The sequence below is a fragment of the Lemur catta genome, chromosome 1 (assembly GCF_020740605.2).
Source record: "Lemur catta isolate mLemCat1 chromosome 1, mLemCat1.pri, whole genome shotgun sequence".
Lineage (NCBI taxonomy): Eukaryota > Metazoa > Chordata > Mammalia > Primates > Lemuridae > Lemur > Lemur catta.
Genome location: NC_059128.1, coordinates 7940281 through 8084459, shown reverse-complemented (window position 1 = coordinate 8084459; position 144179 = coordinate 7940281). Strand labels below are relative to the sequence as shown.

The window sequence follows — 144179 nt, the reverse complement described above, 5'->3', positions numbered from 1 at the left end:
ATTCTCCCACTGTGTTGAACGAAACAGGACCAGTGTAGCCACCAACGCATGAGGGAGAGTGTGTGCACGTGCAGCCAGCAGGCGCTGACCTTGAAGGAAAGGTGACTCCCTTACCTTCCTCTGCAGGAGGGTTAAGCCTGGCTGCGCCCAAAGTGCGTTCTGCTTCCGGGCTTGCACGAGGACGGAGGCGCTGGTGGCACAGGCCGAACTCTTGGATGGGAAATTGTTTTCTTCTGACATTTAAGAAAGAAGTTCTCTCTTTAAAACTCATAAATATTTGTCAGTTATTTTTCTCTCTGAGAAATGTTTTCCTCAACTCTGCGACGCCAAGGACCGTTGTGGGCATGTCAGCTTCTGTGGCCTGTGAAAGTTGCCTGTGTACCAGAGCTGCTCCAAAGGGGTTAATTGCATCTAAGCCTTGGAAAGTGATTATCTAATTAAACTTTGAAATGGAATGGTAAAAACACTGGGTGACAGACTGTCTGTAGGAGGGTCCCCTGAGGTGCTCTCCATTTACTGCTAATCATCTTCCCTGCCCAGGCTGTGCCTGCTTCCAGGGGAGGCCACGGCAGACCTCGCTCCCCGGAACTCTGCGTTCACTCCGAGATTTGTCAAGCGGACCTCCCCCTCGGTGTTCTGTGCCCTGCCTGAACTCCGCAGTTGTGCCTGGATGTCTTGAAGACTTTCGTCACTTGTCTTCGGTTCCTCAGTTTCTATTTAAAATCAAACATTTATTTCTATTCGTAGAACCATGAAATCAAAGAAATTTGAAGTGTTGGGAGTTGATTCTAGATATTTATGAGTATCGCCCAGAATATTTGGGTTTAAGCCCCAGGGCGCCAGCCATAAAGCACACGTGTCGTAGCCCTCATCTTTAAATCTGCTGGCGTTGACTCAATCCTTCTGAGCAAAGCACCCCTAGACGCTTTGGTGGGTGCAGAGGTGAGGCTGACGAGCATCCTGCTATGAGGGAAGCTGCAGGGTGGAGGGAGCTGGCTGGGTGGAGTCGCATGCACACAGCCCTTCGTAACCCAGAGAGCTGTCTGTCTGCTCTTCACTCCTACCTGGGCGTTTTACAGACGGGAAAACTAAGGCTCAGACTGCTTAAGTGGTTTTTCTGAGCCACTCAAAACTGGGCTTCCTAACCTAGGAACCCACATCTTTTTGCCTGATGCCCCCAGGAAGCAGCAGTCTGTGCTGAGTGCCCTGGAGAACTTAAAAAAGCTGGGTTCATTCCTGCTGGGGGCGAGGAGGAAAATTTCACGGAGGAGGTGGCGTCTGGGTATGATTGCAATAGATGGGGCTCGGCTAGCGAGGGCACAGGGGAAAGCACGTGGACATTGAGTTTGGGGACCAGCAAGTTGTCAGGAGTGACTTGAGACCTTTTTTTCCCCTGATTTTCAATTTTTGAATGAGTCCTTTATGCAGCAATGCACATTTATTGAGCACCTATCTTGTGCTGGTGCATGGAGATAAATGAAACAGATAAGGTTGCTGCTAGCAGAACAGGAGCAGTCTTGAGAGCAAGACAAGATGTGCTCAGACCTAGGTTTTAGGTGATGATGAGGATGAGGGGCTGAGGGCATGAAGATGAGTGAACAGACTTAAAAGCAGCTTAAACTGCAATTCCAGAACTACTTCTCTGTGCTTTTGTGTCTAGAATTTAAGGTGCTACAGTTACTTCAGTTCCTCTCTAGAACTGTCTTTGTGGAATAACACTGTAATATTTTGCCCTCAGCAAAGGTTCCGCAGTAATATAAGAAGAGCCACCCAAGTAACGTCACCGCATTTTTAAAAAATGACTATTGGGGATATAATTCATTACACTGCTCAATGCCACTTATGCAAATGTCCCTATGACAAATGCATTCTAGGGCACTGGGCCAAGAAAAATTGGTTCTTCTGACATACGGGCTGGATCCTACCTCTAGACAGTAAGAACTCCATGCCTGCCATCCTTCCCTCCAGACTCCAGCTTTTGGGAAGCTCAGAATGAATTTTTGGGCTTAATTTCTGTAGCATAACCTGGAATATTGTGCTCCTCTGCCTGATCTAATTGTACTCTATATCGTAAGCTGTTCTTTTCGAAAGGGGGGTGGGGACAAAAGGTAGTGATTAAGTTAATCAATAAATGGTTTAAAATAGCTTTAGGCAGCATAAAATAGTTTGCATATGTTGCTCAGACACCATTTCCCAAGCTCTGTTCCATGGCATACAGAGGTTCCACGAGATGTTCGTGGGTGTTCCAAGGAAGGAGAGCCAGCACAGCCGGTGGCATCATTCATCTTAGACTCATTTTAAAGTATGCGTTCGAAAAATGCTAAACTTATTTATAGAGCTGTTCTAATTATTAAACAAGAGAGGTTGTATGGAATCACAACCAGAATCCCCAGGTACAACCTGACCTGGAAATTACTTAATTTCTTTGTGACTCAATTTCTTCATCTGTAAAATGGCGCTGATGATAGTATCAGCCTCGGAGTTAGAACAGTGCCTGCCCCCGACACGTGGTACGTATTTGACTAGTGGTAGTTTTTATTTACAAGTGCTGATCTACCTTTGGGAAAAGAGCTCCTGCACCTGGCAATAGGAAGTCACATGACAAACCACCTTCTGCAGGATGCATGAGGCTCCGCAGCAGGTTGTATATTTTGCCTCCCCACTGCCAAGCTGTGTGCTTTCTATGTGACAATTGCCGGTCTTTGTTACGCCTTTTATCTCATGATTTTAACATTTATTGGTGCAATTATTCAATGTTTACTTTATATTAAGCATATGGATCAAATTTTGATCATTTCTTACAGCAATTAATTCAACTGTGAGGCCAGTTTTTTGCTGTCTACTTTAATTTAAATGCTATCACATGAGCCTGTCTTGGCATCCTGACAAAACAGTGCAATTTAGACAACATTCCACGGTCAAACAAGTTTGGGAAATGCTGCCTGGAGTGATGTGTTAGCCAGGTAGGACCCCCTAGGGCCAGACTATGATGGGGACGAAGACACAGCCCCAGCCACTGTGGCCCTTCGAAACGTCACCCTCCTTTATGATGGAAATTTGATCTGTGTAAGCCATAATTTTTTACCATGGGTAACAGGTCTGCCTACCAACCTTGGCTTTAAAACAATGCCTATGCGTTTATGATTCGTTCATTCAATGATTGTCTACTGAGTCCCTCCTGTGTGCTAGGCACCATGCTATGCACTGGTGACACTGAGTCCTACCTTCCTTTATTTAGAGCTGTGCTGTCCAGTGTGGTAGCTGTAACCCACGAGTGGCTATAGAGCACTTGCAATGTAGCGGGTCTGAAGCGAGATGTGCTGTACGTGTTAAATACACCAGACTTCAAAGACTTAGTATGAAAAGGAATGTAAAACATCTGTTAAATAATGTATTTATTATATATTAGAAACATATAATAATATGATTTAAATAATGTTGGTTACATGTTGAAATAATATTGATATCAATTTAATTTATTATTAAGATAGATTATTATTAAAATTAATTTCACTTGCTTCTTTTTTGGCCACTAAAAATATTTTAGGTTACCTATGTGGCTTACATGTTACTTCTATTGGGTGGTGCTGGTTTAGAAGGTTCACAGATGTGTAATTAGTTTATTATAGTACAACAAAGGAAATGCTCTAATTTTACAGAATCCCCCATGAGCTGAAGCCTGACAGGTGGCTGGGTGGAGAGGTTAGCCAAGGCTCCTGCTGGGTGGAGAGGTTCTGGATCCTTCCTGCAGTTGGGGCCCTGAGTCTGGAGTTAGAACCCAGGAAACTGAAAGTGAGCACAAACATACTGGGTCAAATGGTAGCATGTGGGCGTATGAGTCAGCTGTTGCTGTGTAACAAACAATCCCCAAACCTCAGAGATACACAACAGTATGTGTTGGTTCTTACTCACACCTCTGCAGGTTGGCTGGGGTTCAGCTGATACAGGCAGGGCTTGGCTGAGCTTGGCTCCTCCCTGAGGATTGGGCTCTGGTCTCCTCTAAGGGTGTTCATCCCAGCGTCCAGGCTGAAGGGGCAGCAGCTGCCTGGGAGAAGCTCTTCGCGTGGTGGTAGAGGTGCAGGAGGCAATTGTGCAAGTGCTTTTCAACCTCAGTTTGGTCACACCTGCTAACATCCCATGAGCCAAAGCAAGTCACATGGCTGGGACCAAAATCCAGCAGCTGGGAAGTATATTCTGCCCACCACAAGGGCAAATCAAGCCATAATGGCCAAGTCCTAGCTCTGTTGGATAGAGAAAAGTGCTCTGGAGGTGGGCATGAGGAAGAAGTTAATATTGCTGAATAGTAATCTAAACAATATATAAACATGGGGTGGGGGCATGATTAGAGGTGGCTTGAGGCAGGTCTTTTCTGAATGGTTGTTATGAAGGGAGTAGAAAACTTGATGGTCCATGGTAGGGTGACAATATCATTTATCACTCCAAATGGATACTTTTGAGAGTCAAAGCAGTCTGTGAAAAATTGTACCAAGGCCAGGCATGTAGGCTCATGGCTGTAATCCCAGCTACTCAGGAGGCTGAGGAGGGAGGATTGCTCAGAGCCAGGAATTTGAGACCAGCTTGGGCTGGTGAGATACCCATCTCAAAAAAAACAATTACACCAGGACAATGTGGGTAAACTAGGACTGTCCCAGGAGAACCAGGGTATAAGGTCATGCTGGCTACAGGCTGAATCCCCAACACCGAAGTGTTAGTTTTCTTTTCTTTTTAAAAATAAATTTGAATATTCTCCAGAGAAGCATGTGTTTCCATGCTCAGCACAGGCCAGGCATCCTCTTTGGTCTTACACGTGGTCAGATCACCTGCCTGGCCTTTCAGAGCATTGGGGTTGTGGCTCCCAGTGAAACAGCTACAGCTTGCTCTGAGCAGTCAGATTCTGCAGGGTGGGGTATTCAAATTGTAGGACCACTGTGACAAATCACCACACAGAAGTTTATTCTCTCACAGTTATGGAGCCCGACAGTATGAAGTCGAAGTGTCAACCGGGTAGGTTCTTGCTGGGGCTCTGTGGGAGAACCTGCTCCCTGTCTCTCTCCTAGCTCCTGGGGGCCACCAGCCATCCTTGGCGATCCTTGCCTCGTGGCTGCATCACTCCAGTCTCTACCTCCACCTTCGCATGGCCTTCTCCTTGGGTTCCCCGGTGCCTCTGTGTCAAATGGCCCTCTCCTTTCTCTTATAAGGACATTAGTGCTAAATCCAGGATCTGCAAAGACCCTATTTCCAAACATGGTCACATTCACAGGTACTGGGGATTCGGACTTGGATATATGCTTTGTGAGGACACAATTCAACCCACTGCACGTGGACCACCAGGTGGGCCATGGAGAGCAAGGTATGCGTGGGCAGGTGCAAGGCATGACGATGGCGGAGGGAGAGAGCAGGTGTCAGCCCTGCTGGGAGCGAGGCTGGGAGAGTCCTGCAGGGAGCAGGCCTTCAGGTGGGTCTGGAAAGCTAAGTAGATGTGGGGGAGAGGGAGAAGGCATCCAAGGCAGAGGAAATGGAATAAGCAAACCACAGACATGTGCAACAGCCTGGGGACAGCTTTGGGAGTCTAACTACTTAGTTTGACGTGGCGGCGCACAGGGCAGGAGCAAGGGGGGAGAGGCCAAGTAATGAGGCAGGGCTTTGAGTGCCAGGTTACGGTGTTTCACCTTTACCAAGAGTATGCGGAGGAAATGCCTCATTGCTCATTTTCTTTGCTTTGTATTCGAGATCCTAGGGGAGTGGCAGAGACCGGCTAGTTGTTCACCAAACCCGTCTCTTTTCTTCCTGGGCACATAAGTGAACTACAAATCCCAGGCCCCCTTGCAGTCGGGTGCCGCCATGAGACTGCGTTCTGGCCAGTGGAACGTGGGAGCAAGGATATAATGCCCCTTCCAGACAACTCCCCTTTCCTCTGCCTGCCAAATGCGGACGGGACTGGGGCCGAGGGGAGGGGTGTTTCTGAGCCCCAAATGGAAGAGGCCTGGGTGGTGAAATGACCACGGAGCAGAGCCCCTCACCCACCCATCTTGGGCTGCGTTGTGTGGTACTGTGGGAAGCGACTGGGATTTGGGCGTTTATCCTAACAGGTGCCTACTCTGACCTTAACAACAATTTCCCTGCTCCTGGAGCAAAGAGTTCCCAGCAAATAACTGAACCACGTTAGGCCAAGCTCTCTGTGGGAGAGGAGAAGGGGACCAGGTAGGGGCCTGGCCAGGGATAGGCTCATGTGCCTCAGAGGAGGTGGTCTTCACCTGCCCCACAGGGCATCAGGTGAGCTGGCCTGCTAAGGTGAGGTAGATGCAAAGGAGAAAGACATGGGGCCAGAAGATTGGGAATTCCAGCTGGAGTTTCTAGATGGGGTCCCAGTCCTCTACAGCCAGAGGGAGCAACTGCAGGAGGGGGAGCAAAAGCAAGGGATGGAGGCAAAGGTCGGGAGCTCAGCCAGCACCAGGTCAAAGCAGGTGCAGGCTGGAGCTGGAGATGCCGGGGCCACTGTGAAGACCCCGGAAGGTCTCTGCTTGCTGCTTGGTGAGGGTGGGCGTGGGTTGAGAGGATAAGCCGGGGTGCCCTGACGATACAGGGTTGAAACCATGAGACACCCCCATGGAGGCAGCAGTTGTCACTCATTCATTCAACCTCATACATTTTCTCAACACCTACTGTGTGCCCAGCCCTGAGCCAGAGGGGAAGGCACACAGGATGATGTAGCTGTATCAGCACAGGGCACACTCAGGGCTCTGACGGGGGGTGGGGAAGGCTGCAGAGGAGGGTCCGGCATGGCATCTTTCCGGAACCCCGAGGCAGGTGGTTTTGATCACAGCAGCCACTGTGAGTGAACTCCTTCCCTCCAGAATGAGTCAGAGGAGCCTCAGCAGCTAGGACCGTGCTCTGCTAATTCACCAGTGCAAGCCCCCTTTGTCCTTCCTCCTTGGGGAAGGACAATGTCGTGGCCTTGTTCTTTTGTGTTCAGGGGCCGGCAGGCTCTTGGCGGATGTTAAATGCAATAATACCCACTCATTGTGGCAGCCTCTGCTTTGGTGACCACTGGTAGCTTGTGGAGGCAGGCGCACACACACACACACACACACACACACACACACACACATGCACGCACGCACACACATGCACATAGCCCATGGGGTCTGGCAGATGCAATTAGCTTCTGGGTCCTTCAGAATTAGATGCAGGTGGCTAATTGTCCATGCCAGGAGGCAACTGTGGGCACAATTAGTCATGTCTCTTTCCCCACTCGGGGCTAATAATGGGTGGAAAATCTGAGGGGGGAGATAGAAAATCACATGGGGCTCAGTCGTGCCTTAGCACTGGGCTGTGATGGGCAGCTTTTGGGGGGACTGCTCATCCTTTGGGCCTGGGAAGAGCTGTGGGGGTGGACAAAAGAGGGAAGGGGGAGGGAGGAGCCCTTCCAAGAATGGGCCCTGTGTGGGGCTCGCGTCCCCTCCCCCCCATCAGCGTACTGGGTCTGTGCTTCTGAATCTACGAACGATGCCCACCCCTTGCTTGTTTGCAACTTATTAGGGTCTTCAAAGCCCTTTGCGCACACTATTGCATCAAACGGCACACGACCGGGAGGGAGGCGTAATTATCACATCCCATTTCACAGGTGAGGAAATGGAGGTTCACCTGGCAATTATCAGAACCCAGGCTGCCTAACGCCAAGCCTGCCTGCTCCCTTTTACTTCTTCATGTTGTCTTTTATCTTTCCTGTCCTTACTTTCTTGGGGGCATGCAGAGAGGTGGCACCCCCAGAAACCGGACGGTGGCTCAGGGCAGAGCAGACTCGGGAAGTTCCCAGTGTACTACAGAATTGCTTCAGCAAACAAGCTCTGAAGGTCTGCCCTGCCCAAGCCCTGGCCAAGGTGCCATGCGGGGTACAGAGAGGAAGCAGGCGCAGTCCTGCTTGGAGGGAGTTTACAGTGCAGTGGAGACAATAAAACATGTACATGATATCTATTATAGAAGACGAAATTGAAAATGGCTTTAAATGCTTCCCTGATGAGTCCGGTAACTGGCTGAGTGACTTTGGCGTTGCCTCTCTGGGCCTCAACTTCCCCAGCTGTGTATGGTGTTGGGCCTCATTGACGACTTGGGATCTGTCCAGTTCTTCTTGTTCATTTCCAGCAGAGCCCTGGCAACCAAGAAAGAAGAGATTAGTTCTGACTGGGGGGGGGAAGTTGGGACAGGGGTGCACCAAGAAACAGTTTTTGAACTGGGCTTCACGGGTAGGATTTCAAGGCAGAGAGGGTAGAGCAGACCTGCGTCCTAATCCAGGCTGTGCTCAAACTTGCTTGTGGCTATAAGTGACAGAAACCTAACTTTATAGGCGTCAGAGGGAATATATTGGCTGGCACCTCATGGTAGTCCCCAAAGATGGCTTCCCAGTGACTCCTGCCCTCTGATGTTCACACCCTTATGTGGGTCTCTCCCTTTGAATCTGGGTTGACTCTGAGACGTGCTGGTAACCCATGGAAATGGTGGACATGATGCTGCCTGACTTCAGAGGAAGAAGAAATATTGCAGCTTTCACCTTGTTCTCTTGGAACACTCACTGTGGGTAAAGCCAGACACCGAGAAGCCCTGCTATCCTGAGACCTCCATGCTACCAGGAAGTTCAAGCTAGCCTTGTGGAGAGGCTACATGGAGAGGGACGCCTGGCTAGCCCCCAGCTATTTCCACTCATCCAGTGTGGTTGACATCTGAACACAACAGCATCAAAGACCCAAAGCAAGATCTTCCTAGCTGGGCTCATCAACCCATAGAACCATGAAGATAATAATAAATTACTGTTTTATGCCACTATATTTTGGGATGGTTTGTTACACAGCAATAGATAATCAGAATACATATTTTCTGCAAATGTCTAGGGAGGTCTAGTTTCAGGCATGGCTGGATCCAGGAGCTCAAATAATTTTTGCCTTTCTCACGTCTTGCTCTCTTCTGTGCTGGCTTCTTTCCTAAACCACTTCCCTGCACTGGCTGTCACCCAGAAGTCCCAGACTTGTGTCATCCCTGCTTCTAGCAACACCAGTGGACAGACTGGCTGTTGCTCAATGGTTACAACAAAATTTCTGGAAATACAACTCGTTGGCCTGGTAGTGTGCTCTTTCTTGAAACTTCCCTGATGTGGCCAGAAAGGAGGGGTGTGGAAGGAACAGTCTGCACCCCTACAAGAAGGAATGGGCATCAGCTCTGCCCAAGTCAAGTCTTGAATGTGGGGGCAACACCTCCTAGAAGGATCCCTGAAGGAGCTGTTTATTACCGAGGGGGAAATGGAACCTGGACAGACACTAACAGATGCCCATCCCTGTGGCCTGTGTCAGCCACATACCTTTCCCAAATCTTTGTTTCCTCTTATTTTCGAAAAGCTCAGGACCTAATTCTTGTCCTGCCCAACTCATTGTGAGGCTCAGGTTTGAGAACAGCGTATGTCTATGGCCATACCACCCTGAACGCTCCTGATCTCGTCTGATCTCAGAAGCTAAGCAGGTTCGGGCCTGGTTAGTACTTGGATGGGAGGATGGCATAGCAAGACACCTGGGAAAACAATCCTGGAAGCAGGGTCTGCCTGGAAGAGGTGACCATTCACACCAGTAGCCACCTGGAGACTGGTTAGGAGGAGTAGAGCAGGACAAGGGGTGACTCCCCCAAACCTAAATGCTCTCCATAGTCAGGAAAGGAACCCAAACCCAAGGTTTCCACATCAGAAGGCAAAATGGAGTGTCAGGACACCTTTATCCTGTGTTTCCTGGAGTCGGGCATGTCTGTACGTCGGAGGAATGCAGAGGTCTCGAGTTGAAAAGAAAGTGGGAAGAGACTTAAAGACAGAAGCACACCCTGCCAGGGCGAGGCAGAGATGTCTTTTCTGGAAGGAAGAGGTTTCCCCTGCACCTGCGGAGGAACAGAGACCCTGCCCAGGAGGCCTGATCTAGGATGATCGGCTTTACTGGGGCGCATAGTGTTTCTTCCTCCATCGATTATACTCCAAAGCCCCTGCACATATCTACAGAGAAGGGACTTTTACGTTGGTCGAGGACACAGGGCAAAACCACAAAGCAATATCACAAATAGGAGACACTCAATGCTGGGAGTCAGAAAACTTGCACTCTTTCCATTATAAAGGCAACTCAGTTCTTGAGCTTCTAATTCTTCAAATGCGGGGTGCAATGTAAATGGTATGCATTCGCTCATCCACATGACGATGCCTTCCTCGATGCATCATTCATTCATCTAGGCATCCACCCCATGATCTGTTCACTTACTCCCCTATCCCGACAGTCGTACCCACACCAGCGTCAGTCAGAGCAAAGTTCCTGTGCCTGGTAGAGGCCTAGAGAGAAATTCTCAGAGCAGGGAAATGGTTAAAATAAATCAAAATAAAATCAGAGTTGGCTGTGGTGCTTATTCTTAATGACACACAGGAAACTATAAACCAGCCATGCTACATAATTGACCACTGAGGATTTTTCACTCTCAGTCAGTTTGAGATGTACCGAATCCAATATCATATCAGTGATTTGATTTGTTAATAATCAAATTGCAAATACCTTTTCATTTGGCTTCAAAAAGCAAACAGCCATTCGGAATAATTTTTATGGGTCTTGGAATGCAATATGAACTTAAAATATTGTGTTTGCAAGTCCTATTGGCATGACCGTATTATAATTTATATTGGCCTATTTTGATGTACAGTGGCATAATGAAACTTTAAAAAATATATTTCTGCAAAGCTGCATCTAAGCCCAAGCCGGCAGCACAGATTAATGTAAAAACATCATGGGGATTCTTTGCATATTTTTTTACGGAGATTTCTAGAGAATGACTTTTCTATTCTCCAAAACTTTAACTTAAGCAGGGTTTGCAAAGCCTTTCAGAGTCGCCTCTTGTCACTGTTCCAGGCCCACTGCCTGATTCCTCTCTTCCTGCCCCACTTTCCTCCCGCTCCTGCACCCCGACTCCAGCCCTCCTGTGTGCAATTTTCTGAACCTATCATGCGCGTCCATGTCTGCATTCAGTTTTCTATTCCCCTCGTCTATAATGCCCTTCCTCTCTTCTCTGCTCCGAGAATATCTCTTAGACATTCTTCAGCTCCTGGCTAAAATGCCATCCCTGCTGGGAACTTTCTCTGACACCCCCAGAAGTTATTACTTCCATTCTTCCACAACAATTGAAAAGGGACTCTATTATAGCTCTTGTCACAGTGTGTTACTGTTATTTGTTTACACGCACAAGACTCTGAATTCCTTGACAGCCTGAACATGATATGTTCAATTCAAAAACCCAGTGTCTACCACAATGCCTGGTGCATAATACATGCTCTGTAAATGTTTGTGTAATGGTGAATGGATGGATGAATGGATGGAAGAATGGGTGGTAGTGAATGGATAAATGGATGGAGGGAAGTATGGATGGGTAGTTGGTGGATGGATGGATGGATGGAAGAAAGGATGGATAGGTGGGTGGAGGAGTGGATGGGTTAGTGGATGGATTGAAGGAATAGATCCCCCTGGATGCTTTCCCTGACATTGGATGCATTGAAGCACAGGTTGTGGAGAAGCTTCAGGACCTAGATGGGTTACTAGACAAACTAATCTGTTAGATGTTTTCCAACCAAAAAGGCCCCGATTCCACTATATTCCTGTATGGCTCTGTCTCAGCATGGAAATGCAATGGAGGCTTACTTTCCTTTTAGAGCCTATTTTTCAAAAAGGGTCAGAAAAAGCCTCATTAATAAGACAGCATTGAAACAGAGGCTTGGGGGAAGAACATCCCAGTCATAGGGAACAGCAAGCGCTAAGCCCCTGAGGTGGAAGCCTGCCTGGAATGCTCAGGAACAGATAGGAGACCAGTGTGGCTTGAGCAGAGGAAAAGATCTGAGAACTACTGCTTTGTGGCTTCTGTGTTTTGTACCTTGCTTAGAGAGGTTTTGCCTACTTGGCATTCTAAAAATGTTCTCCTATGTTTTCTCCATATGCTTGTATAGTTGATAATTTTACTCTTAGCTCTTTGACTTAACTAGAATTTATCATTGTATATGGTGTGAGGTAAGGTTATAAAATCCTTTCTGAGTGGAGAGCCAGTTATCTCAAGGCCGTTTGCTAAGGAGTCCATGCTCTCCATTGATTTAAGACACCACCTTTACCACACACGAAACTGTCACCTATGCAGTGTTTCTTTTTCATACTCTCTTATTTCATTGATCTATTTGTCAGTTTCTATGCTGGTGCTGTATTACTTTAGCTATTAGGACATTTAAGATGTTTGGTGTATTTTTTTCTTGGATTCTTTTGTATTTTCTCGTACAGAGGGACTTGAAAATCAGTTTATCAAGTTCTATAAAAATTTTTATTTGGAGTACATAACATTTAAAAGTGAATTTGGGGAGTACTGACATCTTTAAAGTGGAGTACGCCATCTAAACAATGTGCTCTTCATTTTTTTTCAGGCCTTCTTATATCATTGAGAAAAGTTTAGTTTCTTTCAAATAGAATACATGCATTTGTTGTAAAGTTTATTTATACGTATTTCTCAGTTTGTTATTGTTTTTGGCTTTCGGTGAATAGAGTTTTTTTTTTTTCCCATTATAGTTTCCAATTGGTCATTGTGTATAGAAAACCTATTATACATATTCCAGAAACTTATGGAAATCTGTTATTATTTCTAGTACTTCTTCAAAAGAAAAGGCTGCACAAAATGAAAATTTTAGTTTTTTACTTTCTTCTATATATTATGTTATTCTTCTTCTCATCTAATTGCTTTGGCTATACATCCAGAAAAATGTTGAACAATAGAGATGATAGCAGGTATCTTTGTCATGTTTCTGACTTTAATGGGAATGCTTCTAATGATCTATCATTGGAAATTGTGTTTGTGGTGATTTGGGGTATAGGCTTAATGCTACAACAAAGAGACTATAAAATATATGGCTTAAATAAGATGGAAGCTAATTCTCTCTTACACAAGAGCTCACAGCTAGGGTAAGCAGCCCAGGACTGGTTCTGCTGCTCTCCTCAGGTAGCTTCCAAGCTTGCTCCAGTCATCGGAAAGGGAAATCTAGGGAACACAGCTTCTTTTTTAAAGCAATAACATGGCAATTGTTGGTATCACTTCTAGTCACATCCCATTGACTTGAACTTAATCACGTGACCACAGCCAACTGCAAGGGAGGCTGGGAGACGTAGTCTCTACCTCAGCGACCATCTACCCAGCTAAAACTAGGGGTTAGGTACAGTTACAAAAAGGGGGGAAGTGAGAATGAATGATGGGAAACTAGAGCAATCTCTGCCACGATATTCTTATCAACTTAGAGAAATTTCCTCCTATTTCTAGTTAACAAGCAGTTTTTAAATTTTATTTTTAAATTTAGGATTAAGTGCTTTGTTTCACCAGATTATTTTTCAACATCTTTTGAGGTGACCATATGATTTTCTCCTGTAATCTGTTAATGAAGTAGATTTCCTAATGTGGAACTGTATTTGTATTTCTGGGATTGAACGCTATTTAATCAAGTTGCGTGATTTCCTTAACAGATCATTGGTCATATTTTAATTAGGATTTGCTTCTAGGTTTATAAGTGACGTTGACCTATAGCCTTCTTTATGCGTACATTATTCTTGTTTTTAGTATCAGGGTTATGCAAACATGAAAGGATGAACTGGGAAACTTTCTGTCCCTTCTCATGCTCTGTAACAGTTGATATATCTGAAACTATTTTTTGAAGGTTTGGGAAAATTTGTTCTTAAGACCATCTGGCATGGTGATTTTTTTTTTAGTAATAGAGCTTTGACTGCCGTGGCGGAGACTGCTGATTGTCCACAACATCAGTTTTCTGCTTTTTCTAAGATAAGAGAATCCTTGACTTGTAGCTGAGTACGAATGCCCGGAATGAGACATTTTTCCTAGCTTCTCTTGTGGCTAGATGTGGCCAAGTTCCAAAGTGCAGGCTGTGAAAGATTTCAGAATTTCAGTTGTGAAGGTAGTAAGTGGGTTTGTGTGCAACTTCTGGCACATGTGGGAGTGTTCTTCTTCCTCAGTTTGCTGCCTGGATGAGGGACCTAGAGGTGAGTCAGCTGGCACGCTAGGATGCAGACCCACAAGGCAGAAGGAGCCTGGGTCCTTAGTGCCATGACACGGTCATGCCAGCTCCAGGACAGGCGGGTGAATGGAAATTAGCTTCTTTTTTGTTCGAGCCACTTATTTTGGGTTTTTGCAATGACCACTGAGTGTAATTTAATAAGCCACATTTTCAATAACTTCCATTACTATTGGTCTATGATTTTTTTGTTTCTTTTTTAGGTTTTATATATATATATATATATATATATATACTTTTTTTTTTTTTTTTGAGACAGAGTCTTGCTCTTTTTGCCCTGGCTAGAGTGCCGTGGCATCAGCCTAGCTCACAGCAACCTCACACTCCTGGGCTTAAGCAATCCTTCTGCCTCAGCTTCCCGAGTTGCTGGGACTACAGGCATGCGCCACCATGCCCGGCTATTTTTTTCTATATATATTTTTAGTTGTCCAGATAATTTCTTTCTATGTTTTAGTAGAAACGGGGTCTTGCTCTTGCTCAGACTGGTCTCGAACTCCTGACCTCGAACGATCCTCCCACCTCGACCTCCCAGAGTGCTAGGATTACAGGCATGAGCCACCGCACTCAGCCTAGATAATATATTTTTGTAAAATTAACCACTTCGCCTAGATTTTCAAATTTATTGGAATATAGTTATAGAAGTTCCATAATTTAAAAAATTTCCTCTGTCTGTAATTATGGCTTTTTTCCCATTTCTATTATATGTGTGTTCTGTCTCCTCCCTTTGCCTCCCTCATCTGTGTCTTCCTCACCTCTTGTAAACACACCAGGCACGCCCCTCCCTCAGGGTATTTGCACTTGCTGTTCCCCCTGTCTGCAATGCTTTTCCCAGATATCTGCCCAACTTTGTCCCCTGCCTCCTTGTGGTCTTTTCCCAAATGTTCCTTCTCAGTGAGGTCTTCCCTGACCATCTTATCTATACTGTAATTGCGAACCAACCCCAATCTCTCTTCCATGCTTTGTTCCTCTCTATAGCTTGCATCATCCTCAGACATATTTAGATTTTATTTATTTATTGATTTATTTATTATCTCCCCACCTTTACCAGAGTGTAAGCTCCATGAGGGAAGAACAATGCCTGGCATCCAGTGGGTGCTCCAGAAATTTTCACTGAATCAGTGAAAATTTTATTATTATTTTATGTCGAAAGTATGTCTGTTTTATTGGTATCTTAAAGTTCAAGCTTTTGTTTCTATGGGTTGTCTGCTTTTTTGTTTTCTATTTCATTACTTTTTGCTTTTATGTTTATCGATTTCTTCCTTCTACCGTCTTTAGGTTTATTGTCTTATTCCTTCAACCTCTTCAGTTTCCTGATTTCAATGCATGGCTCGTTTGGTTTCAATCTTCCTTATTTTCAAATAGAAGCTTTAAGGCTATAGGTTTTCCTCGGAGTATTATCTTGGCTGCAAACCACAGGCTTTTATTTGTAGTGGTGTCATTGTTGTTTATATCCAGACAGTTTTTAATTTCAGTGTGCTTTTCTCTTTAACCCTGAGTCACGTGAAAGACATTTTAATAGTGTAGGCAGACAGACTTTACTCAGCTACCTTCATTGTGGCTGCTGGTAATTCCTAATTTTATTGAATTGTGGTCAGAAATGTGGTTTGTATCATCTTTCCTTTTTTGTTTCTTGTTTTTTAAAAAAGACTTCTCTACGGCCTACTATCTGATCAGATTTTATGAGTATTCCATAAAAAATATATATATATGATTTCATTCATTTGATTGCTAAGTTCAAAATTTTGTCCATGACACCATGCTTGTTAAATGTGCTACATAAGCCTTCTATATATTTCTTTCTTTCCCTGTTTGATTCATTCATTTTTGGGAAAAACGTGTTGAAGACTTCTGCCATGATGTTGTATGAGTAAATTTCCTGCTTTATTACTGTCTTTTTACTAAATGTTTCAATCTTTTCTCATGCCTTTATTTTTTTTGTCAGTCTTTTTAATTAGAATCTTCTATGAATGACATACATCTGGATTTAAAAGCTCACTCAATTTCTGACTTTTAATATGATATTAGAATTTAATGCATTCACATTTATTTTTCCACTGGTATTATTATTTTATTTTTTCTAGTTCCCATACATTGTGATATCTTTCCCCCCTCTTTCCAGCCTTTTATTGGAAAGATTGCATTTTCTTTCTTCCAATGATTTTTCCTTCTTTTTGCATTTAGAAGTTATACATCTCCTTTATATTCATTAGCTTTCACCTTTTCATTGTTAACACAAATATTTAAACACAGCATCAACTAGAATGAATATTCATTCTCCTCCCACACAAGATAAGCACTTTGTTGTTTGGGGTGTATCCCCCCAGGGCCATTCTGTGAATTTATACACATATATGTGTTCCCAGACTTGGTAGACAGAATTCAAAGAATGACCAGTAAGTATAATCTCTCTTGAGCATGGATGGACCCTTCAAATATGATAAGTTATTAATATCATACCATAATGATGTCGCCTTCTGTGGCAAAAGGGAGATTGTGAGGGTGACTGTAACCTAATCTGATGAACCACATAAAAGCAGAATTTCCTCGGGCTGATGGCAAAAGAAGATGGAGAGATCCCAGCACAAGCTGGACTCGATGCCCTGTGGCTGAAGACCGAGGGAACCACAGGCAAGGACCAGGGGGCAGCCGCAAGGAGCTGACAGTGACCCCTAGCTGATAGGCGAGAAGAAAATGGGGCCTCAGGCTTAACAACAACAAGGAACTGAATCCTGCCCATAGCAGGAATAGCGTGGAAGAGCCCCCAAGCTCCAGATGAGAATGCAGCCAGCCCGTGCCCTCTTGCCATCACGGAGATCCTGAGCAGACCCCAGTCACACCACCTGACCTCCGAAACTGAGATGGCAGATGGGTGTTGTTTGAGGCACTAAGGTAGTGATTGTTTGTTATGCAGCAACAGAAAACTAATATGCCATAGCAAACATACCATATAGCGTATGAGGGTTCGTATGTGTGTTTGCACAGGTGGTGTAGGTACGCTTGGGCTGCAATAACAAACTGCAATAGACAGGGTGGCTTATAAACAACAGAGATTTATTTCTCACAGTTCTGGTGGCTAGAAAGTCCAAGATCATGGCTCTGGCAGATTCAATGTCTAGTGAGGGCTCACTTTCTCGTTCATAGATAGAGCTTTCTTGCTGTGTCCTCACCTGGTGAAAAGGACAAGGCAGCTCTCTGGGGTCCATTTTAAAAGGGCAGTGATCCTATTCATGAGTGCTCCACCTCTATGACCTAATCCCCTCCCAAAGGCCACACCTCCCAACACCATCACATTGGGATTACAGTTTCAATATAATAATTTTGGGGGGATACAAAAATTCAGACCATAGCAAATGACGTTATTTTCTTTCTTATAATCAGAGTTTTACGTAGTCTCTTCTTTTTCATTATTAAAATGTTTTTCCTATAATTTCTGAGGATTTTGGTGGCAAGAGAAATGGGCATATGGGCTTATTACTCTACCCTGCTCTAACTATATGCAGTTTATTGAAAGTTGAATTTGCACTTAGAATGGAAGCTCCTCTTATGCTGAACAGCAAAGCACTGAAAGCAAAGCCCAAGGAAAAGATGGATAGATTTAACTCGATTAAAATTTACATTTTCATGTTAAAAATTGTAAGAAGACTAAATGTCCAACAACAGGAAACAAGTAAATTGTAGTGCGGGGTTTGACAAACTGCAGCCTGTGATCTGGTGACCTGTTTTTATCAATAGGTTTTTACTGGGGCCCAGCCATTCCCGTTCCTTCACTTATTGGCTGTGGCTCCTTCAATACAACAGCACAGTCGGGGACTAGGGACAGAGACTGTCCGGCCCACATAGCCTAAAATATTTACTATGTGACCCTTCATATAAAAAAAGTTGCTGACTCCATAGCACACACCTATGAAGAAATACTATGCTAATGTTGAAGAACACATTCTCAAGGAATTTCTAATGGTGTATAAGAACCACAGATGAAGTGGGAAAACAGGTACAAAACTGTATATATAACATTCCTCTGTAGAATGGGATTAACAATAGTACCTACCTCCTAGGGCTGTCCTGATGATTAACTTAGATCGTATTTGCGAAGTGGGTAGAACAGTGTCTGCACGTAGTTATCAAAGTCCATGCTCGCTACTAGTAGTGGTCGTACCGTCCCAGTTATGCTTTAAAATATGCATTAAAGATAGGCAACAGCACTCTAATAATATGTATCAAAGAGAACAATAAGAAAATAATTTGAAGGCAAAACACCAAATTATTTGCTTTGAGCATCTCTGAAATGGGTGATTTTTATTTTCACCTTTGTATATTCTGTATTTCCCAAATTTTCTCTGCTGTATGTGTTGTTTCTATTTTTATTTTTTGCCATTAGGTTGACCCATATGAATGCTGGCATTTGACCGATTTTGACATAAATGGCAATTTCATATGGGTCAACCTAAAATTGTATAATCAGAAAAAAAAGCTAATAAAGCATGTAATTAAGAAAGAAATCGGCCCTAATATAGTGGAGGATTTGGGGCAAAAAGGAGGACAAGCAGCAGCAGTTTTGTTTAGATCAAAAATTAAAGGGGATGTTGGGAAGGTCTCACGCTAGTGAAAGAAGCTGAAACAAATGGAAAGCAAGGAGATGACGCAGGGAACGGACCTTGGGGACCCACGTTTATGCACAGCACCAAGGAGGCACTCCTAGAAAAATTCCAACAGAGGGCACGACAGGGAGGGCACGTTACAGAGAGTGTCAAGAATGCATGAGAGAACAGATGAATTGAAGTCAGCTGAAAGGAGGAAAAGGGAAAAGCCAGCATAAGTCAGCCTAGCATGTAGGTAACTCACTCACTCTCTCCCTTCTTTCCTCCTTCCCTCCCTCCTTCCCTCCTTCCTCCCTCCCTTCTATCCTACCTTCTTTCCTTCCCTTCTTCCCTCTCTTCCTCCTTTCTTTTTCCTGGGTTATGTTACATGAGACACCACACTAGACTCCAGGTTGTGATTAAATGGTCACAGCTGGGGGAGGCCGTAGACGGCACACTCGGGTGCCTGCACGGAATGGTACAAGCATCCCCCAGCCTAAAAGAGATTGGCCTTAACTAACCAGGAACAGAGAGGCAGCAGGACATGGTGGGTTAGTTCAGTGGTCTGCTTTACCAGATGTACTAGCTTGCTAGGGCTGCTGGGTCCCTACCCACACCTTGATCTCAGACTTCGAGCCACCCAAACTGTAAGAGAATAAACTTCTGTTGCCTAAGCCGCCGTTTCATGCCCACTTCTGTTGAGACACGCAACGTGTTGTCATCCTTAATAAGTGATGCTTCTAGAGCCAAGGTTTGGGTAAGGATGTGCTCTCTTCAGCTTTGAGCTGCCTCCTCTCTTGGCCAACTTCAGCACTTCCATTGAGTGGATAGGAAGAGTTCTCCTAAAAGAACAGAAATGCATGTCCAAAAAAAAAAAAAAAAGGCATTTTTTTTAAACATCCTGTTTGAAGATTCATCCAAGGATTTGTCTGAGGTTTGTAATCCTTGCTGTTGGGAATAGAGGCCGAGCTCTACCTTGAAATGAAAAGACAAAAGGTGTGTGCAGGGCGGGGGCCACGGCCGGGCAACCTGGATAAGTTGAGAGTCTGGATTTTACAATTTCTCGTGGGCGCGTTTCACATTTGAGAGTAGTACACACGAATAAACTGATCTACAGCGAGAAACTAATAAGTAAAATGAGGTAAATTAACATAAAAGAGCAATTCACAATAGGCCTCCGTTTCACAATAACGTGTAAGCACAAAGGCCCCAGGTTATAGCATTCATTTTGAATTTGTTACTCTATAAGAATAACCTGCATGAGGCTTGAATAATTGAAAATTCCCAATTGTGGTTCCGATGTGTAGGGTTTTCCAGCCTCTCGTGAGTGACGTTCTAGACAGTCTGGCTTAACCCAGTCGTGAAGGGAGAGAGATGCTACCCCTCCTGCCTTTCTTCCCCGAACAAAAGCCACGATGGCTTTGTCAGGTCCCATTTGGAAACACAATATCAATCTTGCCTTATCCATATTATTGATGGGTTGTGGGTATTCTACTGTAATTATGTCAAAAATGAAATATTTCAAAATGTGATTGGCAGGCTGATTACAATAATGCATATGATTAAGCCCAGGGCTTGCTTGTGCAACTAAAGGGAGAATGTCAGTGGCAATTAACTGTATTTTCTTTAAAGTTTGCCAAGATTTCTCTTATTTTCCATTGTGTTGTAAAATAACCCACCAAGGCACCTGGTGGTAGGCATCATGAATAGTCTTCCTGGCGAGAGCCAATGGGATTGGAGGCAGGGACAAAAGGAATCTTCAGCTCCCATCTCTGCCAGGTGAACTTTACCAGCCTCAGGAAAGGACTAGAACCAGGCACAAAGGCTGTTTGGATTCTGTATGTGTGTGTGTGTGTGTGTGTGTGTGTGTGTGTGTGTGTGTGTGTCTCACTCTGTCTCAGGCTCTCTCTCGGGGTCTGTCTGTCTCTCGTTCCCCATCCCTTCAATTCAAAATCCTCGAAGAAGGGATTTATTGGCTCAGCTTGGTCAGGTGCCCGACGGCTTGTGGTTTTGCAGGTATGACCCCTGCCTTCTGGCCCACTGCCGTGGTCACAGGTGGGCAGACTTGACGAGTAGGTCCGTGCTGCAATGTGAAGGAGCAGGTGGTCCCAGCTGTCTGCAGGAGCTGTGCAAACACTCCAAGGCCACGGTGGACACAGATGGCCCCAGGCTGGGCTCCAGTTCTGCTCTCATTTCAGTTTCATGGACAATTTCAGAGAACCTACTAGGTGCCAGGCTGCGATCTGGCTGCTGCGGGGTTTAGAGTCAATGAAATGCAGTCCGTCCCTGCCCCACGGAGCTCACGTGGAATTGTGAGGTCACTGACCTTTCCAGGCAATCTGGCTGCTCCTCTGCCAATGAGAACCCCTATGTGGAAAAAGGATTCTTACCTTGGCCACATCTGCCTTTTGGATTTTATCTCAAGATAGGAGAGCGTGACTCAAGTGTTAGAGCTATTGAACTGATTTTACAGGTGAGGTGACCTAACCAAGGAAACCCACTGGGAGTAATGAGGGGAGTTAGAATCAAGCTCCATGGGCTTTCTGGATTGCTCAAATGTCTTTGCTCAGAAGGATGTGCTTAAAGAAGTTTGCTGCAGTCCACCCGGAATGTTTTGCTGCAGTCCACCTGGAATGTTTCGTTATCTGCGAATGGGCACACAGAAAGTGCAGCCCTCTGAAATGTGCCTTACTCCCCCTCTAGAGACCAACGCCGCCATGGGATTTGCTAGAGCATGGGCTGCTTCCAGAGAGGCCTTCTGGGGAAAAGGATCAATGGCAAAATTGGTAGATCCAGCAAGGCTTTTGCAATAAAAGCTTTTTATGCCTCTTCTTCAAAGCATTTAAGTGCCTTTTAGATCACAGATTGAACCATCGACATTATAAAGTGGAACCTTTTAATACCAAAATACACTTCCAGAGTAAAATTCCATTATGGGAAAAAGCATTTCACAGCATCAGGCTAGATAATAATTCTCTCACATGTAATAGGATGTATGAAATGTTTGATGATAAACAGAGTTTCTCAGTATTGTAATAAGACAACTCACACTGCTGTGTGTGTGTGTGTGTGTGTGTGTGTTGTATACACATAACAAGTCACTTCTCATCTCTGGATACCAGTTTCTTTATCTATAAATAGTGGGAATTGGACTTGATGGGCTTTGAGGTGCTTCCTGCTGTCAGATTATATGGAAAAGCTATTTTTTTCACTCTTGAGTTTCCATTTTTTCATCCTTAAAATGGGGCTTTTGTATCAATCAGGAAACTTTTAGTTGCAAGTGACAACTTAAAGTGGCTTAAGAAAAAAAAAGAAAGAAAGAAAGAAGAAGAAAGGACTATAATGGTTCGTGGCTCATGTAAGGAAGTATCTCAGGAGCATGAGTGTTCAGAGTTCAGGCAAGGCTGCATCTGGATGCTCCTGCAGTGTCAGTGTTATCAGGACTTGGTTTCCCTCTGCCCCTTGACATCACAGTCAGGCTCCCCTTCATGCTGCCGTCCTTTGCTCACCATTCTCACTGCTTGGCAATGCCACCAGAAAGAGAATGAATTTCTTTCTCCCAACATTTTCAACAAAAATCCTCTGGGTTGAATCTCATTGGCTCAGATTGGATCACATGTCTATGCCCGAACCAATCACCATCTCCAGGGAGCAAATGGCTCTGATTGGCTAGGCCTCTGTCACATGCTCGCTCACTCCAGAGCATCAGCCCCTTCCACCTGTAAGGTAAAAGTTAGAGATGAGGGTTCCCTATTGGAATAGTGGAAAGCTGCTAATAGAGGAAGGGGGAAAGGATATCAGGTAATCGAAACAACGGATGTCTGCTTGGGGTTTGAACTAACTCTTGTTGGCCTTGAATAATAAATGCGTAGTGCTAGAGGCACTTTTGAGATTATTAAATCCAACCTTTTTGCTTAAAGTGGACACTAAGGCTCAGAGGGGAGAAGTAACTGGCTCTGGGTCACTTGAGGCTTTCGTAGGAGGCTGCTATTAAAACTCAGGTCTCTGCACTCACGTCCATGCTGTCTAACTCTCCTCTCTGAACTGTGCAGCTCTGGAGGCCTCTGGGGAGGGTTGACCAGAGGGAGTCTCTGCAGAGGCGGCCCGGGCCCTTGCTATTTAAACTTGCCTCCATGGATAGCAACCCTTTAACACAGCCAATTTAGGATATTTCACGTTGCCTGATGCCTTTCAGGTTTCCTGATGCAGAGTCAGGACTCTCAGGTGTATTTCTGGTTGTGCCACTGATTTGCTGTGTGCTCCTGCTCCAGTCACTTTACCTCTCTAGGCATCAGTTTCTCAATTTGTAAGTTCACCCTTGTATCCAAGCTCCATCTTGCTGCCTTTCCCCGCATGTATACCCTGGGGTTTCTCATGTTCTAGAAGAAGGTGATCTAATACACTCTTCCACAGTCAGGGTTTCTAGGAAGGCTTGGGTGACCTCTTTCAGGAAGTGTTTGTGTTTTAACAAATGAGTTTAGAGAATACGGTGGCTAGCAATGGGAGTGGTTCAAGCAGTGCAGGATGGCCGTAGACCTGGCTTTGGAGACACACCTGCGTCCAAACCTTGACTCCTCTGTGTGTGTGACCTTGAGCCACTGATATGGCCTCTGTTTCCTTCTTGAAGAGTGGGGACCTTGCAGAATGGTTAATGACACCCAGCACTGGGCTTGGGCCAGAGTGGGCTCCAACTTAGAGAGGACACATAGCAACAGGAGCCATGCCCAGCAACACCCGAGGGCAGGGGAAGTTGACTGTCAGGGTAGTCTCTACACTTTAACTCCATTAAGGGGGTTATGCAGCAATATCCACCATGGCTGCTGTCATGCGTTGCACTGTGTCCCCCAGAAAGGTATGCCTGAGTTCTAACTCTGGGTACTTGTGAACATGATCTTATTTGGAAATAAGGTCTTTGCTGATGTAATTAATTTAAGGATCTTGAGATGAGATCATCCCGGATTTCAAGTGGGCCCTAAATGCAGTGACTAGTTTCCTTAAAAGGCAAAGGAAAGGGACATTTAAGACATTCAGGGAAGAAGGCCATGTGCGATGGAGGCAGAAAGTGGAGTGAAGCTTCCACAAGCCAAGGAATGCCAGGAGCCGCCAGAAGCTGGAGGAGGCAAGGAAAGATTCTCTCCTGGAGCCTTCGGAGGGAGCACAGCTCTGCTGGCACCTTGCTTTAGGACTTCCGACCTCCAGAACTGTGCATTTCTGTTATTGTAGGTCACCAAGTGTGTGGCATTTTGTTGTGGCAGCCCCAGGAAACAAATACAGCTGCCAACCTCACTTAACAGGAACTGTACATGTTCAGTGGCTCTGACTCAAACTGCCTTTCTGGCTACAAAAGAATTCTTACCTCTGTCTCTCTCCCTCTTTCCCCTCCCTCCGTTCATTCTCAGCATGTGCCCTGTCTTTATGTTCAGTCTGATTACCCACAGAAATTTTCCCTACTGAGCTGATTAATCAAAATACTGAGTCATACGTATTACACTTAGAAATTCCTGATCATGCTTAAAAGTAGGCAGTAACAGATACGTACAAATAAACCCAGCTACAAACCAGAGTGATTATTGGTGATTTAATTCCCTCCAGGATCATGAGGGGGGTGAAGTCATGTGGAAGGAATGTATTTTAATGACATTAGTAGAAAAGACATTAATACATCACACAAGCTCAGGCTTCGGTAAGTCGGTAAGTCAGCCATACCAAACGATGCATTTATTCATTCAACAACTATTCAGTGGGTGTGGACTGTGTGCCAGGCACCGTGCGAGCTCTCTGCCCTGTGAATCTTCGGTCTGGTGCAGAAGACCAATAATGGAATATGCAGTTACATTTGGATGTTGACTGTGGTGACGAGTGCTCTAAAGAAAAGACATAGGGTGTTGAGAGAGAGGCCTTGGGGTGCAGTGGTGAGGGCACAGGCTAGAGGGCCTGCCAACCTAAATAACAAACAGATAGGCCGGGCGCGGTGGCTCACGCCTATAATCCTAGCACTCTGGGAGGTCGAGGCAGGTGGATCGCTCGAAGTCAGGAGTTCGAGACCAACCTGAGCAAGAGTGAGACCCCGTCTCTACTAAAAATAGAAAGAAATTATCTGGCCAACTAAAACATATATATAGAAAAAATTAGCTGGGCATGGTGGCACATGCCTGTAGTCCCAGCTACCCAGAAGGCTGAGGCAGGAGGATCACTTGAGCCCAGGAGTTTGAGGTTGCTGTGAGCTAGGCTGACGCCACGGCACTCACTCTAGCCCGGGCAACAGAGCGAGACTCTGTCTCAAAAACAACAACAACAACAACAACAAAAAAAAAAAACCAAACAGATAGAGGCTTTCTAAGAGAAAAGATGTTTATCTGGGCATAGGGCATTGCGATGGGAATACGAGTGCCATAGTAAACCATATGTGTACTCAGAGAGATGAGGACGTGTAGACAGAGATCTCTCTAAAGAGGGAGCCACAGCTAAGCAGGTGCAGTCCATGGAGAGTCAGGAGACAAGGGGAGCTTTTGACAATTTCTCCAGTGTACCAAGCCTCTTTCCTACTTCCATGCCTTTGCATGGGCCCTTCCTCCTGCCAGGAATGCCCTTCCCATGCCTGTCTGTTTGGTTCACACCTATTCCTCCTGCAGAACTCCCCTCCAGGGCCCAGCCTTACCCAGCAGCCACACCAGCTCCGCTGGGCCAGCCGTCTCTCCTCTTCACTCTTTCACCTGCTCCTGCTCACCATCGTCCTAGCTACGGGGGTTTAGGAGCCCAATTAAATAACATTCATTTCCTTCCCTCTGAGTGTGGAAATACATGGAAATATAGACACAGAATCAAACAGATGGAGCAAAATGCCAGCATTACTGTAGGTAAAGCTTGATTGAAGAATATGGCTTGACCTGTGGCCAGTGGGGTTCCTTAGACTTTGGCCCCAGACCTAAACCTTGGGGTGACTCCCTTGAGCTTAGCCATTCACAACTAGACACAAGGAGTCTCCGCCCACACCTGTGATCCAGAGAGCAAATGGGCTTCGAGACCTGAGTTAGGAAGGCAGGTCCCAGGCCTGACCCAAACTTTCTTACACCTTGGAGGCATGGGCAGGAAGCCAGATGAGAGAGAGAGGGAGAGAGAGACAAGTGCTCAGCCTCCCCTGCACCCATGCTGGGTTCTTTCTCTTAGTCTTACCAATCTGACACGTAACTTCTCCTTACCTGGGAGGAGTGAGTGGGAGAGGGGCTGAAATTCCTTTCCAATAGTGCAGCCCCTAGGAGGTAGGTTGGGAATTTCCTTGCGAAAACAGGAGGGTGTTTCACAACAATCCCCCTCATTGTACAACAACTCTCTTGTCCTATAACTATCTGTTTGTGTCCATCTGCCTCAGTACAGTGGCCTCTTATGGACAACAATCTTGTCTTGTTCATCCTTAACCTAAGAGCCTAGCACAGTGCCTAGTAGGTGCTCAGTAAATATCTGCTCACTAGTAAGTGAATAAACTTCAGGTTAAACCAGCGGAGGCACCGAAAGGCTCTGCAATATGTCCTGAATGCTCTTAAAGCTGCTTAACAGATTTTCAGAACACCTGAGGCTTATCTCCATGTTAAGCTAAGACCCACGACAGTCGTGGGAAAGAATGATCAAGTTCCCAAATTATCCTTTGGTTTGTTTTAATTCCCAAAGACAAATGTTACCTCAGTTAAATCATGCTTTATGCCTCTAGTGCAGGTGTTAGTTTATGAAAATGTTGGCTGAGCTCAGCTCCCTGGTGTGAAATGCAAGTCCTCGGAAATTCAAACATACTTGTGAATTGCAGCCTGGGTTTCTTTCATTAGTGGTCACTGATGGTCTGCAATCAAGTCATACCTGTGAGAGACGAAACAGCAATTGGCTTGTTTGCTTGAAGTGAGTATAATTTATCAATTAATTACATGTTCTGGTTATTCATTCTTGCTCAAGGTATTAGCCAGAGACTTTTGTGCAGAAACAGAGAGAGAGAGAGAGAGAGAGATGCCCACTTATCTAGTTTTAGTGGGCAGTGTGGAGTTATCATGGCTTGAGAGTCAGTTAATCTTCAGCATAGAGCCCGACTCTGTCACTAACTAGTCACAAGCACAGTTAAGGATCCCATTTCTCATCTGTCAGCTAGTGATAATCACGCCTGCCTTTTGGGCTTGATACCGAGGATCAAATAAGTTAGCATCCTCCGAAGGCCTCCCATAACATACGTGCAACACAGTTCTTTCCCAGGCCCCTTCGCTATTTTCCTAGGAATTCTGTCGGTCTTTTTAACATTTTAAAGTACATTTGCACCAACATCTCTTTCTCAGCTCGTGTTCTGGCCTTACAGTAGTTTCCCTCAAACCCGAGTGACAGAAGAAGAAAGGACTCCTGGCCTGGTTCACAGACAGCCTGCTGCCAGCTGTTGGTGCGAGACAGAGGTGGGGCGCTGAGCCTGCAGCCAGGCCCCAGGCCTTGAGAGGGGCTGGAGGGCGGCCTGGGGGAGGGGTTGGGTGGGGATTGGTTTGGAGGCAGAGCCCTGCAGCTCTGCAGCTCTAGGTTTTGGTCACCATGTGTATTAGTCGGCTAGGGCTGCCAGAGCAAAATACCAGAGACTGGGAGGCTTAAACCAGCGGTTGACGAGAGGGGTGTGATTCAGCGCATAACACATGGAATTGGTGCCTGAGGGAGCACCCAGGAGACAGGTGAGACCTGGTGCTCTGAAACCCATCAAATGTGTCCCATGTGAGGCTCTGTCTCCACCACTACCTGGGATTTGGTATTGGGGTGGGGAAGGGGCAGGATGCACACAGGGCCCTTCTCAGGGACACCTTCCTCTTCCCTGTTCCCCACTCTCCTGTTAGCAGATCCAGTGCTAGATGGAGAGAGGTCTTCTGAAACTTCTGGCATGCTCTGGCCTTCTTCCAAGGCCTTGACCTTTGATACTCAAACGGATAAGTTTTTGAAACTCAAAAAAACCTTCTCTGAATTACATTGTTTCTGCCATGAGTTTCAAAATTGTATTTTAAAATTCGAAAGCTGAGAATGATCATCTTTGTTCCTTCTTTTGTGGCATTCCTCCTCTGAGGCGTGGAACTGGAAGGTCCTTGTTGCCTGAACTGGGAGGAAACCACAGGGTCAAAGAAATCGGTGGTGGAGGTTAGAGGTGGACATAGCAATTCTTAAAATAAAGGACAGCTCATGAACTCTGGCTTCTCAAAGAGCCTGACTCACTGAGATTTCTGCTGCAGTTGAACCAGCAGGACAGTTACTATCGTGCCAGTCACTAGACAATTTATGTTGATGATCAGATGACAGATATCTGAAGATCAGGGCCACGGGCCATTCTTTGTTTTGCAATCCCATGTTCCCTTTGACACGGAGGAAGAACATAATCACAGACATTGTACAGTTGAGTTCAAACCCTGGCTTCACCCCAAGTTTCCTAAGTTCTCCAAGACTCAATTTCCTCACCTGTGAAATGGGCTAATAATTGTATCTACCTCACAGAGTTGCCAGAAAGACCGAATGACATACTAGTTATAAAGTACTTAGGACCATGTGTGGCACATGGTAACCGCCAAAATATGTTAGTCATTATCATTTAAAATATTTGCTGATAAATTAATTGATAGGGTATGGGTTTAGCTACAGCACAGCAGTGGCAATGGTGAGGATGTGTGGAAAAAAGGAAAAATGCATTTTCCACACAGTAACTATATTTGGTAACAAGTCTTTCCAATTCTTTTGTGATGAAAGGATTTTGTTTTGCATAGAGCCCCTTTGAGTCTCATAATAATGCTTATATATAGTGCCTTTTGTCCCAGAATCTTGGAGCAGCCCTGAAATCAAAACATGACAAGAGTTGGATGGTTGCAAAAATAAAAGCAACAATTTGCTTTTGTTTTTGAAAAAGCTCCCCTTCCTTTCCCGGTTTGCAGCTTGGCAGCTGGATATGGACATGTATGTATATTTGACCTGAGTCTGTGTCTAGCCAGTGACAATTCACAGTGACAGCTGCTTGCAGCTTGGCTCCAGGAGATGGAGTGATGTGAGAGGCAGACCTCATGATGTTCAGAAGGAGAACAATAACAAAGGGATGAGCAGAAGGAGGAGGAAACAACCCGTACTGAGTTCTTACGAGGGCCAAGAATTTTGCAGATACTATCTCATTTAATCCCAACAGCTCCTATCTTTTACAGATGAAGAGGGAGGCTCAGCAAGGTTAATAATTTATACAAGGTCACACAGCAATTAAAGGGCAGAAGGAAGCTTCAGACTCAGGCCTATCTCATTTACAAAACCCACGCCCGATTGCATTACCACATGGCTTCTCTCTTTCTCTAAGGATGTGTGTCTTCAATTTCAAAAAGTGTGGAGTGGGAGAAAGGAGGGAAGTCCATGCCCTTGGAAGTTTGGGAGTGTCAGACCTAGTGTGCAATGTGGAGGGTGAAATGAAAAGGAGAAATGATCTTGAGAGAAGTTCCAATGAGGCAAGCACCAGATATCATAGAAGGTCATCAAATCTAAGATTCTGTCAAGTGTAAGATGCCCCATTATTTTATATGCTACTAATAAAAAATAAAACCACTTCCAATTATTAACCTAATTGGCATTGATTGCAAGATATATCCTGATTTCAGAGGTATTAAAATGGGAAAAGCTTGCATGTTAGAATGGATGAGAGATTGCATTTATCAGAGCAGCTTCCCTCGTGTATTAGTCAAAGTTTTATGCAGGACCCAGTTAACCACTCTAGGTATTTTAAGCACAAAGAGATACAATATAGGGGGTAAAGCACCGAAGGGCTGGCCTACCAGGCACTAGCTAGGGCGCTGCAGAACTGCTTTGCTAAGGGAGTCACTAGCTCTGCTACAATCCAGAGGGGAACAGTGAAGAGGCTGCCATTGGGACTAGAGAGTGTAAGAACTCTGAAAGTTTTAGCCAACGGTATGGATAGAGAGAATATAGTCCACGAGACCACCCTCACTTCTGAAACCAAATGCAAGTTTGGTGGGGAGGAGGTCTCCAAACCACCTTCAGTCTTGATAATTTGCTAGGAGGAGTCCCAGAACTCATTAAAGCTGCTATACTTATGGATATGGTTTATTATGAGAAAAGCCTACAGATTAAAATCAGCCAAGGGAAGAAGCAGAAGCTAGGAGAGTTCCAAATGCAAAGTTTGTATTGTCCTCTCCTCATGGGCTTAGGACAGTATTTCTTTCCCACCATCAATGTGTGGAAATACACATGGACTATTGCCCACCAGGGAAGCTTACCCAAGCCTCCGTGTCCAGAGTTTTTATTGAGGCCCCATCACAAAGGTTCAGCTCGTTGCCCATGTGGCTGCTGTCACTCTCCAGTCCCTCTGGAGATCGACTGATACCGCCTGACCCAAAACACTCATCCTGAATTGCATCGTTGGTGTTTCTGGCATGACCAGCCACTACCCTAAGGTTATCTGGTATGGCCAGATAACCTTCTAAATTATATTTTCAGACTATCTGGTGACCTAAGGTCTTCAGGCAAAGATATTCCTTTTAGGCATGACATTCCAAGGGCTTCAAGATTACCTTCCAACTGCTGAGGACAAAGGCCAGACCTCTCTTTGGGCAAGGTCCAATTCTTTACTACACAAACTTACACCCACATTAGGAAGCTGCTACTGCCACCAACACAACTGCCTTCTGACACTCATAAAATTAGAGACAAGGCACTGGATTATTGCTGCAGAAGAATCCCAAGGTCCCATGACCATGTTGCCACCTTTCTCCTGCCCTCCAAATCTTCTTTGAGGAATCTAACTGGTGGGACTTTTTGTATCCACAGCCCTAAGTACTAGGGTGTCTGGGAAATGCAATTTTCAGTTTTGCCACCTCCGTAGTAGGAAGGGTCAGTAGAAGGCAGTAGAAATAGATGCCCAGTGTTGATAGACCCTATTGGCCACTCCTCCCATGAAGTGGGCAGAAAGCAACCTGCACATGGCTCACATCATGCTCAGCCCAGAGAGTTTCACCAGTGCGCTGTGAAACAACTCAGTCATTCTTGGAGGCCCACACATTAAATTTTCCTATGTTATTAATCTCTCAAGATTTGGGGAAGATAAAATAATAATGGAATTTCGAAAATCAGCTCAGGAGATATAAACACACGAAGTGATGAGTGTTTGGTACACTGCATGGTAGAGTGGATAAATGTCTGGTCTTCTGAGTCAGTCAAAACCTTGGCTTGAAGTCCAACTGCATCATTTACTAGCTGTGTGCCCTTTAGCCAGTGACTTACCTTCTCTGAACTCCAGTATCCTCATCTCTACAATGGGGGCAAAGTTCCCAGCCCTCAAAGGTTATTGTGAAGATTTTTTGAAATGCTGGTTGTAAAGTATTAGCGCAATTCCTGGCAAATACTTAAAACTCAATAAATGGAAGCTGTCATCATCAACATCACCACCACCATCACCACCACTAAGTTCATTATTATAAGGAGGAAGGAAAGGAGGAGGAAACATTTCCTAGTCCTTTTCATGCACTTCCAACCTGAGAATAACCTAGAATCATCCATTATTGTGTCATAACATCTAAAAGAACCTGTCTCTACTATTGTGGGAGTCACTAGATTAGTTCAGCAGAGTAACTGGGCTAACGCTGCCTTGTCTCTGAAGCCTGGCAGGACAACTTGCTCTTCTTCCTGCACTCTCACTGCGTGAGTGTCTGCGCCTCCAGTTAGCTCTTACCTCATTACGTTTCCCAGCCTCAGCAGCTGCGATGGATATCAGGACAGGTTTGGAGTCAGACAGCTCTGTTGGTAATTAGCAAGTCGGTTCATTTCTCTGGGGCTTTGTCTCCTCCTCTGGACACTGGGGTCATATCCCCCACCTCGCGGGGCGATGTGCAATGGTTTTCCCAGCACATATCAGGATCTCATAAAAATCGTGGCTACTAGAATTTGTGGATATGCCTGGCTGTCCCACTGGATTATAAATGTGTTAAGGACACTGTAGCTGGCACACAGTAGGTGAACAAAAGATGCTAAAAGGGAAATATTAGTAAGAGGTCTAGGCACTTGCGATGAAACGGAGCATCAGAAGGGCATGGGGGGTGCAAACCCGGGGCAGGGCACTCAGAAGATCCCTGATCACACCTGTTCCTTTCCCTCCTCCTGTTTCCTTCTTCCCAGGAGGTGATATTTCCTGAGGCTGTTGTTAGGCGGCTTACACTGAGTAATAATACCCTGGCGGCTTTGTTCCAGAGAGATCAAAGCCCTTCCCAGACGCAACTTCGTGTGATTCCCACCAGCCTGGGAGGCAGAGAGCTGGTTGGGCCAGGAAGGTTGTTCCCATTCTGCAGATGAAAATAAGAACAAGGACTCATGGACTGACTCACGGGCAGAACCAGTGCCTACTGGGCAGCCTGCCAGGGTGGTGTTGCTGCCTAATAACTATCATGTCTGTTTGAACTTCACAGATTGAGTCCAGCCACAGCGGACCCAATGCCACCCTCCTCACGCTCCCTCAAAGTGCCCTGGACTGTTTTCACTTCTCCTTGCCTTTGTGCTAGGCCTCCCAGAGATACAAAAGGGACCTCTGGGGCCCAGCTATGTGTAAATCAATACAGATCTTGTATATAAATTTTTAGTTGGTCTGCCCTTGCTGGGCAGCTGGAACATTTTTATTCACTGAGCTAAACCCTCTCATGGGTCACTCAGCTTTGTCCTTATGGCCCCTTAACCAGGGATACCAGTACTTCGCTGTGACAACAACGTTTTGTACAAGTCTCTGCGACTGTGCTGAAATTATTTCTCTATAAGAGCTGTCCTTATGTACTGAGGCTGTGCATAAAGGGGCAGTAAAAAGAACATTTAGAAGTAGATTGAGGAGGCTGGGCATGGTGGCTCACACCTGTAATCCTAGCACTTTGGGAGGCTGAGACAGGATTGCTTGAGGCCAGGAGTTGGAGACTAGCCTGAGCAACATAGTAAGACTCTGTCTCTACCAAATATAGAAAAATTAGCCAGGTGTCGTGGCGTGTGCCTGTAGTCCCAGCTACTCGGGAGGCTGAGGCAGGAGGATCGCTTGAGCCCAGGAGTTTGAGGTTGCTGTGAGCTATAATGACGCCACTGTACTCCAGCCTGGGCAACAGAATGAGACTTTGTCTCAGTAAAAAAAAAGTGGATTTAAGGACCTAGAGTCATTTGAATGAGATATTTTTTTGTCTCTAACAATTGGGGAGATAATGTATACGAAACAGCACAGTGCCTAGCAAATAGTAGGGCCTCTTTAAACACTAGTTAAGCCAGAATCTCTGCAGTTTAGCCCAATCACTGGCTCACAGTGTTTGGTAAATGTTTGAACTGTATAGGTATTTTTGAATAAATGGCAGAATTATTTTCATGAACCTTTTCTCCCTAGTTCAATTCTTAATTTCTAAAGCCCAGCAATAGCAAGTCTAGTTAACATTCTTCATAACCCTGATCCTGATACCAACCTATTAACTCATGCAAATTCGTCAAGGGTCTCCTATGTTCCAGAGCTGTAGCCCCACCTACAGCATTTCAGACATGTGGTCTCTGTAACGGCAGCTCAGACTGGGGTCCTGCTGTGCTCAGCACTGGTAGGACATCTCAGCATGTGTGGGTGGTGCTGGAGGTGTTGGCAACTGCCTTGGAACATAGCTGCATTTAAGTAGCGTTTTACAGTAAGTCACCCTACTGAGGGTGCCAGGGCCATGAGCTCTAGAATAAATACATCCCATTCTCACCCTGGAATATGCCGTGCACTGTTGCTGATTCAATTGTGCTTTAAGGTCAGCCAATTGTCAACCCAGTGTGGAGGCAGGGACATTTCTTCCACATGTCTGTGGTGAGGTTAGGGAACCTGGTCACACTGTGACAGATAGTCCTGTTCCAAGTCTCCTTAGCGCATGCTCATGTGTGAGTGTGTAGAATGTCTTCCTCTCAGTGAATTCTGGCCACAGTCTTGCTGGGGGATTCCACACCCATGAGATGTGTGAATCTTGAGACCTCTTTGCCAACAAATATTCATCGAGTGCTCACCTTATGCATGTGTTTCCATCAGGGTCTCAACAGGAAGCAGATGACACATTTGAAACAGGATCATTTGAGGAGGGTTTACTTGCAACAGCACTATTTATAAAAGTGTGGGGGTGGGACCACGCAGGTTGGAGCAGTAACTTGGGGCTGAGCAGCAGCCACGGTGTTATCACTTCCAGATGGAGGAACAAAGGGAATGACTGTTATTGCAAACTGGTGGGTGGACCAGGGAGCAGTGACCTTCAGCTGAGGGCCCAGCCAACTGGAGGTGACCTTGCCAGCAAGGATCCAGGGGAAATCCTACCCTAACCAACCTTTCTCTTTCCTTCCAATCCTCTACGGGGTTCCCTACAGAATCCAGGGAGCACAGGGACCTTGAAGTGGTTTGTAGTGGTCAGCTTCCTGGGGCAGAGGGCAGGCTGGGGAAGTATCTGGGGCAGTGAGGCTATCTGGAGGGGCACATGCAACACATCAGGCACTGCACTGCACTGTTCCATGGACACAACTTCCCCCGCCCCCCGGTTTTGTAGGGATCTAAGCTTATACAATTTTGCAAGATCTACTTTAAGAAAATCGTACAAAAATATCTTATCTTGGAAGATGAAACAAAAAAGCAATATAAACATGCTGTTAAGGCCCTTTTCAGGGCTTTGGAAGGGACGTGTGCAAGTGAGGTCCTGATGCTTATACTTCATTGGCTTCATTGTTCATCTCCCTCTGTCTACAGCTTTGGTGCTTTTGACCTAGGACACTGTCCCAGTCTGCCATAAGCTTACAGTTTCATGGGTGGTGAAGACTTAGACAACAGGTTATAAATACAAAGCAAACTGTGGTATAAGAGAATTACAAATGAAATACTACAGAGGGTTAGGTAGATATTAAAAGAGGCTTTGAAACTGTGAACTAAAAGAAAATCCTCAGCCCTCCCAGCTGACTGAATGGATCCCCTATTGGCCAAGGGGACCCAGCCCCAAACAAAGCCAAACCAAACCTTAAAGCCATGAGGAGAAGAGAGATCAGACATGCCTAGTTATACCCTGTCCCTTTTGGAGTTATTCTTTGTAACTGTAAGATACAAAATTATTAACAAACCTAAGGCCATGTAAGGCAAAAGTTAAACCACACCTGCAGGTCATCAATTTACTTAACAGACCACCTGAGTCTTGGTAAATGTCTGGTGGCTTGTTTCTGATTAACAGACTTCCTTATCTTAAAAATTTCCAAGCCTTTAGCCAAAACTTCATTTCTTTAACCAATTACAAATCAAGAATGCTTAGACCCACCCATTACCTGTGATTTGAAATGTCCTGCCTTTTGGGGCCAAACCAGCGTATGCCTTCCATGTATTGATTTATGACTTTATGTGTAATTCCTGTCACCCTAAGATATATAAAACCAACCTGTAACCACTTGTTCAAGCCTTCTTAGGCGTGGCTCTCTGGGCCATGGTCACACATACTTGGCTCAGAATGAAACTCTTTAAATTATTTTACAGAGTTTGGATTCTTTTCCATTGACAAAAGACAGGTGGGATTTAGACACATGTCAATACTAAATAAGACTAATATTATCTACTATTTATTGAACACTAAGTGCAAAGTACTATCTATATGAGATAGGGAACTGGCAGGTACTGCTTTGGGTATTACTGTAGTCATTGCCTTAGGCATTGCTTTGGGCATTGCTACCGCACTGCCTGAGTGAGGAAGTCTCAAAACTAGGTTTCAAATTACCCTGACCAAAACAAGATACAGGCAGGGCAAGTTCCAATGGGTTAAAACCAAGATGGTGAAACATTGCCCCTTCCAAGAATATTTGGAAGAATATCTTGTTTAGCCTATAATTAAGCCATTGCTTAAATAGAAAGGCAACAGGAACCAGGGGGCCTGTTCTCTTCTGCAAGGAGAACTAGCTTCTGCTAGTTCTGTGGAGTAGACTTTCTATACTTTTCTGAATAAATCTTGCTTTCACTTTATACTGTTGGCTTGCTCCTGAATTCTTTCTTATGCAAAGCCAAGGACCCAATTGGACCTCAAGAGGCTCCCAGCATTGGGAGTCACTTTCTTGTGTAATATAGAATATCTCATTTTATACTGACAAAAACAGGAAACTGAGACTCTTAAAGGTTAAGTGACTTCCCTTAGGTTGCAAAGCTATAAAGTGGAAGAGCTAAGATTTGAACTGCGGTCAAATCGGAGGCAGGCCATAGTCTACTGAAGCAGATTGCAGGGGGAAAGCACTCCAGAGTGGCGGGCAAGAGTGTGAGAAAACGCAAGTTCAGGTGTGAAGGAGAGACAGCCAGTGGTAACGTAGGACTTCTTTTACACCCAACCCTTTGTCAACACGTTTATTAAATCAAGCTACTGCGAACCCTGGCAATATTTCTTTCGGTTCCTATGGCATCGATGGGTACAGTACTGTATTTGATCAGAAAGGCGGAAGCAGAGGCTGTAAACCACATTTCCCAGAAGCCCTGGGGGCAGGACTGCGTCCTCACTTGGCCTAAAAGACTCCACTTCCCAGGAAGCCGCGGGCGCGCCGGACCACAGCTCCCGGCATTCCCGGAAGGCGGCAGGGCAGGCGCGGGCCCCGCCTCCCCCCTACGCGCTCCCGCGCGCCCCGCCCCCCCGCGTCGCCCCGAGCCAATGGGGAGGCTCCGTACTGCCGGGTGTGAAGGGGCCGGCGCGGCTGCCGAGTTGCGAGTCGGCTAAAGCGGCGGGAAGTTCGTACTGGGCAGAAGGCATTTGGCCTGCGGCTCGGGGTAGGGAGGCCGCCGGCGGCGCGGCCGGAGAGCTCGCGCGCAGAGCCGGGGGCGCGGAGGCGGGCGGCCGGGGGCCGGGGCCAGCGCTGGGCCTCCGGACGGCGGTGACCGGGGGTGGCCTGCGGGCGCGGGGCTGCGGGAGGCGCCGCCGGGCTCGACCGCTCTCGGGGGCCGGTATCCGCCGCATCGCCTCAGCCTGTGCCGGCGCCCGCTTCTTCCCGGTCTCCCTCGGGCCCTGCCGGGGCCCCGGGCCGGCCCCCCAGTTGGTGCCATGTTCTGGCGGGCGCCGTAGCGCGCTCAGACTCGCATCGCCTCCCCAGCGCTCGGGGCCTCGTCTGAGAAACCCGGTCTGTGTGTCAGCCTGGTGCTGAGGGCGCGCAGGACCGACGAGGCCCTCCTGTCGCCACGGAGCTCATATTCTAGAAGGGAAACACAATATGCGCAAATACCGTACTTTGCGGATACCGAAAACCTTTCTTAAAATGGGGACAGGGGACGGTGGCCGCAGTAGTGGGGCTTAGGTTCGGTGGTCGGGGAGGGCGTCTCAGAGGAGGCTTAAGACCTGAGCGGGGAGGAGGCGCCTGTCCCCGCTGAGGGGAGCAGTCCTGGCCCGGGGACCCCGAGGCCTCCCCTTTGTTTTATTTACTTGTCATGTCGCGGTCAGGCCCCAGAGCTTGTACTTTCGGGCATGGTTCAAGGCGATAGAGTCGCGGTCGGTTTTTACAAGGGATCTTCGTATCCCTCTGGACAGTTCCTCTGCTCTCTCCCCAGCTGACGGGGCGGCACCCTTGACTGATGCAACTGCATTTAAGGGCAACACGTAGGTTTTCCTACCGCCGAAATAGTTTTTGGTTCTGGTCTCCAAACTCTTAGGAGAGTTAGTTAAATTTGACAGACAGCACCAGAATCGCTGAGAGAGAGGAGAGAGAGACCGAGACTGGGTTCCTGTGGAGGCCACCCCGTTTTCTTTCCAGTCACTCGTTCTTGTTTTTCTTTGTATGGTCTCTTCCACTCCCCCTGCCCCCCGTCTCTCTTTCTTGGATCAACTGGGAAATATCAATTTTGGTATTAGGAGGGGGGTGGGTTTAGGGAACTGTTGAAGAACCTCATTAATAATAATAATAATAATTATTTTTTACTTGAATTGCCCATCTGTTGAGTCTGAAATTCAAAAGAGTGAAAAAAATGTAGGGTAGCATTTATTTTCAAGAGTTCAGAGCTTCAAGTTTCAGTTTTGTTTTTTTTTTAGGACATGCTGAGCATGATACTTTGGGGGAGAATTTAATCCACAATTTTAAAGTAATTTCGGAAGGAAGCAGGGGTTTTTTATATAGTCATTTTGTGCAGGTTACATTTCTGTTGTTCGACATGGCATATATGTAATTGGAATTAAATTTCTGGGTAGGTAAGATGATGTTCATCTGCTACCTATAGAAGAGAATGTAACTCAAGTAGTCAATAATAGCTTTCTCTGTTGCTGCTACCACAGATGGTATTCTCTGTGCATCTCAACGTTGCTGATCAGATTCTGTGTTAATACAGTAACACAACTTGAATTTAATAACAATAAACTTGTGTTAGGCATTACTGTCAATTTAGTGCGGGTATCCAGTACAAATATCAGTCTTATAGTGCAGTGGCTTCTTGTTATGCTCAGTGCTGCAAAAATTATGAGAAGATATTTGTTAAACAAATGAGATAATGGAGTAATGTGTTAAGCATGGAGCCTGGCATATAGTAAGTTAGTAAGTGCCCAGGAAATGGTTATATGGAAAGCTTATGCTAAGTTTTATTCCAGTATGCAAGTGTATATTTTAAAAATAACAGTAATGCATTCAAAATGTTGACAGACCCTAAAATTAAATTTCTTAAGGAAATAGGCCAGGTTTTTTAAAAATTTGAGAACTAATGTGAAGTAATAATAAATATATAAGTGAATGTCCCAGATGTCTAGAAGAGAAAAAACAAGATTTTAATTTTGACAACTATGTTTTTTTTTCCTTAAAAGCATCCTTAATAAAATATATACTATGAATAGGATTTTGATTTGAAAAATAAAACTTTAAAAAAATATTTTTGATTTGAAAAATAAAACTTATCTGGAAATGAAACAAAGCTTTCAAATTTACCCTATATCAAATGAAGGATGACTCCTGAATTTATGCAAATGTGCAAATGCTCATATCTCCATATATCAGGCAGTGAGCCTAATGGGAATTAAATGCTGCCTCTTTGTGTGTGTGAGTGAGGCTTTCATGAAAATTGGTCTTCATGGGTTCTGAGAATGGATTGGTAACTGAATAGGACTGGAGACTATTTTTCAGACTGGTAGGATATTTTACATGCTTGCCAGGGTTATTTTTTGGATTGAGAAGAAATGGACTTATTTATTCAACAGAGATCATGTGCCTCCTATTTGCCAGGAGTTGTGCTAGGTGCAAAATCTGTGCTTGCTATTGTAGTGTTTTGTTGAAGCAAGTTTTCTTTGTTTTAAATTAATGTAGGTCATTTTTTTTTTTTTTTTGCCTTTTTGACCATCCAGCACACAAAAAGTCAGTAAATGCCTAGGGCACATTTGAAAAACTGCACTGTTAATGATAAAGTGTAGAAGATTTTTAATAAAGATGCAAGATTAATTTAAAGAGGTGATAGAATCCTGACAAAATATTAAGCTAGATGCTATACCCAAGATGTGTTTGTACTCTGGGATATATTTGGCACTTTTGACCAAAATTCCTGTGAATATGTTCCTACTTGCCATTATAAAGAAGCAAAGAGTGCCTTGCCCTTTAATTCCCCGCCCCATGATATTTAGGCACCCAGCATTCTGAAGTTGTTTTGATGTAATGTCATGTACTTTCCCAATTACTCCTACTCCTGCTCCATCTCTCCCAATGTTGTTTTAAATCATTGCTTTCAAATTCAAGCACATCCTACTACTCTTGTTCTGGATGACATATGGGCATTACTTTAAAATAGAAAAGTGCTCTAGAGAGTCTAGAGAGGTATGAAGTGTGCCCCTCTCCCCATATTAGGAGTTAGATTTTTAATATTCATCAGTAAATACTAATGACAGGAAACTACTTTTACTGACATTCTTCAACAAATTTATTAAGAATTTTATTAGCTACAGTATCTTTGTCAACTTGGCAAAATATGTTTGTGAGTCATAGTATTTATTTAGTCATTTAGGTAAATACATGGGTTTTGATTCTTTGCAGTAACTCCTATCTCTCTATGATAGGTTCCCATAGGATGGGAACCAGCACTCTAGGATTTGAAAATTAAGGCATATACTGTTCAGACTGGCAAATATTTAGGATGAATATTAAATGTATGTGCGTGCTAAAATGTTTATCAATAAGTTGTATTCACTAAGTGGGAAGATATACTAGATGGAAGTCATATTGAATTGCAAGATAATTTGAGATTTGGGAACGTTCTGTCGTACTTTTTAAGCAAATATGCTGATGATGGATATGTGTTTCTTAATAGAGCTCATTTTCAGGTACAATATAGTTGGTCTGCAAATGACTAAAAATGAGACCTGCAAGTCATTAGCAACAAGGCAGTACTATTCCACTCTTTCTGAGGTCTTATATATTTTTTCTGTGCATTTATTTTATGTTCTCTTTGTGAACTGGCTGTCTAGCTGTTGCTTGCATGTTGGCAGATATGTCTGCTCTAGACTTAAGCTACTTCTTTTAAGAACCCAGTAGAGACTGCATTATCTAATTGTCAATTATATCTAAAATTAAAAAAAAATAAGCCATGAAGTTAGACATATAGCTAGTTACAGCTTTATTTCAGGTTATTTGATTTTCTTGAATTGTTTTACTAAGTAACAGCTAAACAGATGTCATCATTTGATGGTACTACGTATTAATGCATTGTGATTGTAATGCGCAATACTCAATGTTAGAAAGTGCTGTTATACCTTAAGCCTGTATAGACTGGAAGATGCAGGAACAGATTTTACTCTTTCTACTGTAGGCTTCAAAGTTGCCTTTTTTGCTTCTTATGGCAGTTTACTATATAATATGGCAGCAGCTATCAACATACAAATTATATGTAATTATAGTTGAGCTTTGAACAAGTTGGGGGTTAGGACCGCTGACTCCGCACACAGTGAATAATCCGAGTGTAATTTTTGACTTCCCAAAAGCTTAACTATTAATGGCCTACCATTGACTGGAAGCCTTACCGATAACATAAAAAGTTAACACATACTTTTTATGTTATATGTATTATATACTGTGTTCTTAAACTAGAGAAAAGAAAAATGTTATTAAGAAAATCATAACGAAAATATATTTACTATTCATTAAGTGGAAGTGGATCATCATAAAGGTTTTCATCCTCATCATCTTCACGTTGAGTAGGCTGAAGAAGAGGAGGAAGAGGAAGGGTTGGTCTCACTGCCTTAGGGGTGGCAGAGACAGAAGAAAATTTGAATATAGGTACACCCTTGCTGTTCAGACCCAGGTATTCAAGGATCAACTGTGTAAATTCTTTGTTTGAGGTGATGAGAAAAAAGAAGGTGATGAGAAAAAAGTTTAGGTTATAACATTTAAGAGGTTTAACCTTGTTGGTTTTTAAGATTTGTAGAAAATAGTTTAGAAATTGTGACTTTAAAATTTATATTACTTCTTCTTTTTTTTTTTTTTTTGAGACAGAGTCTCACTTTGTTGCCTGGGCTAGAGTGAGTGTTGTGGCATCAGACTAGCTCACAGCAACCTCAAACTCCTGGGCTTAAGCGATCCTGTTGCCTCAGCCTCCTGAGTAGCTGGGACTACAGGCATGCGCCACCATGCCTGGCTAATTTTTTTTTTTTCTATATATATTTTAGTTGGCCAGATAATTTCTTTCTATTTTTAGTAGAGACGGGGTCTCGCTCTTACTGGTCTCGAACTCCTGACCTCGAGTGATCCACCTGCCTTGGCCTCCCAGAGTGCTAGGATTACAGGCGTGAGACACTGCGCCCGGCCTAAAATTTATATTACTTCTTATATGTTGCTGGTGGGAACATAAAATGGTGAAACCACTCTGGAAATTAGTTTGGCAGTTTCTCAAGAAGTTAACATGCACTTGACATACAACCCAGCAGTTGCCCTCGTGGGCATTTATCCTAGAGAAATAAAAACTTATGTTCACACAAAAACCTGTACATGAATGCTCATAGCAGCTTAATTAATAAATAGCCAAAACCCAGAAACAACCTACATCTCTTTTAGTGGGTGAATGGTTAAATAAAACGTGGGACAGTCAAGGGAACACCACCATTAACAAAAAGAAACAAACTATTAGTGCATGCAGCAACGTGGACGGAGTTTAAGGGCATTGTACTGAGTGAAAAAAGCCAATCTCAAAAGCTTATGTGATTTATGATTCCATTTATATAGCATTCTCTAACTGACAAAATTATAGAAATGGAGAACAGACCAGTTTTTCTGGGGTTAGCACTGAGTTTCTTTGGGATGATAGAGCAGTTCTGTGTCCTGATTCTGGTGATGGTTACATGAATCTGTATACATATAATGTCATAGAATTATATAAACACACAAAAGGATGTAAAAAATGAAATTTTAATAAGTTTAATTACTAGTACTATATCAGTGTCAATTTCCTGCTTTTGGTAATTGTACTCTGCTTGTCCATCCATGGAAAGAAATGTGGGTTATTTCTGATATTTGGTGATTGCAAATAAAGCTGCTATGAACAGTCATGTACAAGTTTTTGTGTGAATGTAAGTTTTCATTTTTCTAGTATAAATGCCCAAGAGTTCAACTGTTGGGTTGTATGATAAGTGTTTGTTTAACTTAAGAAACTGCCAAACTTTTCCAGCGTACTTGCTCCATTTTACAATCTTATCATCACTACAGTAGTCCCCCCATACCCTCAGTTTTGCTTTCTGCAGTTTCAGTTACCCTGGTCAACCATGGTCTGAAAATAGTAAATGGAAAATTCCAGAAATAGTTCATAAGTTTAAAATTGCACACCATTCTGAGTAGCATGATGAAATCTTATGCCGACTCACTGTCCCAGGCAGGACTGAATCATTCCTTTGTCCAGTGTATTCACACTCTCTATACTACCTGCCTGTTAGTCACTTAGTAGCCCTAGATTATCAGTGTGACTACCCAGTATTGCAATGCTTGTGTTGAAGTCACCCTTAGTTTACTTAATGGCCCCAAAGCACAAGAGTAGTGATGCTGGCATATTGTTATAATTATTCTATTTTATTTTTAGTTATTGTTAATCTCTTACTTTGCTTAATTTATAAATCAAACTTTATCACAGGAATGTATGTATAGGAAAAAACAAAGTATATATAGGCTTCAGTGCTATCCTCAGTTTCAGGCATCCACTGGGGATTTTGGAACCTATCTTCCACAGATAAGGGGGGGACTATGCTATATGAGAGATTGAGTTTCTCCACATCGTCATCGCCATTTGATATTGGTGGTTTTTCTGTGTGTAGTGGTATCTCATCATGGCTTTAATTTGCGTTTCTCTAATGGCTAATCTTTTCCTGTGCTTATTTGCCATTCATATCTGTGGTGACTTGTCTTTTCAAGGTTTTTGCCCGTTTTATGATTGTTTGTTTTCTTATTGTTGAATTTAGAGTGTTCTTTGTAAGTTCTGGATACAAGTTCTTTGCCAAATATATGATTTGTAAATGTCTTCTCTCTGTCTCTGACTGGTCTTTTCATTCTCTTACAGTTTCTTTTGCAGCACAAAAGTTTTTAATTTTGATGAAGTCCAACTTCTTGATGTATGGATTGTGTTTTTGGTGTCATGCACATCTCAGAACTCTCTGCCTAACTCAAAGTCAGGAAGATGTTCTCTTACTTAAATCTTACATTTAGATCTGTGATCCATTTGTGTTCATTTTTTTGCACACTGTGTGAGATTTATATCTTGGCTCTTTTTTCTTTTCCTTTTGTCTGTGGATGTCCAGTTGCTCCAAAACCATTTGTTGAAGAGACTGCCCTTTTGCCACTGAATAGTTTTTTTTTAACCTTTATCAAAAATCAGGTGGCCATACATTGTAAACTGAGTACCAGAACAAAGACAGAGGGAAATGAGCAATTAAGTACAGATTCATGAAGGTATGACATGGCTTGAGTCTTAAGAAAACGTGAAACCATTTTAGAGAATAGTACGAGCAATGCTATGTCCTAGAGAAAATAAGAACTGGCTGGTTTGGGGAGTCACACAAGTGAAGGGGTAGAAGGAAGTAAGGAAGGACAATTGGTTCATAAGTTATAAACTGCTGGCGAGATTCAAGAGTTTATAAGCAATTTCATTGGTTACTAGGAAGGTACTATATGTTCTTGAGCAGGAAAATGATATGATGGTAATGGTATTTAAGAGAAGTTGTTTTAGGGCCGTGTATGGCAGTGATGTGTTGGTAGGAAGAACAGGATATAATCATGACCCTTAACTTGACTAACTTGTTTTGTGTTACAAATGTCTATCAGAAAGCTTTTTAAAAAAGTGGTGGTACTTCAGAATGTTATAAATTCCTAGTATCTTCTAGAAGTGTAAAAGTCAAACTTTTACCACTGTCCTCAGTGATGAATACTGAAAATTCTGTTGGACTTTCAAAGTAATTTAGATTCATGCTGCTTTTATTGGGTTGTACATGTGGGAAAAGAGTAGTTTCTATTGGCGCATTGTTGATGTGAGTGACGTTTCTTATCAGGCCCGAGAAAGGTCCAAGAGTTGAGCAACTGAAATAATAAAGGCAGGGAGTTGATATATTGATCCAATGGAAAAAAGTTAATGGAATCAGATTTATTTATCATGGCAAAGAGGAGACTCAGGGGTTATTTAATCAGCATGTCCTGATACTTGTATATGAAGAACTATACAGAGAATGATGATGACCAGCTGTTCCTCCAAATCCCTGAGTACTGAATAAGAACAAATGACTCAAACTGTAGCATTAGGGTTTTGCTTTTAGGGAAAAATTTCCAGACAGTAAAGACATTAGATACTTCATGCCAATAATCTAGAAGATATTTAAGGCTAGAATAGGAACCTAGATGTAGTGTAGGAACAGTTTGCTTATAGTTAGGGGATGTGACAAGTAACAGATCTATGGTTCTGCCCTTGAGTCCTAATTTTTAAGTTCATGACTAAAAATACTCAGGTTCTGTTTTCTTAGCACCTGCTTCAGTTCTTGGTTTCTTTCTCCATACAAGTTATAGTTTTTTTTCCCTATTCATCTGTAGGAATCTCATTGGGTTTCTGCTTTCCTTTGTGCATTTAAAAGATTAGTCTCAGATATAGATTAGACTTCTGTCAGTTTTGAAATAACCAGCCAACAAATAGAACCTATATAGTGTAAGACAAACTACTAGAAATCAGTACATTCCTGCTCTTTTATTTAGAACACTAAAAAGCATATCATCCCATTTTTTTTAAATCAATGATTACTTGTTGAGCCAAGGATTTCATTGCATAAGAGGTTACCACGATACGTATTAATGAAAGATGGGCAGTGTGAAAAGCTTTCGTGTAACAATTTACTTGTCTTCCAAGTACTTTTTATGTTTAACTTGCTTAGTCTGATTATTTTCTGCTAGTCTAGATCTTTTTCTACTTAAATGTTGAGATTGACCAAGAATATTTCACTTGTGATTGCAGCCCTTCAGTATTATCACAGAATTTTTTTTTTTTTTTCTGCAGAAGAGCAAGCTCTTATAGTGCTATGCAAGCTGCCCATTTAAAACTATCATTGCTTGGCACCTATGCCCTAGTGACAGTTTGACCAACATGTGAGCAGGCACACTGCCATCCTGACAGATGGGCCTGAGTGTAGGCAGCCAAGAAACCATGTATCTGCATCTAGTGTATTTGTTAAGGGCAGGATTCCCAGTCGGGGATGTTCAAACGTCTGTCCATCCTGAGCTTTCACGCCTATGGATAAAGGGATGTCATCATTAATCCCAGCTTCTGACTGAGATTCCATGGGTATATAAGAGCTTCTTGGCTCTTACAGAAGTAGGCAATTGGGGACAATCAGGATAATTGTTCTCTCCTTCATCACAGGACTACTTCAAATAATCCTTTCCTCTTTCTCCTAGACAGCTAGGTTTGCAGTGAAGACAAACCTGTTCAGACATTGTTCTGATACTTCTGGAATATGTGTTTCTTCATTTGTTTTCCAGAGTACAAAAGCTTTGAAAAATCATTTAACATTAATTCATTGGACAGTGATGTATATAACTAGAGTCTGGTACATCTGAGTTCAAATATTGACTATACGACATTAGAGCAATCCAACTGAGCATCAAATCAAGGTAAAAATAATACCTATTTCACAGGGTTGTTGTGAGAATTAACTAAAATGTGTACATGAATCACTTGGTGTGATGTCTGGCCCACAGTAAGTCTTCAATAAATGTTTGTCATCATCACCACCATCATCACTTAGACGTACTTGAAGATATTTTTCTCTGGAGAGTTATCTGAAACAAAATCTTTTTCAACTTATTTCTCACCATTCTTGAAAAGCATTTATTGGACATCGTCACATGGTCTGGCCTATAAGGGAATGCCTGCAATATAACAGGGAACTTATTACCTCTAGGGCAGAATTTCTCAACTATGGGACTATTGACATTTTAGATGGGTCATTCTTTGTTGCTCTCTGCATTATTGGGTATTTAGCAGCATCACTGCCCAGGGGGAGAAAATCATCTCTGGTTGAGACCCACTGCTCTAGAGACATCCTATCCTGTTTTATTACAATTTTGACTGCTACTAAGTTGTTTCTTATATTGACTGGAAGTCTTCTTTCTTATTCCTTCTACTCAGTTCTTTTGGAGATATGTAGAATAAGCTGAATCCTCTTCTACATAACATCCTTTCAACTATGTGAAGACTGTCATCAAGTCATCTCAGTCTTTTTGACTTGAAACATCTCCAGTTCATTAGTTGTTCCTTATATGGCCTGGTTTCATGTCAGTTCACCACATTGGTGGCTTTCCCCTTTTTTTTTAAAAAAAAAAAAAATCCCATTTTTAAACTGTAGTGCTTAGCATTGAATGCAATACTCCAGGTGCAGTTTGATAAATAAGCAATAGAGTTGCATCTCCTGTTCTAGATATAGCACTTGTCTTCTGTTAGTATAGGGAAGACTATTACCTTCTTTCTTCTACATACTGTATTTTTATTAATATGAGTTATATCTTTTTGATGACCATATCATACATTGAGCCCAGAGTTGAATTAAACCCCTAGATCTGTCTAAGCCATATCTTTTCATCCTGTTCTTATGCATTAGTCTTGGGGTTTGACCATGGGAGCTTATGTTTATCCCATTAAATTTCTCTTTATTGAATTTAGCTAACTGCAGCTTTTAAATATATTTTGGAATCCTAATTCTTGGTCTAGTTGGAAGTTTCTAGCTTAAAAGAACAAGTATATGTTGATGCTATCAACTGAGGTTGGAAATACAGGAGAAAGATGCATGTACGCGATTGAAAAGATGATTGAGGATGGAAGCCTGGCTAATCCCAATATTAAGAGGCAGCTGGGCAGAAAGGAAGCAACAAAAGAGACCAAGAAAATGTGGTGAAAGAGGCAGGCTGGTAATGAGAGGAGTGTCTTGTAAGCTAGAGTGACTGTTAAGTACTGTGGTAGATACCTAAATACAAAGTGTGAATAGGACATAGTTGCTGCTTTCTGCTCCTGTTTTTATTTGCCCCATAGTTTAACTGTTCAGTTAATGGTACTACCTAGTCAATCGTGCCTGAAGACTTGGAAGTCATCCTTCATTTCTCCTTCAGAGTCTTGCATCTATTGGGTTACCAAGTTGTACTGATTAAAATTTTTTTTTAATTGTAACAAAAAAGTACACAAATCTTAAGCATCAAGCTCAATGATTTTTTTTTTTTTACGAAGTAAACACACTGTAATCACCACCACCCAGATCAAGACATTCACTATTCTAGCACTCCAGAAGCCTCTACTGTGCCCATTTCCAGTGATTACTCCCATCCAAGGTAACCACTATTCTGACTTATATAACTATAGATTAGTTTTGCCTTATTTTGAACTCAAATGTAAAGGGAATAGTACCTTACATACTCTTTTTTGCCAGACTTTTCTTTACTCAGTGTTGTGTCTGTGATTCATTCATTTTGCATGTAGTTTGTTATTTTTTTAAATAGCTCTGTAGTTCTGGTTGTCTATTTCTACATCATATACTAGTTTTGGTTATTGATTACTGCATAACGAATTAGTGTTATTGATTACACCACTCTAAACTTAGGTGTAAAACAACCATCATTTTATTATGCTCAACGGATTCTGTGGGTTAGGAATTTGGTGGGGATGGCTTGTCACTGCTCTACAAAGGTTGGGGTCTAGAGTCATTTAGAGGGTCCTTTGCTCACATGTGTATGGTACCTTGGCTGGGATGTCTTAAAGACCAGGATGATCTGGTACTGTTGAACGGAGCACCTACACGTAGGGGCGGGTCATGAAGCCTTGGCTTTTCACAGCATGCTGGCTGAGTTTCCAGAAGAAGCTTCCTGAGGGTGACCTATCCTCAGAAGTCATATAATATCACTTCCGCCATACTGTATTGGTTAACATAGACAAAAGCCTTCCTGGATTCAAGGGAAAGGAATATAGAACTCATGTCTTTATGTGTGTCAAAGAATTTTTGGCCATTTTTTAAAGCTACCACAAATTATATACCAAAATTTATCCATTCTATTGTAGATGCATATTTGAATACTTTCTACTTTGTGGTAATTATGAATAATGTTGCTAATCTTTCTTATTCATATCTTTTGCTATATATATATATATTCATTTTAGTTGTGTATAAATCTAGGAGTAGAATTCCTGGTCAAAGTGTATGCATATGTTTAGCTTTAATAGATACAAAAAGATACTGCCAAACTGTTTTCCAAAGTAGTTGTACCAATTTGTACTTTTACTAAAGTATGAGAGTTTCAGTTGCTCTGCAGCATTATGTCTACTTGATACTGTCAGATAAATATTAGAAAATAAAATTAACCATTCTAGTGGTTATTTAGCAGATCTCAGTGTGGTTTTCATTGGCATTTCCCTAATGACTAATGCTTTCAGCACCTCCTCATATACTTGTTAGCCATTTGGATAACTGTTGTAAAGTACCTGTTCAAGTCTTATGCCCATTTTTAACAAATTGAATTCTCTTTTTTCTTATTGAAATGTTGGAGTTTTTATATGTTCTGGATATGGATCCTTTGTTGAATATATGAATTGTAAAACTTTTTTACTATTTTATGGCTTGCCATTTTACTTTGGTAATGGGTTTTTGATGAACTGAAATTCTAAATTTTAGTTCCAGTTTATCAATCTTTTTCTTTATGGTTAGTGCTCTTTGTGTCTTATTTGAGTTTTTGCCACCTGTGGTCATGAAGATATTCTCTTATATTATCTTCTATAAGTCTTACTATTTTGCCTTTCATGTTAAGGTCAAAGTCCCCAGGAAGTGATTTTTGTGTGTTGTGAGGTAGGGGTCAGTGTTCCTTTTTATTCATATGCTTATCCATACAAGTAGTGGCAGGTAGCATTGGATCAGGTGGACACAGTCTGGGAGTTGGGATTGTGGTATTCTCAGCCTTAAGTTACCTTTAATGAGTCTTCTGCACTTGGGCCTATTCTTAAAGTCCTCTGGCCTGAGCTTCATCTGTAAAATGAAGGATTTGAATGCAATGTTTTCTGATTTTCATTTTGGCTCTGATTTGCTAGATCATCTTACCTAGTTTTATGGTTGTATTGATGCTTGTTAGAATCTTCTTATATTTGAATTGTTTTATCTACTGTATTCATGACATCTCCCAGCTTTATGTTGTCCCCAGTGTAAGTTTGCCATGTAGCTCTTCATCTAAGCTGCTGTTGAAAGCTTTCTTGATCATGTTGGCAAGTCCAGGATTTCATGTTCTTCTGATCCTTTTGGTATATCTGTCCCTTGCTAGGAGCTCATCATTCTGCTTTAGTAAGTCATCATACAGGAAGGACACCAATTCCATTTTGGAAAATCTGCACATACTATTCATTTTACATGTTGCTTTAGTTTCTTATTGAACTTTTAAGAATCACAGATACAGAGTTTCAGGAATCAGCAAAGTCATTCGTGATCAGTGAGTTTTAATCTTGGCAAATTCTCTCTCCCATCTTGCATATCTGTTCCTGGAAAGTGGCATGCCTTACAAATTGCTCTATGAGGTTTGCATACTATGCTTGTGCCCCTAAGAAGAGTAAGCCAGGAACCACCCTGAATGACGTAAGAGGAAATCTACCATTTGCTGGTTTGTTTGCTTTGTCAGTGGCCTGCTTTGGGGTGATTTCTGCCCTTCTATCAAAAGGTCTAGTCTACCTTCCACAGAACAGTATAATCCAGTGTAGCTACTGTTCCTTCTGTTGTTATCTTTGCTACTTGCTATCACATTTTTCCTCATTTACTTTTTTTAACTAAAAAAGCTTTATTGAGATATAATTTACATACCATATAATTCACTCATTAAAGGGTATAGTTCAGTAGTTTTTAATGTGGCTGTAGAACTGCAACCATCACCACAATCTAATTTTAGAATATTTTCTTCAATGCTGAAAGAAAGCCCTTACCCGTTAGCAGTCACTCTCCACTTCCTATCCCATCCCTAAGAAACGACTAGTCTGCTTTATCTCTAAATTTATTAATTCTGGAAATTTTACATAATTGGAGTCATACAATATATGGCCTGTTGTGACTGAACTTCTTTCACTTAGCATGTTTTCCAGTTTCATCCATGTTTGTAGCATGCATTAGTACATATTTTAAATTGCTGGATAATATTCCATTGTGTGGATATACCAAATTTTATTTATCCATTCATCAATTGAAGGACATTTGGGTTGCTTTCACTTTTTGGTTAAATGAAATAATGCTGTGAACATTCATGTACAAGTTTTTGTGTGGATGTATGTTTTCATTTCTCTTGAGTGTATGCCTAGGCAACTCTGTTTAACTCATTTAGAAGCTACCAAACTTTTCCAAAGTGGCTGCACTATTTTACATTCTTACTAGCAATGTATAAGGGTTCATATCTCTCTAGATCCTACCAATACTTTTTATTGTCTTTTTATTTATACCCATCCTAGTGGGTGTGAAGTGGTATCTCATTGTGGTTTTGATTTTCATTTCCCTAATGAGGTTGAGTATCTTTTTATGTACTTATTGGCTGTTTGTTTATCTATTTTGGAGAAATGTCCATCCAGATCCTTTACTCATTTTTAAATTGAGTTCATTGTCTTTTTATTACTGAGTTCATTAACCTTTTAATGTTCACTTTGATTTATTTTCAACTCAAAACACTTTTTTTCTTTGTTTTTCTTCCATTTTGTTCAGGGACTGCTCAGTCTTTCTGTATTTAGCAGGAGGGTTAAGAGAGTTTCATTCTCTTGGCAGCAACTTCCATTGGCAACATACATTGTGGATTACCTTAGCCTGGAAAATATACATCTGTTGGTTATTGGAGTAGATCCTTTGTGGTTTATACTGGTTTTAAAATGAACTGTGCTTCTTTCTCTACACACTGGTAGGTAAAATGCGTGGCTTCCACTTTAATCCAAGCTTTTCATTTTATAGGTGAGGAAAAAAAGAAGTTGGGTGGTGCCGAAGTTTGTAGGAGGTAGAACTAGACTAACTTTATTTCAGCTCATTCTTAAGAAATATCAATTGGTTTCTCATCAAGTAACAGATATGTTACTCTGAAGGGATAGCAAGGTGAGTAAGACAGGGTCCCTGACTTCCAGATTCTCACAAAATATGTCAAGAGAGGCTGACATATACACAACTAATGATAATACAATAGTATCACAAGTGCTGTAAAATGTGTGCAAGGATGTATAGTCCAGTGCTCTAGACACTGCTCAGTGCTGACTGGGATTTTCACCTTATTTTCTTTGGCATGTGGGCAGAATTAGATTCTTGAGTAGTTGATTTTGTCTGGACCATTTAGTAAGAAATAACAAAAATGCCATTCAGATGCTGAGATTACAGAAGAAATGGACTTTAGAATCTTCAGGGTTTTGCACTAGAATCTAGAAGATGCTCTTATTGAGTGTACTATTTTTATACATGTATTTTTTTAACTTCTTTTCCCATATATTCTATAGTGGTTTATTACATCAAGTTTTTCAACTGAATTTATGTCAATATGTTAAAAAAAAAAAACTGAAAACTCCTTTCTGAAGACCTTACTTACATCAGTGATTTATTTCATTGCTTTTGTCCTTTTGTTCTTTGGAAATCATCCAGCTTCTTTTTATTTATCTGAGTTAGGCTGTGGGATATATATTTATAGTAACATGTGAGTGTGTTTCTGTTTGGTCTTTTATACTATTTTTATGGCATTTATATTTATGGCTATATCATTAGTCATTAAAACAAATATTTTCCTATGTTAATACTTCTTGATTTTCAAATAATTTATTCTGTAGTATGTAGTCTCTTTTAATTAACAAAAAGGCATTTTTGCAAAAATTATACTTTATTTCTACAGAATTAGGGATATAAGTGGTTTTTCATTACATGGATGAATTATATAGTAGTGAAGTCTGTGCTTTTAGCGTACCTGTCACCCTAATAGTGTGTGCATTCTACCCAATAGGTGATTTTTCATCCCCCACCCTCCTTATCCCCTTCTCAGGCTCCAGTGTCCATTGTAGCACTCTGTGTGCCCCTGAGTACCCATAGCTTAGCTCCCGCTTATAAGTGAGAACATGTGGTATTTGGTTTTTGTTCCTGTGTTACTTCACCTAGGATAATGGCTTCCAGTTCCATCCACGTTGCTGCAGAGGACAGTATTTCATTCTTTTTTATGGCCTAGTAGTATTCTGTGGTATATATACACCACATTTTCTTTATCCACTCATCTGTACGTGGTTTTTGAACGTTGGCTTTTCTTCTTACTGGTTATAAGGGTATGGACAAATTGTTTAATTTCCCTTATCCTCAGTTTCCTTATATGTACAGTCAGTATAATTATACCTATGTTTTATGGTTATTGTAAGAATTAGAGATAATGTGTTTAAATTACCCAGCACACAGCCTACTACATAGATGCTTAATAGTGATGGTATTAGTTGTAATATATTAGTTCATTTATATGTAAGGGCTGTGGGTTATAATTAATGGTTACTTGATTCTTCCTGGTATAGATTCATTCATTCATATTTTTTACTCAGGATTAATTGAGCAAAAATAAATGATCATATGAATGTAAGTACTTGATGTCAGTATTCATTTTAATTTTCTAGTCTTTTAGAGACTATTACTCATTAAAGGCTGACCTGGTATTTACCATCAAAACGTGAAGGTATGATTCTGTCTGCAAGTGAAAATACTGAGTATTGAGTATTAACATAGTTGATTGCAGTGTTTTTAACCAATTGCAATTGGAAGGGCTGACGTATGTTGATCCTGTTGTTATAGAAACACTGGCAAATTCCAGATTAGCAACAAAGGAAAGAGTTACTTGGCATTTTATTTAGTAAAGTTTTTTTATTATTATTTGTGAAGAATTAAAAAAATCCTCAATTGAAAAATTACCTCCTCATAATAATTAATGTAAACATTATAAAAGGGTAAAGAATGAAAAGTAAGCCTACCACCCTTAAGGCATCCTCTGCTACTATTTGGTTATATAGCCTCCTAGTAATATGCTATGTATACACACGGGGGTACATTGTTGCACAAGTCCTGGGCTGTGGTCATATATATATTCAATGCGGGTACATTGTTACACAACTCCCTGGGTGTGGACATATATATTTGGGGGGAGGGTACATTGTTGCACAACTCTGGGTGTGGTCATACATATTCAAGCCTATGCAGCCTATGTATAAATAGGTTCCTTTATTTTATATAAATAGGAATGTTCTTACACATGGTTCTTTCTTTGCATTTTTCATTTAATGATATATCTTAGAGACTATTCCATATTAGTATATATAGATCTACCTCATTTGTAAAATTGCATAATATTCCATTCTTTGGATATGCCATTGTTCATTTAATAAGTCTCCTCTTGTTGTAAATTAAGGATCTTTCTAGACTTTTGTTATATACAGTAATGCAGTAAATATCCATGTATATTTGACAGTATGTGAGTATACCTATAGGATAAATTGCTGAAAGTGGACTTAGTGAGCTGAAGGGGTGTGCATTTAAAATTTTGATGGATAATACTGAACTAATGTGCATTTTTTCCTCATACTCTTACCAACCTTGTGCATTTTCTACCTCTTTGAATTTGACTAATCTGATAGCTGAAAAATGCCATTTTAATTGTAAATTAAGCCTCATTGTGATTTTAATTTGCATTTTATTAGTGAATGAAGCTGAGCCTATTTGCTATTGCTTTCCAGGATGTATTGTTAATGAAAAAAATCACAATGAAGAACAAGGTATATAATATTCTACCTATTATCTAAGATGTGGGGAGATGCAGATAAATGTATTTTATTTGTTATTTAAAAAGGGAAAACAGGAAGGATAAACCAAAAACTAATGAAAACAATTATGTATAAGAAGAGAAGGGGCATAGAATCTAGGATTCTCTGAACACACTTTGTATTGTTTGGGCTTTGGAAACATGTAAATGTTTTATAAAATTTTAAAAATTAAAAGAGAAAAAATATTTATCTGTTAAATATTTGGGTTAACATTGTTAGGAGCCAAGATTTATTATTTTTGAGATGGGGTCTCGATCTCTCACCCAGGTTGGAGTGCAGTGGTGCATGATCATAACTCACTGCAACCACAAACTTCTGGGTTCAAGTGACCCTCCTGCCTTAGTCTCCTGAGTAGCTGGGACTATAGGCATGTGCCATCATGCCTGACTAATTTTTTAAAAAAAATTTTTGTAGAGACAAGGTCTCACTGTGTTGCTCAGACTGGTCTCGAACTCCTGGCCTCAAGCAATCCTCCCAACTCAGCCTCCCAAAGTGCTAGGATTATAGGCATGAGCCACCACAGCAGGCCAGGAACCAAGATTTTTAACAAAAGAGATAAGAAATATAAAGTCAACGAAGTTAAGCAAAACCTTATAATTTTAAATTTGAATGAGAAATACCAGTATAAATTTGTGATTCTCTTTAAAAAGAATTCTTGCTCTGTCTACTTGAAAGACCTAGAAATAATAACCTAGAAGCAAAATCTTAGGGTCCAGATTTTGGTCTCCAAATACCATTTTTGACTAAAATGAAACAGGGTCCCTTGTAGAAGTGGCTGATTTTAGGTTTGGGGCAGGAAAATTTACAGGAGGAAACTGGAACATCTTGTACTAGAAAGCAAGGAAAATCTACAAGACAGTTAGGGTCATATCAGAAGGACACAGTGGCCAACTTGAAGGGACTTTCATTATGTAGTGCAAAAGAAAAAAAGAAAAGAGCAGTCTCTGACATTCAGAAGCTGGCCCAGCACTCAACAGCTAGGCCATGCTATTCTCCCGCTGAACATGAACAATCTCACAGAAAACCTCAGACAAAATTTCTCAGATCATGCTAAAATGAGCAAAGCACAGACAAAACCCAAGGTCACCTACAAAATACTCAGCCAAAATGGGTGACTGCTGCTTCTTTACCTGTTGCAGCTTTATCTTCCTTGTAGTCTCCCCTCACTTAGGTAAGATTTATCGAGATACCCAATCACAGAATTGGCCCACTTCCTGACAGCATCCAGTGTAGAGAAACCCCTCCTTCTCTAGACTTGCCCTCAAATTACCATACCAAGCCCAAGTCTTGTAATAGATTTTAACATCCTGTTATTGAGAAGCCCCATGGATCCCTATGGTGTGAGTTCTCCCTCACTGTGATGACTAAGAAACCTACCTTGTTTAACTACAGGTATATTTCTGGTGGTCTTGGCTGAAGGGCGTTGATACTAGAGGTAGGATGATTTGAGCAACAGCATCAATAACAAAAAATACAGGGGAATGGATTAAGTGAAAATATGGGGCCACAATCAGCAAAAATAAAAATGGGAAATTTTACAGGACAAATGACAAGAGGAAGGAAAGATATCAGAGAGTTGACACTCATAAATTAAAGAGACTCAAAGACACATCAGCCAGATGCAGTGACTAGTTTTTAGGTCCTGAGTATAAAACACAAGTATAAGACATCTTTGGAGACAATTGTAGAGATCTGAACACTTCTTATTAGAATTAAATGATATTAAGGAATCAGTGTTAATTTTATTAGATGTGGCAATGATAAATGGTGGCTATATTAAAAAAATATCTGTTAGAAGTATTTGCATACGAAATGATACAATGTCTGGGGTTTGTTTAAAATCTTGGGATGGGCTAGTACATTGGGATATACAGAAGAAACAAATTGGCCATGTGTTGATAGTTGTTGAAACTGGGTGATGTGTACCTGGGCACTTATTATATTACTTCTGTACTTTGGATTTGAAAATTCCTCTTATAAATTTTTTTCTTTAAAGTCATTTATATTTCTGTCAGTGTGCCTGTTCATATCATTTTCCCATTTTTCTGTTGGGCTTTTGTCTTTTTTTTTTTTAATAATTTAAAGGTTTCTTTAAATACTAAGATTAGCCTTTGTCATATGTTTTGCAGTTATGTTTTGTCTTTTGAGTTCCTATATGGTCCTTTTTTTTTTAACCTGTGGAGAATTTTTATTTTTATTTTGTGAAATTTTCTTTGTGGCTTGAGTTTTTGTGTTGCTTAGAAAAATGTTGTCTCTTAGATTCTGAAAAGTTCTATGTTTTCATGAATTTTTAAATGACTACAGTATACTTCTGATACAGTTTGACTGTTTGGTCATCCTAATTTCTTCTTAGAGTATTTGGAAATTTTCTCCCCTAGACCTCTGCCCCAAGAATATATAAGGAAAAATGTTTAATAGCTGTTTTGTGTAGTGTATTGATAGATTTAATAGTGAACAACCAGAGAATTAATTGTAAAAGTTTGCTAGTTAATTTTGCCCCCCCATAGGCAAATTAATGAGAAATCTATCATTTACCAAATTGTTAAACTATGCTAAATGTTATATAAAAATATTAGCAATATAGTTCAACATTTCTAATTTTATAAAAGTTTCAGTGTTTACATAAAGAAGCATTCCTTTTAGCTCTTTTTGTAGGACTCAGGGTCAAGGAGCCAGCTGTCAACTTCCCTTTGAAGTTGACATCTTTACTCTTGCTCCTCTCTTAGCTCTGACTTTCTTACATAGGCAGAACAGTAAGTTTCTAATTTCTAATCTCTGTAGGAGTAGATGAATGTTACTGTAGTGTCTTCTTCACTGTCTCCCAATAAGGAGACCTGATGGGACCCAGGGATAGTTCTTCTACTAACTATATCCTGGAATTCTTCTTTTGTGGGGGGAAGTGGTAGCAGTGAGGTGTCTTGGGCTTGTGTTTGGAAATGTACCATGCTCTGAGGTCTTAGTTAAAAATTAGTTCTGCAGTTAGTGCTCCTTTTTTAGAACTTTTAGAAGTCATTTAAGGAAATACAAGTTGAGGAAGTACATTTTATACTGGATTTTAAACATTTTATTCACTATACCAAAAAAATTTGTAATCTGACGTTAATCACTTTTCTAATACAAGTAAAAATATTTTTGAATAGGAAGAAATTTTCTTCTTCTGAAGATATCCACTTCCTTTTTCAGAGTTAGAATCACAAGTCTTCACCTAGTTCTTTCCAACTTAGGTGTGAAAACATGACTAGTGTGACAATTGCTGCTAAAGATTGTATCACAGTTTGAGTTTAGCTTAATGTTTTTCAGGAATAAATCTATGAATTTATGGGATCATTATTTCTGGAGGTTCACTTCCATATTCTCATGGTTTGTTGTGTTATATTTTGACACTTATTTTGTTAATGTTACTGAAGGTACCATGTAGCCGTGAATGTTTTTCATACTTTTATTGATATGCATGGTTCTCTGAGTGAAACCAGAGGACTGACTGGGTGTTCCTAACAGAAACCCAGAGGCAGATCAGTTAGCCCTCCTCTGCCTCAGGTTTTAATGTTATTGGTTTTGGTAACAAGTATATTTTTATTCCTAGTGAATATCTTTACAGTTCTGTCTTTAGGATCAAAATAAAGAAAATATATGAAGACCCTCTGTTATTGGGAAGTAGCTATATAAACTCTAGTATTTTATTTTTCAGATGATTTCTTAGCGCTAATCAAATACATTAATCAACTTCTGATTAGCCAGCTCATTTGTAAGAGGATTGTCTTTAGATGTATTGCTTTCAAATTGTTCCTGATGTAATTTAGCAAAAGAGGTGATGAAGTTCTTTGTTGACCAATTATCTCTTGTTTGATTTTATTCTTTGACTTACTGTAGTTTGGCAGGAAGCCATTTACACCAAAACATGTAATTACTTCTTAATCCCAAATAAGTTTGAAATACAAATGAGTCTTTGGCCTAGGGATATGATGGGATGGCAAAAAGCAGTGTTTTTGACTCCTCCTGAATCATTCACCAATTTATATTTTTTATCTAACTTCTAAAATGAACTGGAGGGGGCTCTTATTAAAATCTTCAAATACAATAGACTTGTATATAACAGAGCAATGAAAATGAATGACTTAATGAAGAAAGGAAGATGTACCAGAGTATCGAGGCCAGTGGTTCAGTCTGTGTATCACAGTCCCCTGTGCAGCATGAAAATATACAGATGTTAAGGCTGTTGTGGAGTTTCGCCTTTATTCTTCCAGAGTTGTATAGTAACTGTGATGTATAGCCAAGATGGACAGTTACTGCCTTAGATGATGAGTAGTTTCATAAATGACTTTGTAATTTTGCTCTGAACTTCCTGGCATTCCTTCCAAAAGAGGAAACAGGAGTGTCATAGCTTTTGCTATCTTAAAAACTTGCATCATTAGAAGAGGCACTTTTTTCCTATCGTGAATCTGACAGGGTTTGTTTTGTAGATGTCTATAACTGTTCACTGTCTTAGTTTTATCAAAGGATTCAGAAGCATTCTTTACCTGGGAGGCTTTTTATTGATCCTTGTTTGAAGCTGATGTTATAATATTAAATCATAACTATGTGATGATGTTTCTACATGAAGCTAAGTGAAGCTTTTTGAGGCCAAAGGTTGCATTTTATTCATCTTTGTATTTCCAGCCTCTAGTAGTATCTGGCGCATATTTTGGAGGTATTTTTATAAATGCCTTTGGAATAAAGGAGTTCAAGTGATTAATTTCCTGGTGAACTAAATTGCTATAAAGAGAGAGCTTAGAAAATCTAGAGTAAGAGATGATTAGCATGCTTCCTAGACCATCTGTCACTAATATCAATTGTTTCTTCTTGGCACTGCAGACTTGTTTTTTCTGAGGGGGAGGGCAGCTTGTGTAAAGTTAAAAAAAAAACAAAACTCTTAGGTTATTCTGTATCCCTCTGTTTAGTGGCTAAAAGTCAGTACAATTTTTTAAAAAATCGACATTCTTATTATTCAATAAAGATGAATGCAATCATTGCTTATTCCAGCAGCAGTACCATTGTAATAACTGACAGCTGTTTCTGCCTTGCCCCTTCACAGTCTCTTATTGATGCATCAACCAGGGCGATCCATTCAAAATGCAAGTCAGAGCATGTCACTTCTCTGCTCAAGACCTTCCAGGGATTTCCTTCTGGTGGCCTGTGCGTTGGGCACGTTCTCCACCTCTGTGCCCTTTTACAGCTGACCTCAGCCAGTGCTCTCTCTCTCCTGGCTGAGAGAGAGAGCTGCACCAACTCCCTGCTGTTTCTAGAACAGGCTGGTCATATTCTTCCCTTACCACCTTTGTACTTGCTCCTCCCTCAGTGTGGGATGCTCTACTTCCAGAGTGGCTTCTCTCACTTTATTTTCAGGTCTTTGCTTAAATGTCACTTTCTTGTGAAGCTTTACCAAACCATCTTTTAAAATTTGTACTTCCTTTACCAACTCCCCTTTTTTCCCCTTAGCCCTTATTACAATTGGACATATGACATGTTTTAATGTTTTAAATTATTTGTCTCTCCTGAATAAAATGTAAGCTCCATGAGGGTAGGGCTTTTTGTCTACTTTGTTTGCTGCTTTATCCCTGTCTTCTAGAACAGTTCCTGCACAAAGTATGTTGTCAATAAGTATTTGCTGAGTAAATGAATTAATGAAGTGCAGGGTATATGTTGTAGTAATGTAGAATTCCATGGGACTTGATATTATTTTTATTTTAGATTTAAAAAAGGATATAACATGGTAAAAATTTTCATGTTTTTTGTAAAAATATTATAAGCCATTCACTCTAATAGCATTACCAAGTTACTAATATTTAAGTTAAAGGGAGAATAATAGGGCTTAGTCCGATCCTGCTTTTTAGGAATGGAATTTGATCCATTACAAACCCATTCATTCCTAACCTCGAGGTGAACTTTGTGACCAAGGCACTATAGAAGCACTTAAAATTTTGGATTTATTTTAAGCTTACATAGTTTAGTCTATTGATGGAATGTATTTTGAGACTGGATTAATACATGTTAGTGAAAAACATCAAAAATGTAAAAACTTGGGTGAGAATTTAGTCAGTGGGAGAGTTTTTTTTGACTCATGTGTTCAGAGTATGACTTTTAATTTGATTGAAGCATTGTGAATTAAAATGCAAGTATATAGCACGTTCTAAAACCTTATAGAAGTATGTTTACCCTGTTGCTAAAGTCAGAGTCCTGACGTGGCCTTCAAGGCTTTACTTGATCTGTTCCTCTGACTTCATCTCCTACTTTCTCCCTTGCTAACTCCACACCAGTCACACTGGTGCCAAGCATGCTCCCACCGTAAGACCTTGGCACAGCTCTTCCTTCTGCCTGCCCCAGATACTCACATGGCCAACTCCCTCACCTCCTTCAAGGCTTTGCTTAGATGAGCAAAGTCCTCATGAAGGAGGCTGACCATGACCACTCTGTTTACTACTACAGGCTACCTCTGCCACGTTCTACTCCCTATCTTCTATTTCCTGTCACCTCCTGTTATACTTAAGTATAACAGCTACATTTTCTACATATGAGGTAAATAACTTATTTGTTCTTATTGTCTGTCTCTTCCTGCTAGAATATAAGTGTCCAAAGAGCAGGATCTTTGTTTTGTTCCTTGAGGTATAACAAGTGTCTAGAACAATGCTTGGTACTTGGTAGGTTATGTGAGTATTTGTAGAGTGAGTGAGTGAATGAACAAACCATATGATTACTCTTATTCATAAATTTACATAATTCACAGTTAACATTTATTTATTGCTATAACTAGATTTATGTAATTAGCATCTATAAGAACAACCTTTGAAAAAAGTACCACTTGTAATGTTTTTTCTAGTTGTGTGTGTGGGGGCAGTGACCCCACAGGCACCAAGAACATATTGGTATTATCTTGGATCAACTTTATTTCTGCATCTGTTTTATCTATTGCATCTGGAGAGTGTTTTCTTTTTTAAAAAATTGTAATTAAAAAACACATAAAAATCACTATCTTAACCATTTTTAAGTGTATAGTTCTGTAGTATTAAGGGTAGTCATACTGTTGTGAAGCAGATCTCCAGAACTTTTTCATCTTGCAAATTTGAAACTCTGTGCTATCAACTTGCTTTTCTCCCTCCCTTCAGTCTCTGGCAACCACCATTCTATTATACTTTCTGGTTTTGAGAATTTGACTGCTTCAGTTACCTCATATAAATGGAATCATGTAGTATTTGTCCGTGACTGGCTTATTTCACTTAGCATACTGTCCTCAAGATTATCTGTGGTATAGTATGTGTCAGGATTTCTTTTTTTAAGGCTGAAGAATATTCCATTTTATGTATATACCGCATTTTGTTTATCCTTTCATCAGTTAATGGACACTTGGGTTGCTTTGACCTCTTGCTGTTTGTGGATAGTGCTGCTAAGCACATGGCTGTACATACACCTCTTTAAGACTATAAACTCTTTCCTTGATATCTGTTAGCTTAAAGGAACAAACATTATCAATCATTTATATTTTCAAGTGTATGCTTCTGTCCTAAATTTCCAGAGATCTTAATGTAATAGCATATTCTTATTTTACATAATTTATTCTCATATAATAAAATTTGTATTTTGGTATAAGCTGTGGAAGTGTAGGTGGTCTGCTTTTTTAACATACAGCCCTGGAAAACTGTATATCATAAAGTGGAACGAGCTCCTTGAAAGAACAAGCTCATTTCATCTTGAAAGAAGAACTTATTTTCTCCCCCCAAATTATCTAGAACTGTGTGTTACCTAAATGGTATAGTGAATTCCAGGACAGTATTGTATTGTGAAAGCAAAAGGAAGAGACTGTTTCAAGAAAGAAGGAATGAACAACAGTGTTGTGCCACTGAACAGGCCAATGAGTGATTCTGAATGTCAGCTGGATTCTGTGGTGTGGAGCTCCCTGGTAACCTTAGCAGGAGTTGTTAGAGAGCAGTCATGAAGGTGGAGCCCAGATGGGGTGAGTTGAGGGAGTGAAGAGAAAGGAAATGTCAGTAAGTACATATGATTATTGAGAGGTTTGGCATGGAAAGGGAAAAGAAAGGATGGTAGAGCAGGGGGATTAAAAATTTATTTTTTAAATGGAGGAGCCGTGAGCATATTTAAAAGCTGATGGAAGGGATCCAGTTGAGGGATACATTGAATATATGAGAAGGATTCATAATATAAGTCCTGAGAAGGTTGGAGGGGATGGGATAGGAGGAGGATGGCTTCTTCACATTGTGACAGGAGAGAAGGAAGCTAGGATTGGCTTGAAGTGGGCACAGGTGGTTTGTAGGGTTGGCTTTTGGAAAGACAAGAGAATTCCCATCTGAAGCTTCTATTTCTCTCTAGAGTAGATCATCTGAGAATTATGAGTTAGGAAGGAGAATTATAGTTTGAGGAAGAATAAACAGGGTTTGACATAGTCATTGTAGAGAGCAGTTGCTAGGCTTTTAAAAGGAGTGGCAATATCCATTGCAATGGGATTATGTGTATGCATAGACATCAGGTACTTGGGCACAAAAACTAACTTAACCTTTTTACTGTTTAAGTTCATAAATTTATTGAATTCCTACCAGGTACTATTTATTGTGACTAAGGCAGTTCTCATATTCAGGGAGCTTATAAACTTACAAGGAATATTTATTTATCCCATGCAATAAGAGGTACAGATAGTACTGAAACTTCAGAGGTCATATCTGATTGAGGAAGAGGTAGATCTTTGGATATGGGAAAAATTTCCATAAATGTATACAGAATGGGGTTTGTGTGAGAGAAGACTTTACACTGCGAAGACAGGAGATAAGAATATGTTGGTACCATGTTGATGGAATGGTGAATAGTCCAGCTTGTCCAAAATTATCCTTGAATCATCATGTCTCTATATGGTATAAAACACATCAGAGAAGTTTATGACTTTAAAGAAAATTTCATAAAAATATATGACCCCCTAAAGGAGCTTACATGCGTAACTATTTTAGGGAAAATTTATGAGTAGTCATCCAGTGTATAATGAGCTTTATTCAGCATTACAATTTTCCAGTTTGGATATGATGAATTCATAGAGCTCATTAAGTGTAAGTGTCATTGTTGTGATTCATTCAAGCTTTTTTTCTCTCCTCAGCAGAAGATTAAAAAAAAAATTTCAAATTTGAATCCAGAACTTGAGAAATGCCAGTTGTCTAAATACAGTACCATATTGTTATAAATATAGCTATTGAAAATTTTAAAATCTATTCACAAAACTTTATTTTAATATTCATTGCAGAACTTTTTTTGGAATGTTATCTGAAAAACAGAGGACCATTTTATCATCAGAGCTGACTATTAATTAGGGTATTGTTTCAAATATAAAAGTTGATCTGCCACTGAAATTCTATTTGAATATGTATAGTTCCAAGCTTGCTTTGTGTATTTAATAACTTTAGTACCATAATTACTCTGTTTACAATTAAATTTTGGTGAATATGCTAATATGGAATATACCAGTGAGTGATTTCAGCAAAGGGCAGTATTGATTTGCATCTTGATGTGCTTTTCACTTGCATCTGCATTTCATTTAATATCAAGGGAAAAGAAATGGTCAGATTATGTAATGGATTATGTGATGATAAACTTTTTTTTTCTGCGAAAACTCTCTGTTGCATTGGCTGCTATAACAGTAGATTTGCATTGAGCCAAGTAGGCTGAAATTACATGGATAGATGTGATTTGGTTAAAGTTTGTGTCTTCCAGTGTATTGTTCTTTAATAGAAACCTTAATGCAGATATTGGTTTCATTATTAGAAAAAACTCAATAGCGTACTAAAGTGATTTTTTAATTCAAATTAGTGTTTTTAAATTCTTCAGAAAACTCACTAACTTAGGAAAATACTTGTGGTTATATTATTTTTTGAGCCGGGACTACTGGTTTTAAATAATTTCCCTTTCCTGTTTTCAGAAATTGCCTGAAAACCAACAAGGAGATTGAGAAACACAGATTTCATTCATATTCTCAGAAACTAGGAGACTTCTGTAGCCCTGAACCAGAAAATAAGGGGCTGCCAAGTACAGTGAAGGTCAAATAGGGGGTCTGGGAGGATGCTGAACGGGGCCACTGTCAGGTCTGAGGTACAGGTGAGACGTCAGACAAAGCTGGCAGAATTGTGTCCTCCAAAGTAAGTGGCACACGCTGAGAGGTACATTAAGGAGCCTGTGTTTGGAAGGACAAGAATGGGTGTTGGTGGAAAGGGGCACTAGGGAACTTTATGGTGTGATGAAAATGTTCTAATCTTGGTTGTTGCACAGGTGTGTATATATATGTAAACATTTATCAATCTCCACTTGTGAAAGTTATCAATTTATTGCCTCTCAACCCCAAATTCACCATTCTTTGTTCTATTTGTGATACTTGAGCTAGATCCTGTAAACATGTTTTCCTTTCCATAATAATGTTAGATTTTGTCACTAGAAGGTGAAGAAGGTGTACTGCAAGACTTAGCAGAGGAAAGGGCTTGTCTTGTTGCAGTGTGCTTGTTTTTCTTGTTTGTTTTTCTTTCTTTCTGATGTGTGGCTGTCAGCCATGCTTACTCTCCTGTAAGTTTTGTTAGCACCCCAGTAGGCAACTTCTTTCTCTCCCTAGTGCTCCAGTGGGCAGATGCCTGTGGAGCAGCTCCAGCCCCACTGGCACTTCAGAGAGCTACTCTGCCACCCAGTGGGCTGTCACCACAGCCTGTCCAGTAAGTGTTCCTTCCTTGGATGCTTTCCCATAGCCTCAGAGATAGTAACTACTCCCTGTATTTGCTTGTCCCATATTCCTTAGAGTTGTCTTTTACTCCTTTTAGTAGTTGACTATCTTTTACTTAATAATTTTTTATATTAAATTTTCCTGTTTTAATTACTTGTATGTTTTTTTGTCTCCTGAATGGACCCTCACTGTTGCACTTGTAATTTGTATAATTTACTGTTAATTTTACATAAACAGGATGAAATAAACCATAAGTGTACAACTTGATTAATTTTTGCAAAGTGAATATACAGTTTAAACACCAAAATTGGGATATAGAATGTTACCAGATCCTTAGGTACCTTCCAACTGCAGCCTCCTTCTTCCAACTCATAGTCATTTCCTTCCTCAAATAGTGTACGCTGTTTGACTTCTATTACCATTGATTAGTTTTGTTTATTGAAATTCATATAAACAAAATACAGTATGTGCTCTTCTGTGTGGTACATCTTTTTTTCAATACAGTGTTTGTAGATTCATTTGTTTTATTATATTCATTTCCCAACTGATGGACATGTGTGTTTCCAGTTTGTGGCTATTGAATAAAGCTGCTATCATCATTCTTTTTCTTGTGTATGTCCTTGGGTGAACAAGTTTTCATTTTTCTTAGAGGTATCTATCTATCTATCTATCTAATCTATCTATGCTGAATTGCTGGGTTAGTTAGCAGGTACTGCTAGACAGACTTTCAAAATGTTTGGGACAGTATACAGTGTATGAGAATTCTAATTGTTTTACCTTCTTACCAACACCTGGGATTGTCAGACTTTCACAGTTGAGGTCTTCAGAACCTTTAAGGAATAGATCATTCAAATGCTGTTTAAACTCTTAGATTGTGGTAAAAGTAGAAAAGCTTCCAAAATCTTTTTATGAAATGAGCATAATATTGATATTCAAACAGATAAATATACCAGGAAAAAAAACTACAGACTATTCTCATGAATATCAGTTTTGTTCCTAAATAAAATATTAATAAATAGAATTCAGCAGCACACTAAAAAAATCATAACAACCACCAAGTATAATATATTTTTTCCTGGGAATAGTTATTTTAAGTATGTGGGATACTGGCTGTATTTATTTTAAGTCTGTTATCTTTCTCAACATTTTAAAAGATTATTTATTGAGTAAATATTTATCATTGGCCCCCCTTGCACCCAGCAGAATTATCCCCTGAGCACTGAAGTGGCCATCAGTTTCCCAAGGCCACCTAAGATTGTAGCCCCCACATATTGTTCCATTAGGAGCCGCAGGAGGGAGTTTTAGATATATTTTAAAGAAATATTTGTGTCATAGTGGACTCTTTCTATCAGAACAACAGAGTATATTTCAATGATTTCTTAACACTTCTGTGGAGCAGACGTAGGTGTGAGGGAGGTTTTAACCCAAGCACAAAGTTAGTTTCAAATGCTAGTTAATTGAATCTATTTTTCTATTTTTTCTCCTCTTCCTCTTTCTCTTCCTTCCTTCCTCCCACCTCCTCTCTACCACCTCCCCCCTCCCTCCTTCTTCCTTCCTTCTTCTTCCTCCTTCTCCTCCTTTTTCTTCAGAAATTGGTAATCTAGGATCTACATGTGAAAACGCCTTTATAGGAATATTTTTTTGTAGTTGGTTTACTTGGGTTGGTGTGACGTGTTATATTTAAGTTCTTTGAACACCAGATGCCTTTAATGAATATGAATGACTGAAAAAGAAAAAAAAACAAACAAAACTAGATAACCATTTGGAAAAAGCTAGATTCCTACCTTGTATCTTATGCCAAAATAAGTGTAGGCAGGTGAGAATTTTCCAGTAAGAAATGAACCATGAAATAACTAAAGAAAACATGGAATATTAAAAAAAAATTGGGGGGAGGTCTTTTTAAGGGTGAGATGAAATTCAAAAGCTAAAAATAAAGTGTCCAAAGACGAATTGAGGAGGCTCTTTGTAATACAATGAGCTAATTTCTTTAATACACAATATATAAGAAGTGCCTATAAATGAAAAGCAAGACTAGTAATCCAAAAGAAAAATGAGCAAAAGTTACCAGTAGCTGACAGGAAATGAAGTACAGATTTTGCTTAGGTGTCTCTTGTTTTTCTTTCTTTTTTTTATCAGCAGGGGGATTGGGCAAGCTCATTGAGTATGAGAACATTTCTAGTTTTGATTCCTTGGTGATTATTAATTATAGGAGCAGTAATTTTTGAATGTCTAAAATTATAAAATATTGCACAATTCAGAAAACTTAAACAAATACAGACTTAATGAGTCGTTGTTATAAGGTACTCATATAAGTACCACCTAAGTTAAGAAGTAAAACTTTGCCTGCCAGCTGCTTCAACTGAATCATAACTTTCATGTTCCACCCCAAAGTAACCTCTTTGATGGTGATCACTTCCTTGTTTTTCTTTATAGTTTTACCACTCAAGTGTGCATTCTTAAATGCTGTGGTTTAGATTTGCCTGATTTTGTTTTGTTTTATATATATTGTTTTAAGTCTTTTTAAATCTATTCTTCTTTTCTCCTATGCCTCCTTTCCCCCCCTTAATTTGCTGAAAAAATGGGATTATATGTGCTATAGGGTTTCCTATAGTCAGGATTTTGCTGTCTGCATTCTTGTGTTATAGTTTATCATGTTCTTCCGTTCTCTTCATATCTTGGGAATTGGTAGGCTTGATCAGATTTAAGTTCGATTTATTATTTATTTTTTGGCAAGACTACTTCATGGGTAGTGGCGTGTTCTTTTTTTTTTTGTTGTTGTTGTTCATAGCAGCATTTCAGAAAGAACTGAAATGTCTGTCAGCGGGTGAATGGTGAAGCAGACTGTGGCATATCTATGTCATGGGATACTACTCAGGGATAAAAGAGAATGAACTGTTGGTACACATAGCAACTTGGATGGATCTCAAGGGCGTCATGCTGAGTATAAAAACCCAATCTCAAAATGTTACATACTGTTTGATTCTGTTTATGTAACATTCTTGGTATAACAAAATTATAGAGATAAAGAACAGATTAGGAGTTGCCAGGAGTTAGGGACGAGGAAAGGGTGAGTGTGGTTAAAGGGGTAACACCAGAGTCTTGTGGTGGTGGAACAGTTGTACATCTTGATTGTACTAGCGGTTACACAGTCCACATGTGATAAAATTGCATAGGACTATACATATGCACAAATGAGTGCGTGTACAGCTGGTGAAATCTGAACTTGTTTTATGGATTGTACCGATGTCAATTCCCTGATTTTATTTTTAATATCAAAAAATTAAGGAGGTACAAGTGTTTTTGTTACAAGGCTATCTTGTATAATGCTTAAATCAGGGCTTTTGGTGTGCCTGTCACCAGAACATTTAGTGTTCATTGTACCCAATAATTAAGTTTTCATCCCACACCTATCCTCCCTCTTTGTGCCTGTGTGTACCCATCTATTAGCTCCCACTTATTAGGGAGAACATATGGTGTTTGGTTTTCCATTCCTGAGATACTTCACTTAGAATAATGGTCTCCAGTTCCCTCCACATTGCTACAAATGACATTATTTTATTCCTTTTTATGGCTGAGTAGTACTCCATGGGTGTGTGTGTATGTGTGTGTGTGTATTTGTTTGTACATTTAAGTCCTTAATCTATCTTGAATTAATTTTTGTATGTGGTGAGAGATAGGGATCCTGTTTCATTCTTCTACCGTGTGGCTATCCAATTTTCCCAGCACTGTTTATTGAATAGGGCTTCCTTTCCCCAGGGTAGATTGTCTGCTTTGTCAAAGATCAGTTGGTTGTAGTAGATGGTTTTATTTCTGGGTTCTCTATTCTGTTCCATTGGTCTGTGTGTCTGCTTTTATACCAGTATCATGCTGTTTTGGTTACTATAGTCTTATAGTATAATTTGAAGTCAGATAATGTGATGCCTTCAGATTTGTTCCTTTTACTTAAGACTGCTTTGGCTATTTGGGCTCTTTACTGGTTCCAAATGAAGCTTAGGATTATTTTTTCTAGATCTGTGAAATATGATGCTGGTTTTTTGATGGGGATTGCATTGAATCTGTAAATCACTTTGGGCAGTATGGACATTTTATGATGTTGATTCTACCAGTCCATGAGCAGGGGATGTTTTTCCATTTGTTAATACAAAGGGTGTGTCTCTGTGTATGTATGTGTATGCTTTTTGTAAAAGATAAAATACCTTCTCAATTAAAAATATTTCCAAGTATAGCATTTTTAACTTTACCTGTTCTATCTTGCATCTCTATCTACTTTCTTTATATTTGAATCCTGAGTTTTAAGGGCATAAGGGAATGACAGAATAAGAATGTCACAATTTTTCATTTGCATTATTCAACATTTATGCACACAGTAGGCTTATCACAATATGATTACTAGAAAGTTGTTTTTTGCATATGTTATCCTGTTTTTATAGTTATACTGTATCTGCATTGCTAGAAGATATGCCCATCATATACTCTATGCTCTCCTTTGTAACTGTTGTTGAGTCTCAGTTCTGTGAATATTTTGGATATCTTAGGCTTGTTCTTTAGTAGATTCTTACTTCCCCCTTTTTTCGGCATAAAGTGTTGCTGTCAAAGTGATGACAATTTGATTTTATTTCCCTTATAAAATATCTGCTTTTTGGCTAGGATGCTCAATGGGAATTTTCTTTTACTATTAAGTTCAGTAATTTTATTAGCCTGTGTCTTAGTGATGGTCATTTTGGGTCGATTTTTCTGATGTATGTTGTGTGACCTTTCAATATGTAGTTTCACATCTTTTTTTTTTTTAAGTTCATGAAAGTTTTCTTGAATTTAAGCATTTTTAGTATTCTGTTCCCTTGCTTTGATTTTCTTTGTTTTTTATATATATATATCTTACCTTTTTTCTGTGTTCTAAATTTATGATTTTCTTTTAAAATTTTTTTGTCCTTTTTGATTTTTTGTTTTTTTCACTTTCTGTTTCTCTTAAGTTATTTTTATAAATTTTATTCAGTCTATATTCCTTCTCATTTACTCTTCATTTCTGAAAAGATTTTCTCTTTCCTTTTAAATTTTTTATCACCTGATTTCTGAATTTTTCTGAGTCACGTTAGTCTTTATATATAAAATGTTTTTTAGCTTGTTTTGAAAGCTGTCAACCTTTTGGGAGGTATGTTTTTCTTATGGGCATTTCTTTTTTTTTTTAAAAAAAAGCATCAACTTTGTGAGGTACTAGGTCTCCGTCCTTTTCTCTTGCTGAGTTTCATATGCAATTAGTTTTAAATGATACGGTTCAGGGAGACTTTATGTCATTCTCTAGAACCTCTTCTTTATTTGTTTTTGTGTAGTGTTCCAAAATATGGAGGCTAACTCACAGATCCACTTTCATTTGAACTTTCTTGTTCCTTTATTTGTATTAGCCTTGTGATGCTCACTTTAGAGTCCTTCCGAGCAGTTTCTCCTCAGCCTGAGGCTTTGACCTGCAAAGGGCCTTGGTTGTTTAGTTTTGAGAGTTGTGTAGTCCAGCATGCTCCAGCCTCTTCAGACTTTATCCCCGACCCCTTGCACCCATTTTTGTTTCAACTTCTGTTCTCACAGTGTCTTTGTGCTTTCTAAGAAGTAGCCCCTGGTAATTTTGGGATTCTCAGGTTCATCAAAGGCACTGTACTTCTGCTCCCTTCTTCACAGTTCCTGATACCACATAGATCTTGTTGCTGTCTGGTTTGTCTTCACCTACTCAAATTTTGGGATTTGCCAAGATAGGAGATACTGTCCCCAGTTTTGTTGTAGATGTTATTCATGAGTTTTGAGTTTTGTTCTTTATTTGTCCTGTCTGGCTCTTTAGGGGAATTCAGGGAGATTAACCAACTGCTGCTGCTCTCACCGTGTTCGGTGTTAGCCTTCAGGAGCAGTGATTTGTGAGTGTTCAGTAGATCACGGCAATGGGGCCATTCTGTGGGACTATTTCTAGGCAAGAAAGTCAGTCCAAGCCTTAAGTAATTATTATACTTAGTTTCAATTAGTTGGCCATGGGATTAAAACTAAAAATGAAAGCAAACAGCTTTATTTGGAGGAAAAACACTTTTTATTGACCACAATTTATATTGAGTTGATGCTGAACCAGAATACTTCATTTAAAATATCGTATTTTTATCACTTCTGGAAAAAAATTCCAGAAAAACACAAAAGATTGCCTAGTCACTATTTTGAGTTATAGAAAGATAAGAAAACATCTTTTTCACTTATTTCAAACTGTTTTGACTACCATAAATAAACAATCAAATAGGAGATTACTCTGGTGACTTGATGAAGTTGGATAAAATTCAAAAGGCATTTATTTTTAGTATTTGGAAGTACTGTGTGTTTTAGGTTTTTTTTTTTTTTTTTTTTGTTTGTTTTTTTTACTTGGTTCACTGCCATAGGTGTTAGAGTTACTTTTTTTGGTGTTTTGAATCGGGGCTATCTTGGTTGACACTGAAATTCCATTCAGCAAGATTTTACCATGATTAAAAACACATTAATTAAGAGAATTAATTGATAAGAAGAAGTGACGAGCACATTCATTTATTTTGGAGATGTTTTTGTTAAATTAGAGAAGATTTAGATAGCAAAGATGCATTAGTATTCTCTAGGAAAAAAGTCGATTTAAAAACCCCCAATAAATTAATAAAGAACATTTGCATATATGGCTTTTTTTTATGTGGAGTGATGGTATTTGCTGAAAAGTTCTAATCAAATGTAGTATGTATGCATGTAGCATATCTAGGCTTAAAACCAAACAGTGTACTTCTTTTATCTGAATAGCCATTTCAGATTTTTCAGACTGTCTTAATAATTCTTGTCAACTTCCTTTTTTTTTTACTATGTCTCTACTGTGTTTTTAGGAAACTGTAGAATCCTAACATATTTGTTTGAAATCTTTTAAAATTAATATTTGTAGAACTGAGAATTTGAAATCACACAACACACACACTGCTCACATGGGCATGCGTACAAATATATATACACTGAGTTCCTTCACTTGATGAAGTGAGTTACACCTGAGGACACTTAGAGCCCAGCATGAAGTGACTTGGTCAAGATTACTCAACTAACTGGTATTATACCTGGTATCCAGGTCTTTTGATTTCAGTCTAGTGCTATTTTCACAGTGAACCACTGTTTTCCCCCGAATGTTATGTTAAACTTATGTGTTAGTGGGGAAAATTAATCGAGATTCGTCTCCTATAGGATACTTAGTGACAAGGGAAGTGTAGAAATACTGCATGTCACCAGCTTTGCTGTTTCTTTGAACCCAAATGACTAAACAGCCGGAGTCTCTCCTTGTCACTCTTGAAGGCTGTGCTTCCTTACAGTGACTTCTGTAATTGTGGAGCATGTTGGTCAGGCTTTGGAGCCAGGTAGTCATCAGCGCAAATTGCTGTTGTTCCACCACTTGCTAGCTTGTTGGGCCTTGATTTCCTCACCTATAAAATGGGATGATAATGCAGTTTTCACAGAGTTGTAAGGATGGATGGGAACCCAAGTAAAGCATATACTGTCATGCCCTAAGAACACTTGCCCTCTCGAGACCCTTGTGTTTAATTGCTTGTGTTTTTAAACTCTGTGCTGTGTACTTGTCACGTCAGTATTGACCTTTATAAAATCCTCATTGCATTAATATAAAGTGTGCATTCTAATTGGATGTACCTTGTCCATGTCCCCTCAACTTCATAGAGCAAGTCTTTTTTTGTTGTTGTTATTGTTAAATAGCATTTTTGGTCATAGATCTTATGCCACTGGAACTTAAACCTAAATATTTCCTCGAAAATAATTGCATATATTTTATTTATTGTCTCCTCTCTAAAGTTAAGAAATAATCAAATAGGATTGAGCCATTATAAATCAGAATTAACAGATGTCCTTTATTTAAAAGTTTTGGAATAACTAGGAATTTGAACATCTCTTTTGTACAGAAGCTTTCCTTAGGGAAAAATGTTTTGAATACTTCTAAGATTATAATTCTGAGTGTTGCTTTGTTTTGTATTATAGCAAAAATGCCTCGTGTAAAAGCAGCTCAAGCTGGAACACAGGGCCCTGCAAAGAGACATCTTGCAGAACAATTTGCAGTTGGGGAGATAATAACTGACATGGCAAAAAAGGAATGGAAAGTGGGATTACCCATTGGCCAAGGTGGCTTTGGCTGTATATATCTTGGTAAGTATGTGACTGCTTCTAATTATAAACCCAAAGATTTATATGCTTTCTTATCAAAATGGTTTTGCAATTATGAGCAATTACAGGATGTTCCTAATAATTTACAGTCAACTTAATGTCATATGATTAAGCCAAAGTGCATCTCTGACATAGGAATGGAAAAGATGATTGTTAATTTAATCACAATAAAAAAGAGGGTAATATATCTGTAATGTTGTTATTAGTGAGCACTATGGTTTTAGATTTTTAAGATATTCTGTGTAATCTTAATCTCTTGAGACCCAAAGGAAGCCATGTACATCTGTCCTCTCTTAACCTTCATCTAACTGGGATTTATTCCATTTGTGTTTGTCTAATTTGGAGGTTTGCAGATCTTTTATGGGTGTATATCTGTTTTCTTTTGGTACAAACCTAATAGTCTTCATAGTGGAATTAGGAGAATTACCTAGAAACTGCATATTAGGGCTGATTAAATGTGCTGTTAATTAGCATACTTATTCTGAAATTTTTGGGGACCCATTGTGGAACCCTGAAATTATTGATTTAAAAAACATTTTGCCTGATTGCTTCTAAAGCTGTCTGATATTACCAAGAATATTAGTAGTGATACAATTGTAATTCATGTTTGCTTCTGATATTTCTCTCTACCTTTTCCATTCTGTATTCCTATTCTACCTCAAATCTCACTTTAATTATTTGATTTCTGCCATAGAGGCTTATGAATTTTTATTTTTAGCAATGGAACTCTTTCTTTCTTTTAAGTAACATCTTACTTGGCATATTAATAGTGTGGCTAGGTTAGTGTTACCTGGAACTTGTTAGAACTGCAAATTCTTGGGCCCTACCATAGACCTACAGATCAGAAACTATAGGAAGAGGGGTGGCAGTATGTTTGAACAGGTCCTCCAGATGATTTTGGTGCATGCTAAAGTTTGAGAACCACTGACATAGATAAAAGAGCACTCCTCTTACTCAGGAGGGGGTCCCACTTAACCTCTTCTAGGACCAGTGGGCTGCAGTTGGTCAGTTGCAGTTTCTAGGGCTGTCTTCATGAAACATAACTTGAAATCCAGAGCTTCTCCATATTTTACACATATGCTTTCTATAGGTCATTGGCACACTTCTTTGGGAAATGTGTATTGACTCTCTGGTTTTGTTTAGAGCCAAGTCCATTCCAGTGAGCTAGGCTGTATCTGACTTAAGGTGAAAATCCTTGTAAATCAAGAAAGCATAGTAGCTATATTAGCCAGGTATATATTTTTGACCTTGTGATTTAGAGGAGATGGTAGATTATATAAGCTGTCTCTGCTGCAGGATGTGTGGACTTATGACATCCCATACTAATGGGAACTTGTGTCTAAACAAGTAGGTTCTTCATTTTACACTAATTTGCTTTTGTAACCTTTTCACATTTGGAGCTTGTTTGGTATGTGTGCTAGCTGTTTTATTTGTATTTATCATCATAAAGTGCCATATAATACTAAGTGTCTTTAATATCCCATGATTTGACAGATCTCTGTAATAAAACTTTACTTCTGTAAACCTTGGTTGACCAATCTATAAAATGAGGGATTTGCTCGAATATTGCTGCCTCTAGTTTCTCTTTCTGTGTTGTTGCTGATACTTTGAAACAGCTATATTCAAGATCATCAGCAATTTCTGTTAGTGAATTAAAAAGATTGCTTTTGAATTTTGTTTGGATTTTTTTCTGCAGCATTTGATGCTGTTTATCTTTCCTTCTCATAAAAATTGTTTCCATTGTCTTCCATGATAGCATACCTTCCCATCTGGTTTTCTTACTACTTTTCTGGCTGTACTTGGTCATCTTTGTAGGTACCTCTGTTCTACAGCTTTCCTTCCTTGGCTCACTTTTCATTCTATATGTTCTGTCTGAGTGATCTCATCGAATATCATGGCTTCTGTTACTGTCCTTTTATTGTTGATTTCCATATCTTTTATCTGTAGCCTCGGACTTGATTTCCTGAGTCTAGGCCCATAGCCAGTGGCCTACAAGGGATCTCTCCTTGGATGTTCCACAGACGTGTCTAAAACTTATGTCATCTTCTTCCACCTCCTGATATGCTCATGATCAGGAGAGGATTGTCTGAATGAAGGACACCCCTCAAGCCAGAAACTGGGAAAGCATTCTTGAGTATTCCTTCACTAGTAGCCTTCATACCTTTTCTAGTCTGTTGCTTTACCTGTGTGACTTCTCAGATCCATTTGTTTCTCTCCATCCTTGCTGCCACTGTCCCAGGTCTGGTCATTATCTGGACTCTCACTGTAGCACTGAATCTTCTCTGTCCTAGTCTTTCCCTCTTGCAACCCATTGTTCATAGTGTGCCTTGAGTGACCTAGCATACTAATCAGTTCTTATGATTATCTTGCTTAAAACTCTTTAATGGCTCCTCAGTGCCCTTAGAATAAAGTGCCAAATTTTTAACAGTGGCATATGAGACCCTTCATATGTAACTTTTATGTTCATCCCTTTTATTGTCTCAAAATCTATGCTTCAGCCATCCTTCTGCCCTTTGCCTTCTTGATCTTTGTATGTGATGCGTTTAAAAAAATTTTTAATAATATATTTTATGTAACCCAATATGTCTAACAAATAATTTCAAAATGTGTTTAAAATAAAATTATTAATAGAATATTTTACATTATTTTTGTACTAAGCCTTTGAAAATTTTGGGGAGCTTTATTGAGGTATAACTGAGATACCTGGAGCACTGTTATGGCTTCCCAACTGATTCACCTGCTTCTACACTTGCCCCTATGCTCCATTTTCCACAAAGCAGCCCAAAGGAGTCTTTAAAAATCAAGATCTGACTTTGCCAATCTTCATCTCAAAATGTTCCAGTGGCTCCCCACCTCATTCATAGTAATAGCCAAAACCTTTATGTGACCTGTGTTTGTTCCCTGGTACTTTCGTATTCTATCTCTTGACCTCACTCCAGCTACTTTAGCTTCCTTGCTTTCTGACATGTCAGACACATTCCCACATCAGGGCCTTTGTGCTGGTTGCCTGGAGGGCTCCTCACCCAGGTACTAACATGGCTTATGCCCTCATTGCCTTCAGACCACTGCTTGAATCACACCCTGTGAGTTCTCTCTTACCACTGCCTACCTTCCTTTTCTGCTTAAGTTTTCCTCCATAGCACTTAGTGCCGTCAAACATACTTCGTGTTTTATTTGTTGCCTAGTGCCATCAAACATACTTCATGTTTTATTTGTTGCCTGCATCCTGCCTCTGAAATGTAGCTTCGTAAGAGTAAAGATTTACTCTTTTTGCCTGTTGACTGCAAAATTTCTATTTCCTAGAAACTAGTATATAGCAGGTACTTGGAAAATATTTGTTTAATGAAGATGGGCAACTTTGTATTACTAACTCAGTATTCCAGGACAATGGAGCTTCTTTATTTGCATGAAACAAAATGATAGTCTCATTAAAAATATTCTGGATGGCAGGTAAACGTTCTAGTGCCAACATCCTGAACTATTAGTCCAGATGCATTTTTACCAAACTAGTGCTTTTTGAAATTTTAACTCCCTCATTTTTTATTCTCCAGATGCTCCTTCTTAAAAGGATTCCATAGTTTGTTAAATTTAAGAAATTTTATCATTTATCTTTTGAGGAACTCACATTATACGTTGGCATATCAAAGGCCAAGAGTACTTTTGAATTCAAGGTTATCTTAACTTTAACTCAGAGTTTCTCGTACTTAATCAATGATCAAATTTAAGAACCCAGAAACTGTAAGATCCATTCCAGTTTCAGACATATTAAAATATGGGGGGGGGGCGGAAAGTCTTAAAATTGATGAAATATACTATAATGGTATCCTAAAACACATATTTGGGAAATGAAATTTATTCTATCAAGGAGTAACAGATATATAGACCTAAATATTAATATAATATTTATAACAATGCTACTTTTTCTGATATTAAATATTTCACTTTCTTAAACAGCTGATACAAATTCTTCAAAATCAGTTGGCAGTGACGCACCATGTGTTGTAAAAGTGGTAAGAAAATATTTTATCTAAGTTTTTTCTTTTGATTTGTTGTACTATTTGTTTTGTAAAACATCCTTTTTGATAACTAGAATAATTAAACCATAAGGTATTACATTTTTAATAATGTTTTATAAATATTTAATGAGATAAAAATAGCTTTATAGTTTTAAATAACTTGAGTTCAAAAAGTCCCTCTTGTCTTTTGAATTAGAGTGGCACTGGTATTCGGTGATAAATGAATGAAAGCATAGAGGTATGCAGATATGGAATAAAAATATTCAGCTCATTAAAAAAATTTCAGCTATTTAAAAATGCTTTTTATATTTATATCCTACAAGATCATACTAATTTAATATAATTTTATTGTATTTTCTTTTGCATTTACTTCTGGACTTCCACTTGGTCAATTTTTTCTTTTTATGTATTCCCAATTTTCTTCCCTTCTCCTTCTGTCTTAGTAAATTAAATTATTTAAGAGTGGTTGTTAGACCTTCTTTGCTACACTAATGCTGAAATTAGTTGTATTGAGTAAAGACTGGCAACATCCCATCTGACATAAGCATACTTTGAATAGCCAGGTCAATTTATATATTGGAAAACTAAAAGACATTTTAACTACTATTTTTAAATAAATTATGCATCTTTTTGCTTACCAACATTTGCTACTTCCCTTCCTCAAAGCTTTTTGATACATGTGAAGAACATGGTTTTGTTAAATAAAAGAAGTAATAGGATGTGTTATTTGGGCAAATTAACATAAAACTCCTCCTCACTTTTTTTCCTAAAGGATACAGAAATTTAGGAATCAGAATTACCCCAACTTGAGTTTTTTGTTTTGTTTTGTTTTATTCTCTTTAAAAAACAAACAAACAAAAAAAAAACTGACCTCTTTGGAGCTGTTTTTGGACCTGAATTATTTCCATGACTTTTTAAAACATTGAGACATATTTTTTATTAGATATAGATGTTTAATTCACATAGATATTAAACAATTTGAAGACTTTTGACAAAGGCATGCACCTGTGTAACCCTCACATCTGTTAATACATATAACATTTCTGTCACCCCCAAAAGGTTCTTTTTGTCCTTTTCCAGTCAAGCTCCTACTTCCCCACACCCTTGAAGGCAACCACTTGTCTCAATTTTTTTTGCCAGGGATGAGTTATTACTGGTCTGGAATGTTACATAAATGGTATTATACAGTGTATACTATTTTGTCTCTAACTTCTTATGCTCAGCATGATGTTTTAACGATTCATCTACATTGTTGGTGCATCAATGATTTTTTCCATTTTATTTCTCTGCTGATAGACGTTTGGGTAGTTTCCGGTTTTTGGCTGTTAGGAATAAAGCTTCTGTAAACATTCTTGTACAAATGTTTTCATGGATATAGGTTTTTATTTCTCTTGGGTAAATACCTAGAAGTAGAATTGCTGGTTTATATGGAAGGTATATATTTAAATTTATAAGAAAGTACCAGATAGATTTCCAAAGTGGTTGTGCCATTTTACACATCAGCCAATAATGTATAAGAGTTCTGATTGCTCCGTGTCATCTCCAGCATTTGGTGGTGTTAGTTTTGTGTGTTTGTTGTTTTAGCCATTATGTGAGTGTGTAGCTGCGTCTCATTGTAGTTTCAATTTGCTTTTACTTCATGACTAATGATTTCGAGCACTTTTTCATGGTGCTTATTGGTCATTCATATATTTTCCTTTGTGGAGTGTCTCCTTTTTTTTTTTTAATGAAATAACTGGTTTGTTTGCTTTTTATAATTGAGTAGTAAGAATTTTTCTGGATACAAGTCCTTTTTCAGATGTATGTGTTGTAAATATTTTCTCCCAGTTTGTAGTTTGCCTATTCATTTTTTGAATGCTTTTTCTGCATCTATTGAGATGGATCACAGGATTTTTCTCCTTTATTCTGTTAATGTGGCAATTACATTGATTGATATTTGAGTGCTGAACTAACTTTGTATTCTTAACATACACCCCACTTAGTCATGGTGTATTATACTTTTTACATAATACTGGAATTGATTTGCTAATATTTTGTTAAGGATTTCATGAGGGATATTCGTCTTTAATTTTTCCCCCAGATACTTCTTGGTTCAAAATTTTCTAATCTCATTATTTGGTTTTGGTACCAGGGCCTGTTGGTGTGCCATGTTTAGTCTCCTGAGTCTCCTCCTTTTTACTCCTAGTGCTTCTAGCAAAAAAAGCCGGGGCTGTCGTGGGGATCTCTTTGTTTCCTATCTTTTAGAGGTCACACTCCTGTACTGCCTATTATCTAATTTTTGAAAATAGTAATTGCTATTTTTTTTAATCCACCTTTATGTTTGTTTACGGTGAGAGGCTAATTGAGTCCCAGTGCTTCTCCCCGCAGGGAAGTGGAAGTAAAGTGACGACTTTAAAGTTGTGTGTCAGTGCTTTGTTTCTCCTGTCATTTCCCTTTTCTTGATTCCCTTTTATTTTGGATTTTTCTTCCTTCTCATTTGTGGAATAACATTCCTTTTGAAATAGTCAGCTTGCTGCTAAATCAGAAGAACTAAAGTTCTTACTATTAAATTGGATCATTTGCATTTAATTGCAGAATATTATCTGCATTTGTCTTTGATATGACAAATTAAAATATTAAAATCTGTGGGTAAGATTAGTTTCTTCTTAGGATTGTCAAAAGGCTTCTATTGTGGGAAGAAAGCAAGTCTCCTTATGACATCTCATAATCTTGAGGTTCAAATGATATGGTTACTTCTGACCCCTTGTAGTTGGCTAATTTGTATAATCGTTTCCATGTCTCGGAAAGAAAGCCTGCCAGTGCCTTAACTTATAGGTGGAACTGGTGTATAACCATGTCTTTTCTGTTCTGTATAACCTGAGTTTCTTTAAGTTGTGTTTTATCTTGGAATTATGATATTATTCTTTATTGTGAGTAATTAGAAGTGTTTCAGTTGTTATTCAATGTAACTTCACTTTTACTACCTTTTTTCACTTATATACAGTTAAGGAAAAAAAATGGATAGGAAGAGATATTTCCTATATGCTTAAGGTAACAAATTACATTTCTAAGGCCATTTAATCAAACCTAGTTCAGTACTGTGACTCTCCTGTCTTCTAATTTAGTTCTCTTTCTATTATCCTTTATTACTTCTCTTTGTAATTAGGACAGTGATAAATATTCAGTTGATTTCTCTTTTGCATTTAATATTTCAGTAACTTTTTCAGTGTTACAGTTTGTGATCCTGGAAGAATGCCATAAGCAAAACAACATTATGACTGTCTCTTTCCCTTGAAGGGGAAATTTAGTAACTGCTGTTTGCTTCTTTCTCCTCTGATAGCTGTCTTTTCTGGATTCCTTTAAACTCTTACTGCACTCCTTGTATTAACATTTGTTTTACAATTTCATATGCTAATATCCTCCTTATGCCACTAGTTTTTATTTTTTTGTGCGTTTATTTTATCTTCCTAAGTAGATTTTGACTTATTTGATAAGGACCTTGTTTTAAACTATTTTTCCCCTATGAAATCTTTAAATGCTTATTGTATTTATTTTTTGGAATATGTTTTAACCATAATTATCGACCACCTTTTTACTACTATTCATTTACTCTCAACTTCCTGATGCCACTTACCTTCCTCTCTTGTCTGCGTCACTGAGAGTAGGCCATTCATAATTTGCCTTCTCACAGCTTTATAGTATTAAAAGTTCAAATGGTTCATCAAATACAAACATGTAAAATGAGTATCATTTCTTTCCAGAGTTAAAATCAGAACTGTTTATGAACATTTGCCATTTAAAACATTAGGGGCTGTTAAAGATCATGTTTTCAAAGAACATGTACTACTCTTTGGGGAAATTTCATAATTACTAAAAAAAGCAGAATACAGAGCTCTATATATAGTATGAAGGCCGTTTTAAAATGGCTATATATGAAGAAAATATACCAAAATGTTTCCAAATTTTCTAAAGTGAGCATATATTTTATCTTTAGAGAAAAAACTTGCAAATGGTATTTAAGAAATAAAGACATTGATGTTTAATGTGAAATTAGACCTAATAATGTAATGGTATATCAAACAGTAGTTCTCAAGCCTAGTTGTGCAGTATAATCAGAATATCTGGGTGTAAGGACCTGGGTATTGGTATTTTTAATAAAGCTTCCTAGGTGATTCTTTTGTGCATCAAGGTTGAGAACCACTAATAGAATCTGGCACATAAAGCACCTTAAATTATTTTACATGGAATCATGTGTGTGTACATGGTTTGTCCTTATTTTATGATCCTCTTCTTCAGTAGGGGCTTGCAGGCACTCTGTGCTTCTGGTAAGGGTTTCCATTTTAATGTGGAAGGTTTGTCAAAAAATTTGGTTACTGCTAATAGTACGTGTATCTGCTTTATGAAAGAGCTCCAAATAGTTAACCCACAGATTTCTTATATTTGGCATTGGAGTGAAGTTAAGACATACATATTCAAGATAAATGTTTAGGCACTCACTCAAAATGTTCTTCCTACCAAATAGTGGTCTCTGGCTTTGTTTGGGCTGTAATGCTTGACCTACAGGAGCAGCTGAGGAAGAGTGGTGCTGGGGCACCCAGGACACAGCAAACTTGTCTTCTCTGCCTCTACTGAAAGACACTATCTGTGTTTTATTTCAGGAAAGTAAATGTGCAGAGAGAAATGATAAATTGATAAGTTAGATAATGCAAGGAGAAAGAAATTCTCTTTTGTGTTTTCTTGCTGACAGACTTAATAAGAAATTAGTAGTTCTTTGAATTGCACTCACCCTTTGCTGTCATGTCAGTAGCAGAACTGGAGGTAGAGGTCAGGCTTTTGGATGGTGGGTCTTAACGTTCATTGTATCATGGTCCTTTCCCAGTGTGAACTGATAAAAATCTGTATTTCAAAGTTCCCTGGAAAGGAGTTTGCAGACTGATGTTTGATTTCCGTCACTGATGTTATGCGAAGTGACCTGAATTTTCAATTCATATATCATAATTTTTTGGTAGGAAGGAGAAACTTTGTGCAGCTTCATTTTTAAATGGCAGCCAGTTGCTTTTAGATGGTGCCATTGAAATATATCACATTTTAATTTTTTTTCTGTTGTCATCTTCATTTTGACACTTAGAAGTCTTAAAGAAACGTTTAGTGATATTCTAGTTAAAATGTCAGTCCCAATTTCTTTTCTAAATCTTGGCTATTATAGAGTTGGCAAAGTATTTTAGATTTGAAATATGTTAATAACATTTTAGTTATGAGTTAAGGTATTTTCTTCAACAGAAATAGCTAGCTTTGGCTGGAGTGCAATGCCAAGGAAGTAGCTCCTTTATTTTGTGATAATGGAAGTTTATTGGATTAGAGAAAGTATGAAATGAGCTCAAAGAGCCTTCATTGTAGTGGGGCTTTCATTACAATAGCCTGGTTTATGTGGTTGATTCTCATTATTATAAGTTTAATAAATTATTGCCTGAAGGGGGAACTTGAAAATTAAAGTTGATATGACATAGGTTGAAACTGAATAAATCAGAATTTTATACTGATGGTGTAAGCCAGGATTTGTCTTAGGAAAACCCATTTCAAACCTGAATTATATTAATGAGCTAGCCCAAAAGTTAGCCTTTGGAGAATAACTTTACCAAAATTTCTTCTCTTGAATTTCCATTTCGTATACTGATTCTCTGGACTCCTGATGAAGGCCTGTTCTCAGCCATTGGCTTGAAACATTCCCAAATGTCTGTCTAGCTACCATTGCTACTGGGAAAGGAGCCACAGGTTATGGAGAAACTTGAGGTGCTGAGTCCATAAATTAAGGATTCAGCACTCAAATTTTTAGTATATTGGTTAGTTCGTACTTCTTATGCAGTTGAGGACATGCCAAGCCCACGTATACCACTCTCTTCCAGGCTGGGCTGAAAAGTATACTTACCTGTAACAAAAAAGGCAAGCTTATTTTCAGGTTCTGATCCAAGTATTGTATATATTGCCCATTTGCTGTGAAATGCTCATTCATAACTAGGTACTGCCTGTTTGCACATTGGCTAATCAGTCTTCCTCTAAGTGCTTTAACTAGGGATTCCTATTTTACTGAATTACAAGAAATCCGAGCTGCTAGAACTGTGTGTATAGAGTGGCTTTCTATGATAGGTAAGGATGTCTTGAATGAAAAAAAAGTGAACATATTTTAAGTGTTTGTCAAAGGCATCTCCAGTAACCCAAAACTGCAGGTTTTCTCTCAGTTAAGGTAGTGGGCCTCATTTATCACTTCTCCTAATGCTCTATTGAAGCTTGAACTCCAGCTACACAGATATTCTGTCCAGAGTAATTTTCTTCCCATATCTCCTAAAAAGAAAAACAATCCTAAAATTAGTTTAGAAATGTTAGCTTCCTCATTTCAAATTTTCACTGCTTTAAAATTTTTCTCCAATTATCAGTAAATAAGATAAGAACATAAAATACAAAATACTAAATAAATACCAACCAAATTTTAGTCAGATAAAATTTACTATTTAAAAAGTTCACAAAATTATAAGATCTTCTGTACTCTTTTGTATTTATTTAACAGGACAAAAGTCCTGTCAGGTTTTATTTCTTATTTGTGCAAATACCTTTTGTAAATGTATCTCTTTATAGATAGTTTTGTTAATGTCCCTTAAAATATGAAATGAATGTAGTTCAGTAAAGTTGGTAGAAAACAATTGGTAATGAGCCACATTTTCTTCTTGACTTAAACTATTGTGTGGGAAATAAGTTGTAGAGCTTTTTGATTTGAAAAAGATGGGAATCAGTGTCAGAAAGAAAAGGATGCAGTTAAGTGGACAGTGTATGCTCATTCTGGAGACCCAGGATACATACTCTTCTTTGTGGTAAGGTCTGTTTTGGCCAGTCCTGATAAATTGAATATAACTGTAATAAGAAACAGGAAAGGAATGGGATTTTGCCACTAATTGGTTAAATCAGGTATTGAAATTTTATTAAATCTCAGAAATATCTTGTAGCCCCTTGGTGATACAGTTAACATGGTTGCTGATCTTTGCTTAAGGGGAAGCTTAATAAAGATGAAAATTAGTTTAAACGTTTTTTAAACTTCTGCAAAGACTGAGCTGTATATCTGATTTTGTATAATTTATTACTTACAGAAATGGAACTTAAAATAAATATGAGATGTATGGACTTAAATTTCCCTCAACATTTCTAAGGAGTTTGACTTAATCTTTAACACCGTTAAAAAATGAAGTATCAAAATTACATTGTTTAGAAAGAAAAATTGGTTTGTTAGTTTTTTTTGAAGCCTCATTGAAAATAATCAGTAATTTTAACTACTGCTAGTACTAATTAACTCTTATGTTTTAAGGAACCCAGTGACAATGGACCTCTTTTTACTGAATTAAAGTTCTACCAGCGAGCTGCTAAACCAGAGCAAAGTAAGAAATACAGTAGACATATATTTACACTTTTAAAATGACCACTATTTTTGTTTTGTTAAGCTAAGACTAGAGCATTATATCTTATGTTATGAGTCTGTTATTTTTTGCATTATAAATTCCATTTAAATGCAATTCATATAAAGAATTCTGATCTCTTAATGGGTTTGTTATGACAAGATTTCATCTTATCGATATATAGAATAAAGTTAATAAATGATACAAGATTTAGGAAATATTGAGAATTAACCCTAATTCACGAGTACAGCTCAAGGATCTCCAAAGCTTTTTGAGTATTTTTCTAGATTCTGGAGAACATAACCTGGGGGAATGCCAAAATTGATGAAATAAAACAGGATATCAAGGTAGAGAGCAGAACTTCTTCTAGTTACTCTTGTCCCTTCTGTCCTCCCCTTACCTCCCCTCACCTCTCCTCTAAGAACCCAGGAATTCTCCTGGTAGGATGGTATCAAGCTCGGTAATTTCTCAAGGAAGCCATTCATCTCTCCTAGATCTTGATTTCCTGGTTGAGGACTTTTAGATTAAGGCAGACTTTTATGTTGGTGTGAAAAATAGGTCTTTCTGTGGAAGCAAGTAAACATTTTCATAATTAGAGAGACTGACTGCAACTTCAGTACAGTTGACCCTCGGTATCCACAGGTCCTGCATCGTCAGATTCAACCAACCAAGGATTGAAAATACTTGAAAAAAAAAGAAAAAATAATAATAAAAAAAAACCAGTACAACAATAAGAAATAATACAGATTAATAAAGCAATATAGTATAAGAGCTATTTACCATAGAATTTATATTAGGTATTATAAGTAATCTAGAAATGATTTAAAGTATATGTGAGGATGTGCAGAGGTTATGTGCAAATACTACAACATTTTTTATAAGGGACTTCAGCATCTGGATTTTTGGTATCTTGGAGGGGTCCTGGAATTGAGGGATGTCTGTATTGTGGTTGAGATCTTTTTAAAAATACTTTTTGTAGATTTTTCATTTTAAAGACAGTTTTAAGGGAAGGATAACAAAATTTTGTAGGTTAATAAAAATTTTTTGATTTTAAAGTGGTTTTCAGTTATTGGTTATACTGTGTATTCTTCATTTTCTTTTTTATGGATAAAGGTGAATTCTTTTTCCATATGTAAGTACATTCTGCTCTTAATGATTTTTTTAAAAGTTATCATTTATGTATAACAATTAAAATCATAAGCATCTGTTTTAACTTGTAGTTCAGAAATGGATTCGTACCCATAAACTGAAGTACCTGGGTGTTCCTAAGTATTGGGGGTCTGGTCTACATGATAAAAATGGAAAAAGGTAAAAATATATATGATTTGTTTTTCTTCTTCGTTTTCTGAACATTCATTGTCCAGATGGTTTGTTTAGTCAAGAATTGTTTACTGAGTACTAAAATACTACTAGGCCTTCATCTGGACTATGTGGAGTGTATGTGACACAGATGAATGTCAGATTATATCTCTGTCCTCTGCTTTCCATGGCTGCAGACTATGATGCCCTGTTAGAATGGAGGTTCTTCTCTAATCAGGGGACTCCTACAGAGCAATATCAACTGACTAGAACCAGCAGACAAAGAGGAACAAAACCAAACAGGCCCTGATTTTTTTCCCTTAAAAATAAACAAACAAAAACCCCATGTCCTTTATGCAAAAGGGAGCCTTTTAGGATTCTATTTGGTAGTTTGTGTTATATACATGATCTACCCACAGAAGATTAGACTCCACCCTTTATGAGGGTTTCAGTCTAGCTGGTGAGAGAACAAACATGTATGAAATAATTAGACAACAATTAAGTGCTATCGTGTGATTCTGACTTGTATGTCTTATGAGTTCAGAGAATGGAGGGAGTGCATACTTTGGCATACTTACATTGGAGAAAACCTCTAATATTTTATACTTAAGCAACACTTTCTAAATATTCAAATGAATGAGTTGAATGAGCTTCATGGAGTAAGGCTCGTAGCTGAGACTTGACGAGTAGATTTAGTTTGTAACTGGATTTAGTTTGCTTTGGATGCGTTAAGTTGCAAGTAAAGGAGAACTTTGACTCACCTGTCCCAAGCAGTCATCAAGGGCCCAGGTTCCTTATCTTGCACCTTTGCCCTCCTCATGTTGGCTTTGTTCTCAGTTAGTTCTCCATGGTGTGGTCTCAAGGTTGCTGCCCCATTTCTAGGCTTCATGTGCAGGTACAGGACCCACTGGCAGAAAATAGTATTGCATCTTGTGAGTTTCTCTTCCCAGGAGTCCTGTGGCAGACTTCTTCTCATGTTTCTTGGTCAAACTTATGTCAGTGCTCATTCTTAAATCACTCACTGGCATGGGCAGAGTGATCACAGTGATTGACTTGGTGAGGCATTTGGCTGTGTGGAAGAGGAGGAAGTGCCTGAGCCAGAAGGTCCTCTGTTAGAAAAGCTAAGAGGAGGGGTAGTTTCGGGGCAGGCAACCAGTGTTGTTCACTTGGTATCCTTGCATCTCTTAGGGAGTGTGGGGCTCCCTGACATCACATGTAACATTTTGTTTCGCTGGGACAAATTTTCATAGTTTTCATAAGATTTCCTGGAGAAATACTGTAGAGCAAGGATTAGTTAAGTAAGTTAAGAGCGAAGGTTCTAGAGCCAGACTGTCTAGTTTCAAATCTGTGTTTTTCCCCTTAAAAGGTATGGGACTTTAGGTAAGTTTCTTCTTTTTGCCTCAGTTTCCTCATCTGTGAAATGGATTAATAGCTGCCCACTTAATGAGGATTAAATGTAAAGCTCTTAGTATATATGTGGAATATAGATAAGTGTTAGCTTTTACTCCCAAAAGGATCTGTAATCCCTTAAATGTTAAGACCTACTGGTTTAGAAAATCACTGAAAGGAGGGCTGACATCTCCAGGGGAGGATAGATGGTCTTCTGTCCTGCTGTGTGGCCTGATGCCCATCTTTCTCCAGCAAGGGAAGACGGCACGTATATAAAGGAGAGAAGGAAATAAACTTGGAGAAAGAGACTGGGGCACATAATGAATATGCAGAGAGGAAAAAGCAGTTTGGAAACTGATGTACAGGAGGCGGTCAGAAGCTATTACATGCTGTTGAGCAAGGGATGAGAGGATGTGATGGTGAAAGTGGCACTCGGGAATTGGTTTATGTGGCGAATCAGAGAGTATCTACAGGGGAGTAAAGTGAGAAAAACCCTTGCAGATGACTTGCTAGAAAGCAGATATATTTGTGCTCCAGTATGCAATAGTTACATTCCTAAGAAACAGTACATTATGTAAAACCACATTTTGTAGAGATGATTGGAAGAAAAGTGGTTAGAGCATTTTTGGACTTGGAATAACAAAGCCTCTTCTAACTCTTCCATAATTTCTTATAAACTTCTTGTAAAAAAAAAAGTGTAGTATATCACAATAAAACATAAACATCACTGAACAAATCTAGCACTAGATTGATTATTCTTGATTCCATCAGGTGTGGTCCTCGGCTGGTTTCTTTACTGTCATGTTTCCTTACCTGTAAGATGGGGATAATAGTATTACTCTATGGAGTTATTGTTAAGATGAAAGGAAAACACGTAAATTATAAGGAGCACATAGTAAGTGCCCAGTAAATATCCATTGTCATTATCATCATTGTGGTTATTATTATTGGTTTTATTTATTTATCATTTATATTTGGGAATGGTGGTGTTTTGCTAGGGAATGGTGGTCTGTCTTAAAGTTGCCCACACTGTCATAGCACATTTTACTGTATACATTCTTATCACCTATTTTATGATAAAGCTTGGGACCGGTTAAATAGGGCTTGCGTGTATGTGATTCCTGTGAGGTTACCAGGGCCTGAGAGAGACAGTGGGGTCGAAGGTTGACTCTGTAAGCTGACTGACCAGGGTGCTGCTAGAGAGAACTTTGCTGGTGTGGATCAGAGGTGCCCAACAGTTCAGTGAATGGAACCAGACATACTCCAGGCAAAATCTTAACTCACTGCTTGCTAGTGGTGACCTTACCTCTTAGCCTGTTTCTCTTAGAAAATTAGGTTGCTAGAAATGTCTCCTTCAAAAAGAGAACGTTAGTCATGTATAAGATACCGATTTATTTTTAAGTTGAAGTTCTTAAAAATAATCATTATAGTTCTTACAAAAGTGAAGAAATAGAAAGTAAGATTATTCTTCCAGCCCCTTTCCTGACAGAAATCCTTACTTTTCCTTGTAACTCATTTGAATTAATATGTGTATAGGGCTTAGAACAATGTTAGGATTGTAAAAATGTTAGCTGCTGTCATTATTAAATCATTTATACTGATTTATATTTTCCCATTACTTGCATGTTTTATCCAAGTCCCTAGAAAAGTATACATCAAAGTTTTTACTTTAGAGGAGTTATTTAGAAATAACCTTCATCTTACAACTCAGTGGTAGAGCTGTCTTTCTGGAAGAATGTGGTAAATTTCTAAGCAATTTATGGAATCATGCTGCAGTTGATATTTATAATTTAGAAATAGTGAGGAGATTAAGAGATTGTTTAAAATAGTGATGATCTATGTTTAAAATAGATGATCTATGAATAAAAACAAAAATCTACATAGTGTGATTTATTAATAGATCCCATATTGAATTAAGAAGTTGTGTTTCAGCCCTCTTTCAGACCATTGTCAGAGGTATTTTTGTTACCCATGTAGTACAGTTGAGTATCTCTTATCAGAAATACCTGGGACCAGGTATGTTTTAGATTTATTTTGGAATATTTGCATTAATACCTACCAGTTGAGCATCCCAAATCCAAAAATCTGAAATCTGAAGATGCTCCAGTGAGCATTTCCTTTAAGCATCATGTTGGCGCTCAAAAAGTTTCAAATTCTGGAGGATTTTAGATTTCAGATTTTTAGATTTGGGATATTCAACCTGTTTTATAATCATTACACACATCACTTATTTTGTAAAAGCAAACATGTCCATATGTCCTGGTCTCATCTGAACCTTTCAAGACCTGGTATATAAAGGAAATCAGGAAGTCAAAATTCTTGTTCCCTCTTTATTATCCTATAGGTCAGGGTACTGGGAAATCTTTCATAAATGTATATGTTTTGCCACTAACTAGTTATATGACTTCAGACAAATTACTTTACCTACATAGACATTAGTTATTTTATTTATTAAAAGATGTTTAGATGAGATGATCTCTGATTTTCTTCCAGTTAAAAAATGGTTAGAATCTTGAATTTTTTATTTGGTCTGTTGTCTTTTAATGTTAGTTAGCTCTTCCTTCCCTATGGAAATTGTCATATTGTATTATAATAGAAGCCTGGAACATACAAGTTGGATTTTTGTATCCTTCTGACATTTGTTTTTTCACTTCTTTTTTCTTTTTTTTAACAAACCCTTATGTTGAAGGAGATGTTTGTTTATTTCAGTGTGTGTAGTGCAGTGGTTAAAAGCATAGCCCCACCACATACTAGAGGACAAATTACAGTTTTCTTCTGCTGTAAAATGAGGATGGCAGGAGTACCTACCTCATGGGGTGATGTGAGGTTTAAATGGATTAATATATATAGACTGCTTAGAGTAGTGCCATGTTCATACCAAATGATCAGTAAATGCTAGATGCTGTGATGATGATGATGATTCATAGTCTTATACCCATTGGAAGACATGTTGATACATTCTGAATGTGGCCTTGGTTTTTACTGATTTATTTAACCTGACAAGTTGGAATCTGGGAAACTGTTGAAGATAAAAGTGGTTCTCAGAGTAGGCACTGAGTAGTGTTACTTCAAATCAGTGATGCTTTTCAGTACATACTGAACTATTGATATAACAGAAGATTATTGAATCTTAGAATTTGAGTACTCAAAAAGACCATAGAAAGAGAGAGTTCCTACTTTCTTATTTTACTCTTGTGGAAATTGAAGCTCAAGGAAGTAATGTGACTTGGCCAGGGTGACATAGTTGGTTTGTGGCAAAAAGCAAAATCTTCATATTTTTCCAGGATATTTGGTCTTCCCCAAATCCTGGCGATTGAGTGTTTAATGTACAATCCTTTTACACTACTTAAACAATTTTATTGACTTTACCTGTTGTCACAGCACCTCTTGACAGTCTCGATTTTAACAGTGTTGATACTGCTGAAATACACCTTAAAAATAGAGAAAAATAGTCATAGGAAGGAAACTAATACCCAGAAACATAAATTGATTGTAACTATGAGAAAAATCAGTGCTATCATTCTTATTTAGATTGTTTTATTTTTACTCTGAATGAAATCTGTTGGATTCTCTTAAATTGAATATTGTTTCCCATAACTAGCTGAGGCGAGGAGTAGGCCTTCCAGGTAAAAGGCAGGACAGGAGCAACCCTCTGAATTCTTGAGATTTCTAGTTGGGAGAAATCGTTTCAAATGTTTGTATTTCTTTTTAAAAAGAATACTTTCTTACTAAATGTTGCCTTGGAAAAATTGTTTTGAAAGGAGGGTACTCATTGCAAAGTAGGTTTTCCTGAATCATATTTTGCTGGTTGACTTTACATATTTGTCTTCAGTTACAGGTTTATGATAATGGATCGCTTTGGGAGTGACCTTCAGAAAATATATGAAGCAAATGCCAAAAAGTTTTCTCGGAAAACTGTCTTGCAGCTAAGCTTAAGAATTGTATGTGAGCTGTGTTCTTGTTTTTAAAAAATTGTTTTTAGTACAGTGAAGGCTAGTTTGTGCTGAAGTTTGGTCCTCTGCTGGTTGGTGTTAGGTACTGCATTAATTTATTCTGTATGATGCTTCCATAGCTGGATATTCTCGAATATATTCACGAACATGAGTATGTACACGGAGATATCAAGGCCTCAAATCTTCTTCTGAGCTACAAGAATCCTGACCAGGTAGTTTTATAACTTTAATTTCAACTATTTAAAACATGTTGTTTGAAAACAAATATGGTTGCTTTGAACTTTTGAACCCATGCAGAAGTTTTACTTTTCGAAGTAGATATGGTAATAATAATATTTCTTCTTGACACTTTTATCTAGTTAACATTCTGCATTTTTGATGCAATTTGTTGGCACTTTATCAAGTTGGCTATTTTGCCCAAATAATATTCAGAAGAAGTACTTGTGATACAAAATGAATTTCAAATAGCTATTTGGGGGTGGAAGCTTAAAATTATATAGTACACCAATGAATTATGTTTGCCTGTCTGCTTTGTCACTTTTTTTATTTCCTTTGTTCAAGAAATCCATCAAATGTAAGTGTTCTGTTACTTGGAAAATTTGGTCTTTAACATGTTGATTATTCAAATCAATTGGTTTACAGAAATATCTTAGCTGTCTAAATTTGTATACCCTTAGTGTTTGGAATTCAAATATGCATTTTTATTTTTTTTGTTTATTACATTCCCTTTGTAATTTTTACTTTCTAAGGAAAGGAGAAAAGCTAATGTTATTATACCTTCACTTGGGTCAGTTTAGTTGGATTAGAGGCATCCATACAATTTTCTTGTAACGCTGTTTCCATGATTTTGATAAAAGTAAGGTTTAGTTGAGACTCACAGTTGGGCCACTGTACTTAATGTATGTTCCCATTTCTTCATTGATCTTGTATGAAAAAAGGACAATTTAAACATTTTAAATGTGTTGGGTACTTTGATTATTGTAATTATTTGTCAATATTCTATACTTCATTTTTCTTCCTGTCAAACCTATCTTTAACTACCTTTGCTTAGTTTTTCCTTTCTCCTTTGGCTTTCTTTTCTTTTTCTGTCATTTCATGTGTTTGCTTCCCTTCCTCCCATGTCAGTTATGGTGGATATAAGGGAATCTAAGTAAGTATAAAGAAGAAAGTTGCTATACTATAGCATGCTAATGGAGAATCTTAAAGGTATTCTCCAAATTCATACTGACTCTTTCTACCCATCTTGTTCTAGGATGTTTCTATGTTAAACACAAAACATAGCTAAGAACCTTAATAAGGGTTCCATTAATTGAAGCAAATTGGATTTGTACAATATAGCAAATAAAAATACAACCTATCTCAATGTGCATTTGACTAAAACATGCTGCCTTTTGTTTATATGGAAATATTTTTGCAGCTTTGATATCCTTGGGACATATGCTCTGGAAGGAATTATTTTTCCCATGTTAGATGTGTGTTAGATCTATCCCTGTATTTTTACTTAAGTTTCTCCTTGTGCCCAGATGCATACATTTGTGACATTTATCCAGAATTAGAGATGCAATATGTGGCTATGGAATAGACGAAGACCAAATTTATTAGCTTTGTGTGCCTATCAGACCCACGTGTATATGCCCACAGATATGTGTGTATATAATATTAAAATTTAGTTTTAATCATGAAGACTTGACTTTAATATATAGTACTTAAATGTAGGTAAGAGCCTCAGTTAAAAGTTCTTTGGATCATTATAACAATCTATGAAATATTTTTATGAAGTAAATTGGGATTTGATTATTTTACAAGTGAAGCAACATAGGAATAGAAGATAACTAATGTATCATGTGTCAACTCCGTTAGCAATCTCCTAGTCAGTATGATTTTCTGTGTAAGGTGGCTGTTGTATTGCAACAAGTATTGATGGTTTGCTCTGTGTTCAGTTTTGTTTTAGGCTCTGTAAGAGAACATATGAAATTTATAATCCTTCTTCAAGTCGAGGAGACAAGATTAATTACAAGTATAACACGTATTTGTCTAAAAAAGTTTATAAAGTCAATGATATTATTCAGACTACAGCTACATGGTCATTTAACTTTTTTATTAAAAATAAAAGTCTTTCAGGATAAAATGTTTGCTCCTGTTTGCATTTTGGATCTATCTTGTTTGGGACACTATGGTATGGCCTTGTAGGTGAATCTACCCTTAAATGACAGTATTTTGTTTCTGTGCTTTAAAGGAGTATATGTGTAATGATTTTGGCTTTAATTTGTCTTGCTGCTTGGAAATTTATAGGTGTACTTGGTAGATTATGGCCTTGCTTATCGGTACTGCCCAGAAGGAGTTCATAAAGAATACAAAGAAGACCCCAAAAGGTGTCATGATGGCACCATTGAATTCACCAGCATCGATGCACATAATGGCGTGGGTATGTCAGTGGTACCAGAATGAGAAATATGCTGCTAACGTTGTTAGCCAAATTCCTACACAGTTCTTAATTATGCATAAATAAATAAATAGATAGCTAAATAAGAATTGAAGAGGCAAAGTAGAATGGGAAAAGAAGGTAGAGAGAGGTGAGACTCCTACAGTTATATTCCAGAGCATGTGTTCTTCTCTCCCTCCCCTTCCTCCTACCCTTCAAAGATAACCAAGAAGGCGGTAGTGGTGAGGTGGTTCATTCAACTGCAATAAGGGTTGCTTTTTGGTTTTATTTAGTTCAACTGGAATGTTGGTTTGCTTTTGTTTATTCTAAGGTGTGTAAGTTTTCTGTGTAGCTATAACTTTATAACAGGTAACCTATTTTGTCACCTGTTAAGTTAGCTTATTCTTCAGCAGTCCTGTCTTTTTATCTGTGCCCAACACTGTGGAGGATCTCAAACACCTGGTTCTCTGGGCCTCTTAAAACCATATGACATTTTTAAGAATTTCTTCAAGTTTTCCAAAGGCAATATTAAATGTTATTATTTTATAATTTATTTCCTAGACTAATAGTCTCAGCTTGAAACCCTAAAGTTTAACAGTTTGGATTTTAAAATTAATTATTAGTTAGAGGTAAATTAGGAAGTAAGTTATTTCTTTTATACTGCCCAATGTTCAATACTTTATTAAATGCAGTCAAAATTTTGTGATGAAAAATAGACTGTGGAGTTAACTATTTTACCTTATTGCTTCATGTATACTTGAAATTATACTTTAAAAATTATTTCAGTATACCTAATCTTCTTCTTTTGTATTTGTAGCCCCATCAAGACGTGGTGATTTGGAAATACTTGGTTATTGCATGATCCAGTGGTTGACTGGCCATCTTCCTTGGGAGGATAATTTGAAAGATCCTAAATATGTTAGAGATTCCAAAATTAGGTAAAAGAGAACTTTTAATAAGCATATGTAGGATGTAGCACAATACAGCTTAATGTGCTATTTATTGTTATTAAATATTAATAACATTCTTTGACATCAAGCTTCCAAAATGACTCAATGTTTAATTTTTAACAGATATAGAGAAAATATTGCAGATTTGATGGACAAATGTTTTCCTGAGAAAAACAAACCAGGTAGGAAAAGATTTCTTAAGTATTAATAGGGATTTTATGTGTTCTGGAAAAGTAAAGTCATGCTATCCATGGAATATCCTTTATGTGTAATCATTGTACTGCGATCTGCTCTCATCAAAAAAGCACTTGCCTTTCCAAATGTTGGTTGTTATACAAATACTTGAGCCTCATTCAATTATTATCCAGTGCTTTCAGGAAAGGAAGTAAATGTCATTCATTCAACTAGTATTTATTGAGGCTTTATTGTGTGTGAGGGACTGTTCTAGACACTGGGCACTGGGGATGCATCAGTGAACAAAACAAAAATCCCTGCCCTCATGAAGCTAAATTCTAGTTGGGAAAGAGAAATAGTAAACGAATGAGTGAATTTTACAGTATGTTATGTGGTTAGTACTGTGGAAAGAGAAGAAAATGGGTAATAGAATTGCTGGCATAGGGATTGGATGAGAGGTAAAGTGAGAAGGAAGATTGAAGTTTTAAGTAAGGTGGCCAGTGACAGCCTCACCAAGGAGGTGATACTTAAGCAGCAGGAGGTAAGAGAGTAAGTTACATGGATGTCTGAGGAAGAGAGTTCTAGGCAGAAGGAACACAAGTGCCCAGTAGATTTGAGGAATGTGTCCTTGTAGGTCGTCATGAGGGCTTTGGCCTTTACTTGAAGCAAGTGTGTGAGTTTTGGAGTAGAAGAGTGATACAAACTGTCTTATCTTTGAGGGAGATCTCCAGCTTCTGTTGTGAGAAGCTGCTGTAATCCAAGCAAAGGACAGAGCAGTAGAGGTAGTTAGAAGCAGTCGCTTTGGATATATTTAGGAGTCTTCAAGCCTTTGCTCAGTTGTCTCCTTTTCAGGAAGGTCTACCCTGACCTTATGCTATTTAAAATTGCATCCTACCACCCACGTCAAGAAATACAATGTGACCTTCTCAGAATTACCCTGTATGTCTCCTGCCAGTCAGTAGCCTTTTCCTTCTGGCCTAATGAGCCACTTGCTTAACTTCCAGCATCAAAGATTTGTTTTTAAAATTTATAGAAATGGAATCATACCATGAATGAAATAGATGAAAAATCTCCATCCTCATGAAATTAATGTCTAGTTCTGTTAGTGTCCTTTTCTTTCACATAAATTTGTGAAATTCATCCCCATTGATGCATGTTTAACAGTAGTTTGTTTATTTTCATTTCTATATAGTATTCTACTGTATTTATATACCACTATTTATTTATCTCTTCTGTTGGGTTGTTACAATTTTGGCAATTTCATATTGCTAATTATACATATAGTTGTATAGTCCACCTGCAGTTGATTTTTGTGTATTACATGAGGAGGGGTCAGCTTTCTTTCCCACTCCTATATTTAAATCCAGTTGACCCAGCAGCTTTTCTTGTAAAGATCATTCTTTCCCTATGGTGCCACGTTTGTTTTAAATCAAGTGTGGATCTGTTCTGGACTCTTCTTTTTTCAGTTGTTCTTTTTGTCTGTTCTTGGAACAGACTGTCTTAATTACTGTAGCTTTATCTTAAGTCTTGATATCTGTTGGTATCTGGTAGTTTACATCCTGTAGCACTATTTTTCTTTAAACTTGACTTTGCTACATTGTTATTCTTAGCCCCTTACATTTCTATTTAAGTTTTAGAATCACCTTCTCAATTATGCGCCCACACACCCCTGCCCCTAAGTTGCTGGAACTTTGACTAATTTGGGGACTGTTGACATCTTTATGCTATTGGGTCTTCCAATCCTTTATTAAGGTATATATATATCCTTTATTAAACTTGGTCTTAACTTAATTTCTCTCAACTGTGTTTTATAGTCTTCTCTGGAAAAGTCTTGCCCATTTTTCATTGGATTTGTTGCTAAGTATTTGATGCTTTCTGATGCTATTTTAAGTGACATTTAAAAAAATATTTTCCAATTACTTTTTGCTAGTATATAGAAATAAGGTAGATTTCTGTATAGTTACCTTGCATCTTGTGACCTTGCTGGATTTACCTATTAGTTCTAATAGGGTTTTTTTTGTAGATTCTGTAGGATTTTCTATATGCACTATCATGTTGTTTGTGACAAAGACTATTTTACATCTTTTGTTCCAGTCTTTATGCCTTCTTTGTCTTTTCTTGCCTTATTATACAGGCTAAAAACGTACATGACTGTTTCATTACACTGAATGAAATAGGTAAAAGTGGACCTTTTAACCACTGTCCTCTCTCAGAGGGAACATTTTCAGTATTTTACCATACGTGGTGATGTTTGTTTTAGGTTTTTTGTAGATCGTATTTATCAGATGAAGAAAGTGGAAGTTTGGGATTTTTGTCTCTTTTTTTCTGAGGTATTCCAAATATCTAGGATAGTGCCTGGCATATAGGGAGTGCTTAATAAATATTTGAATTAATGGATTTGTGAGTGTTTGTGTGTGTGTAGCACTGACAAGATCTCTGGATGTGGGTGTGAGAAAAAGAATATTCTAAGGATGACTGACTCTTGAGTTTTTGGCGTAAGGAGCTAGAAGGATGGAATTCTGTGTAACTGAGACAGGGAAAACTGCAGGGAACAGGTTTTCAGGGTAGGTCAGGAATTTGGATTTGGATTTCAGATGATAGTTACACATTCAAGAATCCATATATGAGGCAGTGAATATACAAGTCTGGAGGTCAGGGAAGGATCTACATGTAAGTCATTAGCCCGAAAATGGATTTTTAATGTTAAGAAGTATTAATCTTGAATAGTAGGGTTACTTTTTATGGTGTGGTTCTGCCTCTGTGTATAGTAAACCTTTTATCATTTAGAAGCTAATTTTTCTCTTTTATGGGAAAACCAGACCTTACTTCTTTCTCCTTTCTTCAACCTGTCTTTGGTGTGTTTTATTTCTCCTTCACACAAAGAATGCAGCTATCTGCTATAAAGTGAATGGCTTCAATGGCAAAAAAAAAAATAAAATAAAAATAAATTGAGTATGATATTCATTGTACTTAAGGACATTTTACTTTCATAATCTTTTTCTAGGTTCTTTATTTTTTATAGCTTTAAAACTATAACAGTTATATTTATACATATTTAAATTTTAAGTATGTATTCTTACTGTCTCTGACAATTACAAAAAATGTTTTTACATTATATCTCAAATACATTTTTTTATTTGACTTACCTGACAATTCCTGAGTTCACAAGCATATTTTTCATTGAAGTGATTGGGAAAAAAATATGTGTCTGAACAAGATGTTGTATATTTGCATTTTAATTTTACTATAACCATAAATTATTTTCTTAAACTAAGAGATAAGTATATTGGATTTGTGATTAAAAGTAGAAAATGTGTTATTCTTTTAGGTGAAATTGCTAAATACATGGAAACAGTGAAATTACTGGGCTATACCGAAAAACCTCTTTATCAAAATTTACGAGACATTCTTTTGCAAGGACTAAAGGCTATAGGAAGTAAGGATGATGGCAAACTGGACCTCAGTGTTGTGGAGAATGGAGGTTTGAAAGCAAAAACAGCAACAAAGGTGAATTTTTAAATTTAATTATCCTTTGGGCTTTTTGTATAATTGTGCACAAACACTAATTTTAAGAAAGTATAGCAGTAGCTCAGGGAAGAAAATAATAACAAATTGCTAGGCAATTAAATATTTATCACCACTGTGTAAGGGCAAAATCTTTTTATGATACAGGACAATGTGTAGACGGTTGTAGAAAAATAAATATCTATTTTTTATGTCTGGTAGCAAGTTGTTAAATTCCTAAAATGATTCTAAGTTGGGATACTGATATCTGAGGGATTTTGATAGGGTACTGAATTCATAATTTTTGTATTTTTTTTATTCCAAGTAGGGTTTGTTTCATCTCTCATGTATTCCTTATTTGTGGGTATGATAAAGTGTTTACAATTTGAAAATTGGTATTTGAAAAATTACCCTGTGAAAGTTTTCTTGTTTGTTGGTATAGTGTGTTTACCATTTGAACATTATTTTGCTCTTTGAAGAACTGTCATTTTGTAAAGCTGTATATATGCATATAAAGAGATTAATTTTTTTGGAGAGAAATGCTAAACAATGAACTTTTTATGGTAGAAGTATTATACAAGCCTGTAGAAGAACTCCTGTATCAATTTAAAATTTAGATTTTACAGGTATGCATTAACTTATTGATTTACTATTGGTTATTTTTGGTAATTATTAATAAACTTACTGATTTCTTTTTATAGTCTGAAATTATTTAATAAAATGTGTTAGCTGTTTCTATATGGGAAAGGAAAACTACTTTTAGAAGAAAAATGTTCTTCCACTTTTACTGTCATTAACTCTGTAAATTCCAATAAGTTTCTTGGAAATCTAGTATTTCAAACTATGAGAAAAAGGATTAAAACAAATTTTCTCTCTTTAAAATTAAAAGCAACATAATTAAGACATTATCATCTTTTTTAACTAACAAAGGAGATGGGAATTTCAAAATTGAATCATGAATTTGACTTTTTTTTGGCAAATAGCAGGTGTCCTTGTAATTTCATAATAGAATCTGCAATTACACACATGCATCTATGTATATATTTTTTTCTTTCACAAGTTTTGTCTTGATTGTGTCTGCTCCATTTTTGTGGTGAACAGATGTGCTGAAAGGCAGGTTTGAAATGAAGAGGGTAGAATGGAAGCCTGAGTGGAATGTTTCAGGAAAGTAGTAAACTTACTGTTTGCATACATGCATAAACATACAGCACGCATATTATCACTTACTACAGATTTATCTGTATTAATATTTATAGCTAGCTTCTACAGTGTTTTTCTCTAAAATTTTGCTGATTGAGATGTAAAGACCTCAGCTGCAGGAAGAGCTTGTCCAGAGTAACTCCCCCTTCCTTTGCAAATCCCTGTTGTTTGGACCTACATGCTGGAGAAAATTTAGTTTCTGCAGGTTGGCTGACTTTACAGCTGAATAGGTCAGTCTGCTGCAGAGCTAACATCTGTGACCTTAAAATTCTCTTGTGTCCTTGGGTAGTTCAGAAGGCTGGAAATTTCCTGTTGAATCATTCCCTACATGTATAAAGATTTATTAAGATGGGGGGAATGAATACTAAGTTGAATTATTAGGAGGTCTACTTTATTAGTTTACTGCTTTTTATGTACTCATTGCTGATATAGGGCTATTCTTTGTATTAAAAAGAAATTACTAAAAGTTAACATCAGGTTAAGTAAAATCACGAAGCTGCTTGGTAACCAGGTAACCCAGTGAGTTATCAGTTTTTTTGGCTTTTGTTTATAAAGTGAAACAATTGGACCAGACCAGTTTTTTAAAAAACTTTTCTTTTCTTTTTTTTTAAGCTACAAAACATTTTTTTCAAATAAATTGTAAATGCCCCTATCTAAAACAGATGAAAGCAGAGCTCCACTGAATGAAAAGTTGGGGGCTCCCTACCAAGGAAGAGTGTTCTCCTTAGAGAAACTAGTATGCTATCTCTTTTTAGCAAGGTCCTTTTTTTTTTTTGCTATGGTTACCAGCAGGCTCAAAACTAAATATTAACTCCATTAATCTTATAATTAGCATATTCGCTTCCTCCTCTTTTCCTTTGTCATAATTTTTAAAAGTAGAGAGTATATGTGCTTTGTGTTTATCAGTCTTTTGGAAAGAGGTAGTTTTAATCAATTCATTGTGTATTTCTCTTTAGGTTCCTTAGAGACATAGGTAAAACCTATAGGAATTGATAAACAATGGAATAAAGATTTCTGTTCATTTTTTTTTGCAACTATGCTTGACTGTGGTACAATATATTTGGAAACCAGAGTGAAGTATGAATTTACCCACTTGGAAATGTTTCCAGCTTGATAGCAAAGAGTTTTATTTAAAGCAGAGAATTTTGGGATGGTGTAAGGCTGAAGAAGAAAGAGACCAAGTATAAATCTGCCTTTGAAAAGTACAAAGCCAAAGATTTTTACTGTTGATTATAACTGAACACTTTCATTAGAATATGGCAGTACGGTGCAACAGCTATTGGATTCAGTTTGTACTTGTAAGTCAGCATTCAACAGTTATGTATAAGCTCTAATTTATATCTAGGCTAGCTCTCCGGGGCCACAAAGATCAATGACAGGTAGTCCCATCCTTAAAGAATTTCTCCCTGTTCCGTCTGGGTTAAGAACAGCTTAATTTACTGGCAAGAGCTCAGCAAGTTAAAAGGAAATTAATACTTCCATTAGCTATTTTCTTCTAGGATTTTGATTAAGTTGCCCGCCCAAGTCAACAAAAGGGGCTGTTGATTGGAATCTTTTGTGAGTCTCATCCCTGGAGGGTTATTGAGGAGGTCTAGAGCATGGCCCTGCAATTTGTAGTTTTTCATTTTCAGACAGTCTATATTGCTGCTCCCTGTGAAATATGTGTACCTTTCTTTCCTTCTACCTGTTTTACCTTCTAATTTTTAAATTTTACTTTTTTAGCTATATCATGTAAATTGACCTTTCTAGAGTTTCTCTGAAAAGTCATTAACCATTGTTAAATAAACCCCTGTTGGCACTCAGCCTGGAACAGGGTACAAAGAGTTGTGTAAGTGTAGAGGCCTTCCATTGCAAATCAGTAGCCTGCACGTGCTCTGGTGGACCACTTCCTTCCTTTCTCTCTGCAGTCCTCATACCATAGCCTATAGTTTTAAATTGCCCCAAATATATCCTCTAAATTTGGTGAAAATCTATCTAGCTATTTTAGCCTGATACAGTAATAGAGATAAACTGTATTTTAATTATATAAATTTAGATTGTTGAAGTTCATTCATTTCTGTTTTCTAATGGTTTGGCCATAGTGCTATATTTAGGTGGATTTAGCATTTACTAACAATTTTTCTTTGGTCTATTTTTGAGTTATTTTGGATCTCTTCTTATTTGGATGAATTTTGTCAAGTGCCTTTTTTCCCTTAATTTTTTTAAGTGAGATTGTTAATGTGTACAGAAGAGTACATGAATAACTATGGAATTTGAACTTTACAAAGTGAACACAACGCACTTACACATCACTGAATCAAGACATGGATCATTACATCCATGAATCAAGACATCCACTGAATCAAGACATGGATCAGAATTTGTTTTGCCATTTTTTGGGAAATTTATAGTAATGGCATCATACAGTACATACTCTTTTATGTCTTTTATTCAGTTGTATGTCTGAGTTTCCATGCTGCTGCATGTAACAAAAGTTTATTGTTTTTCTTTGCTGTATAGTACTCCATATGACTGTACTATAATTTATTTATCCCTTCTAGTACTGATGGATGTTTAAGTTGTTTCCAGTTTTTGGCAATTGCGATAATGCTATTAAGAACAGTCTTATCATTTCTTTTGGTCAACATATATTTCAGGTTGGGTGTAGTTGGAGTGGAGTTGCTGAAGCACAGGGCTTACACATGTTCAGCTTTAGTAGATACTGCCAGTCAGTTTTCCAAAGCTACTATCTCAATTTACATTTCCACCAGCAACTTACAGGAGTTCCAGTTGCTCACTGACACTATTACATTGTATTTAATTTTTACCTATTTTGGTGGATGTGTACAATCTTTTTCATGGTTTTCATTTAATCTCCTTGAAGAATATTGATTTTGAACCTTTTTGTATGCCCGCCAGACTTGTTTATCTTTTATTTGTAAAGTGCATTTTAAGTCTTTTGCCCATTAAAAAAAAAATTTGAGTTGTCAACTTTCTTTTGATTTGCCAGAATTGAGTACTTTGTATGTATATAATATATGTATTACACATATCATCCAGTCAGTGGTTTATCTTTTCACTTTCTTAATATGGCATCTTTTTTTTTTTTTTTTGGGTCAGGGTAACGGGTCCCAAGAGAGGGGCCCGGGCGAGATTCACGGGTCCCGAGAGAGGGGCCTGAGAAGTCGCCTTAATGTGGTATCTTGATGAAAAGAAGTTCTTTATTTTAATGAAGCCCAGTTTATCAGATTTTTTTGTTTGTGGTTAGTGCTTTTTGTATTCTATTTAGGAAAATTCAGTCTACTTCAAGATCATGAAGATATTATGTTATCTTCAAGAAATTTATCTTAGCCATCACATTTAGATCTACAGTTTAAACAGAAATTGATTTTGTACGTGGTGTGAATCAGTATTTATTTTCCATCTGTGGATATCTAGTTGATCTGAACCATTTCTTGAAAAGACCATCATGTCCCCACAGCATTGCAGTGGGCTGTCAGATAACTATATGTGTTTGGGTCTTTTTCTCGATACCCTGTTTTGTACCATTGGCCTGTTTGTCTATCTTTGTGCCATTGCCAGACTGTTTGAAATACTGCTTCATAGTGATACCTGAATAGTTTAAGTCCTCTAACATTTTTCATTTTCTTTGTCTTTGCTATTCTTGGTTCTTAATTTACATGTAAATGTTGGAATCAGCTTATTAAGTTCCACAAAGATACTTCTGGGATTTAGGTTGAGATTGTATTGAGTCTATAGATCAATTTGGAAAGAAATGACATCTTTATAATATTCTCTTCTCTTCCACGATGATAGTATACCCTTATATTTATTTAAATGTTCTTTCATTGATCTCAGTTGTATTTGTAGTTTTCTATGTCTATAGAGATCATGTACAATTTCCATGTCTATTTTCTTCTAACTGCTTCTTACTCTACTTCTTTTGCATTATAAGTTCCATAATGATTATTATGGTTTCCTTGTTATCTCTTTGCTTTCCTTTCTAAAAATTGTTTCTTCAATTTTTTAAATCAACTTTTTTAAACCTCTGATGCATTTTATAAAATTTTCTTCTTTTAGGGAGGACTATATATTTTCTTTCAGTGGTATAGTCTTCAGCTCTCTTTTCCATTCTATGAATATATATTTCATTTTCTCTTTTTGTCCTCTAGTATTCTAACTTTGTTGGCATGCTTTTTCTCTCAGTCCTATTCATATGGAATGGGGATAGATTCTTATGGACTTAACCAGATTCTTTTATTTGTGAATATTTGACCTCATCTTATCAGACTATTTTTCCTTCCCTCATAGTTTGGATTTGAGAGCTCAGTAGTGTTAATTCTTTTCTTTTGCCTAATGGTGCATATTTGGGAAGGATTTGGTGAGCCATAGGCCACATTATCTGTCTGTTCCCAGTAGTTAGTTCCATTCTCTTCCTAGCTAGAAAAGGCAAAAATTTGAATTCATTAATTTGGGATATTGTTAGTCAATCCACAGTGACAGAGAGACTTAGTTGGCTATGTCTTCTCTATGGCTTTAGCTCTTTATGTGTTTCTTGTTTATTTTCTCTTTTGTCATCTGTTCTGGCAATTCCCTGTTATTGTTGAAGATAATTAGTCCTGAATGACTTTGATTATTCTGCCCTCTTTCTCCAGGCTTATTCCCAAGCAGGGAAGAAACAAAATCACAGGTCCTGCTTTTGGTGAGTCACTGTAGGAGTAGGGAGGGTTTCCTCTTTTCAAGGGCTTTTTAAGCCTTTTTTTCCCAATCTTCCTTAGTTACATCTTCTAAATTGGGGATTATTGTTGAAAAATTTCAGAATAGTGTTCATTCCCATTCTTGAGGTGTCTGACAAACTTCTTGGGGTTATCACCTTTCCAAGGTTATGGTGTAAAGCTAGGTGTCTTCTGTTTCCTGCTGAAATATTTCTTAATTGTTATTTTGGGTTCATTTCTTCAGATTTTAGGTGCGGGGGGAGTTGTGAAGTCTTATCCCCAAAATGTCCCCACTCTTATTTTTTAACACATTTTAACTTGTTAGAGTATGTGAACATTTAGAGTTAATCAGAATTTATACCCTTTTTTTATAAGAGTAAACTGAGCATGTTTTTACTTTTACCCTCTCAGCTCCTCACAGTTATCTCCCATATTACAATCATCTGGAGATTTTAGTTTTAGTTTTTTTGTGTGTATTAATGTAATATGTATCATTAGTTACTTAGAGTTAATCATGAGTCTAACTGATATTTTTGTTATCCATATCCTTTTTCTCGGATTCATTTTTCAGAGTATATGGTCAAGTAGTTTTTTTAAAGAGAGCATATGAATGGTAAACTTTCAAATCTTGGAAAGTCCAAAAATGTCCATAGTTTGCTCTAGTTGCAGAGTAATGTGGCTATATAGAGAGTTCTTCATTTGAAGACATTGCTTTGTTGTCTTCTAGCATCCAGTTTTCCTGACTTTTGTTTTTTGTTAGATTTCTATTTTTTTCCACTTTTGAAGCATCTTGCTTTTCTTTTTGTCCTGGCATTCTAAATTTCACCACAATAAGTGTGTGTGTGTCTTGTTTTTAAACCTTATTTACTTGGTGGACCCTTTTGTCTAAAGACTTAATACCTATTTTTAACTCTTGAAAAATTTATCTTCTTGTATATGTATTTCCTTTCCTTTCGTCTCTCTTCTCACTCTCTGGAACTGCTACTGCCTGAATCTGGGAGCTCTGGAAGCTAGCTTCTCTTCTCCGTATCTCCTAACTCTTCCACCAAAATTGTTTTTTTCAGTCCTTAACACTGTTCTGGGTAGATCTGTGGGCTTCCTCTAGCTCACTTATTTCATCTGTTCTGTTTTTCAGTCATGTTTTAAGGGTAGTGGTTATTTTCTTTATATGTTACCATATTATTTGATTGGTGTGATAGCCTCTTAAGTCTCTTTGAGAATAGTAACTACAACTTTTTATATTAGCTCTTTTGGCATAGGGATTAGTTCTTCTGTTTGAGTTTAGTGTCTTTGTCCTTAGATTTTGTTAGGAAGATCTTTATTATCAATTCATATTTTTTGTTGATTGACTAATTTTAATACTGCATTCCTCAGTCCCAAGTGGAATGTCTGTTTTTCTGTTAGTTTAGTGTAGTTTTTATGACAGACGCCCATTGCCAGTGATCTCAGGGGATAAATGAGACGTGGGTGAGATAGTTTGTTTTCTGGGTGCCAGGACTCCCTGCTTCTCCAGTTCCTTGGTCTGGTCTGAGAGGGCCCTTTAAAACGTGCACCTCAGGTCATTCTAATGCAGTTGTTCCTGAGGCTTTAGGTGGCATCCTGGGTTGTATATTAGAATCACCTGGGAGCTTTTAAATATTCCACTACCTGGGCTGCACCCCAGACCAGTTAAGTTAAAGCTGTAGGGTGGGACCCAGGCCCCAGGATTTTTAAAAAGTTTCCTAGGTGATTTCATTGTGCAGATATCATTGAAAACCACTGCAAATCAAAATTTGAGTGTTCAAATTCTAGCTTCTATGTAGAAAATAGCCTTTTTGTAAATAAATATAGCAGATATTGGGCATTTTAGACTTTAAGTAGTAGCATTTATCAGCCTCATGTCCAATTATTGTACGTGGGCAATGATACATGCCAAATTTTGATCTTTGTGTATGTAAGTGCCTTGCTATAACAGATATATTAATAGAAGGACATTGGGTGTCATAAAAATGCTTTGAATGGTGCCCAGCAGAATTTATTTGTTGAAGTAACAAAAGGACATGCTTGTAAGATGTGCTTAAAATCGAGATCTCAAAAGGACAGTATTAGATTTATTTTTCTTTGATATCATGGCCACTTCTTAGGAAATGTTAAACATCTCTATGTATTTCTTTTTAATAAGGGATAAATTTTTTAAAAATTTCTGTGGAAATATTAATAATGTTATCTATCTTGCTTGTAAGATTGTTATGAGGATTAAAAGAGATAGATAAACTACTGAAACTGGCAGGTACATAGCAAGTGATCAAATAAATGCTAACTGCAGTATTATTGTTAAAGCTGTTATTTTACCCACTATTTAAGTTTTCTCATCTTTCTGGTTTCTTCATGACAAGAAAATAACACGCAATGTTTTCATTTGAATCTGTTAACACCCTCTCTTAAACCAAGATCTTAGATCCTTAAAAGTTCAGTTTATGAAACAAGGTATTAGGTACACATAAATGAAGACTGGCTTATATTTCAGTTGGTGAGTGAGTGTGTTAAAATAGCTTGTTTTGAATAATAAATGATTGTGAATTGGTAAAATTGATTTTGCTGTGAAAGACAAGATGGTAATTACTATGAAGTAAGGACTCCAAAATGTAGCTCTGTAACTTACTTATGTTAAATCAAATTAATGAGTTTGTAGTTAACTTTTTTCAACTAAGCTATTGTTTGATATTAATGGGTAATAGGTAGTTGACATAAAGCAAAGGACTCCTGACTACCAAAGAATTCTGTGTCTGCTATTTTCTGCCTATGTGTTTAGGAAATTAGGTGTTTTGTGGACATAGATTTATTGAGGGGAAATCAGGCATTCTGTCTGTAAATAGTAGCCAACAGTAGTCTGATTTGTTTTGTAATAAACTTGTTCATGTATGGCTTGAGATCAGTTAATTCCCCACCAGTATTTATAATACTTAGGGTTTCGCTTTCATTGAAGTATTTGTCTTTATAAATATTAGCCTTCTTAGTTTATAGTATTATAGCTTTCAAAGTCTTGTATTTTTAATTCTTATTTTGAGAATTCTCTAGAGGACTTGATTGTGCTAGATTGTCATTGAGCATTTATGTAGTACTCTGTATTCTTTCAGTACTTTTAAATTATTTTATATATACTTTGTAGCATCCATGTGAGATACATCTGTTCACAAATGAAACTAAAACTCAAAAGAGGCTAGGCGACTTGTCCAGGGCCATGCCACTATTATTATTATGCATTTATATAGCATTTTTCTTCAGAGAAGCTGAAGGCACTTAAACATCTAGTGGTTTTAGGCATAAAATATTAAATGTAATTAAGGCATAACTAGCCACCCATTTGCCTTTCCTCATAAATTGTCCTTGAAACATCTTAACTTTGCTAAAAGTTTTTGACATTTATGGTACAAGTCATAGAGCCCTCAGAGGAAGCCATGAATGAAAGACTGTCATACTGAGTTTAGTAGAGAAGAGAATATACTGATACATTAGTCTTCTAGACCTTAGTTCATTGGATCTCTAGAAACATCTTTTAGCTTAAGTGACTACAGGTTTGATCATGTTGAAGTTTCTTGATATTTGTGATATGAATGATGTTAGAATCATGAAAGGTCATTGTTACTAACAAGTTGGAAATTGGATTTACTGTGTTCAAAAGTGCAATTGGGAGATCTTTCTATGTTGTGATTGCTGTTGTATGAGACTTTGATGAGAGTAAGTCCTTATGCATGTAGTATTCTTATAGATCATGTGATTAACTTGTTTCTAAGCTCATCTGTTCATTACCTGCGTGTTTTTCCTAGGAGAATGAATGACAATAGGGATCCTATCTTCCTCTAGTTTCTCAGTAGGCCAAACTGAAGGGACATACATATGCTTCAAAAAATGCAAGTAGACAAATTATGCCTATTTTGTGAAGACAGTGCTTTTGCCAAGAAAGGTATTGCCCATGGAGCAGTCAATCCTGATAGCCAATCAGATAAAATTGAGTTTTATTCATTTATTTATTCTGACAGAGTCTACCATTTTTTGGGCACACTTCATATGAACTAGTAATTTTTGGTGTACCATTTTCAGATAATTACAGTAAAGTCTTAATTCCTCACAGTATTGTAAGAGTGGATGTTTGAACTAATGAAGAACATAGATAGATGTTCTAAATTTTGTTAGCCACGTACTTAAACATTTTCTTTTATTAAACTCTTTCCCCTAGACCTGTTAATTAGCAAAGTTGTTTGAATTGTACTTCCTTTTCCTACCTGCATAGTAGGTAACTAAGTGTTCACAGGAGAGAGAGATCTAAATTTGAACAAATAAGCAACAATAACAACAAAAAACAAAATCAAGGGTTGACTGTGAAGTCATGTGTGTGTTAAATTTACATATGGATTGATACTTCATAGAATGAAATTCCATATAAGTGGGATTACATTGGACTCTTATTTAAGAACACTTACTTACGGAATGCTAAAAGGATTTCTTATAGGGCTTACATTAAGACAAATAGTTGTAGAAATTGAATGTGTGTGTTTAATGTTATAAAAACTGAAATTGCTCTTTTGCTTTAATCTATTTTATAGTGTCTGTTTTTTAGGTTGGGAGGGAAGCCTGTAACAGTGCCAGGCACACAGTAGATGCTTAGTAAGTTCGAGGTGGTGGTCTTCACCTCTGTTCAGATGGAGGTCAATGCTATTGTGGAAGGAAATGGCAATATTCATTATTCTTATTACAGTCTTCTTCACTGAAACTCATTTGAAATAATAAATCACTTTAATGCATTCTAGCAGAATATTTTTAGATAATTCTTCAAATTCATCTGTCCCTTTTTAAGTCACTTATTCATTTCCTAACCCACTTCCCATCTTTTCATTTCTTCTCCTTCTAATTATGTCCGACCTTTTCCTGCATTTTCTTAAAACATATCTGTAATTACTTAATGTCCATTCAAATATTATATAGTTTTTGAGGGACTTGGAGTAAGATATGAAATCATTTCTTTATTATTACTAATAGTACTTGAATAGTTGCTCTGTAGGTGCCGATCTATAAATATTTATGTGTAAAACACTGTGCTGAGCTCATCAAGGTTTAGAAAAATGAAGAAAACCCTAGTCCTTGCCCTCAGTGAGCATACATAGTAGGAGAGAAGTAGAGAGGGGCATGGAAATAAATAGTCTACACGAAGCACACAAATATGTGTGCTGTAACTCTTTAGAAAAAAAATGCATTAAAGTAAGAACACAGCAACTATAAATTGCTGCTTCATACTAAAAAGTCACATAGGGAGGCAGCATAGTTCTGTGGAGAAGTAACTGTAATACAGAGAAAGAGCTCTGAGTTCTAGTCTTTTTACCACCACCAGGCAAGAAACACTGAGCAAATTCTCTTTGGCTTTCTTCTTTAGGCTCCCCACCTTTAGTTTTTTCTGTCTATATAGTAGATCTTAACTAAATCTACTAGTTTCATAAATATTGTTGTGTAATACATGTGTTTGCTTTACTTTCATGGAAGATGTGTCCTATCTTTTTTTTACATTACTATTGAGTAACTAATACTGTATTCTTAGTTGCTATTAAAGAATGTGATAGTAATTTGTAAATTGTATACATTTGCATAGTGACTTCAAGTGGCCTTAAATAAATAAGATTAACTGATTAGTGCAGTCCATTTTTGTATTTTGAGTTCTTTTTTCTTGGACACATGTGCAATACCAGACATTTTACAACTTTAGGCTGTATATTCTAAGTTTCTAAAATAATCATGTATAACTTTTATAATAAGGGATGGGAAAAACCCTAACAACATTGCCTCAGTACTTATCTTCTTTGGATACAGCCATGAATCTGACTGGCTTTTCTTAGAGGCTGCTGAAAGCATCTAGCAGTGATCTTTTGATGTTTGATTTGGGAAGCAAAGAATTGCTCTTTATTTTTTGCCTCTGAAAATTTTTTATTTTCTTTTCCATTGACACAGCTTTAAGTCTATAACTGGGCTCCAATCAGTGTTTATACTATTAGTAAATTACTAGTCCAAATGCATCTAGCCTGCTTGTCTTCCTGTTTCTAAATTGGAAGTGAGAAGCTGCTAATAACCTAAATTTCAGACTAGCATATCTGGACACTTCAAAAATGTGTAATATATACATTAATGCCCTTTGGAATAAATGGAATTTTTTGAAGATCTTTTAGCTGTGCTGAATTAAAAGAAAACCCTATTCTAAGTTTATTTCATAAGTTATTCTGTGTGTCGTACAATATTTTGGTTTCATTTATAAACACAAAGGCACCTGTGAGACCTGGTATAGAATGTGACAAAATCAGAGATTAGCATAGTCACTTTGTGAAGCTGTTTTTGTGTTCAAAGGGAACCAAAATATGCACTATTTGAAGCCTAAGGATGTTGTAAATAACAAAATGAAGCATTTGGAGACATTCAGAAGGAAGAAGCTGGCAGCAAATTGTTTGGAATTTTACTTATTGCCTTATAAAATGGATAACATACTTGGAAACTCTTAAACTTGAAGGGTTTGTGTTTTGTTTTGCTTTTTAATTGGTGGTCTGTAGACCACTGGCCCTTTCTATCCAAACTACATACATTGTCAGAAAAGTTGGGCAGGAGATACCTGGCTGAAGTGTGGATTAATGCAATTCAGTGCTTACCTAATGCATCTGCTTAAAACACAGGTGTTTCTTTTGTTGGTTGAATACTGTCTGATTTTCATTCCTATGTAATTTACCTGCATGGAGATTAAGAGAGCTCTTTTCTTATTAAATAAGCTTGAAAACAAGATGAATGCACTAGGTTCTTGGGTAGAATGTATTGGATAGCTAGCTCCCTTTATAATGAGCATTTAAAAATCTGCCCTCCAAAAACTGGAAAATGCATTCTCTCCTGTATGGAAAGCAATATAGTACTGAAATATTCCTCCTTAATTTTGGTCTGAACGAACAAAAGTGTCTGTGTTTATTCCTGCCTAATGCATCACAAATCTGCTGACATGCTAACCTTGGAGTCTTGGCTGGCGTTAATCAGGCCTGTGCACCGGCAGGAAAGATGTACCTAATGCACTCCATCAGTGCAGTTTGCATATGGAAGTTCTCACAGGGGAGCTGCCCTGTGCCAGCTGAGGGTTACCTGCCCACTGCAGTTATTGTATGTAATTATCGAACCAATCTGTTCAGCCCAGCAGGGTTTAGATGGTAATCATGAAGCAACACTTTGGAAAAGAAAGATGTAAGGCACTCTTCCCTTCTCTCATCAGTTATATGAAGTTATAGCCACTCTTATAGCTATTTTTGAGAAGCAGTACCTCCATATGTAACTCTGCTAAATGAATGCTTTTTAAAGTTTCTAAAGGTTTAGTCAAGTTTTTATTTTTATGTATGTGAAGCATTTTCTTTAAGAACATGGTAGGTATCTCCAAGTTCTAATCTTTCCACAGCCACCTTAAGAATATTTTTGAAACAGTGGGATTCATTATAATACATATGTAATAACAGTTCTGACCATTTGGAGATTTTAAGATAATGTGGCTTGAGTAGAGTTCAGCTTTCCCAGGTAGTTCTCTTTGGAACAGAACCCATGGTTGCCATTAGGAAAGAGAACAATGTGCTGTCAGCAGGTATTATCCTCTTTCCTAGCTATACCCAAAATGGCCTGCAGCAGGGAACATGCTCAGATGAAGTTTAACTTATTAATTGTTAGAATATATAAATGAAGACATTCTTTTACATTGTGAATCTGTGAAATTTGGGACATATCAGATGGTTTTCTAAATAATGCAAACTTATTTTGAGCAACCTACAGAACCTTTGAATTAAAATTTGGATTTTAACCCATTTAAATTTAAAACTACATGGAGATAAAGTTATGAAAAATACGAAGTCTTGTGTTTATTACTAATGTTCTTCTAATTATACCTATGTGTAGAGATGTTAAGGAATTTTAAAATTTTACACAGGAATGGATATGTTAGAAAATGTTATAGTAATAGAAGGTAATAAAATGAACTTGAGCAAACATTTGGGAAGAATGGATAATTACGGAATATAGGCACTAACACTTAAATAACACTCCACTAGAAAAATAGGAAAGGCCTGATAAAATGGTGGGAAATTCAAATGGTTTTTGGGATTTTAGGGGAGCTTTGTACTTTTAAGGGGATTCATTTTCAGTAAGGCTTGTGGCCCTCTTAAACTTTTAATAAACAATATGCCAAAAGCAAAACATTTATTAGAAGTTTGCCGTTATTAATTGATGAGTAGAATTTTACCACCAATGTTATATGGTACAACTAGTTATACAGCATACAGGGTGAGGCTATATTTTTCCATTTATCAAGTAGATTATCCTCTCCCCAACACTCCCACCCACATTGTAAGTATCATTGGCCTGAGTGAGTGGTGGGTGATAGCAAGTTTGTAAAACACTTTGTTTTAAAAGAGAGTTTCTTTTATTATTATTATTTTATTTTTTTAGTAGAGAGTGTGTCTCATTCTTGCTCAGGCTGGTCTTGAACTCTTGAGCTCAAACAATCCTCCTGCCTCGGCCTCTGAGAGTGCTAGGATTACAGGTGTGAGCCACAGCACCTGGCCTAAAAGAGAGTTTCTCTATGGTCAATCATGATGGTTTAAAACATATCTTTCGATGATGAACTATATAAAGCGTGAAAAGTTAGAGGTGGATGCAACAAATATACCTACCATCCAAACTGACTGTATAATTGAAAGTTCTCTTACTCCCATTTTCTTCCATCCCTCATCCCTTCCCTTAGTTAACCACTATCCTGAACTTATGAATATTCTTCTTGTATGTTTTGACATAGCTATACCTATGTACATTTATATATACTATGTGGTAAGTTTGTATATTTACTTATTTAACCATCAGACTACATCTCTCTCTCTTTCTTAAATTTTTTTGTGTAAGAAGCGAAAGAAAGAAATGGAAGAAAGTACAGAATCTAGTGTTGAAGATATGGAATGCTCAAATACACAGACAGAGGAGGCCACACAAACCCGTAAGTTGAACAGTTTTGCTTAGTTTCTTCCATATATAGACACAAATTTCATTTCCTCCCACTAGATGAGGGATTAACTATGGGGGGTCATAACATTTTGATTTTATAAGAAAATATCATATAAGATCTTATATTTGTGTAGTATGTATCACTATGTCTTTTGTACACACATTGTGTTATTTACTCTTCATAATAATCAGGAAGTTGGGACTGGGGAGCTAGCCTCATTTTGCAGATTTGTATCCCGAGACACTGAGTGTTTAAATGACAGAGCTACCAGGTGTGGTGGTGCACTCCTGTAGTCACAGCTGTTCAAGAGGCTGAGGTGGGAGGATTGATTGAGCCCAGGAGTTCAAGTCCAGCCTGGGCATCATAGTGACCCCATCTCTAAAAGGAAAAACAAACAAAGTAAATGATACAGCTACTATGAAAAGGTTAGAGGTAGAGACCAGAACTCTTAACTCTCAGGCCAGTGTCTTTCTACTTGCTCATGCTGATCCCACGTAACTCTGGTATGATAGTGGATGTTGGGAGTCAGACATGGGCTTACAGCAACTGCCAAATTCCACTTGCCTAATTGTTCCCCATAAAGTCTGCCAGCTCCTCTTTTCTCTGAACAAGTTAGGAGGCAAGGAATTAAAGCTTTGACTTACTCACTTTTCAAAGCTCTTGAATTGAAAAACCAGGTATGAAGTAATTTCTTAGATGGCTTATAAACTGGGATTGATGGCACTTCCAATAATGGAGTAGTTTCAGAAATGACATTAGCAAAGGCAACATCTGCAAAGGGCAAAACTAGGTTGGACTTTGGTATGTTTAATAAATTGCCAGTCAGTGTGTTCCAAGTTTTCTAAGCTATGATTTACTTGGTTCAATGAGGAGAGATTCAGTGCTGTGCTGTCCACAGTGTTTTTTTTTTTTTGTTTGTTTTTTTAAAGATTTCTCTTTGGTCTGCCTTTTGTTTATTTACTGTTGTGTTGGTCCTGAAATATTTCTTGATTTCCAATGGAAAAAGGCTTATTTTTGTTAAAAATTTTATTAAAGCGTAAGTGCCCTGTTGAGTAAGGCCAATGATGTATTTTACCTTGCCTTTTGACAGTGGCATCGATGCATATTTGTGGAAAGCAAAGTATTCAACTTTTTTGAAAGACAATCATCTTTGCCCTGATTTTATTAACATTTTCTTTATTACATAGTGTGGATAGGACATCCTTAGGTTTATCTGCTTTTACCCAAAGAATACTTGTATTACCTAAAGAGGGAATATGTAACTTCACTCTGGAGGCTAAAGGTTTTGAAGTAGTCCCTCTCTTTTTTTCTGCTGCCGCCTTCCATTCTTTTCTGTCTTTTTTCCCCTCCTCCCCTGTCTTGTTCATTTTGTTATTAGGAAGTGAGGAGTCCCAAGGAGCAATACATGGAAGCATGTCTCAGCCAGAGGCTAGCAGCAGCAGCTATGACAGTGAGTGGGAACAAAATTAAGGAGCATTTATAAAGATAGAGTAATATTCTTACTATTAAAAAAATCCTTTAAATTTTAAAACTGTCAATTTTAGTTTAGGAAAGGTCCTCCATCATCCTAGTAAGGCTGATACCTGTTAAGTCTAAGGCGAAGTCACAGCTGTGCATGGGGAAGACTCATGTCTCTCTTTACTGCCTGGATGTCATTTGTTACCTGAACTTTGCCTATGAGCACCAGAGGTATTTGTTTTAATAGATAAATGGTTATAAATTCTAGTATTATGATGAAAATACCTTTTTATACCTAAAATTTTAATGTAAGGTCCCCTACTGATGGTTTTTAACTTGAGAAAATATGTTAGTATTTTTGTTATTTTATTAATGACAAAAGAGAATAGATTCATGGATAATTTAAGGAGAACAATTCAGATTTTTTTTGACGTAACTTTTTAAGAAGCTAAAGAATAATCAGAGTCTCCCTTATTCATATAAACTCTGAAGGGCTTTACTTAAATGCTGTTTATTTTCCCATTGCAATTTTTTCCCCTAAAGTACAAGGCTAGTTAAAGTATTTTACTATCAAAATATTCATAAATGAGAGATATATTACCTGAGACGGTAAAATGTTATTGCTTCCAGTAAAAACGAAAAAGCCAAGGGTTCATATAAATGTATATTTTTGTATTCATCAGTTTAAAGTAACTTGAAGGAGATGAAACATTATTACATTTGAGTTTTTTTAATTTTTAAGAAATATATAATACAGTTCAGTGAGTTCTGTATTTTAGGGCTTTAAGATTTTGTGTCATAAATGTGTTTCAAGAATGGTTACCTCTAACAGCAGCTTTAGAAATGTCAGTTTCTTCATTAACAATTTTATTTTCAAACACAATTTATGATTTACAATATGGTAAGAGATTTTTCTCACTGTGAGATCTTTCAGAATGCTGTGCCTAGCAAAATGGGAGCAACTTTCCTTTAATATCTATTTAGACCATTTTAAAAACGTGTATAATTTTCTTGATACACCTAAACTCATTTTGAATAGTTGGGGGTCTATTGTGTAAGAACACATTCTGAAAGCTTTCAAAATGTGTATTGTGTAGGGTTTTCTCAAAGAAAGAGAGGGGGTGATGGGGTGGTTTTCAAGAAGAACAGAGGCCTCTAATCCTTTTATTTTTATGCAAGGCATAATTTTTACCAATTGAGAAAATTTGGTTATTTGCTGCAAGTAATTTTTCCCCCTCACAAAATGATAAGCCTTAAAAAACCATGCATATTCTGGCATTTCAAAACCATGCCAATATTTTAGAATTGTGCTAAAAATTAGTTAATATATACATGATATTTATGGCTAGTATACTTAGTCCCTACTGTTCATAAAATGAAGACTACTTCTGTTGGTGTTATTTTTGAATGTTTGAAGAAGGACACTAAAATAACAACGATAGAGCTATATTTAAATAGCATTATTCTCATTAAGGTCCTAAGTTGACATTTTACTCTTAAATTAAATATCATTGCTGCTTATCCCCTTGGATTTGGGACTATTCCCAAGGAATCTCTGGGGAAAGCATGACTAGTCAAGAAATAGATATTTTTAAGCTCACCCTGCAAAGAAATTTCCCACTTATTTTTTTTCTTCTGCATTATAAAATCATAGGAGTATCCCAAACTTGTATATGTTATTTTTCAAATGTCAAATTATTAATACATACATTAGTCTTATGATTAGACCTTTTACCAATACTAGTGTATTATGAAAATGGTTATATTTTGAAGAGACAAGAAGATAGATTTTTTTTCCTGAAACAATTAGAATTGATTGTTAGGGAAAATATTGATACATGCAGCAAAGTCTCCAAGGTTATGTAATAAATTTCAGGCGATGATAGCATTTTTCATTGCAGCAAGAAACTTTAGATTGAAGGGGAAAAGCAGCAATGATATTTAGGAGTAAAATGTCAAATTAGGACATTAATGAGAATAATGCTATTTTAATATAGCTCTGTTGTTGTTACTTTAGTGTCTTTTGTAATGTTATAGTTTCAAAAATTTACTGCAAGGGAGGTGTATTATAGTATTGATTATTGGCCTTGATTTTGTGATATCTCATTATGCCAATCACACTATCACATTTTTGTGTGTAGAATTAATTTCAAAATTCTTGAAATAAAAACCTAAAAATCTACCGTGGGATATTTTTAATAGAAGGCTACATCACAAAAATTGGAGAAAAACCATAAAATTTTAAATCAATCATAGTTCATTATGTAGTTATGTATTATGAGTAGCAGGGAAAAAAGATATTCATATAACTCTGAAGTTTGCTTTAATTGAGCTGTATGGCAATGAAATAGAAACTATAACTTGGAAAAATAAAAAGCGCTATCTTTTAAACTGACCTTCCAGTTAAGTAAATAAACCTTTAATCAGAAAACCTGTAGAGACTGTTTATTATTACACAACGTGTGGTAGAAATTTTGTGCCAGATTCAAAGAATGTTTCGTACTTTTCAGAAAAGAAGTGTTGATCTCTTTTTTGTTTAGTTCAGTCATTGACTGGTTATGGGCATCTCACAGTCCCTCACTCTGGTGCCCCTGCTCGTTCCTGGCAGAGTGCAGCATGAGGCAGTGGGAAGGAATGGCCACACCTCGCTTGCCAGCACTAGGCAGCTGGGATCAGGCATATCCTTTTGACTCTGCCTTGCTCAGAGTTGGAGGTGGAGTGGGGGTGGTGGTTGTTGAGGTGAAAAGCCTCTTTGCTCAGGCAGAATCCCAATGGAGAATCACTGATTTGTTCTAACCCAAGAAGAGTTGGATGAGAACTGTCGTGGAGACTTAGACCACTTTCAGATGTGATGCTTTTCTGGGAGGCTACTCAGTTGGGATCTACATTATTCCTAGTGGAAATGACTTTCCATTTTAGAGAAGCCCAGTGTTCTCCTGCCTGAAAAGTATAGTTGATAGAGTTTAAAAAGCAACTCATTTAGAATAAAATTCCTTGCTTTTCATATATACATGACCTTGTTGCTTCTCCCAAGGAATAAATGCTTCTTATTGCTATATGTTACATTTGGTGTTAGTGTTTTAAATTTTACAATAAAAATGTTGGGGAGAAATATTTTGTTATCACTATAAATTAGATACATTTTATCAGTTTAAGATTTTTTATATGGCTAAAAAAGTCGGCTTTATTAGCATTTTTTGACATTAAAAATTGATAAAATTTTCTAAGATTTTCAGGGTATTTAACAGTTGTACTTTTGTGTGTAAATTTCATCTCTGCAAACTTATCAGTCAGATTTTTAAATATTAACAACTATATATAGGAATATTTCTATTTTTTGTTCTTTTGCTTTTATAAATTACTGATTCATGATTAAATTTCTTTGATTTTTCTTCAAGGTTCAAGAACCAGAAAGAGAAGAGTCCAGAAGTAATTCAGATGCTGTTAATTTGAACTTTTCTTTTCTTCCTTTTCATTTGATTTTTTTCTCCTTTTCTATTTGTTTTATTTTCATGTGAGTCTTGTGGGGTGGGAATAATAATTAAATACCAATGTCTTCAGAAAACAAACTTTTTTATTAAAATACTTTGTACAATTTATTAAAGGCTAATTTATGAAATTTCATAATCTTCAGGTTACACTCTTTAAGCTACTTCCAGCTGTCTGTGTTTGAGGTTTTGAAGGACATACAAGAAAAATTACTATGATATGTCCATTTCTAATTGTACATTTCCCAGAATGGATAAAAATGTTTGACAAAGTCTTCACTTTTAAGGAAATCCAAAACCTAAAATAAAGATCTGTGTTGCTTGATACAAATACACAATTTGTTATGGTTATAAGGTTTGATTTGTATTGATTTTGTTCTGTTCCATAAACATTTATTGAGCACTTGCTATGTGAGACAGGCGGTATAAAGAAGGGAAATGAATATGAAAGAAAAAATGGAGTACGTATGACAATGAGAGAGAAAATATACATATTTGAGCGTTAGATTACATAAGAATTACATAAGTATGCAAGCTGTATGACAAGAAAACAGGTGATAAATTATCAAGTGGTGGCAAAGATTCTGTAAACACTGACTTCTTTTAAGTAAGTCCTGTGAACTGGACATATATATAGCCTGTTAATTCACAGGAGATTATTTTTCTTGCAAGTTTTGTTTTTATGGCATGTAATATTTGTACAGTAAACCAAGCACCTTAGAGTTTTAATGGTAAGAAATTTTTAAGATGTGAAGTTTTTTTAGCTGCCTTGGGTACAGGAGCTTGGAATTTTAACATATTTATGAACAGTTTAAAGATACATTCCTCAAAATTGACTTCGTTAGAGAAATTGGGATTGGAATATATTTTCTAGTAGGGGCACACCTTACCATGTATAGTATGTACAGTGTTTTTAGGTGTTGTATGGATATAGATTCATTTAAATATTTAAGTGTTTTAATATGTAATCAAAATACAGCTAGCATATTAAATTAGTGATTACTGTTTAGGACAAGTCTATGGTAGGTATTTCACTTTTTAAAAAATGAGTTAATTTGAAGAAAATATTAAGAAAATAATTGTAAAGGGAGGATATAGGCTTACCAAATATTGTCAAGGTTGTACCAAGTTTGAGAAATGCTGAACCAACACAGACTAAAACTTTTGGCTTTCTGATGTGGATATTTGGTTGTTATGTGAAGCATTTATCAACTGTGATGGTCAGATACTGAAAAATGCAAAACAGATACACAGATTTTCCTTTGAAGGTTAATCTTTTAATGCTTCCTGAAGTTCTAGAGCTATGTGTCTTTATAGAATAGAAAATTAGATTTTGGGGAGAGACTCCTCCTATTTTCTGTAGAATGTGGGGTTTTGGTACTCATCAGTGCTGTGATCCCAAGTTTATTTGTAATACCTCAAGTTCTGTTTTAAACACATTAACACTTAAAATAGGAAAAAATGTGTGATATGTTTTTGTGTATATGCTTTAGCCTTTTTTTGTCTTTCAAAACACAAAAACGTAGCAAAACCTGTTGGTTAAATATTAAGAAAACAAATATTTCCTCACATATTGTTTCAAACAAGTGCTGGCATTTTCTTGAATGTTACTGTATTGGCAGGGCTACAGAAGTTAATAACAAACTACTAGCCACAGTGGCCAGTTTGATTAATCAGCTGTGTCCCTTGTTCTGCTATTCTTTTGTTCTCCACCTTGTACTATTTTTTCCTACTTCCTTTATTGTGGTTAAGCAACCTCCTTGCCAGTCAGAGTTATGCTTTTTCTCTTGTCCCTTTCAGTTTTATATTTATTATTTTTATCCTGAAATGTTTTTATTTTTTTTTCAATCCCTGAATGGAGTGGATTTGCCTTCTCTGCTCTCCCTTCACAATGCAGCTTCCATATTCTAATGTGTTCCTGGCCCCGTTGTGTCCTGCCTTCCCTGCCATTGTCTTAGGCCCTTAGTGAGACAAGCCTTTCCCCTCTGTTGTGGATCAGCACCTCTGCCAGGCTCTTATCTTTCATGCAACAGGATTTATGTGTGCTCTACATTTTCTAGAAAGCAACTGATAAATCTTTGGTAACTAATTAACTAAACCCTAAAGTAAAGTAGCTTCTAGGTGTTCTTCCATAGTGATCTCTTAAGACAAATCAAACACTAATAGGCCAGAGTTCTAAACCCCTGATTATTTTTAATTACTAAATTAATGTGCATATAAGATCCAAGTTGCATAGCAATAAATTAATGGCAGAAATATAAATTTATATGTATTTGTATGGATCTAGATATATACAGTTGAGCATTGTATTCTTGTTCTTTAAAATTCTATTTTTAATGCTCTGTGTTCTTCTGATTATCAAGGTATATTAATACATGGTCCTTGTAGAAAATTTAGGACATACAGAAAAATGTCAAGAGACAAACAAGCCATAATGCTGCCACCCACAGGCAACCACTGTTAGTATTTTGACCCATTCTCTTCCAGTCATTTCTATGCATTTTTATCTTTAAATAGTTATACTTTATGTAAAATCTTATATTCTACTTTTTAAAGCTAACATTAAGTACTTTTCATGTTGCTACAGATACTTTATGAATGTAACTTTTATGTTTCCATGGTATCTTTTCTTACAGATTTATGTTACTTTCATGACTATTTCCCTAATATTGGACATTTAAGTTGTTTTCAGTTTGGGGATATTATAAACAATGTTCTTAAACAAAATTGGACAGAAATCTTTGTCAACATGTATGAATGTTTTCTTAGATTTTCAAAAGGACACCACTGGGTCAAAGATTATGAAATGGAAAGCTGTTGATGTGTATTACCAAATTGCTTGGCAAAAATCTATTTTAATATTTTCCCCAGTAAATCAGAGTACCCATCTTAAATTTTTGTCATCCTTGAGGGTTATAGACTGAATGTTCATGTCCCACTGCCCCAAAGTGCATATGTTGAGGCCTAACCCACAAGATGATGGTATTTGGAGGTGGGGCCTCTAGGAGTGATTGGTGGAGTCCACATGAATGGGATTAGTGCCTTTATAAGAAGAGACAGGAGAGAGATGACGTCTCTCTCTGTTATGTGTCCACTTGCGAATCAGGAAGATGGCCTTCACCAGGGATAGAAACGGCTGGTGCTTTGTTCTTGGACTTCCCAGCCTCCAGAACTGTGAGAAATAAATGTTTGTTGTTTAAGCCACCCTAGCCTATGATATTTTTCTTATAGCAGCCTGAATGTACTAAGATATTAAGTTTTATTTTTATAATTGGATAAGGTAAATTTTTTTTGATTGCTAGTGAACCTGAACAGTTCTTTATTTGTAAACTAGTCATTCTATTTTCTCTTTGTGTATTTGTATGTACTGCTTATATATAGTAATGACCTTAACCCTTTGTCATGTTTGTTGCTGACTATTTCCTATTTATTTTTTGTTGATGAAATATTTTTCATTCTTATGAAGTTTAGTTTTTATGGCTTTAATCTATTGATCTGTTCATTGTAATTTCTGCCACTGTTTTAAAATATTTTCCATCCAGAAATCAGAAATATTTACTGTGACTTTTTCTAGGCTTTCGGTCATAATGCTTCTAAATTTTCAATCCATACGGAATTTATTTTGGTGTATGTATGCCACGAGGTGAGGATCACATGGATTTTTTCCCAAATAGCTAACCAGTGGCTCCCGTACCATTTGTTAAATAAATTCTCCCACCCCTCTTCCACCCTGGTTTGTGATGTCTGCTTTATTACATATTAGGTTCTCATGCCAGGGTCTGTTTCTGGACTATCTGTTCAATTTCATTGATCTGTCCTCATGCCAGCACCACACTGATTTAATTAATGCCATTTTACTTATTAATTCTCTTACTTATTGCCCAGACCACATTAATAGCAATCCAAATGAAAGAAAAAAAATTCATTTCTGATCCTGTCACCACTACAAAAATCAAACCCTTGTTCTTTGGCTATGTTATGCTCAGTCCTATTTCATGTCTGCTTAACTTCTTATAACAGTTGCATAGATAAAATTTTGTAGTGCTTTCTTTTAAGTTCCACAGGTTATTCTGTAACCCACTCATTCATTAAGCTCTACTTACATAGAAAGTACAAGACACACTAAAGAATTATTTGTAAAAGGGTCTTTATATACATAAGCCTCATACATTATATTAGTAATTCTCTGCAGTATACTGCTGGCCATATGGTTTAGATAATTCTCATTATCACTTGCCTGTTATTATACAAATAAAGTGCTTACCATTTCCACTGTACTAAGGTTGTGTTTATACATATAATGGTGAGTTTTCTTTTATTATGGCATAGCATTCTGCAGCTGAAGATCATTCCTGAATTTTGTAGTTTGGCTCATCATGAAGTTACCTGTAAAACCACATTAAGTAAATTTAGTTTTATTTCCACTGCAAATAATTTTCAAAAAACCTCTCTTTTTAACTTAAGTCCAACATTTATTAGAATGTTGTTCTGAAATATCAGAAGTATGAGTGGAGATGATCTATTAGATAATCTTTGTGCCTGGGGTGCAGAGGCAGGATGGAGCTAAAGGAGCCCATCCAGAGTATGGAGTGGGGAGGAGGTGGGACAGCAGTCTGGAATCTGTTTCCAGTTTTTGTAGGTTGTCTTTCTGCTTCTGATATCTTTTAGAAGCAAGTGAAAATGATCACAATTATGTAAAATGAAAACCTTACAACACCTGGGCAACAGCTTCTTTATAAATGGAAAAATTGCTGTATTCAGTATTCTCTCTGGCCTTGATACAAAAATTGTACAGATTGTGGTGGTCTTTGGTATAATTCTCAGGCGTGAAAAAGGCATCTACACACTTTCTCAGACTTTCCCCATAAGGTACTAATATGTGTTAGTACTTCAAAGTCAGGGTAGAGCAACTAAAAGTTCTGCTGAACCTGAAGACTAGAAAGTTACAATTGGGAAGTGATTCTATTAAATTGCCTAGTGAAGAGAGCAATAGTTTATTTCTGGAGCTTTTCTAGGTAGAGGAATGTGCCTTCAAGATCCTTAAGGCCTTTCATGTCCTGGGCATTTTAATCCTTTTCCACCCTCCAAAAAACACAAACACCCAAAATCTGTTCTTTTGTCTTCATTTATTTCATTAACTGTTAGAGAATATTTTGGTTTAACACATAAGTCAATTCAACAGGAGAAATAGGAAGTATGCACGTTCTAATCTGCTTAACATTCTATTAATAATTGCAAAGATATGTGATCTCATCTCTGCACTGCGCCCCTCCCCCCGGCAACCTCTGGCTAAGTTTCTAGTCCAGAAATCCTTAGCAGATATTTAAAAGCTTATGACAAAAATATGTAGTTTACCCTACCATTTATTATTTAAAGAAGGGTTTTTTTTTTTCTCTCTCCCCAACCCCACTTCTTTTTTTTTTTTAAATTCCTAACCAGGTTTTTGAAAGAAGCTGTCTGTATTCCAAGTGCTACAGTCTCCAAAATAAGTCTGATATGTCATGCAAAGTGTTCAGAAAGCAAAGGTGGCTGAAATTACATCAAAATGTTTTCTAGGGCCTCCTCTGTTCCTGTAGAGGTCAGAGAAGCCACAGTCTGCAAAAACACGATTTGAGGTCAAGAGTCCAAAACACCTGCTGTTCCCAATGAACTGTATGATGCACATAGAAAGTGTTTTGAAGGGAGGGTCAAGCTAAGTGAACAGTTATGATAATACCTGGTTGGTCTCGTAGCAGCAAAATTGAGGGGAAATATGAAACTTTAAAGAAAATATTTTTTGGTGTTATTGTTGATATCCCTATTTGAATGTAAAGTCCCTAACACAAAAGAAGCAAGCTGCCTTTAGACTGCATTTACTGCTCTTGATGACTCCAGTTGTGTGTAAATATTAGAAAACAGCAGGGTCCTGCATTCCAAGAATCACTTGAGCAGTGCCACGAAGACAAGTGTCCTTACTGGTATTGTAGTCATACTCCCAAGCTCTCCTGCTGTTTCTAATCTGTGCGCACAGCCGTGAAAAAACTGGACTGACATTTACAGGCACAGCAGGGAGACACTTGACTAGGGAATGTTAAAGACTCCAGTACCTCCGATTCAAAGTGGCCACCACACATGATAAATCTTCACAGGAGAGCTAGTCTGCACTTCAACTGATGCCATAATGAGGGTATCTGTAATGAAGCAAAGAAGGAGAACATTTTTTCCTTCTAAGCTCAACTTTTTAGCAGTCAGATATTTATTGTTGCCTTTTTTAAACCTAAATATCTATAGGGAGACTCTAATTCTGTATAGGTGAAGGATCTTTTTCTTCTGAATTGTGCTTTCTGGAGCGTCTGTTTTCTTCCATTCCTTATTCCTCAGTCCTTGCTAGGGTTTTATAGGAATGTTCCTCAATAAAAGAGCATTTACCCATCAACTCTGAAGAGAAATAAAATTTCCTGGAATCTGTTATAACTGGTATGTAAAAGAGGGTCAGTTGCTTTCTAGCTCGAGTTTGACAGACTTTACGCCCTGTTTTGTCCCAGTGAGCTGCCAGATTTGTATGCCATAATACCAGTAATGCAATTAGGTTTGCTGCACACTGTCTGGTTGACTTCTCAGTTAAGAGTTTCTTTCCCTATGGGAATAAGACTAGACAGACTGTCATTTGCTATTACTAATTCTGCTTAGCATTATCACTGGAGCTTTTTTTGTAATTAGCTATCTTAGTTGGCTCTTAAATTTTAATAGCCAATTGAAGCTACGTTTTAGCCAAGTTCCATATCTAAATTGCATTCAGTCCATTAACAAAGTTGGTTAAAAGGCTATTAAAACAAAAGCCAATATATGGTGGTTCGCGCTTACATCTTCGCAGCAGTAGCAATGCCAGCTTCCCCCGAGTATCTCAGGGAACTTACTCTCAAACAAAGTTACACATAAGCTGGACTCAACTTCTGAGTAGCAAGAAATTAATATTGACAAGATTCTTAGCATGCTAACATACTGAACAACGGCACTGCCTACTCCCTTTACCTTTTTGTGAGGGCTCTTCCAGGGTTGGGTTTTATTAGGTTGATGGTGATGGAGGAAGAAAGGGGCATTTAATATTCTGACTTAAAATTGACGGCTTTTGAAAAGTGAATAATTGAAATGATGTTTTTCTCCATTTCGGCTGATCAAAATTATTAGCAAAACCATCTGAGGCACCTTCTGGTAAAACTGTAGTCTTGCTGGGTTTAGTTTGTAAAACATTCTGCCAGACATTTAAAAAAAAGAAAATTGTAGCAGAGCCAGCACAGAGGCTCAAAGCGCTCCTTGCCTAATTGATCATCCCCATTGTTAGGGGGAATCCAGACCATTCCTCACACTCCCCCACCCTTGGCAAATTAGTTAGCCATGATTTTAGTTTCTAGATTGAGCCTCCCTTCTTCCAAATTGGGACATTGGATCTGTTTTCCATTTTCAAAGATACTTAATTTCAAAAATTTTTTAAATTTGTAATGCAGGCTGTCAAGAGAAGTTAGGCTGGTACAGGGTGTGTGCAGTTAACACTTCACGTCTGAATCATTAGAGCCTGGGAACGAAGACACGGGGAGAAGACAAGTCTTGTCATCTTGACTCAGCCGGTGCATCTGCAGCAGCTCCCCCCCCCCCCGCCCTGTTTTGCCGATGTCCTGTTTTGAAATGAATAGTTTTTTGGTCCAAAAATATACAAATTTTTTAAGACTCCAAATGATGGCTTCTTCTATTTCCCCATTCAGAAGATATCAGGAATTGTAATTTAATCTTACATTCTTTAAAGTCACAAGAGAGTTTTAATACTTTCCATCTCCTTGTATTTGGCCATTCTTCGGTTAGCTTTTCCCAACACCCCAGAACTGCTATTGAGCTTTACTCTCAGTGGCGCCATTTTCCCTACCAAAGGCCACTGGCAGACCAAACTGGGTAGAGGTCATTCCAGTGAAACCCAAACAGTCATTATAATTACATTTCCGTCGAGTAGCCCACATTGACATATAATCTTTCATTTTCTCCAGCCTCTGGCTAGATGGCTGAAGTGCCATCAATGGAAGTGGTTTCATTGACAAAGGTGAAGGGCTTCACGTGTCTTAGCAAAGGAACAGAAATGCTGGATTTTTGTTCTACACCAGAAGCTGATAGAAAAGGGAAAAAGAGACCATTTTATCTACTGATTATCTGTAATAAAACCAATTTGCCTTGGATAAAAGTAGAACTGGCTTTGGAAATCTTGCCACAAACTCTTAAGAGGTGGGCTTGACAGCTTCTCCCAGGGAAGGCGAGGTGGGAACAGCCCTCTGATTTTTAAGACCCTCCAGCTGTTTGGTTGATGATCTTTGTGGGCTGTAAATGAATGCAATATATGTTAGACCTCATGCATCTGTACCTCATTTTTAATTGATTTTTAGGAAATACTTGTGTTTTGAATAGGTATATATACATGGTATGTGATATAAAAATCAAAAGGAATAAAGGTAAATAGTGAAAGTTCTTAAACTGCAGATCATGGACCTTCAAGGAATTTGTATAGAAAATAATCCTCTTTTATTTGTTGCATTAACAACCAAAAGAATCCATGACAAAAAAAAAAAAAAAAAATCAAGAACCTTTCCTCCAGCCCTGGGGTTTCCCTCTCCAGAAATAACTGTTACAGGCTTGGATAACCTTCCAGAGCCACACTCTGCATATCTGTGTGTATGTGTGTATCAGAGAAAGAATGAAAGCTATTTTTTCCTGCGTTGCAATTTATTGGAATAAAGGCTTTAGCCAAACTATGAAGTCAAATACTACCTATTAATGTTCTTAATTCATGGTGTTAGGCAATATATTCTGTCTTATCATTCTGTCTCAGTTGCACATCATCATCTTGGAAGGTCTCTTAATTATATCCATTCATAGAAGAAGCTTTGGCTTTGCCTGTCTATTCACACTGGAGGGGAGGGACTCTGACTATAGAGCCCAACACAGACCTTTGCACAGATTTTCAAAGATCCGCTGATCTGTGCCAGTTACTCGCTGCACATCTGTAGAACAGTCTTCGTGGGATGCCTCTTCCCCCCTGCCCTGGGCTTTGCTCTTTGTCTCTCCCCTGTTTCCTGATCCAGTGTGGTGCTCTTCCCTGGTTTACTCCTCTTGCCTGGTGGAGCACGTCCTTCATTAGTTGTCTGAGAAAAAGATGTGTGGGAGGTAAATTTTTTGAAATCTTGCATGTCTGAAAATGTCTTTGTTCTAGCTTTCCTCTTGACTGATTGTTTGATTTGTATAGAGTTATTGATCAGAAGCAATTTTCTCTCAGAATTTTGAAGGCATTGCTGTGATATCTTCTGGTTCCAGTATTGCTGTTGATCAAACTCGAAATCATTCTGATTTCCGGTCTTTTGTATGGGACCCATTTTTCCCCCTGCCTTTTGAAGGACTTTCTTTCTCTCCCTAATGTTCTAAATTTCACAAAGATATATTGATGTGGGTCTTTTCTATGGTTCATATCCCTGTAATCAGAAAATACATCCAGGGGAATTTTTCTTGAATTATTTTATGGATGATTTCCTCCTTTCTCTTTGCTCTGTTCTCTCTTTGTGGAACTTCCATTATAAACATTTTCTCTTCTGTTTACTGTACTTTGTGGGAAATTTTCCTCAACGTTCTCCTGATTTTTTTTTTTTAATTCTGCTATCATGTTTTTAATTTCCAGGAGCTCTTCTTCGTCCTCTTAATGTTTCTTCAAAAAAAAAAAAAAAATCATTCTGGTCTTAGTTCATGGATGAAGGATCTTCTTATATCTCTAAGGATTTTATTAACAATTATAACATTTGGAAGCTTCCTGTCCCTACATAGTCTCTTTTTTTTTTTTTTTTTTTTGAGACAGAGTCTCACTCTGTTGCCCGGGCTAGAGTGAGTGCCGTGGCATCAGCCTAGCTCACAGCAACTTCAAACTCCTGGCCAAAGCAATCCTCCTGCCTCAGCCTCCCGAGTAGCTGGGACTACAGGCATGCGCCACCATGCCCAGCTAATTTTTTCTATTTATATTTTTAGTTGTCCATATAATTTCTTTCTGTTTTTAGTAGAGACGGGGTCTCGCTTCTTGCTCAGGCTGGTCTCGAACTCCTGAACTCAAACAATCCACCCGCCTCGGCCTACCAGAGTGCCAGGGTTACAGGCGTGAGCCACCACACCTGGCCCCTACATGGTCTCTATTTCTCCAGGTTACACCATTTGTTTTGGTCTTTCATTTTAGTTGGTTTTCTCAAATGCCTGTTGGTCCTTGGCTGTTTGTTCATACGTAGGAGTGAGCCATGAAACAGGTGATTGGAAGTTCCGAGTTTGTGTGTGTGACGGGTTGGGGGGGTGGGGTTTGGAGCTGTTATTTTTTTAGCATCTCAGGTGGGCCAATTTTAGGAGCACCCTGTCTCTTAACTTGAATCTTCAGAAAGATGAGCCTGAGACAAAGGCTTACATGGAGGTAGTTTATTTCTGAACGTGATCCCGGGAAGGAGAAGTGAGGGACAAGGGAGTAAAAACAGGGAAGAAGGGAAAACCACCGTAGATGCATCAGGTTGGCCACTGCTAGGAGCGACAGACACCCAAATCCTGCAGGATCTTCCAAGGAGCCTATGAAGTACATCTCACAGCCTGTCTTTGGATGCTAGCTTTCCCACACTTCTGAGTTGCCCATGTGGAATTCCCACTGTTCCTGGCAGGCATCCCATGCGACCCCCAGAGAAGGGAGGGAGAGGGGCCATCAGGCAGCACTCAGGAAGCTGGAGGAGCCTGTGCAGAGTTGGTCACTGTTGCTTGGGCTGGGATGAGCAAGGATTTGAAGCCATGCACAAGAGGTACCTCATATACTGCCATGTGATTATCTGAAGGTCTTTCCTCTTGGACTGGTCAGTTTCCCCAGAAAAGATTCTTTCTGTCTCTTGCCCAGAGGGTTGAATTTTGAATGTCAGAGTTAAGAGAGTGCCATCTAATTTGTCCATTTCGCCTTTTATGGATTGCACTTTTTGTGTCAAGTGTGAGAACTGCACCAGCCCTAGATTCTAAAGATTTGTTTTTAAATTTTTCCTAAAAGTTTTGTAGTTTACATTTAAGGCCATGATCTATTTTAGTTATTTTTTTTGTATAAGCTGTGAGTTTTATGTCCAGGTTCTGATTTTTGCTTATGGATGTCCAGTTGTTGCTGGACGATTTTTTGAAGAGACTGTCTTTGTGCCATATTTGATACCTGCTTTCATAGACCTGGAAAAATTGAAGTGCTTCCAGATGAGGATGGATAGCATGGAGAACGGTTAAGAAACGGAAAAGCTGGGACCACAGTCTGGAGAGGAGGACAGAGGTGGTCGTGGGGGGTGTGGTGGAGAAGGTCAGTGCCCACTAACATTTGAAGACCTGTCATGTGGAAGAAGAAGACTCTTGAGTCACCGGAGAAAGGAGCCACTAGGCTCAGTTAAAGAGGCGTGGCCCAATGCAGGGAAGTGACCAACAAGCTATGTAAGTTCAAATGGAACCAGCAGACCCATGAGGCTATAAACTCTTCACCTCTGGGAACTTCAAGCAGAGATTGCTAAATATATTATGTGGGAATTCTTATATTAGAATTTCCTTCTTTTAATAGTAATCAAATTAAAGACTATTAATATTAACCTGAGTGCTTACTATGTTCCAGGTACAGTGCTGTTTTATAGACATCGTCTCATTTAATCTCCATAACAACCCTGTGACAAAGGTGCTATGATTTTCCAGGAATCTGATGCTTAAAGAGGTCAAGTTTGACTTGCCCAAAGTCACACAATTAATGAGTTGTACAGCAGTATCTGAGCCCAAACCTGTCTGGATCTTCAGACAGGTCTTCAGAGCCGTCCCCTTCACTACTGTCCCCTGTGACTGCAATCTCTGTAACTTGATACCACGCACAGCCCTTGCAATCCGGCCTTGCACCCCCCAAACATTTTCAGACCAGACTGTATTGGTCAGTGTGGGCTGTCATACCGCACTAACAATTCCAAAATCTCAGTGGTTTAAAAATGAGAGGGATGATACTATAATGATGAATAAATGTCATCATACATTTGTCTAAACCCATTGAACATACAACACTAAAAGTGAACCCTAATGTAAACTACAGACTTTGGGTGATGATGTGTCCATCGGAGTTTGTCAGTTGTAACAAATGTACCGCTCTGATAAGGAATGTTGATAAGGGGGAAGTTATGTGTAATGGAGTGAGGCTGGGGGTATATAAGATATTTCCGTACATTCCCCTCAATTTTGCTAGGAACCTAAAACGTCTCTAAAAAAAAAATAACATCTTTGGGGAAAAATAAACAACAGGGATTTGCCTCTTTTCCGTGTTCCATGACCCAGGCTGCACTGGGAAGGAGAACCAGATATACTTGGTGACCAACATGAATGGCTTTCACACCTGTGCGATAGGAAGTTAAAAATAATAAATTATTAGTGCCAGATAATGGCTTAAATGGCATGAACGTTAAGTAATGAGACTTCCCTTGTAGTTTGTGGAAAGATATCTTGTTTTATAATTACCAATGGACTTTCTCATTTAGTAACTTCCTTGAGTTCAAGCCTTGCCAGTAGAAATGTGAGCTGTGACGGCACTGCTGCTACAGTCAACAGAGAGATGGAAACCTTTGGGTGCATTCTAGCCCTGTCTTCTGGCATTTGGCCCAGGAATGGGGAAATGGAGGCAGGACCCTAATCTATCAAACACCTTCTGTCTGCAGCCCAGAGGGCAAGTCCTGTGCAGCAGACGGTTTCAGGTCTCTCTCTCTCTCTTCCTCCCTTCTCGTGTATACCATAGTTCTTTGTCCTTGTTTGGAAAGTCGGGCACCAAATCCAGAAATAAACAAATGTGTAAAAGGCAGAGGTTCTTATCTCAACTCCTAGGTCCCCTCTATTTTCAGGACATAGATGTGGTGGATGGAGTGGCAGACAGTACGGATGGAGCAGTAATGGAGATCAATTAGAAGACATTCCAGATGGCAGAAGTTGTGTTCAGTGTTTGTGGAGTTTGGGGGGACTTTTTTAGAGGAATACCTCTAACATGCATGGTGTTTCCAAGGCAGGAAGTTCGAATTTCAAGTCATTAAAGCGTTGCCATACTCTATCCCCTCTCTTCTACGGCCCTCCACTAGCCACTACTTAGGAAGGATTGGAGCTGTCATGCGGACACGGCTTGCGATGGTGCACATCCCCCATGACACAAAATAAGAAAGACAGGCTGAAGCTGCTTCAAGTCGAACCTCACAAATTTCTCTTACTCTTTGTGATTTCTGCAAGTTTCCTAAAATTAGGGTTGCCAGATAAAATACAGGATTCTGTCTTAGTCCATTCTTGCTGCTGTAACAAAATACCTTAGACTGGGTAATTTATAAATAATAGAAATGTATTTCACAGTTCCGGAGGCTGGGAATTCCAAGATCAAGGTGCCAGCAGAGCTGGTGTCTGGTGAGGGCTCCCCCTCTCCTTGCAAGATGGCACCTGCTCCTCACTGTGGCCTCACATGGCAGAAGGGAAACGCATTGTCTGCACATGGCAGAAGGGCCAGGCAGCTTTCTTAAGCACCTTTTATAAGAGCATTTAATTCCATTTATGAGGGTTCTGCCCTCATGACTTAATCACTTCCCCAAAGGGCCTGCTTCTTAATACCACCACAATGAGGATTAAGTTTCAACATGAATTTTGGAGGCTCAAAACATTCAAACCACAGCAGATGCCTAGTTAAACTTGAATTTCAGATAAACAAATAATTTCTTAGTATCAATATTGCCTAGGATATCCTTGTACTAAAAGCAGTATTCATTATTTATCTGAAATTCAAATTTAACTGGGAATGCTGTATTTCTACTTGCTAAGCCCCACCTGAAACGCAACGACTGCTAATTTTCACATAATAGGAGGCAAAGCCAAGGAAAGTGCATCGCCAAACACCTACTTGGTAGCAGCGTCTCAGATTGTATCCCGAACACGTAATTTGGGAATCAGTAAAGGTGCACGACAGAATGCTAAAGACAAATGGCTTTCATCTGCTTCCAAGAAAGGCACATGATTCTATGTCTTGGGTTACAAGAAATCCTTTTCATTACCCTCCACCAGGAGAGAATCGCAGGCGAACGCCCCAAGGTAACAATTAGCCCTCAACTGTGGCTGGACGAGGCTGGGTGGGGTGAGACTGATCCCTTCCGTGAAACGAGAGAGTGATGCTAAAACCCCAGCAGACCCTTTTCTCTGCGCTAGCCAGTAGCCTAGCCATGGGAAGCAAAATGGAGTGGTTCTACAGAGGTGGTTTTGTTGGACGATTTGGCCGTTAAAAGTCTCTCCTTATGTTTATGGTGGCTGCAGAGAAGAAAAACAGTGAAAATGTTATGTTTGAATTAGTTGGTGATCATTTCTCTCCATGCTGCATTCTGCTATGTGAAAAAACGGGCCTCGGCTGTTTCTTCTAATCATTTGATGCATATTTGAGCCTCTAGGTTCTGAGAGAGCAATGGATCCTGCTTTCATGGGACCGTGGCCCAGGAGCACTGTCTAGTGGCTTTCCGTCCGTTTGCAGAGAGGTCCCGGGCTAGGCACTGAACTAGGAGCTTTTTGATCACTGGTCCCATTTATTCCTCATAACAACCTGAGGAGCTTAGCTGCATTTTAGAGGAGAGGCCTCCAGTGCTCACATCTCAAGCTATACGGTGATTCAATATCCTTTCCATGAACTTAGAGAAAGGCTGAAAACTCCAGCGCTCCACGTAACACAGCCCCAAACTCATAGACATAGTCCACGCCTTTCATTTTGAGATGAGAAGACTGAGGCTCGTGAGGTTAGGTGAAATGCCCAAGGTCACAGTGGTTGTGGCAGGGTCGGTTTGCACATGTACCCCACTCCCGGTCACCTAGAGTCTCATATTGGGTCCCTAGGAAACAGACCCTGAGATGTAAAGGAGTCTTGTGTTCAGGAAGTTTCTTGAGGAATGCCTTGGGCTTGACAGCTGTGGGCAGAGGTGTGCTGGTGAATGTTTAATAATTCTTTGGGGTGGGGGTGCAAATGTTCTGATTTTGTAGAGTTTGCCAACTTGCATGATGTCAATTCTCGCATGATGGCCCATTTCTAGCTACCAGCTTGACGTCACTGAATGCACAGTTGGGAAGAGGCACATTGAATCTGCTCTCCCGAGCTGGTGGCAGACGGTGCCAGCACAGCCCTGCCTGCGGGGCAGTGAGGGAAGTGGCATGGGCAGAGGGAGAAGTCAGATTGTGATGTAGTTGTGACAAATGCCTCGGCCAAGCTGGGAAGCTCTGGGGCCGGGTGGTCCTTGAGTATAGTCTTACACTGAGGCAAAGGGCTGAGGCTTCATACCCCCTGCCCCCATACAGACCTGTTATTAGATACGGGCTGCCCCAGGGGAGAGCAAGCTCTCTTCCCTGGAGCACAGATCTTGAGCAACTCTCAGCAGACAGTGCCAATATTCCCAGCAGCCGAGGGAAGATCCCTCGGTCCTGCAGGGGCATCTGGGTGGTGCACCACAGCATCTAGGTCAGCTAGCAAGCCAATGGTACGTCTGGAATCCAACTCAGGTCCACCTGAGCGGACCCAAGGCTCCTCTCACTGAACACGCCGCTCCCATTGGTGCTTAGGTCTTTGCCAGGTATGTTACGGACACCTCCACTGTTAAGCTGGCACAAGAGCATGTGTGTCTAGATTGAGGACAGGTGGGATTCCAGGATTTGTCTGAGAATCAGGGGTCTGTGCAATGCCTCCCTGTCCTGCCAGGTCTGGATGGAAAGCTTCCACCCCCACGAAGCCTACCCGGCGTGCTCCAGGGGGAGGGGGTGGTGCTCTTCCTCTGCATTCTCACAGCAGGGTATGCACAGCCCTCCGAAGCTCCAGTCCTACCTTGCGGTCAGGTCCCCACTTTTGCTCTTTATTGGCAAGAAATACTTTGCTTCTGTTTCACCCGTGTATTCCCCATGGTTCCTGGCATCTGGAAGGTGCTTGGTAAACTTTGGAAGGGGTAGATAGATGAACCAGTGGTTGAGTGAATGCTCAAAAAAGTTTTGGTGACTTGACCAAACTAGTCAGCACGTTTCAGGCTCTTGGCTGCATTCTGTTGTGTGCTTTCGTTTCCTATATGAAATGTCATTTTCCCACCTGGACCTATGAGTTCCTTTGCACTAGGTCCATGTCCTGCATTTCTCCCATGATCACGGAGTAGAGAGACTTGCTATCACTCATTGTTAGGAGAGATTGGTTGAGTGGGGAAGTAGTGTACTGGCATAATCAATGCATTTGATAAAGAATTGCCCTAGGGTAACTGACTTTTTGGAAGAGTTCCGGTTCTTATATTTTCCCTTTCTTTGGGGAAATGACAATTTCTTGGAAATTAAGAAAACTGTGCAAAGTTACCGCAAGGTTAAGGAATTCCAGTGAATGGAATGTGCTGGATGATAGTTGGCGTTACATAGTGCGTGGGTGGGTGCCACGAAGCAGCAACATTTTTGGAAGAACTCAAGAAGCTCAGAGTTCCCCTCCATAGTTACAGGCACTCCTTTCCTGGTGGTCAGTGGAATCTTGGGGATGTCCTTGCTTCTGTGACCAGTGTCCTGGCAATCCCTGTGATGTGCACAGTCTTCACTCTGCAGTTATTCCCTTGTGAGGCAATAGCCCTTATTTCTGGGGTTTCTCCCCAGGCCATGCAATTACCACCACCAACCAGTCTAGTCAGCCCTTTACCTCAGTAAATGACCCAACAGCTAACCCAAATGTCCCCTAGTTGTGTGGGTGTATGTGTGTGTGCAGGGAGATGGGACTGTAGAATCCAAGTCCTTTGACAGTTTGATTTTCCATCTACTGTTTTTCCTGTGATGGTCACAGAGTCCCTTCCTGTGGCCTCTGGATCCTTGTTTTCCAATCTTTCTCGCAAGAGCCTCTCTGCCCATTTAGTGCTTTTACCACCATCCATCTTTTTAGAAACCTGGTACCCTGGCTTATGTGTTCTTTCCAATATTACCTGTCTTCCAGAACAAACGTGTAAACTTTGACACTGATTCAAACTCACACCTTGAGGAGAACAAGAAGGAAGATTCAAGGAGCTCCTCTATTTATTGCACAGAAAATCCCGTGGAAACAAAGGGCTTGCCACTTGCAGTTCAAGTGGATGTAATACGTCATAAAGAAACTTCTTGCAGTTTTTCAAATGAGCTGCTGTCTCCATCAAGCCTCCTTGTCTTTGCACGTGGCCCTCCCTCCGCCCCCAAAGCCCTTTCTCCTCTTTTCCACTTAACTAATTCCTACTTACTCTTTCAGAGTCTGGTGTCACTTCCTCTAAGAAGCCTAACCGGGTCCCCTCGATGTGGCTGAGAGGTCTCTCCTATGTGCTTCCTGTTCTATAGATGGCTGTTTTTATATTAATTATGTGTCTGTTATATTTTCCCAACAAGCTCCTGGAAATATGGGAACAACAGTTGTCTGCTGACTTAGTCTTTGATGCCCAATGTCCAGAACATAATGGATACTCAACAAATGATTTTTTTGGAATGGGATAAATGAATTATGGAGTGATTTTAAAAGAATTGTATTGCTTGAAAAGCGATTTGGTCTTTGCATGATAAAGCTACCCATTGTCGGGAGCACACAGATTAGATACCAAACAAAATAACCCAAGACAATGGAGGACACGATGTTCGCCCATCTTATTTCAAAATTTGATTGAACAGACTGAAGTCAACAAAATTTAATTCATTCAAATAACATACTGTGTATGCTTCCAAACCTAATGGATGAAATTTATACCCTTGGAATCTTCATAATGAAAACTCAAGGACAAAGGGTAAAAAGCAATGATTAGTCACATTATTTAAGTATGAAATGAACACAAAGATTCAAGTTTATGTGACGTTTTCATGCTGTTTTTACAGATATTGCTTTACCTATAACAATGTGGCAGGAGGGAGGGCACAAAGAATTTTGGTATTTTCCCTGCAGCTGGAGCAAGCCAGAGGTCTGACGGGTTTAAGCGGCTTGGAGATGTGCCCCATCTCACATCCAGCCCGAGGGTTGGCTGCTTGGAGCAGTGTTATGTGCTCTTCCGTATCTTCCCAGTAATTAGGCAATTTTTATGTACGAGATGCTTTATAACACGCACACCTACATCGTTCTGACCTTTCTTCCATTTACCTGCAGCGTGTGGTATTTTGGGAAGTGACTTTTCTTGGTGAGTGACAGTGTCACACTGCTCACCAGCTCCCGTGGAAAGCCAGGCAGCTGGCTGCCCCGGTTGCCCTCGGGAGCAGGAACCGCAGACCTCAGCGAGGGACCTCAATCTATAATTCCCAGCCCAGAAATGCCAGTCCCCCTCTCTGATGCCCTGCGTAGTTCTGGGGTTTTGTTTTCAATAATTCACAGCTTGTAATTCTGAGAGCCGGAGTGGGCATCGTAGAACCGCCGTTTCCTCCCTGGGGTGGTGGTTCTGGGCTGCGGCTGGCGTCGGGGTGCGGGGAGGCTCCCCCGTGCATGGAGACAGGCGCTCAATGCATCAGAGGAGGAGAAGCTCGAGACTAGAATGCTGATCCAGAAATGGGTTCTCTTTCCCCACCATCTATCTGGGTTCAGAATCGTCCTCCCTTCTTGAAAAGGATTTTACAAACATTTTTAATGGAAAATGCTTTGTTACCCTCCCTGGCATGGACTGTATTCAAGGTGTGGCTTTTATTTAATGACTAGACTTTTAAAAACAAACATTCCATTCTGTTTATATCTTAATAAGTATGTTGTCTGTCAAAGAAAGCAGAGTCTCCTATCGCTCCCTAAGCCCTAATCCAAATCTTGGGGTCTTAGGCTGCTCTGCTGGCCTTCTGCTACAGGAATCTGCAGTGCAATGAGCACGTTGAGATGAGAGTGAGTAAGCTGGTCGAATCCCCAAGGCAGAGGTAGGGATGGGGCAGCCTAATGAACCCATGAATGGAGGGCAAGTGCCACCCACAGCCAGCCTTCTAGCAGCAGATACTGCCCGGAGGAGCCCAGTCAGTGTCCTGGCAGCTGACGGAGCAGGTGGAGGTTCCTTTCCCCGGGGTGGGGTGAAGAAGGAGGCAGACTGGGGTGCACCCTCCTCCCACACGGACACAGTCCTTTCTCAGTGCAGCGGCTATCATCAACCTTTGAGGGTAGATTTAATGTTTGGAAATAGTTCCAAATTCTTTGGAGCCAAATCTAGCAACAAAATGAATAGTTGCACTGAGGAATGTAGCACTTGGGATCAAAAACAATGTATGGCATAAAAACAAAACCGTTACATGGCTTACAAATGGACTCCAGTGGCAGTTCTAAAATAAGAATCCAAATGAGGTTGGAGCCTTGACAGCCCCAATGAAATGAGTATGTGGTTTCCCACGGGGATATCATGAAAGCTTCCATGGAAGCCCGGAAGCGGACGTATTTGCCAAACAGTTGGATAGCACATGAGCACAAAAACTATGCATGTTGAGTCAAGGCCAGGGACTTGAGACCAGTCCACACTCTGCTATGCCCCTGGCACCTGGGTCCTGGAGAACCTCTTCCCTTCCCTGCAATCAGCAGCGTTTGTTTGCTGCTCTGACGGGGGTGTCTCAGCCCCCTCTCCACCAGATTGACTTCTAGGCATCCTTCAAGACTTGACTTTCACCAACTCAAGCCCCACAGAGAGTTACTCTCCTCTCTGCCCCATTTTGCATGTGTATAAATCTCTATAATCGACACTTTCCCACTGCATTATTATAATTTGTTTGCTTTTATCCCTCTCCACGTACGTCCCACGCTGTGGATATCTCGAAGGCAGGGGTTTCCTCGTTCACGTCTGCATTTCCAACGCATGGCACACGGTAGATGTGCAGCAACGTGCTTTGTGAGTGACTGATCCTCAGTTTCCTTATGTCTTGCTTGTCCCTCTGAACTCACAGGGTCACGTAAAATGAGAGGAAAGATGTGAGACTTCTGTGATCATGTGCATGGCCGCCGTATGCACACCCAGATGACACCATGACTTCTGTGCCCTGATGACTGTGGACGTACCCCACAGGCTGGTGTTTCTTAAGTATCCGCGTGTGGCCGGCTCTGTAGGGGTCCCTCAGATCTGCCGAGCTGGTCCCCTTAATGAAATCCACTTGGAGACCCATTGTGTAGCTCAACCCTGCCAGAAATGCTCCTGTATAAGTGTGATATGTAACAAGTAGTATTTGAAAGTCAATTACCGAAAGGATACCACTGCAGAATAAAAAGGAAGTAACTGTGGAAAATCAGAAAGCTGCACGGAGCAGTCTTTAGTCTCAATTAGCCACATTTCCCGTCTTCCAGCAGCTGAACTCAGGCTGTCGTTTGAGCGGGAGTGCGGGCCTGGCAGCGTGCGGCACTCTGTCGCTTCTGATGTCCCCAATTATGCAATAATGATGATCATGGATGGAGGGTTTGGTTGAGAAATGCCTGTTTCCCCACGTCTAGAGCTCGGTAATCACAGGCTAGGAGTCCGTCAGAGCAGGATTCGTTGATTTCAAATTACTGTTTGAGAAGGAGCTCAGTGAGACCAGGCTTTCCCAGACCGGACTGGGAGGCTGAGGCGCGGGAATGCCCCTGGGAAGGATGCCTCAGGCACAGAGCTCCGGTCCCTCCTGGAAAGACCTGCTCTAAGCCGGCACTGCGTCCTCCATCCCCGAAGGTTTAAGGCCCGTCTGAGACAGAGCGAGACCTAGTTCCGGCAGTAGCCCACTCACCGCTCTCAGCGACTGCTTTTCGCCACGGAGGGCTGGGAAGTAGCAGTGTGGAATGGCACAGGCTGGTGTCCCGTTTCTCACACCAGCGGGGCTTCCAGTCTTCCATCAAATCTGGCCATTGGCAAAGGCTTCCTGAGTTCTCTTTGGATGCCTTTGGCATTTCTGAAACAATGAGGGCAGTGGCAGATTACAAAAACAGCCACAGATTTTCTCTCCCTATCTCTTTGCTCTTTGAAGCTGGGTTGGCCAGGTGACATGTTTCGGCCGATGAGATATGTTAGCAAAATGATACAAGCAGAAGCTTGGATAGCGCTTGTGCATTGGGATTTACTTTGTTTTTTTACACTTGGACATGCTGTGCCCCTGCCACCACGTGAACAAGACTGAGCTGGCCCGCTGGAAGCTAAGAGTCACCTGGCCCAGGTACCTGGAACCCCAGCCACAGCTGGATAGCCACTCAGCGTGAGCGTGAGATCACTGACTGGCAGCTCAAGCAGCAGTGAGCCCAGCTGCAACCAGCATAAGAACCTCGAGGTTGAGGTCAACCCAAATTGCCAGACTACAGAACCATGAGTTAAATAAACTATTGCTAGTTCAAGTCACTAATTTTGGTGGGATGGTTATGCAGCAAAAACTAACTCATACATGGCAAACTCTTACTATTAGGCCAGGTATTGTTCTAAATGCCACACGTACTAACTCATCTCATCCTCACAAAACCTTATGAAGGAGGTGCTATTTTCATCCCCATTTTGCAGATGAGGAAGCTGAGATCAAGTGACTTGCACACCATTACGAGGCTGATGTGTTGCAGGGGCAGGGGTCACACCCTGGCAGCCTGGCTCCGGAGTCTACGCTGCTGACCACTGCACCCAGCGCTACTGCTGGGCAGGTCTGGGAGTGTCACAGCCCTTCTCGGACCCTCCAGGGGCCAACCCAGTGCCTCAGAAAGGCGTGGGCTGTAAGGCCTTTTGTGATTTCATTTATCCCACAAAGCTCTCACGGAGGTCTGCCATGTGAGGCGTTGGGAATGTGGCAGAGAAGAAAGCAAACAAAGTCCCTGCCCCCATGGAGCTTGCTGCCCTGTCCAGCCAGCCTGCCCAGCGCCGCAGCCCTCCCGCGGCTGGCGCACCCTCCACACGCCGCCCCCGTGGGCAGAGCCTTCCTGCTTATCGCGCACACGGCCTCAGGCGCCAACTCCTTGGAATTTCTTTGCCCCCCTTTTCTGGCCTGAGCTGTGATGGCCGCATGGTGACAAAGGCACATCGTGGAGAGACTGTACATTTTGGAGCCTCAGACCTGGGCTCAATTCTCAGGCTGGGCCTTATGAGCTGTGTGTCCCCGGGCAAGAGCGTTCCCCTCTCTGAGCCTCAGGTTCTGCCTCTGTGAGGTGGGGCAATCAAGCCTGCCTTGGCAGAGTGCTGTCGGGCTGAACGCGCATCCCGCACACAGTACGAGTTCCGTGAACGGGAGGCCTCCCTCCCCCCGGGTCTCCATGCCACGCTGAGTCCCCGTCTCGGAACTGCGTATGGTGGGAGTTGTGAGGATTAACTGAGCTGAACATGTGACCTCTCGACAGTTTTGAAGCCGCCTTTCGTGTTTCTGTCCTTGCTGTTCTTGCTGGTGAGTTACCTCATTGCTTCACTGTCCCCTTGCTGTCCTCTCCCTGACTCTTCCGCTCGCAGCCAGCCGTGTGCCTCTGTCCCACTGCTCCTGCTGCAGAGTGCTCTTGGTGTGTCCCCTCACTTTCCTCATCGACCCCAGATGGCCACCAGATCTGCAAATACCGTGTCTCAGATGTTCTGAGATGCATGTTTGTGGTTATTTTCACATCTCCGTCTGGGTGGCCCCTTGTGCTTGCCGTCTGCAGCTCCCCCCGCCTGCCCCCACGGACACATCGTCAGCAGCAGCGTTGGAGCTGGTGCCGCGGCGGCCGCAGCTTGGAAGGGCGTCAGGAGACACAGGGAGACACAGGGGAGCACTGGTAGGGGACGGTCCATGGAGGCAAGGCCGTGTGGTAAAAGAGCACTGGCGCCTGAGTCAGAGGGTGGCTGGGGACAGGGAGCAGCGCTAGGAGACGTCTCTCGATTTACCTCACTTATATTTTCCTTTATATATGTGCCTAAAGGTGACAAATAATTGGAAAAAATCTAAATATCGAAGCAAGCCTAAAGAAGCCCTTTCGACAGTGTGAAAATTCTAAGTGATAAGAAAGCATTTTGTCATAGCTTAACTGGCAGCATTTTTTCCTCTTTTAGTGGTGCATAAAGTATGCATGTGTCTCGCCATGGCTCGAACTTGGTGTGCGTAGAACACAGTGAGGCTGCGTGACAGCCCTGGTGGCCGTGTGGGTCAGCGCCAATGCCTCTGGGCTGCGAACCCAGAAGCGGAGCTCAGGGTGGTGCCACATCCCGCACCTTCGTCACCACTTGGCACAACTTGGCTTTCTAATCTTTGCCAGTCTAATATTTGCAAACTGATCTTTGTTTTAAATAGCATTTCTCTGATTACTAATATGTTTGAGCATCTCTTCACGTGCTTGTTGATTCTTTTGTTTTCTTCCTCGGTGAGTTGCCTGTTCTTTTCTTTTGCCCATTTTTCTTTTAGGTCTGCTCTTTGTCCTATTCATTTGCTGGAGTTTCTTGCACATTCCAAATCTGATCCATTGCTGGCTTACACGTTGCAAATATGTTTTCCTTTTCTGACCCTCAGAGCTCTTTGTAAATTGCCCCCTGCCTTCCACGTGTTGGTTATTACAGGTTCTCAGTGTGACGTGGATGTGGTGAGGCTCATCTTTGCCAAACGATACCCTGCCACGACCCGGCCCCTCGGTGTCCTCGCCTTCCTCTAAAGCAGTTCTTCAAAGAGCTGCGTTCTGAGAGGGTGCTCACACTGCACTCGGGAGACCCACTTCCAGCTCCGCGGTTCCGATACATGAAACCAGCGCTGTTTTAAGTTTGTGTTGTTGTGTAGCAGCAGCTACTGTGTCTGAGACCCTGGGAGCCTCAATCAAGCCAGCTAGTATTCCCTGAGCCTCCAGCAGATTTTAGGCTCCAGGCTTCCAGAGATGAATGAGGGAAGTTCAGGCGTGGCAGAGGCACTGAGACCCACTGGCCGATGGGTAACACAAAGGAGAAACAGGAAGCCACTCTCCAGGTGCTCCCTGGGCACAGAGCAGGAATAGGGGGATGAGGAAGGCTTCCTGGAAGAGGCAGCATGGGAACAGGGCCTTGGGGATAGGAGGGATTTCTGGGCTTCCTTCCCAACTGTGAGGTCCTGAGAGCAGGGTCCAGGTTGTGAGGCCCTGCTCCTCTTGAAGAACAACCACGACTCCCATCCTTCAGAGTTGGCCGATCACTTGCACAAGAAGAATGCAGTCCTTGCACAGCCCTGAGGGTTACACCCTGCAGAGACAGAACCGAGGCTCACGGGCTCTGAGGCTCACCTGCTCACAAAACACAAGTCTGCATCCGGCCCCAGACCCCACGTGCCGGGCTCCTCCCACTTGCAGCTGCTCACTCGGCAAGAGCAGGGGGGATACCTGGTGCTGTGTCTGAAGCTACCAAACCCTCCTCTACCCCACACCCAAGCACCCAAAGCTTGGGGTGTCCACGAAGACCAAGCCCACCCTGCTGGGCCCGTGGAGTCTCGTTGTTACCAGGCAGGTGACGGGCGGGCAGGGGTGCAGGAGGTGGAGTCTCTGTGTGTCCTGGGCATGGGCTCAGGGAAAAGAGTTAACTCTAATCTATTTTGCTTTTCCTTTCCAGGAAGCCAAAGACACTCTGGAGTTTGGCATGCGTGTTGTCTACACATGTAATATTGTGGGAGAGAGAAATTCATTCATGTAAAAAAAAAGAGTTACAAAAGATACACATTGATAGAAAACATATTGCTGGAAATACAAAAAAGGTAATGAATAACATTCCATATAATAGTGACTAGAAGCAAAACAGTCTTCGGTGGTGGTTACAAGTGGAGTTCAAATTGAAGGTGCTTTGTAATACTGATAAAATAGCTGTCCTTTCCAGGAAAAAAATGAACTATATTTTATCAAGTGACAAAAAGAGGGGAAATTAAATAGGAAGAAAATAGCTCCGGGAGGGCGGTGTGGGTGGGCGACCGGCCTCAGCCCCTCTGCCTTAGCCAGGGTGCGCTGACTTGAGAGGACCACAGTCGTTACCGCAATGCACGGTTTGATCACAAGGAGCAAGTAGTACTCACAGCCACGTGTTTTATCTCTATCCTTGCACTTCTCTTTATGGAAAGCGGATAGCTGTGACCCCATGATGTTTGTCTCATGGACTGTTTTCAGAACTTTCTTTCTTCTGGTAAAGTAGGAACTGTTGGAGCTGGATGGAGGGTGCTGGGCTGGGCTGTGGGAGATTTCAGCGCAGGTTCTGTCCCTGCCCTAATGGATCTGGGGACCGGGGCAGGCCATGCCAGCTCTGGCCTTGCCTGGCAGCTCTCGTGGGCTTGCCTGGCCTTCCCCACTGTGCTGGCTCGGCACCCACACCTTATAGGGTGCCTACCTAGCGCCCACTCCAGTCTCTCTTCACCCTCACTCACCTTCAACTCTAGAGGCTCAGAGAGCCTGATACTCCTTTGCCAGTGTTTCTTGCAAGTAGGGGTGCTCCTGTGTTCAAGGTTTGGATAGTGAGACGCATAGGAAAGATTCTGGAAAGATTTTCTTCTCTGATGAGAAAAGAGAGGTGTATGTGGGGAGTTCCTTTTGCTCGACTGTCCCTTCTTGCTTCTTGCTTTTGATGTTGTAGTGTGATGTAATGCTTGGGGTGATGGCAGCCGTCTTGCCACCATGAGGGATGATCCTGAAAACGAGACCCAGCTCACTGAGGACGTGAGTCTTGGGGTTGACATGCTTCCCATGTTGGCCTGGTCAGATGTAAGAGCCCTCTCCTTATCCTGCTAGACACAAGTCAGGAGGCATACAGCCCCCACTGCCCTTGTAGCCTTTCTATTCATTTATCCAACCAAGATTTCACTGAGGGTCTGCAATGTCCCAGGCAGTGCTCATGGCATTGGCAATATGTTCTTGTAGGGGAGGCAAGAAGTAAGCAAGACTGTAGCTTGCTGGATGGTGGCAAGTGCCGAGGAGAAAAATTAAATCAGTGAAGGGGCACTGACATTTCAGATGGGGTTGCTAGGGTGGGCCTCGCTGAGAAAATGACTGGAATGAAGGCCTGAGGGAGGTGAGAGGGATGCAGCCCACGTTGGAGGGAGAAGGAACAGCATGCGGACAGGCCCGAGGCAGGGCTGTGCCTGTCGTGCAGGCAGGGGGTGAGGGGGGCCGTGGGGCTGGAGCTGAGTGACCGGGGGAGGGTCGGTGGGGAGATGAGGTCCGAGAGGTGAGAGAGGGGGAAGACTGTGCAGGGACCTCGGGTCACACTGAAGATGCTGGCCTTCGCTCTGGGAGACATGTGGAGCCAGGGACAGTTTTGGAGCGGGCCAGATCTCTGACATCTGTTTTGAAAGGTTATTCAGGCTGCTGTGGTGAGAAGAGGGTGGGGGAGGAGGC

General features: G+C 39.3%; 1 protein-coding gene across 3 annotated transcripts; it reads left to right on the top strand.

Annotated features, from left to right (window-relative positions):
* Positions 1-36337: 36337 nt before the first annotated feature.
* VRK1 (VRK serine/threonine kinase 1) lies at positions 36338-118041 on the top strand. 3 transcript variants are annotated; one of them, XM_045561081.1, is made up of 13 exons: positions 36338-36475; positions 72729-72893; positions 76866-76921; positions 84258-84327; positions 85566-85653; positions 90866-90974; positions 91106-91198; positions 93279-93411; positions 94226-94346; positions 94482-94540; positions 97861-98039; positions 112862-112952; positions 117818-118041. In XM_045561081.1, the coding sequence occupies exons 2-13, from the start codon at positions 72734-72736 to the stop codon at positions 117850-117852; spliced, it is 1194 nt and encodes a 397-aa protein (XP_045417037.1). In that variant the 5' UTR covers positions 36338-36475; positions 72729-72733; the 3' UTR covers positions 117853-118041. The 3 variants fall into 3 exon arrangements, with proteins under 3 accessions (XP_045417037.1, XP_045417052.1, XP_045417043.1); XM_045561096.1 differs by having other exon boundaries at positions 36378-36475; positions 112865-112952; XM_045561087.1 differs by lacking the exon at positions 36338-36475 and adding an exon at positions 45659-45786.
* Positions 118042-144179: the final 26138 nt, after the last annotated feature.

Coding starts and splice junctions, on each gene's coding strand:
- VRK1 (XM_045561081.1), top strand. CDS start 72,734: ATGCCTCGTGTAAAAGCAGCTCAAGCTGGAACACAGGGCCCTGCAAAG. Junction 72,894..76,865: donor CTTTGGCTGTATATATCTTG/GTAAGTATGTGA, acceptor TTTCTTAAACAG/CTGATACAAATTCTTCAAAA. Junction 112,953..117,817: donor AGAGGAGGCCACACAAACCC/GTAAGTTGAACA, acceptor TTTTTCTTCAAG/GTTCAAGAACCAGAAAGAGA.